The 144179-nt window shown below is 41.8% G+C and overlaps 4 protein-coding genes and 1 long non-coding RNA gene across 9 annotated transcripts in view; 2 read left to right on the forward strand and 3 right to left on the reverse strand.

Annotated features, from left to right (window-relative positions):
• Window positions 1-23343: 23343 nt before the first annotated feature.
• Window positions 23344-42889, reverse strand: mmp16b (matrix metallopeptidase 16b (membrane-inserted)). 2 transcript variants are annotated; one of them, XM_037085328.1, is made up of 11 exons: window positions 42057-42185; window positions 39262-39410; window positions 38979-38993; window positions 38488-38604; window positions 37126-37430; window positions 33420-33581; window positions 32854-33071; window positions 32606-32744; window positions 31454-31604; window positions 28348-28463; window positions 23344-28097 (listed from the first exon to the last, which is right to left on the reverse strand). In XM_037085328.1, the coding sequence occupies exons 1-11, from the start codon at window positions 42183-42185 to the stop codon at window positions 27736-27738; spliced, it is 1863 nt and encodes a 620-aa protein (XP_036941223.1). In that variant the 3' UTR covers window positions 23344-27735. The 2 variants fall into 2 exon arrangements, with proteins under 2 accessions (XP_036941223.1, XP_036941224.1); XM_037085329.1 differs by lacking the exon at window positions 38979-38993 and having other exon boundaries at window positions 27736-28097; window positions 42057-42889.
• Window positions 42890-52077: 9188 nt separating this feature from the next.
• Window positions 52078-56175, reverse strand: LOC119010741. The gene is made up of 3 exons (XR_005072048.1): window positions 56047-56175; window positions 55305-55419; window positions 52078-52262 (listed from the first exon to the last, which is right to left on the reverse strand). It is a non-coding gene; the product is annotated as an uncharacterized LOC119010741 (long non-coding RNA).
• egfra (epidermal growth factor receptor a (erythroblastic leukemia viral (v-erb-b) oncogene homolog, avian)) lies at window positions 52123-98339 on the forward strand. Of its 3 annotated transcripts, none has more exons than XM_037083134.1 (28): window positions 52123-52278; window positions 74305-74456; window positions 75608-75794; window positions 75929-76060; window positions 76164-76232; window positions 76707-76825; window positions 77209-77350; window positions 77915-78031; window positions 78752-78878; window positions 79005-79078; window positions 79168-79255; window positions 79431-79630; window positions 79779-79911; window positions 80340-80430; window positions 81584-81741; window positions 82681-82719; window positions 82864-83008; window positions 83167-83289; window positions 84608-84706; window positions 85894-86079; window positions 87073-87228; window positions 88759-88834; window positions 89976-90122; window positions 90347-90444; window positions 90539-90706; window positions 93488-93535; window positions 93646-93739; window positions 95399-98339. In XM_037083134.1, exons 1-28 carry the CDS (start codon window positions 52158-52160, stop codon window positions 95740-95742), a joined length of 3633 nt encoding a protein of 1210 aa, XP_036939029.1. In that variant the 5' UTR covers window positions 52123-52157; the 3' UTR covers window positions 95743-98339. The 3 variants fall into 3 exon arrangements, with proteins under 3 accessions (XP_036939029.1, XP_036939031.1, XP_036939030.1); XM_037083136.1 differs by lacking the exon at window positions 52123-52278 and adding an exon at window positions 56096-56228; XM_037083135.1 differs by lacking the exon at window positions 52123-52278 and adding an exon at window positions 56238-56356.
• Window positions 98340-100208: 1869 nt separating this feature from the next.
• On the forward strand, window positions 100209-116266 carry npc1 (Niemann-Pick disease, type C1). The gene is made up of 25 exons (XM_037083133.1): window positions 100209-100356; window positions 102743-102871; window positions 103030-103136; window positions 103523-103668; window positions 103867-104034; window positions 104133-104382; window positions 104528-104610; window positions 104717-105087; window positions 105239-105465; window positions 106107-106207; window positions 107165-107267; window positions 107360-107549; window positions 107798-107980; window positions 108117-108231; window positions 108393-108520; window positions 108853-108987; window positions 109158-109247; window positions 109518-109708; window positions 109883-109998; window positions 110729-110858; window positions 110998-111183; window positions 112288-112519; window positions 113483-113596; window positions 113802-113964; window positions 114049-116266. Exons 1-25 carry the CDS (start codon window positions 100279-100281, stop codon window positions 114129-114131), a joined length of 3819 nt encoding a protein of 1272 aa, XP_036939028.1. The 5' UTR covers window positions 100209-100278; the 3' UTR covers window positions 114132-116266.
• Window positions 116267-122062: 5796 nt separating this feature from the next.
• Window positions 122063-144179, reverse strand: part of cables1 (Cdk5 and Abl enzyme substrate 1) — a 24236-nt gene continuing 2119 nt past the window's right edge. Inside the window, exons 2-10 of one of the 2 annotated variants that reach the window (XM_037083705.1) lie at window positions 136545-136616; window positions 136324-136416; window positions 135062-135139; window positions 130963-131068; window positions 129539-129695; window positions 129302-129405; window positions 125838-125944; window positions 125461-125668; window positions 122063-123939 (exon numbers count right to left, since the gene is read on the reverse strand). In XM_037083705.1, coding sequence (XP_036939600.1) covers window positions 123799-123939; window positions 125461-125668; window positions 125838-125944; window positions 129302-129405; window positions 129539-129695; window positions 130963-131068; window positions 135062-135139; window positions 136324-136416; window positions 136545-136616 — 1066 coding nt within the window. In that variant the 3' untranslated portion in view covers window positions 122063-123798. The remainder of the gene's footprint in view (window positions 123940-125460; window positions 125669-125837; window positions 125945-129301; window positions 129406-129538; window positions 129696-130962; window positions 131069-135061; window positions 135140-136323; window positions 136417-136544; window positions 136617-144179) is intronic. The other variant, XM_037083706.1, reaches the window with a different exon arrangement.

Here is a 144179-nt window from a genome sequence, read left to right on the forward strand (position 1 = left end):
ACAAACAAACAGAGGCTGAACAAAAATGAATAAATGAATACAAAACTAAGCGAACATGATCGAAGAAGATGCAACAAACAATTACATAAAGATGCTCATGAGGAAAAGATAATGAGCTCTTCATTAGGTTTACTTTGGCAATGCTGTATTTGTGCACCACAGTATCTGAGGGACTGCTGGACTGCTAAGCTTGGCCTATCAGACATTGTATTAATGAATTTGCTGATCACATTTCCTTGAAAGGTTAGACTTACATACATGTTTGCTGCAAGATTAGTTATATATTAAATAAAATACATTCTTACTCTAACTTTAAGACTAATGCTGAAATATGATATATGATATATGATATATTCCCTCCGTTGCTTCCAAAACGGTTCTTATATGTATCATTGGCCAACACTGACGGAATTTTAAATAACCAAAATTTTACCACATATAAATGGTGGTTATCATCCTAATACATATAACCATGTCTTCTTTCATTCGGGTCAGAAAAAAGGTATGTTTTGCAGCAGTAACAGGTTTAAAAGTTCTGGTTAAAATCAGAAAGGTTAATAAACTTTGGACCAGAAGACAATAAAACATGTAAATAACAAAATATAGGTTGGTGGCAGTATTTGTGTCTGAAAATACAGACATGTATAGGATTCTGTCTCAATTCCCAGAGACTTCTGCTGGGAATCCATCCCTGCCTGTGTGAGAGATTCCAAGTACTTCATGCCAAAGTGTCACGCAAATCACTTCTCCATGGGTCCACATGACAAGCCAGTGGTCTTCAGGGTTTGCCCCTTGTCGTGCAGTGTTCATATAAAACTGCAACAGCCGGACCATCCACACATTCCTGTCTGGACTGAGACGCAAACTTCAACATGGCTGTGAGGACGTTGGTTGCAGCCTGCGCTCTGTTTGTTGGGATGTGCATCGTCACGAGTGGGAAACCCACCAACACAACTCACGCCTTCTGCAGGGTCGTCTGGTAAGACCTCATCTGTTTATCTGTGAACATTTGCTAGATGGGTTCCTTTAGCCAATGTGAGTGTGGAGGAGATGCATGATAAAATAAACCAAAAGCTGAAAAAGGGCCTATAAATACAAATACATGTGTGGCAGACCGAGTCAGTGATATGTTTGATACTTTCTGCTCCCAGGTTGGTTGGAGTGCCGTGTGATCAGGTTAACACGGCCATCTTGACCCAGATTAAAGCCATGGGCTCATACAAGGTGAGAAATTCAGTATCACATGGATTTATATTGGTGCCGTCATGCCGCTGGTCGATTTACTCCCAATCGTTTTGTGGTTGTGTTCCAGCTCATTTCAGCGGCTTCGGGAGTTATTCAGGCCAACCACACCTCGGGTATCGGCCAGATTGAAGCTGTTAACTTCACCATGATCGACACAGCCATGTCTCTGGGCTGCCATATAGAGGTGAGTGTGATCTTCATATCTGATAAATCAAGGAATTTATGTTAAAGGAGGAATTCACCCGGAAATAAAAATCCAGTCATTATCTGTGTACCGTCATGCTTTCGTCGTCTGCAAAACATTTCTGGAGCTTCACAGCCAAACAGAGAGGCAGCGTTCTCTCAAATGACTGATGTAGACAGACTGGTTTCAAATGGGAAAAAAGAACTGAAAACCAGCATAATCCAAGTCTCTGGAAGGCCAAAGATCCCAAATAACATCTTTGCAAATCGATTTGGGATCTCTTGTTTTGCCGCCTGCTAGCCTACTTCAGTTGTCACGGAAAATGCTGCATCACTGTTTTGCTGTGAAGCTCCAGAAATGTTTTACGGACTACAAAACATCAGCTGACTTTCCACTGGTATGAAGGTGAATAGATCATTTTTGGGTGAACTAATCCTTTAGTTTAACAGGAATTTAAAAAAAAAAAAAAAAAAGATTGTTTTCTGAGGACGCTGTAAATGTAATTCACTTGTTTTATCTGCCTGCTGTTCAGGGCTCGTCCATGTCTGCATTCTGGTACAGCCTGTTTGATAACGGCACCAACTACTGTAACCTCCGCAACGTCATACAAGGTGGGTGCTGGGGTGGTTTCATAAAACTTCATTTCAGCAGCACTCCCTCACTGTCTGAGGATTTGTTAATCCCCATCTGTTCTGATTCTGTTTCCTGCCTGTACAGGAAGTGGACTCAACAGCGCTCCGGGCTTCGTGGAGTTCACCAACGAGTGGCTCTGCCTCGGATATGGACTCTCTGCCTGCAAATAATCCAGATGTCTGACCTGTGTTTTGGCACTTTTTTTTTTTTTTTTAAACATTTCTGTGCTGTTCTAAAGATAAAGAGAATTGATTTGCTTAGTGAAAGCTGAAAACATTTTGAGGCACTTACCAGACTGCTCTGGATCATTATTTCTGTTTCTATATATGATGGGATATATAATAACATCAACATGTGGAGCTGACCTATTGTGAATAAATGTTCTTTGGACAATAATCGCATATCTTGATTTATAACACAGCTGTCAACACAATGGATTACAACTAATCAGTAAAGACACTGTAGTTAATATTTGGCTCCTGCATAAAGTGACTCACAAAGCTTTTAAATCAAACTATAGAGCAGGAAACAGGAAAACGTTACTGTTTGACCAAATGCTGAACTTTGAACATTTTATCAACATCTCTGAGTCTGAAGTTTCTGCTGCAGCTTTCATGAACTTTACAGAAAACGGTGGAAGACATGAAAGAAACAAACAACCCAGGTCTGTCAGAAATGCCGCCTGATTGACCCGATTTAAATGAACGGGTCGTTATCAGGCTTCAGCAGAGTGGATCATTTGAATCATGCGTGTCGGGGGACGGGAAGCATCTGAAACATGCAGTGCAGGGTGCCACCAGGGCCGGGGTTGAAACACACTTGGGCGAAAGTTACAATATGCAACTTAAATGTTTTAAAGTTTTAGGTCACGGCACAAAAACAATTATTACATTTATAGAGTTTTGTGCAGATTTCTTGAAGGAACAGAGATACCTCCACAATGATTTCATACAAGTTATAAGACAGCGTACATGTTTTACAAAATGACTAAACCATTGGTCCAAAAAAGTCTTGAGCAACTGGATTTGCATGTAAGGTCAAGGCTGGAATCTCTGGTCTTTACATTATTTTAATATTCAGTGGTTGAGTCTGGTGCGCTCATGTCTCTCTTCAGAAACAGGTCATAGGGGTGACACAGATGAGAATTAACCATCGCCCTGAGAATCACTGTGAAGGGATGATTAACACAGGCGCATAATGCTTTGGTCTGACAGCCCACAAGACTCTGGAACACTAAAACAATTATTCACGCTCCATTTTCTTTGTCTTCCTTCTCAAATGAGTACCTGTCACCTTTAGGCCTCGTTCGTCCTGCTGGCTGCCACGGGGACTGGGGAACGTTGATCAGCTCCAGAGCTGTATTACAAAACGCTCTCTTAAAATGTATACAAGCATTTCATTGTGCACATTTTGAGATATCGATCCAGACTGTCTGCATCAACCATATTATGTTATGTCACTGACAACGGAGATACGATACCGACTGCGTTTTTAACTTTCAGACATTATGTATTACAGTGATGGGACAAGTGAAATTCATATGTTTGGTTGTAACACATAGAAAAGTAAAGATTCCAGGTTAAAGGATCTCACTGTCGGATTACACAAATGGGGACCCAAACATGCAGGCAGGTAATGGAACAAAAAGAGAGCTTTGAGAAAAAAAAATATGGCTGAAAACCAATGTCTGATAAATCCAGAATCTAAAAAACAACACAACACATGGCAGGCAAACGCCAGATCAGAAAACCAGAGAAATCCAAGAGACAAAAGCAAAAAGCACAAACCAGGGATGACTGGAAACACACAAGGTTAAACACATCAAGGAGTAGCAATAACAAAAGTGGAGAAAATAAACAAAGAGAAGAAGTAGGAAGTGAGATATAACTTCAAAATGAAACAGGAAATTAAAAAAACACAAGTTGACAATAACTATATCCAACATTTTGTTGGACAATGAACGATTTTGGATGTCATTTTAGATTTTTTTTGCCACAGTTCTCTTCAGCTGCTCTTACTTTCCTTTTCCAGTACAAGTTTGTGAAATCACACATTGTAGCTCTGGACAATAAAGGGAAGGCTGGTGTGCACTAAATTGTCACGGTAAAGATACACAGTGCAAGTGTGTTGTCATTTTTATTTATTTATTATTTTTTTTATGCAAACCATTCATCTACTGGTTTATTTAATAGGAAACACACACTCCCTGCGTTTCCATTGCTGCTGCTGGTCACATGTTGCTGTTGTTTTGTTTTCGCAATGCAGAAAATCACAAATTAGATCCGATTCCGTCAGCTGTGTGTTTGTGTGATCGCAGCCATAAGATTACATACCGCTCCATTAGCTATGCTCAGTAGCAGTAGTTTCTTTCCCCCTGGGGCCTCTCTCCTTTTTTTTTTTTTTGTTCTTATCACATTAGGCTGGTAAAACATATTTTAGCCATCATGTCCAGCTAGACAGTCTACATGCTTGTCTGTGGTTCTCAGACCCTACTGTGGTCCGAGAGGAATAAAGAAATGATTGAATGTTACACAACAAATGTTCCATAACATCTACAAAGCTACTGATCCGTCGTCTGCCTCCTGATTCTGTGATTTCACGGCATATATAAAAAAGTGGGTGGAACATTTCTTTATTTCATGATGATGGCACAAAACATCACAAATAGTTATGTTATGTTTATACTTTGGTTTAAAGGTGCTTTGAATAAAAAATGTTCTTGAATTCAAATCTTGTATGTGACAAAGACTGGGTGTGAGTTACTGACATTTATCTATACTGGATAAGATCTCTTACATTTTACATGTTTCAGGAACAAAAACATGACCCTAACCAACATGGATTTGAATACATTTTCAAAAGCGTTACAATGATACAATAAAGCAGCAAAAAAAAGCTATATTTGTACAACCGTGTGTTGTTTTGTAGGTCGCTGGCTGTCGACCTATTCGGCCTTACAGGGTGTGAGTTGTGGCCCTGCAGGTAGCGAATCCATAGCCAAGGCAAGCCCATTCACTGGTCACCTCCACGAAGCCTGGCGCTGAGTCGAGGCCGCTCGCTAAAAATCAAAAGTCAGATTCATTGTTTTATTTGCGCACATAATGTGTCCACAGGGAGGAAAGAAAGGGTGTTTGCGAACAGAAAGAGCAATCGTGTTTGTACCAGTCAAGGCTCGCTCACCTGTCAGCAGGTCGTACAGGTTGCAGTAGTTGAGGCCGTCGTCCAAGAGGCTGGTGAACTCGAGAGAGGTGGACTGAGCCTGACGCAAACAAACAAAGCATGAGTTTATATTCTGTGAGTAATTCATGCGAAGATGTGAACGCATGTGTGACTCACAGACACGCGGCAGCTGCTGGTCAGGACGGTGGTGTGGAGGTCAAACTCTAAGCTCTCGACCTGGGTCTTGTCCGCGGAGGTGTGGTGGGCCTGGATCGATTCCTTGGTGGCTGAAACAAGCTGGAAACGGAGGACAACGCAGCTGATCATACACCGACTAATATATGATAGTAAGAGTCACTTTGCACTGGCCTGGAGTATGTGTTGCTCACATTCCACAGTATTAAAGGAAAACAACACAATCGATCTTTCTTGAAGGCCTCCCACAAGATTTTGGGTGAGGCTTCAGGGATTCGCTCCTGTTTGGCAACAAGAAGAGTGAATAAATGATTCCTGGCATGATGTTGAAATGAATCCCTAAGCTGTTTGGTGGGTTCCCTCAGGGACCCCTTTGAGTGAACTGACAACCTCTGACGGGTCATTATTTTATGGATACTGTATTCTGTTACATTCAAAGAATGACAATAATAATACAGAACGACTGACGAACTCCACATCTCTCCACAGATTAATCCGGTGTGTATTGCCTCACGGATGTGTTTTTCATGATATTATGGGGAACATCTTATTCAATTCTCTTTTTAATGTTAACAATCTTTCACGTTTCATCAGATTCCCTTGTGACAAATTGAGTGCTTTCTTTTCAGCCATTGTTCTGTGTGGGCTTATATTTATATAACTGTGTGTTTTTCTAACTCAGGACGAGGCCGTTGTTGCTTGTGTTTGTATCTTTAAATAAAAATGTCAACTTTACAAATACTAACAGTGATGAATGAAATCTGGATATGTAGGCTTACTGTATATTAAAAAGAAACACCCATTAACACATGGAAGGCTTCCTGACCCTCTGTGAAGCTTTGGCGACCCCTAGTGGAGGTCAGGACTGTGTGAACTGGCATGTGGCTTCCCTCTGCATTTAATCTGGAAGCTGCTGAGATTCAAGACATCCTGACCGGTGGAGGCACAAAAGGCATATTCATGATCGGTTTCAAATTATACCACAAATTCAAAGACAATATCAAACATGATGATTATTGTCATATTTCCAAATCCAACACTGCAAATCATGGCAATGAAATCGAGCTTTGCAGTGTGAGACTTCACTCAGTGCTTTTCTGATATTCTTGGATGTTTCATTTAATGATGTTTGAAAACAAACAAAGCCATGTATCTTAAATCACCAGCGTCAATCAAAAAATCAATTTTTTGCCTTCGTGTGTAGGGTACTCAAATGTAATTGTGTGCCAGAGAGGCAATCGAACAGCAGAACTTACCATATAGTGACATTTCTCGCAGGCTTTCACGGGACTGAAGGCTTGAATCTGCTGCACCAGTCTGGTACCGACGTCAGCGCACGGCAGCCCAAACAGCCTGCGGCAATTATCACAGCACGGACACATTATTCTTGAAATGACAGCAGACCGCAGCAATTTGCTTCCAGCGGATGTTTTTTTTCTTCTTATAATGTCTAATATTTGGTATTCCTGGCTGACAGCAATTCCTTTCTAGGGGTTGAATACAACGACACAAAGTGAAGCAGGAGAGTCTTACCAGATCATCCTGCAGAAAGCATGGTAGGGGAAAGGTACAGGAGAGGCGGCTGAAGAGGCCAACAGGCCCACGATGAGGGTGGAGGTCAGCAGCAGCAGAGGCCTCATGGTGTCAGAGGAGCAGGTTTTCCTGAACGTGGAAGAAATTGAGAGTGTGCTGGACCGTGAGCTCCGCACAGTATAAAGTAACTGAGCTTGTGACGGAGCAAGTGGCTGCATTTTCCGGGGAGGCATCACATCATAAAGGCTCGTCACGAGGGCAAGATTAAAATTGCAGCGATTAGACTCCCCTCGTGCCTTAAGTCACAGCTGTTAGAGTTAATGTCAAGTCATGTGTATATGTCTGTTTGTGGGCGTATACATCATAGGTTATTTACTGTGATATAGACAAAAATATGACACCAAAGCTTTGGGACGCATCACTGATAAAAGTCTGATTTCACAGATTTCGATTAGATCGCCTCGAATGTTACGTCCAAATGATGAAAGGTAATGACTTAAACGTGCTACAAGGACGTTTGAACTGGTATTGAAACAGTCTCCGTTTAAGAATGATGCCTCTTTAAGATCACCGTGCAAACAGCTGTGTTCAAAGAAGAAAGAAAGTATCTAAAAGCATGTTTCTTCTTTCTGTCACCTGCTTCCAAACAATCGAGAACAGCTATCTAGACCTTTACAGCACGAGCGGTGGTGCTCATACCACTCTTGTCCACAGGGGCCGCCAGAATCCACACAAATGAAAGTTCCTCGTAGCCGCTTTAATCACCAAAAAGCTAAAGTTGGAAAAACATCCATATTTATACAAGTTGATAAAGTTGTGATGACCAACCCACGAGGCACATAGACGCTTTTCCACTTCTCGCTGCTCTGGATGTTCCTGTGTTGCAGCCACTAGAGGAAGGTCGTCAGCGATGAGCTACACCTGGGCCTGATGTGATAAGCCCTTTTGTTTTTTCATCACCCTTCTTCTGCAGCCTATCTTTCTCTCAGGCAAATCCCCTCTCCCTTCACTCTGAATGCGTCAAGGGCTTTAGAGAAACTTTAGAGAAGCTAGAGAAAATTAAGTGTACGCTAAATGCTTCACCTGCCAGATTTAGTAAAAGTTGGGGGGGCTTTTTTGTTCACATGGTGAGGGTTTGGTGTTTGCTGCTGAGAAACTGCATTAATTGAATGTCTTTAACCATATGTATTGTGTTTTTGTGTGTTCTTATGGTGGGTTTGGAATGTTAAACATTTTTTTCTTTTCCTGTTATGTGAATTTTTATATAGTATTTACAGTTTACAGTTTTTTTCTTAAATAAACCTTCTTTCTCAGCCACCAGCTTGTCTGGTCTCCTGTCTTTTAACGCAGTTTTTCCACCGGCTGTGACATTAACGATCTAAGATAAACAACATTTTCAGATGGAAACCCACACAGTATGAAAAATACCATTAAAAAACCACAAAAAAACAGACAGCGCTTACCAACATAGAAAATATTTTCCATGTTACAGCTCATTCATATGGTTTAGTCTTGCCTCCTAAAATGACAACTGACCCAGTTACAACGCCGTAAACAGCTCATAGAATGACAAATTGTTGCCAGTCGGTCAAACGACTGCTTAATTTCTTCAAATGTTTCAGCTTGTCATCTTCAGCCATCCCTTCAGGAGGTGTCAGAGCCTCATCTGCATCGCCACGCTTTAACTGGATGGCATGCTATTGATGTCATATTGCCACTGACACTTCCTGTCCTCAACAACCACTATCAGTGAGTTTTTACACTGACCTCAAGACAAACCAGGTGCTTAGATCTTAGCGGTGTGTGGCACAGTGCAGCGACATTGTGGTAAAAATGAAAAAAGCACACGTACTGAAATTGCAGCTTTTTATTGGCATTACTCTCAAGCATACATGAATTAGCTTACCAAAGAGAAAAAGGAATACTCCATGTCTAATACAAATGTAACAATTCGAGCCTCATCTTCAAGCTTTTTAGGCTTTACAGGTGGCGAGTCCGTAGCCAAGGCAAGCCCACTCATTGGTCATCTCAATGTAGCCTGATGCTGAAGTGAGACCGCTCGCTAGAATCGAAACAGAAACAAATGGATGGAAATGAGGTCAGTCATGAGAGGCCGTTCATGCTCAGTACACGTTGTCATGCACAAATTCATGTTGTCAGGTGATCCCGGCCCCTTTAGCTCACCTGACAGCAGGTTGAAGAGGTTGCAGTAGTTGAGGCCGCCATCAAGAAGGGTGGTGAACCCGAGAGAGGAGGACAGTCCCTGGTGAGGAAGCAACAAGATCCATTTATATTTTGGCGCGTACGCTGATAAGCGCCAAAATATACGCTGAAAGACTTTACTGGTGGTGTTTATCACGGTAACAGATCAATCACAACATTACTTTAAGATTTCTTTAGTTACTGTATTATAAATCCTCTGTCAGACTATTCCTTTTTTCCTTTCAGTTGCTGGATCCGAAGCTCATCAGTGGAAAAAAATGCAAGTTCCATACTGAGTAAAAAACAAACAAACAAAAAAAAAACACTTGATGGCAAAAAGGCAAAAGGCTGTTGACATTAGGACCATGAGAGAGGAGTAGAGAGCACAGAGGCTGTTGACATCAGGACATCAGGACCATGAGATGCATAGTGGGCTAATATACAAGACAAAAAAAAAAACAAAAAACTAATGTGTATGCCTTCCGGGATTCTATCCCCACTAACCCGTGGGGCAAGTTTATCTTTTCTGACAAATCCGGCAACAATATCAAATGTTTTATGCCTTGAAATATGTGCTGGGACCCTATTTGTAATGTTGCTGAAGTTTGGTGCTGTTCTGAGCATTATTTGTGGCCTTTTGATGGCGATTTATACTTGGATCCATTTACAGCAGTGTATTGTTGTTGTGCGGTCGTTTCTGAGGATGCTAAAACTACGTAAGCTAGTGGTCCACAAACTTTATCTCTGGAAAGGGGGTCATACTCAATGTCAAGGTGTGTTAGAACATGGATTAAACTTACACCGGAAGTGTAAAGTGGATTAAGTGGATTTTCTTCCAAAGAAGAAACTTTTTTTTTATAATGATATCTAATATTTATTATATATATATATATATATATATATATATATATATATATATATATATATATATATATATATATATATATATATATATATATAAAATGCAGACTAACGTTTGCATTTTAAAATCGTTTATCACAGACTTTTTGGAGTCATTACTGAGCAAAAGAGATAACAACTTAAGTATATCTTGTTCTGAAGCTACAATTTTGCTTTCTATACAGTGGAAGTGGCTGTTGAATGATGAGCGTCATTAGTACTTACAGACACACGGCAGCCACCGCTCATTACAGTGGGGTGAAATGTGAAGGTGATGGTCTCCGTCTGAAGTCCATCAGGAGAAGTGTGGTTGGCCAAGATAGACTGAGGGAGGGCTGCCACAAGCTGGAACACAAAACCACACATCGTCTCACTAAATATAATACATTCTAAAATTTAAAACATCATTTATATTGACAGAAGGGTTTCTTACCTTGTACTGACATTCAGCACAGCCAACCAGAGTGTCGAAGACTGTGATCTGCTGAAGTAACGTGGTGCTGATTTCAGCACAAGGTGTTGCAAAGAGCCTAGAAAAAAAGGAAATTGGACACATTCATGTTGGAAACAGAAAGAGCTGCAACAATTCAGAGTAAAACATTTGAAGAAGACTCCTGAGACAGAGATATGAAATAACTCCATCAGAGCCAGATCACCAATACTCACCACAAGGATCTGCAGAAGGCATGGTAAGGACCGGGAGCAGGAGCAGGAGCAGCAGCAGGAGCAGGAGCAGCAGCTAGAGAGCCCAACAGTCCTGCCAAGAGAGCGGAGGCCAGCAGCAGAGTATTCATGGTGGAATAATGAAGCAGGTTTCTTTCTCCTGTAGAGCAGAGCTGGAGAATGAGGCAGTGCTGAGAGGATTGTCTGACTGACTGCTTCTCCAGAGAGGCAATTTATACTAAATATCAGGCTCATCATGAGGCCCAGTAATGATCCCCGTGACTGATTTGGTGAAGGATGTGTGTCTTGTGGCCATTGTCTGACCTGGTTGTCTTGTGCTGATTGTCTTTCATTGTACTATAAAACACCCCGGCAAGTACTCAAGCACATCACATATCTATTATTTTATCTTGCCTCTAAAATGACAATCTGAAATCACTTGATAGGATCAGAATGTCCATGGGATAAAAGAGCAAATGTCAGTATTTAGAAGTCTGTTAATTCATATTAATGAGTCAATTAACCCAAATAACCAAGAAAAAAACAAAAAACAACATATATGAGTGTAGTTTTTTTGTTTTGTTTTGTTTTTTAGCAGAGGATATTCAGATGTCTTAGTTAGTTAAAAGTATGATAAGGAAAATGTACTAAAAGTAAGTAAGTACCCATTGCAGAATGTCCTCTGGATGCTTGGAGGACTCTTTAAATATCCCATCAAACATTCACACATGTTTTCCAACAACAAACGGGTTATCTATCATTTATATAATTTATATGATTATATGATTATATCATATTATATCATTTATATGCTTGCAAGGGATATTCAGTTCCCTTAGTTTAAGATGTAACATGTCAGTGATTGTTGTACGATCATATATTAAATCCATTTTAAGCCCATTTTGAACAGTTTTGTGAAGGACTCCATCCAATGATTATTTTCATCATGGAGTCATCTGCTGATTAGTTTTTCCATTAATAGATAAATTGTTGCATCCAGAGTGAACATTTTAGAGGGTTTTTTTTACAGTCTTTTACAATCAGTTAATTAAATGATAATTTAAAGGAAAAGCAGCAAACCTTCACGTCCGTGTTTACATCCTAATAACATGTTCATCTCTGAGCTCTGAGCCTCTCTACTTTGACAGGTTATCTTTCAGACATTGAATGGGCACAAAGAGTCTCTGTGACAGCAAAGGATCCAGATCTGTTGTGATCTTTGGCAGAGAGCTGATCCAATGAAAACCATTCACAGTTACCAGAGTATTATGTTTGAAGAGAAAAAAATGTTGTTGATATTTTTTAATCTCATTTTGTTGTTTTTATCCTTTGAGCACAACTTTAGCTCAGTTACATTGGGGCGTCCACAGACAAGATGGAGAACAATATCTCTTAACCTTGAGCTGAAAACAATCATCAGCATGGCTTCATATCTACAGCCAAATGCTTTAACATGGCCTAAATACTGTAGCCCAAAAGAGTAAATGTAGACTGGAAATTGTCATGTCTGTAGAGTCTTGTTGTTTGTTATGTTCTGATTATGGATTTATGTCTTTGTATCATGTCTTGTTGTGTCATGTATCACGTCTTTATGTCTTGTGAGTTCTTGGTTTTTGTATCCTTCAGCTTTTGTTAAATAAAAGCTTGCCATTTGTTCCCCATATCCTTGCCTCCAGAGAGTAACTGCATTTGGGTCCACCTCCCTTTTCCATAGTCTTCCCCTTTAAACCCCAAACCTGACAGAATGAACAGACCAGAAATGGACCCAGCATACTACAGCCTACAGCTTTGTAGGCTGGGGGACAGATTGTTGGAGGTTGTGAGTGGTGAGGCTGACACGGAGGAGAAGGAGGAGAAGCTAAGAGCCATAGGGAGGAACTGAACTAATGAGGAACTGTTTATTGGTTGAAGGCAATCCCATGTGTCACACTTTTTATAGCAGAGCTGGCTAAACTCAGAAAGGCTTTGGTTGCCAACCTCTATGGCTTGGATGCTCAGGCGGTGGCTAGCCACCATGCCTCAGCCACAGCCAAGCTACCAGCCCATGCCTCAGCTCTGGCCTCAGCCCATGCCTCAGCTCCAGCCCCAGCTGAAATGTCTCCTTTCTGGGGAACCTGCCTGGCCTACAAAGTTCCCCCACCTAGAAAGCAACGCACTCGGCAGCGTCTAGGCTCCCTGAGGTCTGGTGCCCTTCTCTGCTGTTCCTCGCCACCACCCAGGGCTTTGCCCCCTCTGCTGTCCTGCATCCTGGAGCCATTCTGGTTTAGCGCCTCTGAACCATGCCTGCCTGGATCTTCAGCTGTACTGTCGGTGGCCCAGTTGACACCTGCCAGTGGCCCTCAGTCGGTGGCCCGGTCGACACCTGCCATTGGCCCGCAATCAAAGGCCCGGTTGACACCTGCCGTTGGCCCTCAGTCGGCAGCCTGGTTGACACCTGCCAGTGGTCTTCAGTTGGCGGCCCGGTCGACACCTGCCATTGGCCCGCAATCAAAGGCCCGGTTGACACCTGCCGTTGGCCCTCAGTCGGCAGCCTGGTTGACACCTGCCATTGGCCCTCAGTCGGTGGCCCGATCGACACGTGCCAGTGGTTTTTAGTCGGCACCTATCCCTGCTCCTCGGTCGGAGGCACGGCCGAGTCCGATGCCCGGTCCTCGGTCGGAGGCCCGGCCGAGTCCCATGCCAAGTTCAGGATCTGCTCCTCGGTCAGAGGCCCGGCCGAGGTTGTTTGCTGCCAGTGACCCTTCATCAGCTCCCAGGCCACCAGCTCCCATCGGTGGTCCGGCCAAGACACAGGAGGGTTTCCCAGCCAGCGGTCTGGCCACAAGAGGGTTTCAGCCTTTGCCTTCACCGCCGGCCTCCAGTGGGTCCCAGCCCATGCCGCCTCTGCCGGCCTCCAGTGGGTCCCAGCCCACACCGCCTCAGCCTTCGCCCTCGTCACCAGCCTCCCGAGTGCCTCAACCTTTACCCTTGCCGTCGGCCTCCCGACTACCTCAGCCCTCGCCCCCACCGTCAGCCTCCCGAGTGTCTCAACCTTGGCCTCCCTCCTCCCAGCTTTGTTTGGACTTTGGCCCCCCTCTCGAACCCCTCCACCCCCCATCATCGTTTAAACCCCAAACCTGACAGAAATGTTCACTTGCCCCGAGTCAAACCAGATACTTGTGTATTAGCAATGTCTGTGGTATGAAAACCCAGCGATATCACAGCTGTAGATGTTCATATCGTCCAGATCAGGAGAGGTTACAGGTGATTTCCACATTGTGGTGAAATTGAAAAGTACAAATGCAGAGAGGTTGGATTGAAGTGCAACTTTTTATTAGTTTTTTTTCTCAAGCACACACAAATTAGTTACCAAAGGATAATAAACTACATTTCAAATCGAAATGTTACAAATTCATGAAATTATTTGAAGAAATTCAGCAGCTTTGGCTTTAATAATTCAAGCATCTCGAAGGAATGAATACTACTTCTAATAAATCATGGCTTGAAGTAGTGACGGAATTTCCATCTTCAACCTTTTTAGGCTTTACAGGTGGCGAGTCCGTAGCCCAGGCAAGCCCACTCATTGGTCATCTCCATGTAGCCTGGTGCTGAGGTAAGTCCGCTGGCTAGAATCGAAACAGAAACAAACAGTTCACGCTCAGTACTCCTTGTCATTCATACATTCATGTTGTCAGGTGATCCCAGCTCTTTAACTCACCTGACAGCAGGTTGAAGAGGTTGCAGTAGTTGAGGCCGCCATCAAGAAGGGAGGTGAATCCAAGAGAGGAGGACAGTCCCTGGTGAGGAAGCAACAAGATCCATTTAAACAGTTTATCTTGTTATGAAGCTATAACCTCAATTCTATAAAAGCATCAGACTTCTGTATCATTTTGCTTTCTATACAGCGGAAATGGCTGTTGAATGATGAGAGTCATTAGTACTTACAGACACACGGCAGCCACCGGCCAGTACAGTGGGGCGAAACTTGAAGGTGATGGTCTCCGTCTGAAGTCCATCAGGAGAAGTGTGGTTGGCCAAGATAGACTGAGGGAGGGCTGCCACAAGCTGGAACACAAAACCACACATCGTCTCACTAAATATAATACATTCTAAAATCTAAAACATCATTTATATTGACAGAAGGGTTTCTTACCTTGTACTGACATTCAGCACAGCCAACCAGAGTGTCGAAGACAGTGATCTGCTGAAGTAACGTGGTGCTGATTTCAGCACAAGGTGTTGCAAAGAGCCTAGAAAAAAATTGGACACGTTCATGTTGAAAACAGAAAGAGCCGCAACAATTCAGAGTAAAACATTTCAAGAAGGTTCCTGAGACAGAGACATGAAACAACTCCATCAGAGCCAGATCAGCAATACTCACCACAAGGATCTGCAGAAGGCATGGTAAGGACCGGGAGCAGGAGCAGGAGCAGGAGCAGCAGCTAGAGAGCCCAACAGTCCTACCAAGAGAGCGGAGGCCAGCAGCAGAGTATTCATGGTGGAATAATGAAGCAGGTTTCTTTCTCCTGTAGAGCAGAGCTGGAGAGTGAGGTAGTGCTGAGAGGATTGTCTGACTGACTGCTTCTCCAGAGAGCCAATTTATACTAAATATCAGGCTCATCATGAGGCCCAGCAATGATCCCTGTGACTGATTTGGTGACGGATGTGTGTCTTGTGGCCATTGTCTGACCTGGTTGTCTTGTGCTGATTGTCTTTCATTGCACTATTAAACACTTCGACAAGTACTCAAGCACATCACATATCTATTATTTTATCTTATAAAAGTATGATAAGGACAGTGTACTTAAAGTTAAAGTAAATGCTGCAGAAACATGTTTTCTGTGACTGTTGTACGATCATATATTAAATTATTAGATTGTTGTTACTCATATGTGAATGTTAAAGCAATAAAACACCTCTACAAGTACTTGAGCACATCATATTTATCATTTCATAATGCCTCTATAAGACCACTTGATAATAATAATAATAATAATAGTTAATAATGTCTAGGAGTCAGTTGTTTGATTAGACATTCTTTAATATCAAGGGGATCAGTTAATCCAAATTTAAAAGAAAAATCAATATAACAAAAACAGAAAATTTATTTTCTCGTCAAGCCATATAAAACATTTTTACCTTTAAGAGGGGGCTGCTCATATTCCTCTGTTAAGTTAAAGTACAAATACTACTTCGAGACAGACTTGGCTCTCTCTGGATACTTGGAGGACTCTTAATTCTCCTTTCACACATTCATACAGCTCTGATGACAGGCGTGTTTACTAGAAGACACAAACTCCACCGTACTTTAGAAAATAGTTACACACATTTATTTCAGTTATTTAATCATTTAAAACAATTACATCATTTAAAATGTCAACATAAATGTGATTAATCCTAAGATCCCTTGTGGCAACATTTGGACTCCAGCTGTAATATCATATGGATCTTTTCTTTCTTCAATAGGATTTTGTTTGCAACAAATTCTGATTGTTGTCGCCTGTTTAATCATCACATGTTGGTGTCATGTACTGCTATGATCTTTTGCACAAAGACATGTGAAGAGCTTTCAAAATAGGATGTTTGATTCAACTTTACAGTTTATACAGGGACAGGAAACGATTAGTTAACTCCACAACTGTTAGTATTTGCTGCTTTTCTTATCAATTATTCTAACAATTTGAATGTATTTTCAGCAATTTTGAGGTTTGTACAATCATCAAAATGATCATTGGAGTCCTTTACAAAACAGTTCAAAATGGGTTCCAAACTCTTTTTACATTGACACGAGTGATAATAATCTAATGATTTGATATATGATCGTACAACAGTCACTGACATGTTTCTGCAACAGTACATTTTCCTTATCATACTATTACCTAACTAAGAGATTTGAATATCCTCTGTTAAAAAAAAAACTACAATCATATATGTTGTTTTTTGTTTTTTTTCTTGGTTATTTAGGTTAACTGACTCATCAATATCAAAGACAGCACCCATCTTGAGAATTAACAGACTTCTAAATACTGACATTTGCTCTTTTATCCCACGGACATTCTGATCCTATCAAGTGATCTCAGATTGTCATTTTAGAGGCAAGATAAAATAATAGATATGTGATGTGCTTGAGTACTTATCAAGGTGTTTTAATGAAAGACAATCAGCACAAGACAACCAGATCAGACAATGGCCACAAGACACACATCCTTCACCAAATCAGTCACGGGGATCATTACTGGGCCTTTTGTTGGGCCTGATTTTAGTATAAATTGGCTCTCTGGAAAAGCAGTCAGTCAGACAATCCTCTCAGCACTACCTCACACTCCAGCTCTGCTCTACAGGAGAAAGAAACCTGCTTCATTATTCCACCATGAATACTCTGCTGCTGGCCTCCGCTCTCTTGGCAGGACTGTTGGGCTCTCTAGCTGCTGCTCCTGCTCCTGCTTCTGCTGCTGCTCCTGCTCCTGCTGCTGCTCCTGCTCCTGCTCCCGGTCCTTACCATGCCTTCTGCAGATCCTTGTGGTGAGTATTGCTGATCTGGCTCTGATAGAGTTATTTCATGTCTCTGTCTCAGGAACCTTCTTGAAATGCTTCACTTAGAATTGTTGCGGCTCTTTCTGTTTCCAACATGAATGTGTCCAATTTCCTTTTTTTCTAGGCTCTTTGCAACACCTTGTGCTGAAATCAGCACCACGTTACTTCAGCAGATCACAGCCTTCGACACTCTGGTTGGCTGTGCTGAATGTCAGTACACGGTAAGAAACCCTTCTGTCAATATAAATGATGTTTTAAATTTTAGAATGTATTATATTTAGTGAGACGATGTGTGGTTTTGTGTTCCAGCTTGTGGCAGCCCTCCCTCAGTCTATCTTGGCCAACCACACTTCTCCTGATGGATTTCAGACGGAGACCATCACCTTCACATTTCACCCCACTGTAATGAGCGGTGGCTGCCGTGTGTCTGTAAGTACTAATGACGCTCATCATTCAACAGCCACTTCTGCTGTATAGAAAGCAAAATGATACAGAGGTCTGATGCTTTTATAGAATTGGGGTTATAGCTTCATAACAAGATGAACTGTGTTTAAATGGATCTTGTTGCTTCCTCACCAGGGACTGTCCTCCTCTCTTGGATTCACCTCCCTTCTTGATGGCGGCCTCAACTACTGCAACCTCTTCACCCTGCTGTCAGGTGAGTTGAAGAGCTGGGATCACCTGACAACATGAATGTATGAATGACAAGGAGTACTGAGCGTGAACTGTTTGTTTCTGTTTCGATTCTAGCCAGCGGACTTACCTCAGCACCAGGCTACATGGAGATGACCAATGAGTGGGCTTGCCTGGGCTACGGACTCGCCACCTGTGAAGCCTAAAAAGCTTGAAGATGGAAATTCCGTCACTACTTCAAGCCATGATTTATTAGAAGTAGTATTCATTCCTTCGAGATGCTTGAATTATTAAAGCCAAAGCTGCTGAATTTCTTCAAATAATTTCATGAATTTGTAACATTTCGCTTTGAAATGTAGTTTTTTTTACCCTTTGGTAACTAATTTATGTGTGCTTGGGAAAAAAAAACAAATAAAAAGTTGCAACTCAATCCAACCTCTCTGCATTTGTGCTTTTCATTTTCACCACAATGTGGAAATCACCTGTAACCTCTCCTGATCTGGACGATATGAACATCTACAGCTGTGATTTTCATACCTCACACACTGCTAATACACAAGTATATGGTTTGACTTGGGGCAAGTGAACATTTCTAGTCTACATTTACTCTTTTGGGCTACAGCACTGAGGCCATGTTAAAGCATTTGGCTGTAGATATGAAGCCATGCTGATGATTGTTTTCAGCTCAAGTTTAGAGATATCGTTCTCCATCTTGTCTGTGGACGCCCCAATGTAGTTGTGCTCAAAGGATAAAAACAACAAAATGAGATTTAAAAATGTCAGCAACATTTTTTTCTCTTCAAACACAATACTGTGGTTACTCTGAATGGTTTTCATTGGATCAGCTCTCTACCAAAGATCACAACATATCAGGATCCTTTGCTGTCACAGAGACTCTTTGAGCACATTCAGTGTCTGAAAGATAACCTGTCAAAGTAGAGAGGCTCAGAGCTCAGAGATGAACATGTTAATGGGATGTAAACACGGACGTGAAGGTTTGCTGCTTTTCCTTTAAAACAAAATAAGGCATGAGGTAGTAAAGTAGAATAGAAAATAAAATACAATACAATACTGCAGTAGAACATAAGGTGCAAGAGGATAAGGTGCAGGATTTATAGTAACAATACTCTGAAGCGCATTATTTGAGTGCTATGGTGTTATTTGTGCGTTCTACAATCTGATTGCAGCTTTCCTCTGCTTGAGCCTCTCCAGCTGTCTCCTCACCTGGCTGGCTGTGATGTGAAGTCCAGTCTGAGGAGTGGGGGGGTGGCGGGGTCTGTGGTGGGTGCTGCAGGAGTTGGAGGGGGGCTGTGGGGGTGTCCTGGGGGAGGTGGGGTGGTGATAGCTAGGTGTTTGCTGCGGGGGCTGTGTGGGTGGTGTCCTGGAGTGGTTGCACAGAGGAGCAGCAGGGGGTCTGGCCATTGCACACTGTGATGCTAATATTGCCCATCAGGATTTTGAGATTGCTGTTAGAAGTCAGTTTTGTTTGCATGTGTGTCTACTGAGAGCAGTGCTGGTTAATCCAGAAGACCATTGTTAATAATGTGTTCAAGAGTTGCTCTGTTTAAAACTTTTCACAGGATTACTCAAAGTAACAGGATGCTGTGTCTGAAAAGAAAGAAACATAGTTGTTGGAATCTTTTAATCAATTGGTTAATTAACAAAATTGCATTTATCGAGATTATATCGGGGGTGTCCACAGCAAAATGTATCTGTAAAAAAAAAACAAAGCTTAATGGGTTCAGTGGATGAGTGTCAGATGCTCACAATGCAAAAGATGAACGAAATGATTTCATGCACGCCGTCATCTGCTCTCCATGTGGTCACCATGAATACTGCGCAACGTGAAGCAAACAAAAGGACGATGACCTGTGGGGGACTGTTGTGTTGTTGAAGAGCCATGTGATCTATTCAGGACAGTTTTAATCAGACATGGTCACTGGACTGGAGCAACAAGCACACACACACACACACACAGAGAGAGAGAGAGAGAGAGAGAGAGAGAGAGAGAGAGAGAGAGAGAGAGAGAGAGAGAGAGAGAGAGAGAGAAGTCCACCGACTTCGACCCCCCTTTCCTTCATCCACCCAAAAAAAAACAAAAAAATAAACAACGAATGAGATGATTTCCTGCACATCGTCACTTGTTCTTCATGTGGTACCCACAAATGCTGTACAACGTGAAGCCAACAAAGGGGACAATGATCTGTGAGTGATTACTGTGTAATTGAAGAGTCATGTGATTTGATCAGGACAGTTTTAATCAGACATGGTCACTGGAGCAACAAGCACACATACACACACACACACACACACACACACACAGATCCCCTCAAATGGACAGACACACTATCTTTGAAGGAGTATCTTCTGTAACAGGGGCATCATCATCATCATCATCAGCAGCAGCAGCAGCAGCAGCAGGGACATAAAGCACAGACACAGTTAATCAAATAAAAGAAAACACTTACCCACTTTTGCATTTCACGCATTTCCGAGTAAATGGTTTTTGAAAGGGTTATCAGCTGGTACTGTAGGTGGAACGACCATATATAATGTAGTTCAGCTGTACAGAGGGTGGAGGACATTCATCAGCGTCATGGTGGCTCATCAGTGAGATCATGCCTCCATCATGCCTCTTCACGGCTGTTTCCAATATGATCTGTCGGTCAGGTCAACCCCCACAAAAAAGAAGTAATCGATTTCACGATTTTTCGCTGGGAGATCTCATGAAGACCCCATGAATGTCTCTGTTGCTGTAGGCAATTTCATTGTGCTGCTCATATTCATCTTTTTTTTCTTGTTTCTTATGAGAATTCTTAAAGGCCTCACTGCGATAGACCTGAACACTTCAGAAGACAACCAGGATGAAGGCCGGCACTCTGCTCAACACGGCAGCTTTCCTGCTGCTGCTTCTGCCGGCTTCCACCTCGTCAGCCATGGGCCAGTCAGGATGCAAAGTCCTATGGTAAATAATGCTTTGTCACACAGATGTGATATGTTTTTGATGTTGGTTTTGGTAATATCATCTTTTAATATTTTCTCCTTCCTCGTAGGATTTTTAAGTTGCCCTGCAATGAACCTGCTGGTGCTATTGTCAACCAGGTGAAGGCTTGGAGCCAAAGGAAATGTTTTGGCAGCCAAGAGAAGTGCAAATATGAGGTAACTGCAACATGTTTGCAACTTTTTTCTGTAACCAGCTAAAATGTCCTTCAGTACCATCTACAATGTTTTCTGTCGAGAAAAAGCATCAGAAGATTTGCCTTTCAGATGCTTTTGACTGTACTGAAGGTCTGCGCGTGTTGGCTTTCCTGCTTCTGTCACCACAAACACGGCTGGAAAATCATCGCGTTAAGAATACCAAGTAGATTTGCGCTGTCAGATTTGGAAACATTGTCACCTGACGTGAGGGACAGCCCGGCCTGGGTCCCTTTGCTACATTTTTTGAACATATTTGTGGTTTGCAGGTGACTGGGCTGACTTAAAGGTGCACTGTGTAGGGCATTAATCGTAAAGGAAACATCTTTATTGACTTTTTTATTTTTTTTTGGTTATGCTTAGACAAACTAAACAAATGTGTTCATGACTGAACAGCTTGTTTTGTTTTGTTTTGTTTTGTTTTCTTCTGTTTTCTAGTTGATTCAGGTGTCTCCCACATCCCTTGAAATCAAGCATACGTCCCCCAGAACCCACAAAACCACTGACATCACTTTTAAGATGTACAATCCTTCAGCACCCAAATTCTGCAAAATAAAGGTTTGTCTTTTGTTTTTGATTATCTCATTTCATTTTACTTCATTTCATTGGTTGTTTCGTTGCATCTAACATTCAGATATTCCTCTAAACCTATTTTAACGTTACTGTTGTATAATCTGCGCAGGGCTTTGCCACCTCAAGTTCTAAGAATTCTACCGATCCAAACGACTACTGCCTGATCTACAATCTGTTGGATGGTAAGAGAGTCATTTTTGTCACATGCTCACAGCAGTGTTTCAGGAGACATTCTGACAGATGTGTAATTTGTGTGTGTACGCAAACAGGAAGCGGACTGACTGAAGCGCAAGGCTACAAGGAGATCTGCAGTGACACAATGTGCCCCACAAGGGTCACAGCACCATGCAAACACTGAGGGATGAGTCCCTCATGGTGAATCTGTGTTGTTTATTCAGCTAAAATTAAAAAGACACATCTCTGTATGAACACATGATGCTGAATTTAAATGTCTACTAGATGTTCTTTATTTTGCAATGTTTAACTTTAAAACTTACACCGCTTACCACCCTGAAAAATAGCTCCTGGTGCTCATTTTGACGACCAATATCAACTGCAGGTGACGTCATTTAAATGTTGTTTTTTTTCTCATTTCGTTTTGTTTTATGCGAGAAGTCCAACTATCTTTTCGGCTTCAGGACTTCTGAGCTGCTTGAATGTCATATCTTGCTGCCCAATGTTATGAACTGCATAAAGAAATGCAAATAAAGAGATGTCAAAAACTTAAACAAATGTGTTTTTAAGGGTCTATCTGAAGAGAAGATCGAGCCAAATATGTGTGGGGATCATGTAAATTAACTTGTTTTGTGCTGTTTCCATTTGCATTGTCATTGCATTGTTTCCCTCTGATGTAAAACCCAGAGTCAAAAAAGTGGGACATTGAGTAAAACAGACTGTTTTTTGGACATACACTCTATTGAAAACAGTACAAAGATGATATACTTAAAGGCACAATATGTAAGAATTGGCCACGTGTCAAAATAATATTCCAAAAAACAGGGGGCAGCGTATAACCAGAGCAACTGCTAACTGCTGCTAACTGTAGCTGCCATTAGCTAGTTAGCTCAGTTAGCTTGGCAGCAGTCTTTGCCCAAACTTAGATCTTGAAGCACCAGTGACTGTTAGGTTTTCTTTACTATCGCACTATCATCTCCTCAGGTACAGAGTGGCTGGTAGGCTAGCTGGTTAGCACGCTAACTTCAATAGATATCTCCACAACATATAAATATCTTCAACATGCGATCAAAAATGTTTTTTTTTTTCCTTTTTAAGTAATTTTAGTTTGTTTTTAGCGTTTTAAACTGAAATTCTAACATGTTACACCACATCAGCTTCATTAATTTTAGAAAAATCTGCATATTATGAATTTGATACCAGCCAACCCGTTTCAAACACTTTTGGGACAACGGCAACAAAAGACCTAACACCTGTCTGGAACATTACACACTGCAACAGGTCGATCGGTAACAGGTGAAAGTATGATGATTGCGACAAAAGGGGCATCGTTGCTCAACACCTGATTGTATAAAGGAAATTACTTCATGAGCTGTGAGTAAGCAGGGTTCAAATCAATCCTGCCTTCTTTAATCTCAACAAGCTTGTTCATCTTCACACCATCACTTCACTGGAGTGACAAAAATCTTTTTTTTTGTTTTTTTTTACCCACTGCCTGACTTTAATGTTTGTGTGTGCCAGCACGATACAAGGAGACACTCTTTATGCACATGTTTATTTACAACACACATTTTCTTTACCCACGGAATGGATGGATTAAAAACAAAATCCTCCCAAGCAGACAGTATACACTCTGTCTTTATGTACATAATACGCAATATGTTTTTTTTTTTTTTTTTACTTCTCATACACGAAGCCGTCGAGCGCATACTGCACGTATCTGTGCATAAGATCTCGATTGCAATTATTGCAAATGCTCCTCGTCTCCTCGCCTCCCCTGGCGTTATCGACTGCTGCCTCATCTGCCGCATCTACTTCCCTTTAATGACTAATGCTTAGCAGCGTGTTGCAAGGCAGACAATAAAAGCACTGAGAGAGATAAAACAGGGACGGGTCAGAGCACTGAGACTTCTAAAACGGGTCGCTCGTCAAAGGGGATTCGAGAGTCAAAAAACAGCCAGTGTAATTATGTGACGTTTCCGAGTTTACCTCTCAAGGATGGAGAAACATTCACACCAGATGATTGGTTTGCTGCTGAGGCAGCAACAGAAGGAGGAGGATTACCTCGAAAACAAACATTGCGTTTCAAACCCACTTCATTGACAGCTTCTCGCCCCCACCCCCCAAAAAGTACAATGCAGAGCACGATCTGAGGCGCCGGGCACAGGAGGAACAAACACGGCAACAAACACGGAACCGACTCGCCTCGCTGACCGTCTTTAGTTCACACTCGCTGGGCCCTCACCACCAAACACACAAACTGAGAAGACGGCACACACACGACACCGAGCCAATGTGGGGTTTTTTTGTTGTTTTTTTTGCTCTCCACCTCATGTTACAGCGGATCGACACTGATGTGCAGTTCAGCACAACAGATGTTTCCTTCTTCAAAACATCTTCTTTAGTCATTCTGACACATCGCCGGGAGATTGTTGGAACAAGGAGGATGGACTGGAGGCCAGTCACCTCTCACACGACAGGGTCGACTTGTCAATGTGCACAACTGGACGGTGCAAGAGGACGATCCAGCGGAGTGAGACGTCTCAGCTGAACATGCGCTGCCCTCCTGTTGGTTTTTAAGTCATTAACCCTCGCAAACCCACCTCGCTCCTCTTCAGATCATTTGCAGATTTGAGAAGTACATTTTTGAAATCTCTAATTCCCTCTGCGATATGCAAAAACAAACAAACAAACAAACAAAAATGTATAAATCGATATAAACAGAAAATTATGAGCGATATCCTGTACAAGTTGATGTTGATGAGCATTTTTCAAGTAAGAGTAACAAAATCAAGGAGCACAAATATTCATACATATATATATATATATATATAAAAAAACAAAAACAAAGAAAAAATCAGCATGAATGCTCACAGATGGGTCATCTGGCAAACTCTTGAGAAACGCCACACCACACAGCCACACTGTTACATGTATATGGCAGCAGCCAAAGGCAATCGAGATGTATTTCATTAGGGACCAGGCTGTGTGTGCCGCACCCATAATGCAACACGTGGGGGATAGAAAGAAAGCTCCTGCTCTGTGCAGCTCCATACATCTCACCTCGGAGAGAATCGCCTTTTATATATACTTTACATCTTTTAATTGTTTCTCATAATTAGCTGATTAAACTGATTGAAACACATTATATGCTTTGTATATGATGTCCTATATATGTAACATCATACAGTAGATCACTGGTAACACTTTCTATGAAGCCCATGTTTATAATTCACTTTAATGCACCGTGAACATACTTCTGTCATTATGCACCTGTAGCGCCCCTTAATCATATCTATAAGCACTGACTGTCAGGTGTTTTAGTTTTTAGTTTTCTATCTTATTTTGTTGTTATGACGTCATGCTTCTTGCTCACCTGTGTTCCCAGATCTGTTTCCCTCCTGTGTTCCAGTGCACCTCCCCAGCCTGATACTAGCAAATACGTTTTCTTTTAGAAAAGGTAATGCAACCAACCTTTACAAAGTAGCACAACATAACATCAGATGGGAGGAAGTATTCTCTAGTGATGACTGGGACTGGCTAAATGGATTTGTTTCACAACTGTTTTTTTTTCTTTATATATATATATATATATATATATACTATACCAGTATATATATATATATACTGGTAATCAATAATATGAACTGCTGAAGGGATCTGACTAAAATTAATTGTTCAATTGTAATAAATGTTTTTTTAATTAAATTTTTCCTGTATGACTGTCTTCTTGTAAGGATATATTGTACATCATCATATCATCATGTGTTCATCTGTTCTTGCATGTACCAAATGTATCAAAACATTTATTATTCTGTACTACAACTATGATCTTTTAAATACACTATGATCCCTGTGAAAAATAGTGAGTGACCAGCAGTTCTTATTGTATAATTATAAACTCATTACTGACATGTGACCTTATAAGCAATTAAAAAACATTTTACAATGTGTTCTGGTCACTGTGATGAAGCATTCTTATTTGGTTCACTGTGTTAATTGTTATGATTTTTCAAGAGTGCTTACAAATGTGATTACTCAGTGCTATAGCTGCATTATGACACATTAAAGGTACGTTCCTAATGTCCTATTTGCATTATAGACTTGGGCTTCATAGAAAATGTGACCAAAATAGTAATCACCAGACTCACTTTAGCTGGGTTTTGGTTTTTCCGATATGTCTGTTAATTTGAAAAAATGTTAGAGTAGTTCTATAAACATGTATTAGTAATTTGTTAATATTGTGTAAGTATTTTTAGAATACTGGATAATTACGATTACAGTGCGTAAAACAACCTCGCTCCATTATTAGACACGCAGGTTTAACTTTTTTTCCTATAATCCAGTCTTCAGACTTAATTTATATTATTCATTAGACAAGTTTTTTTTTCTTCTTTGAAACAAAGATGTGACTTTGAATTTACTTGAAAACTATTTGCATGAAGATGGAGCAATCTGGGCAAAAAGCACTGGTAACTGATACGAGGTCGAGGTGAATGTGGTAACTTGAGATAGAGTGATGACTTTAGTTTTTTTCTTTTACAAACACTGCATGTGTTTTCCTCCTCTGTCTTTCCTCCCCTCCTTCTCTGTGCCACGTGAGATAATATGTAAACTTAAAAACCTGGTATAAAAGTGCCCCCCCCCCCCCAAAAAAAAAAAAAAACAAGATATGGAGTAGTAAAGCTGCTTAAAAATGTATGGACTGACACTGTTTGGAATATTAGTGTCCAAACTTGGCAGGAAAACAAAGGGAAGTGGGATGTTAGCTGTTCAATAACTGACACTACAGTACAGTACAGCACGTATATAGTGTGGGTAATTACTGTCTCGTTCATGCATACACAACTTACCTTCCCCTTCTCTCTCACACCCTCCGGTGAGGCAGTAAATGAAAGCTGATGGCCTGCTTGCCATCGGGTATTTAGCACAACTTAGCACATTTTCGAGAGCAGTGAACCCTTTTGTGGATCAAACTGTCCTTAATTACTGGTTTTGAAAATTGCATTATGGGCAGTAATTAATGCTGTCGCGCATTGTTTGTATTCATACTGTGTCGCTCACCACCCAGCGTCCGCACCGGAGAAACAGAGAGAAAAAGAGAAGGCGAGTTTAAGCAATCTGTGATTAAGGCAGTCTCATAAATATTGCAGAGAGGTTTTTGGCCCCCGTTTTGGAGATAGACTGCCACCACAGTCTTGAAGTTTCCCAACTTCTGCTAATGGCTGCTTCCCGTCCCCACCGATAACAGAGCAGACGGGGTGGTTGTGAATACCAATGGCGGAAAAAACAAAGATCGGAGTGCCACAATGCCACAATGTTCGATCCGCGTGAGGAAAAAATATCCCATCAGAAAAAAACAACATCGAGCGGTAATCCTCTTTGGAAGAAAAGGTCATATTTGGTTTGTGTATCAGTCCTCCACACAATGAATAATCTTTTACAGGGACCCTAAATAAAGACAAAAAAGTAAAATAAATAATTAAAAAAGCACAGCTCAGAGCGATTTAATTAAGAAATGAAAGTAAAGTAGAAGCCTATATCTAGTTTGTCCACTGAAGTTGGTGCTAGGGGCTTTTTAAGCGGCGTGCAGAGACGAGGATAGACAAAGGTCCCACTTACAGTAGCTTAACTCTGTCTCACTTAATTGAGTTCATTCCAAGATACAGAAAAAAAGTCGAAGCAGATACATACATATTAGTTGGACATAGGAGATGTGGCTCCCCGCACTGTCTTCAGTCGAGTTTCTGCTGATCATTAACGCTTCCTTGCGGATTGCGCGTTAAGAGAAGCAGTTTTCTTAAAATCTGCCAACATGGCAATCCGTACGTACTGTACCCTTTACAGTGCTCCCAATTACTGTACTCAGGGCTTCAAGTAATAACTAGACCTTTATCAGAGCTTCACACCCCTCTCTATACAGTAACAGTCCCTCAGACCCACTCCTGCATGGAGCGCTTGCAGTACAGTATGTGGCGCTGTGTGCTCTTCCTCCTGAACTGGAAAACGGTGTAGAGGAGGACCATCATGCACAGCGCCAGGACGCAGGGGATGGCGATGGCCACTGCTTTCTCAGTCCCCCCCGCGCTGTCCAGTTTGATGACGACGTCCACGTCGCCATTGTCATAGTGCCGTTCCTCCGCCACCGGGGGGTTCCAGTCCCAGTCGGGGTCTGCGGGTAGGCCGTCGCAGCCCATGAAGTCCCGCAGGATGGACCTCGGGTAGCCTGGCTCCACGCGAAGCAGCTGGTTGTTGAACTTCCAGTACTCCTTACCCTTGTAAAAGTAGGTAAAGCCTGCAGGGAGGGATTGTAGGACACAACAATTCAACTTCTATACATTAACTACACAAAGACTGCCTATTGTGCAGTCCTGCAGCAGAAGATGGCATCAGTATTTACAGTTCCTGTTAATGAAGTTAATGTTCAAAAAACACATAATTTGTCTCATAATCAAGACAAGACATGTAAAGCCAAACCAGGTCTCTCTAAAACATCTAAAGGCATTGCACTTTGTCTTTCATAAATGTCCACAAAGCTGGCATACCGTTGGCTTTATCCACAAAGGCCCCCTGGGGAGAGTCAGGGATGCCCTTCCAGATGTTGATGGGTTTTGGGTAGCCTGGATCCATGGTCCTCATGTCCTCATTGTACCGCCAGTATCTACAACAGGACAGACAGAAACCCTCCAGTAAGGATAGATGTTTACGAACACAATCAGTCAGTGACACATACGCCTGTTTGACACCTGACCCACCTGACGACTAGCGGAGGTGGGTCCATAGAGGCAGAAGAGTCAAATAGTAATTGGTTAAAATAATATCATCTATTTATTTATAAAATCATTTTCTCAGCTACTTTCCACCTGGCCTCCACGATTTTTTTGAGACACCAGCTGCCGATGGTGTAGATTTGGGTCAGCGCCAAGTAGGAGCGAATTACACATTCTTGTGGTAGAAAACAAAGACGAAGCAGAACAAAGTGATAAGGATTTAATGAATCCCCACACCTGGATGGAGTCACCGAATCCATCAATGCTAGAGCGCAAGATTTACTTCTCAGTCCTTCAGTGTAAACAAAGGCTAATGGCTTCCCTGTTCTGTTACGTCAACCATCATCGAAATCCTCATAAAGGACAAAGTCAAATGAGGTCAAGACAAGCAAATCTAAAAGGATTTTGCACTCTTGAATCCAGATAAACAGTCCTATCGCACTGGAAAAACACTGGCAAAAAAGGTGGAGAGGTCTCTTCAGATGCAAGAACAGGACATTTATAACATGTGCAGCGTGTGCCTCAAATAGGCTTTCAGCCACAATCTAAATAAAGTACCACATATTGTCGACCATTACATATACAAGGACGACTTAATGATATTTCAGGGACAGAACTGATGATATTAAACAGCAGTTACACCTCATTTCGAGGGCAGAGGAACAAGGTGGGAGCTTACTTTGCTCTTCCTACTCTGGCAGGAATTCAGACTTATATTACAACTTTTGCGATGAGGAAGCATAAAATATCACACTTGTATCTTGGCACAGGGCTAGACTTCTGCGCTCTGTGTTTACAGTGACAGTCTGCTGTCTTTAGCTTGCACACAGACCTAAAAAAAAAAAATAAAAAAAAACGCCTTCAGATCAGACTATTTTTAACGCTCACCAACTGACTTACTTCACACGACCGGAGAAAACAGTCGATCAGTCATCCGTACCATGTTTGTCGGCCGGGCGAATTTGTTTTTTTGGGGGGGTTGTTGTGATTGATCTGCTTCTCATACACCAGCGCTCACGCACATTAATCACGCTATCCAGTGCCTTTCCTTTAAATTGGAACAAACACCATCTTGTCAAAGAGAGAGTGAGAGAAAGAATCATGTGTGTGATGAAGGACAGAGCGTCCTGTTTGTTATATGATATACAGCAGCAGGTTGAGGGATGACGGTATCATGACAAAGCATTTTGTCAGCTTTTTACCACGAGGTTCACTGACCTCTTGTATCATCAGCTGAACAAACATGTGAGTCACACTGACACGCTCTCAGACTTTAAGATGCTTTACAAAGCGCTCAGATCAACAGCAGATTCACTGATTTGGTTGTTGTGGAAAAACTCCCTTCGGCTCAACTCACATCCACCGATAGGTAAATAACTACAGCCCCTGAATCAATCAAATAATGTATTCATGCAGGTTGACAAACAAAAGACTTAAAGGTGTAATATGTAAGAATTGGCCACTTCCATACAAAATAAGTGGCAGAAGATCAGCAGAGAAAGCGCTCACTGCCGCTAACTGTGCTTTTTGCTAGCTATATATGGCTGAAGCTACTAGCTGTTGTTAGCTCAGACTTTTTGAAGCGTCACAACCCCAGTAAAATACCTGTTTCAGTCCCAAAATTTGAGGCATTGGCTCCCATAACATTTGGAAAGTCTTGACGAGCTGCACCAAATCATTTTTTTCTCCTTCAAGTGAGCGAAGATCTAGAATGATGTAAGTCTCTTACGTGCATCTGGGCTGTTCAGTGCCCAAGCTATGCAGAAGATGTGGGAGATTTTACACGCAGGAAGACGAACTTCTTCAACGTCAAGCACCACCGACAGCTTTCATAGGTGTGAATCAGGCTCCGCCCCTGACGCTGCATCTACATTTTGCATTGTTAGATCCACGTGCTAGCTCGTAAGCGTTACCTCAATTAGCAGCGCAGCTAGTGGCCGTGAGCTGCTTTGAGTCTCTCTAGATGAACTGTTTTGTTTCCTTCAAGTTTGAATGAAGTGTGTATTGCAATGTGTGAACACAATAATAAAAAAAATAATTCAGAGGGTTTCTGTTAAATAAGGAAAATAAGCGCAAGAATATTTCCCTTTTTGACATTTTGTGAGTGCGTGTTGTTTATATATCAGACCAAAAAGCTGAACGTAGCAAACTTGCCAGTCACCTATGTGTCTCACAACTGAAACTACAGTAGGCTGTACTATCAGTCCACTTCCACTTGGTATCACGAGACGGGACGAGCTGGATGGCTAGCATGCTAAATTCAGAAGGCCTCTCTGCAGCACAGTATATAAATGTCTAAATTGACCTCACTTCACATTCTGCTGATGTTTTAGTTATTTTAGTGAATGTGTTCCAGAGATATTAAATGTTGCACCTTCAAATTCTGCAGTTACGTAATCACCATTACAAATCCTCTGACACTGGGTGATAATCAGATGAAAGCCAATGAGCGGCATTTGTCATCTGTTAAATAGGCAATCAGTGTTTTCAAAGAAATGTGACAGCTGACAGAGCTTCGAGGATGCCAGCTAATCCGTGCCAAAAACTGAAGAGGCAATGATCAACAAACCTGCAAAATGATTGAATATCTCAGGGGGGAAAAGTCCCAAAAATCGTTAATGTTCCAAACACGGACAAACTGCATTGATGAGGGGAACTGAATGGAAGGAGCTGACAAATACTGTAGTATCCACTTCTCAGAGAGCATATGTATAAATGTGAGGATTGTTAACACCCTTTGATAACACACAGTCAATTTACTGACATAAACAGAGGACTTTCATAGAGATTTCAGCCATCGATGGTCCTCACAATACTGAGAGGTTCCAGTTCTGTCCGACTGCTTAACTTCAGAACAGTATGAAAACAGTTCCACACAGACCTGTCTCCTTTGAAGAAGTAGGTTTTGGCGACATCTTCCCACCAGACAGCTGTCTCGATGCTCTGAGTGGGCATGCCGCTTCCGAACAGCGAGATGTCCTGAGGGTACGAAGGCTGGAGAGTTGTGTCCTTGAAGACCCAGAAACGGTTTCCTAAAATACACACACAAAGTTAGCAGCCGCTGGGACAAAGACATTATCATAAAGATGACCTCAAAAATCACGCTACACAAAACACTGCTGGCTCTCGGCTCATTCAAGCCTTGCGCGTTTTTTTTTTTGTTTTTTTTTTTCCCAGTGAGTCTATTTATTTCTCTTAACGTGATTTCAAAGGTCAGATGAATAACCTCATTTACAAAATATCTGCACAGCAGAAAATCTATGCAGTGTTATCTGCGATACAATAAACAGCAAGATGATGTTTGAAGGCAGCCCCGCCGAGACTCATTGTTTTCAGTGTTATTGAAGCTATTGTTGCATTTAATTCAGTTTGATCATAAGTGCCTGAGGCGGAGTGAGGAGGGCTGCTGTGGTGGTGTGCTAGCAGTAAGTAGCTAGACGTTCACATACACACACACGCAGTTAAGTCCCCCTGAGAGAATAAATAAAGCATGAGGCACTCTGATCCCACTGGGTGACAGATGTCATTTTAATCTGCCTGATGGAGAGACGGCTGTACTGGACCTGCACCCGTTCTGTTCCCGCACAGAGCGCAAATCAACCTCAAAGTCATCCGATCAGTTGATAACAATGAAAGATCACTGCGTGTTCAGCCAGCTCACACATACACATGAACTGGTGACGGCTGTGCGCAATAAAATATTACTTCAAATGGGTAAATAGAAGATTACCGCATTTTCAAGAGGGCTCACTTTCACATAGATCTTTTTTTTTCTGCCATTTATAAATCTATTGTGGTTTAGCGGAATATCATTTGTGGTTTATAATGTAACTAAGTTAATAGGTTAAAGGTCATGTCATGTCATGTCAGAAACATGTTGTCATTGTTGTAGATGTGGGAAGAATCATTTAATTTAAACAAATCATTTATTAATGATTTGGGACAGACTCATAAAAAATATTGCTCTACCAGCGGTCCAAAACTCCAGTGGTTACCTTTAAGAAATTAGAGAACTGAAAAATAATCTCGTTACCTTTGAAAAAGACAAACTTCCCCTCACTGTTTTCATACACGGCATCAATTTTGGCAGGCAAGCCTTTCCAGAAGTAGTTGATCTGCATGGGGTAGCCGGGAACTACAGAGTTATCCCGTACCCTCCAAAACCACTGGTCCTATAAAAACGAATGGGGTGATAAGGTATCATCATCATCATCATCTTCTTCTTCCCAAACTGCATTAAAAACAGCAACCATGTGCACTCAGGCTGACGATCTACTCTACCTTGAACACAAAAAGCTCCTGTCGGAGGATGGCCAGGGTATTGAAGCCTCCATCACAGATGTTGGGCTTGGAGTTGGGATTGGAGGGCTTGGCCCCCTGTGGAGGGCGATGGGGTCTGGCGTGGCGGTCGTGCTTACGGGGGTCTGAGGGAGGGTGAAAGCGAGGGGGAGGGACCGTCGGTGGGGGCCGGGTCGGCTGCGGTGCTCTGTCTGGTGGACCTGAAAAGACAAAAAAAAATATGACATCCTCCATCCATACTGTTTTCTTTCTGTTGTTTGTTGCTTTTAAAAAATCCTTGCTGTCTGTCCTCCTTGACAACTGACAAACACTGTTTATTGGCATTAAACCTAAAATAACTGAATGCTGCAGCAGCATGTGTTATAGTGCCTAAGTTACTTCAAAGCCTCAGTATTTCTCACATTTTATAATATCAAGCGTTGGAACAATGTAAGACATATGTAACAGTGCTCTGTCTTCCCAACTTACAGGATTTACAGTTTGTCTTTGTTCAACTACTGCATCAACTCTGTTATACAGTCAAGACAGAGTATGAAGTAGAGTGTTACCATAGATTTTCTGGATGCCCTGTAGGTCGTCGTGAGGTAGTTTGAAGTTCTCTGTGTCCATGTACTGGTAGAAAGGAGCCATGATAGCAGTGGGGTCGTTGGAGTGTTCCAGACCGAGGGCGTGGCCCAGCTCGTGCACCGCAACCAGGAACAGGTCGTTACCTGGAGAGGGGATTGGGGCAATAGTACAAAGTACTTATAGTAGAAGAATGAATGTGACTATATATGTGCCACGATGTTACAGAAGAATACAACAAGAACCCATGCAGAGATACACTGATTAACACTGGAGACAGACAGTGATGAGAACAGAAACTACATACATTTTCCCACAAGCAGCTAGTGTCCTGCACAGTAAGTTGCCAGTGAAGCTAAGCTCATGGCGAAAACTTCACGGAGAGATTAAACACTAAGTCACGTGGGATCAGATGTAAGCAACCTTCTTTTAGATGTTGTCTATCAATCTAGGGTTGTACATACAAAAATTTGCATCTTTTCTCTGTTTTATATCATTTCAAATGAACCACCTTCTGGTTATTGAGAACATTTTAAGACCACCAAGCTCGTGTTGTAATATTTTTTTTTGACATTTTATAGACAAACCATTAAACACATAATTGGCAAATAACCATTTAGATACTCAGCAAAGAGAATAATCATCGCTTGCAGCCCTGTTGTCCGGACGCATCTTCCACCGAGCTAATGTGGTTCAATGTAGTGCAAGTGAAGATTACTGGAGGTAAATTGCAAAGCATGAGCACTTTTGCTCCGTAAGAGAAGATAAGCCACATGTGAGCCGCGGCTCACAGAGAGCAGAGACACATGCGCTCACGTTGCTGCCCAGGGCGACAGAGAACAGAGAAAACACACGTTCATGTGATGCACCTGAGCACATACAAATGTTGGTGTAGCGCAAGTACACACTGTGGGCCGAGATCATATCACGTTCAGGCACACAGATAAATGTAAAAATGAAAAATGTCATGGTTAGTGTCTATGGTCAGCACTCAGCTCACAGTGTCAACCTGATTTAGAAAGAAGTACACCATTTATGTACAGCTTGCGACTGAAGCTGTCCCCAGGAGATTGTCGCCCTTTAAAACATGATATCCACTCCTGCCAACAGTTCTGCACAGAACAACCACTGACCCTCAGCCAGCAGCTAAAAGGTTACACCCCCCCCCCCCATCCCCCATTTATCTGACACAACCAGCCTCTTCCACCGGACCAAAAATGTCTCACAAGGACTCCCAGGAGACAGGCCAGAGCTACCATTAGTGCACATGTCAACATGCAACATTTACAATTACACTGCTGTGAAAGCCCATTAAATGTTGCAAAGCTTTCCAGACACACAGGCTAAGACAGGAGCTTCTCAGAATCAGCCCCTGCACTCCATCCAGATAACTATGGGACACAGCGCAAGGGTGAACATGAATTTGACTCGGGAATCTGAGACAATTATGAAGTATGAGAACAAAAGCGAAAGAGGGAGGGGAGCTGATGGGTGGCAAGCAGTTTCCGAGCGCAAACGCGTGTGAGCTGTTGCCCTCCTCTTCCACTAATGGGAGGATAAAAGTGTATGGCAAATAGGCGTATTAGCAAAGTAGCCTGGTAGAGCGCTGACAAGCCTGGCGCCATGCAGGTAGGGTAATTAGATTGTGTGTGGATACATGGCTAAGAAGGGCATTTTATCTCTCTTTCTGGGCTGCTGCACCTTGCCACTATGTCCATCTTGACAGAGTGGCCAACATTACATGTTATTCAGGTCATTGTTATTTGTTTGCACATAAGACATAAAAACATAAAAACATATCTTAACCTCTAATAAACATCATTTGCCATTTCAGCATAAGATGTTGACAAAACACAAAATCACCCAACCTCATGAAACCTAATATACATTCTACCTATAACAGCAAAACATAACCTAAGACACCTATAACATGATAGCACACAACAGAACACAACATGAGTCATACGAGATAAAACATCACATAACACAACTCAAAATAACTTAATCACATCACATCTCATCACCCATAAAAACCTGACCTGACTTAACTTAATAAATGTTATCCATAATGCAACATACCATAATATTAAAATGAAACAGCATCACAGAAAACAAACAACCAAAACCTGATATGTGTCGTTCCTATTAGATCATTACTTAACCTAGTACACCCACAATAACATGACACAACACAGCTCAACATGACATAACATGGCATAATATGCGGTAGCGATATAAGCCATGCTTAACTTAATACAGCCATAACTTAGTAAATAACATAACATAACATAACAATGTAAGCCATACTAGCTAATCGTATATATAACCTATAACTTAACCTATAACTTAACCTATATAAAATATAAAATCCTATAACATAACATAACATAACATAACATAACATAACATAACATAACATAACATAACATAAAACAACACACGATAACATGACATTATAAAACAAAACAAGACAAAACAAAACAACACATAACATGACTGAGCAGAATATATATAACCATTATACATAACCTGTAATACACTACTATACTATAACATAACCTAATATACCCATAAAATCATTACAATATATAACATGACAACACAGTAAAGCGTAACAAGACATGACATGACATAACATAACAAGACATGACATAACATAACACAAAACAACATAACATAACATAATGTAAAATAACAGAGCAGAATATAATATAACCCATAATACAATACTATAACTTAATCTAATACACCCTCAGATGACACAATACAACAAAACATAAGATAACAAAAGACAACTCAACATAACATAACATAACATAACATAACATAACATAATGTAAAATAACAGAGCAGAATATAATATAACCCATAATACAATACTATAACTTAATCTAATATACCCTCAGATGACACAATACAACAAAACATAAGATAACAAAAGACAACTCAACATAACATAACATAACATAACATAACATAACATAACATAACATAACATAACATAACATAACAATAAAACATAAAACTACAGAATGAGCCATCACATATCTTGCTGTCGCTTGTCTGTTTCCTGTTTTACCTCTCTTGAAGCATTCCACTGAGCTACATCAAACTCACTGAAAACAGAATGGCCATAATCATGTGCCAGCAACGAATGTCTCAAAATAGCAGAGTTTTCTATCCTATCATCTGAAGAGCTTATTATGCAGGGGGAAAAAAAAAACAAAAAAAACCATCCCAATCCTGACAGATGGGGTGATGCGTCTTTACAGAGCACAGGCCGATCAAAGAAATCGCTTCATTCTTTGTTTTTGTTTAAGCATTCCTCATAGCCTGCCCTGTGATAACATCTCTGTCATATTGCCCTCCTGCCTAGCCATCTGTATTTCCACTTATTTGCTTTCCATCAGTCCTTATCTGTCTCTCCTGATGACTGCTCTGTTTTCTGTTTCTCATCGCTTTCCTCGCTCGTCCCACACACCTCACTTGTTTACTTACCAACCAGCGTTCTGCATTTAACAACCTTTATTTTGTTTATTCCCAAATCTTCCTATAATAATTTCCATTCCACTCTGCTGCTGTAGCATCCCTCAGCTTTCGCTTCCCTCAACCCTTTGTTGGCACTCTTTGTAATCTCGTCTCACCGCTTATGACCACCAGCACTTTGTACCCACTCTGTCTTTTACTTACCATCGTGGTTGGGGTTCCCAAGGGTCCAGGGCTCGTCCGAGTCGAAGTGAGTGTCCCCTCCTATGCCAGGGCCCGGGAAATAGGCGTGGGCGAGGAATCCTCCCTCCCCGTCAAACGGTGAGCTGTCACCATGAAAACCCGAAGCGAAGATGATGGTGATGTCGACGTCGCGCCTGCCAGTTTCCAGGGCGCTGTATGGAACGGCCTCAAAGCGGAGAGGAGTCACACCCTGCCAGACATCAAACGCCCGCCGGATAGCATCATGAGTCTCCCTGGCGCCCACCTTTGGCGTGACATTTTTAATGCTGTGGAGAGGAGGCGAAAAAGGCAGTCTGATTAAAAAGGCTGCTGATAGATAAAGGCTACAAAAAAAAACAAAAAACGAAAACACTGCGTAGAAGTGTGGAAATTAAAATACATACTGCATCAACCCGGTGCCTCGTTATCCCATTAATTTCGAACATTTCTTACTTTTCAAAATGAGGAGACATTAAAAGGAAAAGTTGCACTTGACACAACTATTTCAAGCCCAGCAGCTTTTGCTGAACTTTTAACACAGCAGTCGTTATCAGTCCCTGGCAGGCAGAGAGGAATGGGAAATCTTCTCCTTCTCTCTCTCTCTCTCTCTCTCTCTCTCTCTCTCTCTCTCTCTCTCTCTCTCCCTCCACTCATTTTCATGAATAAGTGCAGTCGGCAGCAGCACTGGCTCAGCACTGATTGACATTCCATTAGGAGAGGTGGCTCATCAATTCAAATTCGTGGAGGAAGGGAGGATTTGAATAAATTGACAGTGTTATCATCTATTACTGCTGTAACCTGTCAATTTGCAGTTGCGCCAGAGACCCGTTTATCAGTCCTCCTCAGAACCTATTAAAAGCCGGGGCTTAATCAGGCGAGATAAGATGAGAGTTTGAATATTTCGGCTGAGATTACGGACAATTTACACTGAGAGATTTTCCGAACACATCTATATGAGGAAGCGTTCAATCTCCATGCTGTGCAGTTAATATTGTTTGTTTTGTTTTATGAAAAGGGGGGGCAAAAAAAAAATCCAGCCTTTCGTTTCACCAGCGAGCTATTTATACACTGGAAAGTAAACATACTCACAGCACACATGGGCAACTGTATGTGTTGATCTGAGATGTGTGATGTTGACTATATTTTTGAGCATGTGCTCCCACATGCGTGACGTATTTGCGCAGTCTCTATGACAACACAGGAGCATGTGATTTCAGGTGGTTAGGGAGGAGAAGACGAGAGACGGAGGAGAGCTGCGAAAATTAACACTGGCACATCTGAACCCTAAAATAAGTACTGCTGAAGTCAATGGTGGCCATGACAACTGCCTCCACTATCGCTCACCTGTAGGTGATGTGTGGACGCTGCCACTTCTGTCCCGTCAGCGCGTATCTCCGCTTCCGTGACCTCGAAGCACTTTTGATCTTGTCTGGAACACCACAGCGAGGCTTTTGCATCCAACTAAGAGAAGAGAAGAGAAGAGAAGAGAACAGAACAGAAGAGAAGAGAAGAGAAGAGAAGAGGAAAAAGGTGACTCCTGGTTTCAAAACAGAAATTGGGGGGGTAAACAACATCACAAGACAACATGAAGCTCGAAGTGAACTCAGTAGTTCTCTTCCTGACGGGTGCCAAATAATCACAGGAGCAAAAAAAAACAAAGGTGCAAAATACAACTAAACTACTCCAAACTACAGGCATTTATACAAGTGTCAGATCAAAATCTCAGTGAGTGGCTGAGAGGAAATCAAGACTTTCATCATTACTCATTCATACCACATCAGATTGTCACAAGTACAGAACAAACATGATTTGTAAAACGAAACATTAAGTCTCACCTCAGCGTGATATCACTGCACCATCATGCAAAATGAGAAGAAGGAGAAGTGTTAAAACCTTCACCTGAGGGTTGTTTCAGGCGAGGTGAAGCAGGGGGAGGGGGGGTGAAATGAACACGTCTATTTCTGTCCTTCACTAATTCATTGAAATATTGAAAGCAGTTCCCTCTGCATTTTAAATGAATGAGCGGAGCATTTGCATTAATGTCACATCACAGCGATCTCGGTGAAAGTGCATGTGCACCTCGGCGAGAGCACGTCGACTGCATGTGTGCATACTCACTCCTTGGTTCTCTCATCCAGTGTCCCTGTGACATTGAGACCATAGACGTGCTGCATGGCAGCGATGGCTGAGTGCATGGTGCGGGCCGAGCGCAGGACAGACATTCCTGGTTCTGTGCGGGGAAGGTATCCATACCTCTGTAGCCATCCCTGTGAGAGGAAGAGGGAGAAAAGACTCGGGCCTTCATGTTGTGGATATTTTAAGACTCGTTTCACACTCTGTGCTTTTGTTAGAAAACTCAGAGAGGAGATGAAACATGGGGATGGAGTAGGAGATTGAAAGGGTCCAGGATGTTGTGTGTACGCATTTTGCAAGTTTGTTCCTGTTATAAATGAGTGTCACCTACTACAATGTACGTGTATTCACCGAGCAAGAAATATGTCGAAAGAGAATCCATTCTCTTGTGTTTCTAAGTGGCTGCAGAGCTTTGAACTGGAGTAAGAATTGTCTACCTTGAATTAATCCCAACAAATAGGGGCACCATATCATCAGAGGTACTGCTAACTGCTGCTAAATGTATTCTTTCAATCCGTGACTGTGGCAACTGTTGCTGTGTTAGCTCAGTTTGCCGTGCAGATAGCCGGACTACCCGGGCAGTGTGGATGTTTACGCTGCTGGAACAGGAGCTGTGGACCGCTTTGAGAAAGAGACTTGCTGGTTAGCATGCTAATTTCATTAGTACAAGACATCTTTGACATGACAACATTTTTTTTTATGCTTTCAACTGGAAAACAATGAATTTTAGTTGAAAATATCTTCCTTTTTTTGAAAAAAAGAACGTAAATCATTGATAAAATGTGAAGAAAAAACAGTTTTGACATTATGCTGTTTATGTTTTGTGTTGAAACGATATCTCTTGAAGTAAAAGCTAACAGGCTGGCCCCGGTCCGTCCTCGTCCAAAAATCCTTCTAGCTACTTAGCTGGTCCCCAAGCTCTCAGTCCAGACTACCAGCTGCACAGCTAACTGAGCTATATAGCTAATGGCCCCAACTATTAGGGCAGTTACCTGGGTTACTCAGCTGATCCTGTTCCCCTGTTTGTTTTGATGATGAATTTGACAGGCAGCCAGGTCTTTAGATAGTGCACCTTTAATGCTGGGAGGCCGTCTAGTGCAAACACACACATTCCTCCACCGCAGCGGTTGGGGGTAACTTGCTCAAGGGCACCACAGCAGCAGCTGTTTAATGGGAACAAAGTGTTGTTTGTTCAGTTACCTCACCCAGTTCTTCCCAGTAAGTGGCTGATCCCATCATAAAAATCAATACGAGTATGGCTGTGCGTCATTCGTTCTGCATCTTACAAAAGGCTGCAAGGTGACTAACCGTGGCTGCAATGCTTTTTCTATTACTGCGAGAAAAACAAACTGTGCTGAGGGAGAGCTGCTGTGTTAACGTTTAAACCCAGCAGAACAGTGTGAATGAAATGCTCCGAAGCTTTAATGAGGTGGAGTTTGAATGCAAGTAGGTGGTTTAGGCTTAAATTTGCCCGGGTACATTTGCTCGCGGGCTCCCTGGACGTCAGTGCAACTGTTTGCATTTGAATCCCTTCCAGTGACCTTAGTCAGTGTTTGTGTCTTGTGGCTGCCGGTCAGTGTGCATGTGCAGGACTGTGGCCCTGCCTCCTCTTGCCCTACAAAGCGAGAGTGCCGCTTGATACAGAGGGGAGCGAGGTGAGGCCGAGCATCATCCAGGGGTCACTGCCACACTCAAATCCTGTTGCAGAGGTCCACGGGGTCGCCAACGCCATCCCCAGCTGTCCACGTGCCACCCAGCTGCCTCCACATCACCACATACACAGCCTACGAGACATGCTCCAGCTAGCTAATCTGACTAGCTGTCTCCTCTCTCTGTCCATCCCTCCCCCTTCTGCCTCTATCCCTCTTTCTGCTGAGCTAAACGCCTTGTTTATCCCTTTCTCTCTCTCTCTCTCTCTCTCTCTCTCTGTCTCTCCCTCCTCTCTCCTGTGGGTGTGTTTTCCTGTGTGTGTTGTGTTTTGTTGAAAAGGCACAGATCATCGGAGAGATGTCGGGCAGATTTCAGCGAGCCATAAAATTGAATAATGATGTATGAGTGTCTCTCTCTTTCTGTGTGTGTGTGTGTGTGTGTCTAACTGTCAGCCTCAGCATTTTATTTCTTCAGTGAGGTGGGAGGGAAGCCTGAGGTGAGGATGAAAGTGACATCAATTAATTGGGTACAAAAAATATAAAAACCTTTTTTTTTTTTTTTTAAATGCAAACTTGTGTCCCTAAACGTCTCATCTCCTTCGAACACTGTGATGCTTGCCAAAGCATGTCTGCCTGCACGCTGGCCTGTCACAAAAACTATATCCAGCGATGGAAAGAAAACATTAAAAAAAACAGAAAAACGTGATGCTGGAGGGCATTTCTGTTAAAATAGACCCCCTCTATGTGACTGCAATCATATCTGGGCTGCACATTTGGCATCAGTGGGGCTGTGTCGGCTCAGCGCACGGACCGCAGTGTAATAAAATGAGCATCCCTCTGTTTCATTGCACTCCACAAATGAGGAATGCTCGATATTTTTTCCCCCCGGTGAAGTGCGCGAGCTGCCCCTGGATAGGCTTACAATGTATCCATGTTATGCGTTATGGTAATTGTGCCCACGGATAGCGTGAGGAGCCTCTCTCTCTCTCTCTCCCTCTCTCTCTCTTTCTCTCTTTCTATAAATATATATGTTTGTTTTTTTTTTCACGCCGGGGGAAGATGATGTGGAGGAGAGACACACGGTCATTGGTGATAAAGGGGATGGGGAAAAGGGAAGGCCATTCATCTTACCTCAACGTTGAAGTGATGATACTTCTCTCCGGACACGGCGCACGAAACCCAGAGCAAAAGGTGCAAGCAGAATGCTGCCGCGTAAAAGCAATCCGATGGTTTTCTTTTACTGGAGGATACTAAGGTCATAATGACCTGTTTTTCCCGAGTGTTTATTAGAAGAAGCCGCCCGTCTGCTGTGGCTCTCGTGTCAAATGGAAATCATCGGGCGAGCTGTCAAGGCAGGACTCGGGGATGAAGACGAGAGGAGGAAAGGAAAGAAAAAAAAAGGGCCACTCGTGTCGTTGTAAAATCCCCGATGGTGGCGTTAAAAAATAATGATTAAATAAAAAAAATGTTCCGATGTCAAGCAGAGATAACGCGGCACGTTACACCCGCTGGCCTCGCCATTCTTATTTACATCAGGGGGGGCTACATCCATCCAGCAGCATCAATGGCCATGTACAGTACCCAGTCTGCGCAAGATACGCTCCCTCCCGACTCGACGCCTGCGCTTTGATTTCTCACACGGCGCAGCGCCGCTTGGCAGCATCATGAGAGCTGCCCCTACAGAGTGCGCGGCAATGAAACACCATCCCTCTGAACTGCCTTGTGCCTTTGGCTTTCGCGTCGCAAAGGCCACTTAAGTGTGTGATTTGAGGAGCACATGCATGGTTTGATGTTTAATTCCTCGGAGTAAACAGAGGCCTTGGTCCACATTAAGGGCGCAGCCTGCGTCCCCTCCGTCCATGGCCTGCGTAATCCTAACCACAATGATATTAACGTGAACCCTGTTACAAAGAAAATGTAGCCTGCACCTTGCCAATAAAGGGGAAACGGATGAATCACCTGATCTTCATCACCGTCACCATCATCAACCTGCATATGCACATTAAACATCAGGGCAGATGCTGCTCAATTAGCCCACTTCCCTCCCCACACGCGTGTCTTTAAATAACATGTGCGTTCACCGCCCCATGTGATGATCTCGACCTGACATCTTTCCCCAAGACATTTATAGCACCCACAGCCCAGAAAGGCTCCGGCAACAACAAGCGCCTACGCCACAAGATGGCGGCATTTCATCGAGCAACGTGTCCGCCAGCTGTTTTTTTCCCCTCCAAACCCCTCCGAGGACACACCGGAACCTGAATCCACCCCGCATGAACTAATGAGGCGGAAACATTGATCTGACATTGATTTAATATGACAGGCAGTGAAGGGCATATGGAGAGGAGTGAGGCGGAGGAACACTGGATCTTTGACACATTTAAGATTAGTTGTTGGTTAGTTCCTATTTTTATGTTTACATTGAGGAGATTGGGTGATATATTTTGAGAGGGTAATCTGGGGGCACTAATGCCAAAAAACCTGGAATTAATAACATATAAAAAAAGATAATTAACACCTTGACATTTTCCTTCCATCCTTTAATGTTGAAAAACTACTTATATTTTTACAGTGAGGGGCTATCAGACCTTAAAATGATAAAGATATTTCATACTGTATAACTGATCAACCTCATCAAAAGCACTTTATAAATGCTCAGAGTGGGCGACACCATCAAATATAGCAACAGTTTTAACCAAGTACCTCGATCTTCATGTTATGCCAATATTCCAGAATGGCTCTGTAGAGTGCATACTTCCGCCATGACCCTTGAATTCAATCAAGCCTGGTTCAAATTTCAAACAGGACAGCCACTGCCTCACGCTGACTTTTGAACAATTCAAGTTCACCAGATCTAGGATTACCATCAAAATGTACCCGAGATGTCGCAATATCGCGATATTCACAAAAACAATCGTAAAAATGAAATATCAATATCAGGTTCCAAAAAAAAACCCCACATATGATAATAATGTCTGAATAATCCAGCAAAGAACTTCTTTATGCGTTCATCTGTTTGTCTTTCACTTGTAACTGAATAGCTGTTTTTTAGTCTTTTTACAGACTTCCTACAGTTTTGATTTGAAGGTCATTTATTTGTGCAAAAAAAGAGACAAAACACTCATTAGCAAGACTAAAGATAGATATGTTTTAAAAAAAAAGTGTTTCTGAGGGTATCGCGATACTATCGATAATGTGAATTTGCTTGGCCACAATAATCTTGTAGTGAAAATCTGATATGTTGACAGCTCTGTTTCATAGATACCAGTCACCTAAATAGCCCTGATTTTTTTTTTTTTGACAGACATCCATGCATTATGAAGAATTAATGAAAATGTAAGGAAAAAAGTCCTGGATCTGTCCCCAGATCCGCACCAAAAGTTAATCGGGTCTATTCTCCATCCTCCATCCAAGTTTTGTGGAAATCAGTTCAGTAGTTTTCGTGTCATCCTGCTGACAAACCAATCAACCAACAAACAGGCACGAATGAAAAGATAATAGAGAATATAATGACTTAGTGGGTACAGCCAAGTGTAAGAACAACAGTCTGGAAAGTTTAGAAAATGACATCACATTTTCTGTCATGCAGCCTTTAAAGAAAAGGCAACATTTATATCATATCGGGATTTAACAATATCCAAAATGTGAGACGTCATATTGTCTCATATCACAATGACGATATGCTAAAAATATATTGCCAGGCCCTAAAGTGAAGAGGCATCAGGGAAAAATGAGTGTCCTGGTTAATGTTTAGCATTTTTTCTGTCAATGAGCATAAGTATTCATATAAGGGAGCTTCTTCTGGGATCAGTGGTTTCTGACTCCTACCTGCAGAGACATTTCAGCTGATTACATCCATGAGCTCATTCTATCAATCACTCGTACATGAGAGAGCTGGAACGAGTATCATCTGCCAGACTGACACATTTTGTGGCTTGGCAGTTTTTTTTCATGACCCCAGTCCAATGTTTGAAAAAAAAAAAAAAAAAGATCTGCAGCCAGTTTGTTAACGGACAGTCCTCTGATCCCTTTTATTCCCACTTGTGAGTGACTCAGAGGTTCCTGTAGTCGAGGCCACTTTCCCACCGCTGATTTGAATGGATGTGACGGAAGGAACCACACGTTACCAAAGGAGATTCGTGGCACAGTGAATGCCTGGCAATGTAGACCTTCGCCCCAACTGTGCCACCAAACCACTTCAGTGAACTCAAAGGCAGAGATCGGTGATGTCACCCTAATGAGATTAAACTCTCCTGACCCTCACGGTTGATTATTATTCTGATCGGGACACATTTTGAGCCTGTTGCCCACATTTTCTCCAGATGACTCAGGACCAAAGAGCATTCAGCACCTACAGCACTTTGCACCTGAAGCAGAAACCATGAGGGCCCCTTTAAGATCCTCAAAAACATGATGAATGTATCTCTAATAGTTATTCTTATAGGAATAAACAGGTATAATGACCTTCATATCTTTTATCTTAGAATTTTATTTTTCACACTAGCACAGCCTTAATGAACCAAGACCTTGAAGACCTTAAAACTTGTGGACAGCCTGATGTACTCAGACTTGCAGACTCAGTATCTTCTCTGAAAGGAAAAGTTCACCCAAAGGTTCAAATGTAGTTACTATCAATTCACCCACGTGTTGACGGAAAGTCCGGTGATGTTTCATAGTCCACAAAACATTTCTGGAGCTTCTGAAGCGTCATCCTGAACCACTGAAGCAGATGGACTTTGTATTAAAATGTAAAGGGTGCACACTAACACTTTTAGCTTAGCAGCTACAATGAAGATTTTTGCTTGAGAAAATGGCTTAAATAACGTAAGTTTGAGAATCAGTTTGGGATCTCGGGGCTTCCAGAGCCTTGGATTATACTGGACGAGCTGTATGGAGCCAGTTTATGTTTTTGAAGGTCGTTTTTAGCACCAGTCTTCTTCTGCTGTTTTGCCGTGAAGCTCCACACATCTTTTTGTGGACTATGACACTTCACTGGACTCTCCATCTGCATGAGCGTGAGTAGAAAATGACCAAATTTAAATTTTTTGGGTCAGTTTTTCCTTTAGGGCGCTCCTTTACCGAAAGCTTTTCTGTAATTCGTCATTAACAAGCAAACATTAGCGCATCACCATACACGTGTGTATTGGTATTTTATTAATCCTTTTCCCACGTTTCATTCTCACCATGGGATCAATATGTTCACTTGATTTTTCTTATTGTTTTACTGTTTTTTTTTTAAAAAAAGAACTGGAGGATTTTGAGGTGCATTATGGATAACTTGTTATATGTCATTTCGCTTGCCACACACAGCACATTTAAAACCAAAGTGGCCAAATTACCTTTCAAACCAGAACACACGCACACAAACCGCAAGGAAATCAATCGCATCACTCATAACTGCAAACAAGGTGTTCCATGTTATGAAACAGGATGTGACTTGTTCAGAGTGTAGACAGAGGATTCCTATTGGATTAAAACAGGTTCATTCATTTACTTTGGGGTGTTTACTGTGTAATCCAATGGGTTGCCATGGAGACCACATGCTCTGGCAAGCGAACAATGGCTCGGAGCCAAAACACCAGGGGCCTCACCAGGAAACTGTAAAACACAGAGAATAAGACGTGCACGTGTTTTATCGCTTTTCAAACTCTCTCTCTCTCTCTCTCTCTCTCTCTCTCTCTCTCTCTCTCTCTCTCTCTCTCTGTGCGTCCACTCAAACATATAAATATTTGTCTTCACTATTTAAGTTTAGCTGAAGGAAAATTTGCTTTGGGGGGGCAGATGGCGGGATACAAGGTAATCTCACTGGCTTCTCTAATTAAAGCTAATTAATTGGTACTTGACAGTGTGTTCTGAGCGCCTGGGGCTTTTTCAGCCATACCGCTGAAAACAGGATTTAGGAAGCTATTATTCAAGCTTTTATGGATACAGCCACATCTAATCCAATCTTATCTCACATGTCAAAGATACGGCAGCCCAGACGGACGCCCAGAATAGAGCAGAGATTCACGTCAAGGACATCTGAAATTGAACATCTAACTTTTTACATCAATTCTGGAAATCACTCAGTGTAACCCACAATTCAGTAGAAGTGTGCCAAAGGTGTTGTCCTTATTCAGGCACCAACATTCGTCGTATTATTAGTCCATCTGGGCAATAATTAAATTCTTAAATCACAGAAAGATTTAAGCAATATAAATAGTGTTGAGTGTAGTTTAAGAGACATAAAGTACATGTTAACCTTAGAAAAGCAACAAGAAGCTTAATAAAGGTGAGTAAACAGGGAGGCCATTAATTATTTGGACCTGTTTTTATGTAAGGTTGGTACAAATATTGGTAGTTTTCTTTGGGGTTGTTTCTCATGTTGCATTTTTCGCTGTTCCTGTGCCTCCTATCTCTCCTGTCTAATAGGGTAAAATGTCTGGTTTGTCATGTTGCAACATCTGTCTACAACCTCATTCCCTCCACCCCTCCCTCTGTCCTCCATGCACAACTCAAACACGGGTGATATTTCAAATCAGAATAAAAATGCTGGTGGCAAAGTTGGCGAAATAGGGAATAAAATCTAACAAAGACAACAAAGGGTCCGTATTAAAGGACTGGATTTAACTTCGACACGTTCTTTGTTGGCGGTTTGCTTTTGTTATCATGAGCATTGTTCTTTTTGGTCTTGTTTCTCTCACAAGATCTGACGTATACACAAACTGTTTGTAACACTGACTTAATGCATTGATTAGTGTTATAGAGCAGTCTCTAGAGGAGTTTTTAGACATGTCTTTATGTCAATTTATTCATTGTCATTAACAAAAAAAGGCAATGTTAATATGCATTTTAAAAATCCTTACAAGGGCATTATGGTTTCACCTGTGTCTTTTTTCTTGTCAGTTGGTTTGTCAGCAGGATTAAATCAAATCTGCAGAACGGAATCCGACTAAACTTGGATGGAGGTTGAGTCGTGGCTCAGAATAGACCCCATTAACTTTTCAAAAGGGAAAGATCGAGGACATTTTTCTCACTTTATATTTTGAAAGTGACCTTTTTTGTTAATTTCTATCCAGTGCATGGATCTGGATGAAAAAATAAGGTGCATGTGAGTGAAAGGAGACTGTTGGGTATTGGTGGAAGTACGTGCTCTACTGATTACGCTTAAATGCAAAGCGTTACCGCTGACAGTGTCCACTCATTGGACCTGTTGCCTTCTTTGCTTCTTTTCAAACACTTCACCCTCGAGATCTCATTTATCACACTTTTTCAGAAATCACAATATTCTCTTTGCTGAGATTCATTTTCAGATCTGTCTCTCAGCTATAGTGTGATGTTGGTATGGGTGTATGCAGCAGATGTTTTGCGCCTTTGAGTGACAGTGAGTCCTATATTATCCCATATGTTGTGCTCATGCTTTCTTGCGTCTGCTGCACGGTCCCGTCCATATAATGTACAAGACTTTCCAAATGATTATGTTGCTTGTGGGGGCTGGTACTTAAAAAAAAAATGCAATGAGATATTCTTGGTCCATCTGTGCCCTGTCATGCAGATCAAACTTAAGACCTTCGGGATAACGAGTCATCTCCCCTCACGGCACGGTCGCATGACCTTTCTGCCTCACTGGACGGCTTAATAAGACTCCTTGTGTGAACATTACCCTTTAAGAAAGTGTGTTTCACGTTGTTTGGCTTTTACAGTACCCGAAAGAATTTGAGACTCAGATATGAGCTGCAATAACTCACACATGCTGAGAGTATTGCAAGGTAGGACATGTAGTTACTTCACCAGGCAGTATCTGTCATCCCGTGCTCTTTCACACACTTTCCTCTTTCCTCTCCGGCTCTGCTCCTTTTCTTACTCTCTCTTTTGAATCCCTTGTGGTCTGGCCATTATTCTGTGTTTGTTTAGTGTTTCTGCTTGGCTGACAGACAACTCTGGTGTAAGGCTCCGGGAAGGCCTGTGCAAAATGCACAGAGCCTCAGGACAGCGATGGATGGTGATATGTAGTGCCGTAACAACAGGGACTTCTTTCTTTGTTTCTCTAGAACATTTCATAACTGAGACGTTGGCCAGTGTTGTAGAAATCGGCCGCTGGTTAGCAGCCAACGGGATTTCTTTACTTTTTCTTTTCTTTTAGCAAGCTTCCATTGTGGCTTCATATGTGGCAAACCTTGGTTCCAAAACATTTAAAAAAAACAGCCCGGAGTCAGATTCAAATAGATGACCTTGATGTGAAGCTGAAATTTGGTTTTCACTAGAAGTAAAACTAAAATGTTTGACCTCTCCTGATTCTTTTTATGACTCTTGGACCATTCGAAAGTGTATAACCTTGAAAAGGGACAATAACTTTCTTATTCAGCGGTGCTCCTTAACTGCCGGAATAAATGTTGGCATACTGTGCCCAAGAAAAATGGATATGTTTCCATTTTAATTCTGTACCTCTCAATTTTCAGTTGTACGTTGTGGCCATGCTGTGCCTATGGTCTCGTTAGGTTCGAACACAAAAATCCACGTGGTTAGGGTTAGGGAAAAAAAATGTCTTTGGCTTTTGTTGCAACCCAGTTGCCAAGAGAAAATAATGGCAGTTTTCATTTGACTGCGTCATCGCCTATATTTACCATGCTGACATCTCTACAGACTTTTTGACCCACCAACCCAAAGCGTCAGTATTTGATGAGTTGTGAATGAGACTCAAAAATCAACTATCTTACAAACTGGGCCTTTAAAGAGAGTTTTTTTTTAAAACTTGGGCATCTCCAGCTGTCTTTGAGGCACCCAAAAACAGGTATCTTAGGCCTATATGATATTTTCCTAACCCTATTAATGTGTTTTTTGTGCCTATATTTAACCAGATCATTGATTCAGCAGGACCGCCTGCCTTCACTTGCCATTTCCCCTTCAACATACTGAAATGACAAAGACCATGCATGTTTTTTTCTGTTTCCCAATGAACTTTCGAGCAGTCAGACTGTCGGTTGCATCACATCCACAGCGCACTGCCAGAGCAGAGCTGTGCTGTCCCATGTGAAACGTTAGCCTCACATTAGGTAATTTCTCCTCGAGGAAAATGGGCGTAATTTCACCCAACACAATAACCTCTTCCTCCAACAGTACAACCAAAGACGATTTGCCGAGCCATTAGGCTGCGGTAATGAAATAAACACCAGTGTGAAAAATGATTTCTATCACTCCTGTCCTCATAGAGTCTGATCTGTGCACAACAACAAACACATTTAAGCAGCTTGACATCCAATTAGACTCGGCTCCGATCAGACAGGCGCTCTGTCAACAGTCTAGACGTTTTTTGTCCTTTCAACCCCAGTATGACAGCTGTACCGAGGACTGTCTTTCAAACATGCATGTCTAGGAATAAATAAGGTTGCTGGGGTTGGTGTAAGAGGCTGAATTTAATGAAACCTCTGGAAGTTGGTTCTGACATCCCCGGATGAGTCATCATCTACCTTTTCTCTCGCTTTCCATATCTCGATGTTCACCTGAAATAGCTTCATGGACACCAAAACCTCTGACACTTTCTGTCAAATGATAGAAATGTGTAAATACATCTGTAAATCATGGAGAGATGCACCTATACCAACTCTGATACTGTACTTGTTATCTGACAAACAGGACGATATAATTCATATCTTCCAGCTCAGTCTAGCTCTTATACCTATGGTAACTTAAGACTCACTCTAAACTACAACTGAGCATTTAAAAGAAAATGAAACTATGGTAAATACACTTAACATACATATATATATATATATATATATATATATATATATATATATATATATATATATATATATATATATATATATATATATATATATATATATATATATATAAAGTATATCTATTGAGCTCAGTCTTGCTCTTGCACATCCATATAAGTTGTTGGTTTGACACTTATTACCATATATTTATGTGTGTGTGTGTGTGTGTGTATATATATATATATATATATATATATATATATATATATATATATATATATATATATATATATATATATATATATATATATATATATATAAAAATACATGAGGTTGATCAGACTTGTCTTTGTGAGTTTATAATGTTGGAGCATTTGCAAATGGAAGCCATGTGCGAACAAAGCCGTTGTAGAAAAGAGGCACAGAAAAAAGGAAACATGAGTACTTGAGGTGTCACACAGCGAGTGTGGCAGCTTGTTTGGAGGCACACTGGTGGCACCCGTGGTTGCTGAGGTCACACAGGTGTCACCGTCTAACAGATCTAAAAACTGTGGCGGAGTGCTTGCACAGCAGACATTTCAATCAGAACAATGAAAAAAAATATGAATCTCAACATCGAAAACAAAAACACAAACAAGTCTCATCTGCAGGGCTGCAGTTACCTGCAGTGAGGGAATATAAGTACTGTACTAGTACAATTTTAGATACACGTATTTGAGTATTTTTTTTTTTTTACCTGCCACTACACTTCAATGTCATGACATTTAGTTACTAGTAACTTTGCAGACTACAACACTGCACCCGAGCCTGTTTTACCAGTTTTAAATTGATGTGTTTTACCAGCAATATAAATGATTTTAAAAAATTATGATTGTGATGATCTAAGAAATGCTGAAGACTGGATACAACAACAGTGTAGTTTATGCCTTTTACTTCTTTTCACCCCTGTATCAAAACTAACTGATTTTAAGGAAGCAGATTCAAGCCTTAATCTGCAGCTACTTCTGATGCTTTAGTTTGTTTGTTTCCTACATGAGGTTTATGATGCTTTTTTTATGACTCACTGGGGGCAGCTGTAACAATAGTTTTCACCTGTGGGCTTTGTTTTTTTATTTATTTATTTATTTTAAAGTGAATGTTGTAGTTATTTTAACATAAATGACCATTTCCAGAAAAAAAGAAGACGACGGTTAACATCCACACACACACACACACACACACACACTCTTGTGTGTTTTTTCCTCGTCTTTTGTCCTGCCTCTACCTGAGCAGCCCGAGAGGCGCATCTGTCCTCCCTCCTGCTGACGTCAGAGCAGCAGTAGTGCGTCCTCTCGCTCCACGAGCTCGGGACTGCTGGAGATATCTAGCGAGGAGGAGGAGCTGTCAAAGTTTGTTCCCAGAGAAGGACAAACTCTTTCACCTAACGAGAGAAGGAAAACCTACACATTTCCTCTTTTTAGTTTTTTCTTTTCTTTTTTTTTTAGTTTTTCCGTGAAGCTCCCACAAAGCGGAATATCGCCGTTGGAATGGAATGACACCTTCCCTCCTGGAGGCTTCAGAAACAACGATGGCACCCCGATTTGCGAAGTGGATCGGTCTCACCTCTCTGCTCTGCCTCTGCCTGGGCTGCTGTGCTCTGGCGGAAAGGAAAGGTATGTCAGGGAGCTGTTAAAACTACATGTACGTGGCTGACTTGGGGCTGTTTTTTTGTGTTGCCGAGCGGGCTTTTCGCTTTCCGCTTTCCATAAATCTCACAGAAAAAAAAAAAAAAGAAATCACGCACTGCTCTGGGAAGAAAAAAAAGCCGCAGAGAAACTTGATCCAGCGTGGGAGAAAAAAAAACAAGTTTCTCACTGGCTCTGCTCGATGTGACCCCGGTTCAGTCTAACGTCCAGCCGGTCTTCAGTGCCTTGATCGGGAAACACATGGCGCGTTTAAGTTGAGGAAAAGTTGTGTTTGATTGGGCCAGTTAGGGGGAAAAAAAACAAACAAAACAAAACTAGTGCAAATACGCATCTGAGCCACATCCTGTGCGAGACTGACACCGAAGTACGCAAATATGCACTGCATTTTGGGGATGATGCTTCAGGGGATGTGGATTGTGCAATCCTACTACGTACTTTAATTCCAAGCCTCGTTGTGTGTGACTGTTTTGTCTGCGATGATTTCGTCTCAAGTGCCTGACAGCGTTTGACCCAGTTGTAGGTAAATTTAGAAGTGAAAACAGGGCGATGCTGTCACCTTGAAACACATTAAAGCTCATTTGAATGCTAAAAAAAAAGTGCTCACACTAAAAATCTTACATTTATGTCTCACGCTGCCATGTTTGCACTTTTCAGATGCTTTGGCTGCTTTGGTTTTAGGGAACATCCTTAAAACTTCTGCCTCAAAGCGAATCAGATCAAAATGTGTTAACAGTCGCCTTTATCCTACTTAAGAAAGTATGAAGAAGCAGACAGTCTGGTGAAGTGAGGGCCGATGAAAAGTATGAAAAATAGCGCTGAGGTGGCAGGAACAGGTCTCTTGGTTTTCTTTTTTCTTTCTTTTGGCCCTGAAGTAAAGGTCAACAAATGTTTTTTTTGTGTGTGTGTGTGTGTGTTTTGACTGTCACTTCAATGCTTTCCTGCCACCCTCCACACATTTTCTTTCAATAGCTGAGATTTCCATCTTTAAATAAACACCTCGCTGGAAGGCCAAAGTGATATTTGACACAGATATGAAGCACGGGAATGACCTCTGCTTCCCAAGCGGTTAAGGTAGATACAAACTCAGATTCAATATATTCCACATGCTGTGGGAGTGACTCAGAACCACACCAGGGCCAGATGTCAGTGAGGGGGGGGGGGGGGAGAAAGTGACCAGAAGTATCACTTTACTCCCTAATGGCTTCAAACTTCCTATTCTCATGAATCATGATTGTCCACGCTGCTGTTCCTCCTTATAAACTGATAAGCGGGGCGTGCTCAGTGCCAGCGAGCCCACGTGCGAGTTGCATCTTTCCCCGTCCGCTCTTGACGAGCAACAAGCAGTGCCGCTCTTCCAGAGAACCATAACAAATCAAAAGTGTTTGCGAGCCAAGAAATACAAGAGTCCCTAAACATTTCCGGGGCCGCTAAACAAACCTGACAGTGCGCATTTCACGCAGCAGCGAGTCTCCCACAGTAAATAAGGATTTTTAAGATTTTTCATTGAGACCAGAGGAGATTAGAAATGAGCAGCTGTAGTGATAGTCATGGTGTGCAGAAACAATGTGCTTTTAATTGCTGTTCTTCCTTTTTTTTTTTTTTTTTTTTTGGATCTGATTTCCTTGTTCATGGAAGAGGGAGCTTCACCATATGGTCTGACAGTTTCAGTTGTTGTTGTTGTTGTTGTGCTTTTGGCCAGAGGCTAACGCAGATGTTTCAATCTCTGTGGCACATGCTGATCTCCGAGCGCTGTGTCCGGTAATTTGTCCAAGAACTTGATGTGAACAAGATGTCCAACACCAGCTAAGTATCTTCCTGAATCATCACTCCGAAAAAGTCAAGTGACAAGATGCTCGGATGTGTGGTTTGTTTTTACATCTTGACAGACATGTTCATTTTTTTGGTTATTGATTGAAGATAGAGTAGCTGGAGGCTGTCACATGTGATCCTGGGGTTGGGCCATGCAGTTTGCAGTCGGCTTATTCATTAACTCAGAATAAATCTTTAGTAAAAACATACAGACTGCTCAGAAATACTTTGTTTAACCCGCAGAGGTCGAGGGCGAACAGTAACTGCTGTTTGTTAAAGGTTCCTAAGTGACAGAAATGTTGGATAAACAGTGATATTTGATCATGTGAGATACGTTTAGAGCTACTACTCTTATCTTGACATATAAGCAAGCTACACAACGTATTGCTGAGAAGTCATTGTTCCAAGTAGGGCTGCAACTTACGATTGTTTTCATTACCTATAGTCTATAAATGCTCAGTACAGTTTCCCAGAGTCCAAAGTGACGTCTTCACTTTGCTCCTTTGGTCCGACCAATAGTCCAAAGCCCCCCCAAACTCTTCATTTACTGTCATAAATGATGAAGATTTTGGATTGGATTTTGAAAATGTTGCAGAAATTGACATTAGGCAACTTTTTTTTTGTAAACCAGACGTGTCATTATCCTGTCTAACAGAATCATAAAGGAGTACTGATGCTTACTGAATATGACCGTGTCTCAACCTAAATTAAGGGACACTGTAACTTTCTCTTAAAATAAGCATAACTGAAATGCACTGTATACAGTAATATAACATTGCTTTCCATTGAAAACCAAGTATTTACAAGATTTCCCAACAAACACAGAGAAAAGCAGCCTGGATCTAAGCTCTGTGACAATGCATTTCTGAGATAATCCAAAGGGGTTTGAAAGGCTTTTATAAGAATTAAGAAGAAGGATAATTTTCTCAGCCTGTAAAGGAGCATGTAATCCTTCGACTTATTTTTAAAAATCTGCTAAACTGGGAGATACATGTTTGTTTGTTTTTTTTTTTAAGGGAAGGACAACTGATCAATCTACGTGTCTGTCTGACATGAAGCTGTTTGTGTTGCTAGGATGCGGGAACATCTGGTCAGCCGTTGACACCAAAGTGGCAAAAGATGTTGGGAGTTCGAGGAAAACTTGAAACTGACGGCGATTGAAAGAGTGAAAAATCATTGCTCACTGTTCCGTGTTTGGGCTTTTCACTTGGAACATGCTGAGAAATGTTGTTTTTAACCATACATGGATCATCGTGGCGAAGAGAGCGAGCACTTCAGTGTCTCTTTAAACAGTCCTCCCTAAGAACACAGATAACATTGAGAAACTATTAGTGGAGTGAAACACACCAACACACACACTAATATTAATCATTTTTCAACTGACAGTCAGTGCAAGCCCCCTCGTCTGATTAGCAACTGTAACCAGGCAGGCAGATTTCTCCACATGTTGGAACAGCGAGCATCAGGCTGTGGTTAGAGTGATTTAAATAGCTTGAAGTGTCATGTCTTTCTTTTCAGCCTGAAAACAACAAGTGAACTGTATGGAACAGAGTAAACTGTGTGTTTATTAGCTCTGACATAAGGCACATTAGTCCCTAACTATATTAGTTTGTCGGGTCAAAAGAAAAAAAAGCCCAGTTTCATGTTAACACAACCAATGTGTTGTGTTTCTCTGCTGCTCCAGAGAGAGCTTCAGGTCTACCAAAACAACTGCTTAGTCCCTGAAGGGGCTGCGTGTACGAACTGGCTACCTGTAGAATTCATACACTCAACAAATCGTATCACCGGGAACTTTGGGTGAGAAACAAGGAACTGCACATGTCCCTCCCGGCCAAACTAAACTAGCTAAACATATAAGCACACTCAGTAACTTTTTACAATTAGATACCCTTTTAAGCTACATAGCTAACATTAGCAGCTGTTTACCTAACAGTCTGGAGGGAATGTTCTCCCTGTCATACTTAAGAGTATGTCGCCAAGAGCTGGATCCAGCGGTGGCAAGCAGCGCTAATGCTACCTCTCGTTTTGATATTTCTATCGTAGTGTCTTACCGGGAGCGGATGGTGAAATTAATCCCTTGGGGAAGTGACTCACTATTGCCTCTTGAGGTAAGAAGTGGTATCACAAGACAGGAGGGGCCGAGGCTAGCTGGTTAGCATGCTAACATCAGTGTATCTGGCAGATATTTGTTTTAAACTAAATAGCTTATATATAGGTACAAGAAACAGCCTACAAGGTAGGATCTTACTATATATATATTATATTTGGACTGACTTCTCTCTTTCTTTGTTTCTTTGTTTCTTTTGTTTCTCAATGTTAGCTTAACTAGCTATCTACTGCCAATAAAATATGCTAGCAACAGACGCCATTTCAGCTTGAAAAGTTGACGCTCACTGGCTAGAAATGAAAAACCTGCTTAGGTGTTCTTTGGCCTGTAATCAAAGTCTCATTGTTTCAAAATTTACTAGGAATGTTTAGTGGTAGATTGCTTGTCATTTTCACTGTAAACTGTGTGTCAGTCAGAAAAAAAGTAAAGCAGCAGTAATGAACAGTAACTTTATTAATAATACGACTTACTTGCAGTAACCTTTAACAGTTGGCAAAGTATGAAAAAAAACAACTGCACCTAATGATATCAAACTTATGTTTGCCTATCAAAGGTATAGATTAACGATCATACTGGGGAAGTTTCTTTACCAGGTGGACATTTAACCCACCGATAGTTGCGGTCCTGTCAGAAGACATGAAGGCCTTTTGGAAACGAATGTGAGATTTGATAATGCACCTGGCAACGAGCAGCCTCCCCCACAGGAAGCCCACCTGTCAGTCCATCGTTCAGCGCCAGCCTGCCTGGATGTGATGGCTTCTGTGGGAGTCAGACAGGACCTGCTGAATAATAGAAAACGCTCCTCGTCCCGCGCGCTGGCATGCTCAGTTTATTAACTGTCATCATCTGCGAGGAGGTTGTAAATAATGCCCACAGCTGCACCCAGCAGCCAGCCACAAGTAATAACTGTGGTGATTTATTTCCCACGTGAAATGCTAAATGGCCTCAGAATCAATTGGACACCTTCTGTTTGTGACTGGAGATGTACCGTAGAGGTGATGATTGCATTTTTTTATTGGAGGCAGAAATATTCCTAAACTCTTCTGCCAGAGCACAGATATGAGGTGAATGTGCCTGAGATCCCCAATAACCTGGGCTGTGAGTTAACCTGTGAAAGATCAAACTAATCTCAGGGGCATGTCGACGGATAAACCCTTAATCCCTAATGCGAGGCTTGCTTTGGGCAGAGGATAACCGGCTTATATCAATATGCTTTTTCAGAGTTAATGAGTTATTCAAGTTCTTGACAGAATGAGATCGGAAGATAATACATATACACATATATATATATATATCTACACAGCATATAGGTGAGGTCCGGCTTCCTCATTTAAATGTGCTTGCACACCTGCAAAAGTTGAGCTGAATCATGACAAAATTTCACTCCTGCGGTGCGTTTCTGCATCCTGAGTAAGTGCTTTTCCCTCTGCGTTGTGTTGGATATATAACAAGCCAGCTTCCCTCATCAGTCATCTGGTTTTTTTTTTTCCATTACTTTCAGAAAACCATGCCTTTTCTTTTCATTAAAGCCCACTCTCTGGGATTAGATGGATGGCGGTAGTGAAATATAGGTTATGATCCTGTGTAATCCTAGAATCTCCAGTTTTAAGGTCCTGAGTGGCCGTCATGCTACTACTACTGCTGCTGCCACTGCTGTGTCTCTGACGGTCCTCTGACAACCTTCCCAGACTCCCATCTGCTGCAGACATTGTCGGAAATACGGCTTTCTGGTCCGGGGCCGTGGGAGCAGGAGGATAAAGCTTTGATAAACTGTGGCCATGTCTGAGTGGTGGAGATTTTTTGAGAGTTGCTAGCGAGGTGTAGGATTTTGGTTTCAGTCTGGGACAATGGTGCCTCTGTGGAGGGGCAGGTTATCTGGCAGTGCTGATACTTTTGTAGAGCAACCGAGATCTGTGGTGTGCAGCAGACGCACCCGAGGCTAAACGTGTGTGTCATCGAGGGGGGAATACAGAAGTGAAGCTGCTTTTGTTCTTCTTCTTACTTTTAACCATAAAAGACACCTCTGAATACAGTAAATCTATTGTGCTGTGCTAAAAATCAGGCAGTGCTGCGGCTCTGGAGCCATTAGATGCGTTTCTGGCTTTTCAGTCTAAACAAACCACAAGCAGTTACGTTTTACGTATTGCTCTGATGTCTGACTTTGATTCTTAATAAGTTCAGGAATACTACTTGCCACATGTCTGATTTTAATTATTGAAAGCTCTTCTTGTAGCCTCCCGCTCAGAGTAAACTAGTGTTTATTGTGTCGCAGCCTCCAGTTTGTATACATCCAGTGAGAGACCAGAAAGTGAGTGGATGTGGTTACTCATTGAACTGATTTGCTTCCTTTGTTTGTACATGGTAACAAAGTGATCCGCTGCGTTTATGGCCTTTCCATGATTCGCTGGCCTTGAACGGAGTCTCCAGTGGAAAGAGACCCAGGAATTCAGGCCGGGAAAAAAAAAACGGCCTCACGCTATCTCGCCATCTCATCAGGTGCAGTGTTGTGTTAAAAGGGAAGAAAGGCAACAGCTTCAATTGAGTTATTAAGCCCGTCTGTGAAGGTTTATTGAGGGAGTGTTGAGGAGTGGTCATAATTTTGTAGGATTTCATTCGTCTCCCTGTTGGAGTAACGTTTTCAAACCCTGTCTGATGGAGAAAATGACCTTATCCCTTGGAAAATCATGACTCAACAATATACAGAAAAACAATATATTTATAAATCCATAATGTTTTTTCTAGGTGTGTCTCTTAAAGGGGCTCTATGTAACAATTTGTCGCAATTTACATGAATTGATCACTCTTATTAGTGGCTGTATATGAGCAGATTGTAACGTGACATGAAAAATTAGACTTTCACCATCTCTTTTGCTTACCTGTACAAGCCTGTGGATGAGTTGTATGAATTCTTCATCATGGATTTCATGAATTTTGATGGTCAATTATCAAAATAATTGGCAATGTGTTTTACAGTTGTCACCTTTCTATTTAGCATTGTCACTCTATTGAGACAACGTGCCCTTGGGCTTGGTCGTAGGAATTGATTGATTGCTAGTTGAACCTTTCTTTAACACACACCATTGGGAAACAGTTGGCATATCTGAAAAGCTCAATGGGCTTTGTACCTGCATTTATATCTAAAGGTTAGAACAAAAATGCATTGTCATTGGTGTTTGGTGTTATTTGATAATAATAATCTGAATAACTGTAATATTTTCAGTATGCACATCCGTATACGAGTGATTGTTCACAGATCTTCAGAAAGATAGTGCAGAATCTATCTACTTTTAGCTCAATATGGGTTAGAATAAACAAAATAATGTCTTTTGGTTGGCTGGTTTATGTTTGCCAGTGTACTGCACACATCCTTTTTACTTGTGTGCCAGTTGCAGCACCTGGAACATTTCCTATCAGTTAATTTCTGTTGTGAATGAATTAGATGTTTATCATTTACGTTTGACAAAGCAGTTTCTAAATGTGTCCTGTCAGGCTGGAGCTGCTGAAACAGTAAGTCAGCTCTAGCTGTGAAGGTAAAGATGGAAAGTGGGCACCAGCTGAACATGTTTCCATCCTGGAGACTTTCAGCTTGGATGAAAACCATCACTCTAACCCGATCATGAGAATTTTGCAGCTCAGTTGAGCTCAGGAGAATGGTGAACTGGGATAGTCTGAGGCCTTTTTTTCTTTGCACATAAATAAAGTGGGGACATTTGTATTCAGAGCTGAGCCCTACGGATTTCCGTGTCACAATGCAAATGTAAGAGATGTCAGTGAGATGGACGGGGTGGTGCACGGATTAAAGAAAGAAAGAGGGGCGAAAAACAGAAAAGTTGAGGAGACAAACAAACATCAGAAGGACGGGGTGAGATCTTTGACTTTGGTGTTAGTACCCCTTGATTAAGCTCTCATCAAAGAGGCCTCGAGCTGTTCTCTCTGGTTGTTCTGTTGCCTCACTCTGACATCTAAATCGGAGATGAGAGTCTCTCACTACTCTCCCGAAGACCTCCCATAGGTGTGGCGTCTTCCCTAATGACCTATGGGTCATTCCGAGGAGCAACGTTTCAAACAGTGCTTGCCCAAAAAAGGAATCCCCCACAGGGAGGGGAACAATAGCCTCACGAAAACAAATCTCCGTCATAGAATATAGCAGAAGAAAGCATTGGTTTGAAGGGTGGCGGCTCTGAAACTTGCTTCCCTAAAAGTATTTAGCGTCTTCCTGTGTGGTCCATTGGCCTAATAAACTTAATGGTGTATCTGAAGCTGTGACTCACAGTTGGTGGTTTGGACTTTGTGGCACATTTTGGTGAATTTATCCAATCTTTTGTAAATGAATTCCTGCATTTGTGGAAAAAAGAAAAAGTGTGGACGGAGATCCAGGATGTTTAATTTGTAATTCCCTTTGCAGTGTAAATAGGGGGGCTTCCTGGCTCACATCCTGATTAAAAAGGATGTTGGAACTCTTTAACAGCATTACCTGGAGGATTAGGCCATTTTCCAGTAGTTTGCATTGGCTCTTGAGTAGCCTTTCGCTTTAAGCTTTGGCTTTTTCCACACTTACACTGTAAACAACTGAAAACATGTGATGTCTGCATTATTTTGCAGTCTGCTTCCTGCAGTTTGTTCAAATCATAGACTTTTATCTAGTTCAAATTATTTATGGCTCTCAAGGTAATCCTGATCAGGGCTGTCTGATAGTTGTCATTGCTGCACGACTTATGAAAAAGCGTGTTTTCCTTTTTCTTTTCACAGTGTGATTAAGGCATTACACGCTTCACTGCAAGGGTGTGGTAGAGTGTCATTCAGGACCTACAGGATGTTACTTTCCAGTATTTATTGGAAAGGTTGCCAGCAGTGGCGAGTAATGACTAGTCAAATAGAAACAGAGTGGGCTTTGCCTTGTTTGGTCTTTGTGGATTCTGCCATAAACTGTGCATGTTATCAGTTTTGTCTTGCTTTCAGCTGCACTTGGAAACTTTTTTGCAGGAAAGACGTCCTCACTAGGAAAGTAAACATCTACAGACATGCTGAAGAACTTGTTAACTGATACCTGTATTGCCTCCAGGTTCCTCTTGGTCTCGACCCCATGTCACATCTTTGAATGTGCCCGGTATTGACAAGTTGCAGAGTGCACAACCTGAATTCTCAAACTACAGTGTGCTGTTTGTGGTGAGCCTCGTGAGACATGAGTGTCTCCTGCAGAAAATGTTAATAAGGCTGAAAATTAGCCAATATACATACATAGTGGGTGGGTTGCAGGAATCCAAATAAGATAATGAGAGCACACGCATGAGTGAGAAACTCACACAAAGAAAATGGAAAGTGCACAAGATAGATTAATTCTCCTCCAGCCCCTGTGGCTCACTTGTAGACCAAACTTGAATGAATGTCTTTTTGCCTGCAGAAACCCCAAGTCTTTGAACAAAAGGTTCTTTATTCAGGACTTTGTTGTAGTCTTTGACACAAGGCTTATCTGTCTTCCTTGACCTTAACTTGCCGTGTAGACATGACTTTACAGCCCTGTGTCAACAGTGAGGAGAAAGGCATCCCTGTCGGCTCAAAGTTATGAAGACTGTTAGCTAAAAGGCTTCGCTTAGTCTGTTTTGGAGCTTTATTTTGAATTAGGGAATCAAATACTTTATACAAATATCATAAGAGAAAATACAGAAAGCTTATGCCTCAAAATGGTATCAAGGCTTAAGAGTCTGCAGCCATGCTAGAGGCTCTGCGAGGCTATACATAGGCACAGCAGTTCTTCATTCACCATTTTAGTTTAGCATGATAGCATGTTAACATGGTTACTGTAGTAAAGACACTAACATTTGCTTATCAGCACTCTTGGAATCTATCAACTACTTTTTGAGGATGATTTAGCTTTTGGGGATAACAGCCAGTGTTTCAGGGCTTTATGTGTATGCAGCCGATACCTGGCTTATAGATACCAAATGTCAATGTCTTTATTCATTGTTAACATTCCGATTAGTAACTTGATACGCAAGAATGGAGTTTAAGTTGAGAGACAACTCTTAAATTAAAGCTAAACAATGGCCGACAGGTTTCAAGCTTGCATTTTGGCCATTTTGTTTCGCCACCTTTGCTATTCAACTGCTGCATGAACCCAAAGTCCGCCCAAACGTGTTTGGTCAGTGCTACTGCTCAGACTACAAACAGACTATGAATACCTGCAAACCAGAATGCCTACAATGCCAAAACCTTGTCACTTACCTACATAGTCTGCATTCGTATGCTAAACTATTAGCACTAAACAAAAAAATTTTTTGCAATTTTAAGCTCCAATCCAACCAGCAGAGGTTCATTATATGAATGAAAACTTGCTTAGGGATCATCAAAGTCAATAAGATCCATCCTCCGGGCACAACTGATCTGATCTGCAACAAAGTCTGTTGTAATCTTGTTGTTATTGTAGTTTGGCCAAAGTGGTCCACCAACCAGTAATCAGCATACCCACATTACCATTCCAAGAGCCAAGTCACTAGAGTGGCTAAAAAAGTGTTTTATCAACGCTTCATCTGGCGTTTGTCTCTAACCATGAGAACTGAGTGACAAAAGGACACCAATGAGTAATCTTCTTACACATCAGTGAAGTATAATTCTGGCAAGCAAATAACAGACGTCTTCCTCATGACATAGCATTGTCTGAGTTACGACAACAATGATGATAGTGCTCCTGGCAGGGTAGAGCAGAGTGTAGGGTGTGTTAGAGCTGGAAAAGAAGATGTCAGCCGTTCTCTCGCCACGGTTCCAGCTTTTTACAGGCCAACATCACCTCTCTGGGATTTCATCAGCCTCGTAAAACATATTTCAGCCTGGCCTTTTATAGATGAGACGACAGCATTGTTCATAATATTGTAGTGGTGGCAAGGCTCAGCTACAGAGTTGATCTGTGATTTGTTTAACTCCCGGAGCACTAAAACATAATGCGCTCTGAACACAACATGCCTTCTGTAGTACCTTTTTCTAATTGCCTAGTAAGTTTCAACGGCACCAATGCTTCGTTGAGCTCAGAATTAATTTCCTGGTGGGACTTTGAGCGGAACATCTTCATTACCGCATGTTTTTATAATTGAAGCCAGAGGCCTGTAAAAACGAAGGAATTCTGCTTGCTTCACTTGCAATGTTTCCCTCCATAAAAAGGCTGGAATTGACCCTCTCGCAAGATTGCCCAATAAACCGCTGGTGGAGGCCATATATTATAAGTATTCCCGTGCACTGTGTCATATTACGGCCCCATGACACTTAAAGCATGACTGATAAATGATCAATATCTACTACCCTCCTTTCATTTTCATAACAAACCACTTCAGCTTGATAGTGGCTAGGTGGAAATGGGTTCCCTGATAGAAATACCCTGGAGTGCGTTGTTGGACTTGTGCCAGGCAGTAAGGATTAGCCCTGTGGACCTGCAGTCCTGTATATCCACTACATCAACAACCTCTTCCTGAGCTGATTAGACGACAGTCTGAGATTTTTTTTAATATGTATCCACATGTTTAGCCTTTATCCTGGTATTATTTGAATAATCAAGCCCCCGTAAGATTACCAGGAGATCAAAATCTAATTGGGTTTTTGGGTCAAAGGATGTGTAAACAACCCAGTGAACTTTATTCCTTTAAACGGTCAAGCAGAAGGTATTTGAAATACTTCAGAAAGGGGAAATTGTCTTTTCCTTTTGTTCTTATTGTTATTCTGGCTTGGTGAGGCAGCATTTTGGATAGTTTTTATGTGATGATGTCTTTTGCTTCCAGGAAATAAAGTCATCTAAAGTGTCCAAGAGTTACGAATGCTTGGCACCTGCTCTTCATTTTGAAAAACATCCGACATGAGTTCCAAGATTTTGAGCTGGAAACGTCATTACATCTGCTGCGCTGGTCCTAACTGACTAAACAGTCTCAGCGAGAGGTCCATTTAGGAGCTCCTTCTGGAGCTTTTGATTGTTTCATACAATCTTCCTCACAGAATTAATTTGCCAAGTTGTTGAGGAGTGTTAGGAACTCTCATTTCAATCTTTTCGGGCCCTTTGAGGACCTCTCGACAATGTTGGCTTAGAAGTTGAATTTGAATTTGTGACCATGTAGCTGACATAACAGTTTCAACACAAGGGCCCTTTAGTAGCTGTTCTGAAGCTTTTGATCATTTCATACAATCTTCCTCAGAGAATGAATTTGCCAAGTTGTCGAGGAATGGTAGATGTTCCAATTCCATTATCTGGGCACATTGAGCACCTCTTGGCTTGAAATTTAAGTTTATAAATTTAATTTGTGGCCAAGTAGTGAACAAAACAACCTCACCATGAGGTCCATTTCCTAGCTGTTCTGGAGCCCAGTTGCCCCAATCCCCCTTGTTTTGAGCACTGGAAGGACTTCTCATCCATTTGGCTTAGAAATTGAGATTACAAGTTTATTTTTGACTTTGGAAACAGAAGTTGATAAAACACTTGAGAACAGCTCCCAAATATGGACGTATGATGAGATTATTTGCCAACTTCCAAGGCCAAGAGTAAACTCTTCATCGTGGCTGCACATGTGTAATATAAACCAATGTCTCACCCCATTATTAAGGCAATTATTGCATTAAAGTTAGTTATATTTGCTGTCTGCAGTTCAACTGAAAATGAGAGGAAGGAAGACAATTGCTGTGTTTTTGTTTTTGTTTTTCCCCCTGGGTCAGACATAGGAAAACGATTACGTTGGAAAGATGTTGAATCCTGGCTTGTCCACTCTTTGGAGTAGTCATAAGAGTTCGTTGTGTGCATATCTCTGAGCCAGGGCCCTTGTGTTCAGCAGTGTGGCTGATAGCGAGAAAAAGGTCTAGTCTGCCAAGTCTGATGCCTTTGATGACTGATGTAAAGCAGCCAGGCCTTACGTTGTGCAAAAGCCCCTCTGTGTGTCTGCAGTGAGGGGGCGGCCTTGAAACAACCACCCTCCGCAGTCATAATCATCTTAAACAAGCTAGCGCATTGTTTCGGAGCTTTGTTAACCATGTGTGATGTGCCTTTTTTTTCTCTTTTTGTCAGGAACAGGATGACGCCCCGCACGTTAACAATGGGTGAAATCCGAGCCGTGGGCCAGTGGGAGAGGTGTCTGATGACAAACTTGCACCGCTTTCTGTCAGTCGCTGCCGTTTGCGCTATTTCAGTGGCGATAACGCTGTTTTGAAAACACACTGAAGATCATAACCGAGCACTCTGGGGCCCCGAGTACTTGGCAGTGGCACCCCGTTGCATAGCAGACATTTCAGTTTGATGTGTCATGAGGAAGACATTGCTAAGTTCTGCCCAGCTTTTCCTGTGCAAATTAAATTGGTCATGCTTTCAGCGAGTACAACGCAACATGTAACAAGATACCCTTACGCCGCGATGAAAAATTATGAGAGCTTCTCGGCTGTACAAACCAATTTCCCGAGCTCCGTTTGTCCCTGACTCTTGACCTCAGCCAGCGTGGATGAGGAAGAAACTACTCATCAGTGGGTTTAAAGGCCTGCTGATGTGTAAAGCAGAGGTTGAAATAGTGAGTAAGGGCTGAGCAACAGAGTAGAGATTGCTAACTGAAACCCCGGGGCATTTGGAGAATATTCCTTTTATGGGGTCTCTCTCTGCGAAGGCTCGAGCGGCGCAGAGTTGCTGGAGACATGACTAAGGCAGTAACGGAGTTGTTGGCAGGCAACACTGCGAAACAGCGGTCAGACCTACATAGAAATGAGCCTGTCAGCAATCGGGGCTAAAAATAAGAAACCCTTAAGCAGAAAAGGCTGCCTCAAAGAGCGTCTATCTCCTTTGTTTAGATGAAGTGAGGAGTCCAGTGAGTGAGAGTTATCTGTCCTGTCTGCTCGCTCCGACCTGAGCCTGCTGCTCAGCGCTGGGAATGCTTTAAACCAACAGGGGATTCCCGAGTCACAGCTGCTTTCTCTTGCTGGAATGATGTGTGAAATGTGTGGGTTTCTTCGCTTGTGGTTGTTGTTTTTCTTTCACTCTTTCTTTGCCTTTCTTCCTCCGCTCTTCTTTTCCAGGCATGGCTTAGTGATGGTCGGTCGGTCGGTCGGTCGGGGGGGTGGGGGGGCATTGGGCTGTGAGTTAGCGGCAACGTGCTCGCCGCCCACTCCCTCTCCAGTCTTCCTCCCTTGCTTCCTGTGGGATTGAAGAGGAGTATGGTTTTAACAGGGAAGGAGAAAGAGAGAGAAAAAAAAGAAAGAGGGGTGGAGGTGGGGGGGAGGTTGTCTTGGCTAGAATGGGCTTCAATAGGGAGAATGTCTGGACGTTAAAGAGGAAGTGGGTCGAATGTTGGGAGCATTTCTGCAGAATGGTGGGAGCATTATTGGAATTTGAATGGGGCCGGGGCTAATGGAGGTTGTGAGTTTTGGGGTAACAGGAGAGGGATCGTTTGGAGGACTAATGGACTTGCCAACAGGGCTTGCTGGATAATTATCTGAGTAATGTTGCTTGATTATTTGGGCCATCACATTGGACCCCTCGCACACTGGCCACAGCTGGATACTAATAGGAGTGCAGCTGTGTTGAACTAACTCCAATAAATCAACTTGATGCCCAGTAATTTATGCCTCTCCCAATGTATCTTCTATTATTTATGGTTTATTTGTCCCTTTTGTCACAGATATCGCCATCGCGTAATGAATGCCTCATTGAGTATTGAGATAAATGTGAAGTATGTTGATTATCCACAGCAGCAGCTCAAAACGATAAGCAACATGAATGCAATAAAAGATCCTCTAATAATAGTATCACAATAAATAAGTAATTATTTCTTTTAAAATTCTGGTTGGTTTCCTGAAATTAAAAACAAAATATTTTCTCATTAACTCCTGGTGGTGTGCAGCCATGCAAACAGTTTTTTTGTCTTTCTTCGTTCAGATTTAAGAAAAGGTAAACCACATTTTAATCTAGGATTAATGGCCGTGTTAGCATGAATAATCCACAGACTTCGCCGTGGATATTTTTTAAATGGAATCACTGTCTACGAAATAATTTTTTCCTATGAAAACTGGAGCCACCTCCTGCAGTTGTGTTCGGAGAAATTGTTTATTTGAATTAAGAAAAGTACATTTAAAAACATCCTAAACTTGAAATACTACAGAATTTAATTTAAATGGCTTAACTTAAAAGTAAGTTTAGTCTTCCCAGAAGCATTTTTGTTTCAGGCTGCTATGTAACCCATGATTAGCTACAAGCTAAAGTCAAACTGGGATGTCACGATAGTAAGCAGAGATAAAACTTAGTGTTTCAAACGAACAGGAATGTTTGGTCATTGGTGGCCGACGTGAATTACTTGATGAGAAACTTGTTCAGCACCAAAACTTCTGAATGTCAAAGCATATTCTTAAGTTAAAAAAGGTAAAACAAAAACAGAGCCTAATTAGTGGATAAGGGACTATAGTGGACTAATTCAGTCTATATGCCTTAAGGTCTGAGAAATGCTGATCACAGTATGCCACGGTGTGAGTATACATACTGTATTCCTGTGTTTGTGCTGAGCCTAAATCCGCGGTTTCCTCACGCTGAGGTGCAGAGTAAACATTGTGATGGGCCCAGTCACAGGTATCTGGAGTGTCTCACTGACTGGTAGAGAGTGCTCTTCAGAAGCCAAGCGTAAACATTGGCCTTTTTGGTCTTTATTTGGTCACTTTGCTGAGCTTTTAACAGACTAAACTTCACTCACTGCGCGCAAACTCCGGCACAGTCACCGTGGTTGAGCTGTTTAAAGGGCACATGACGTTTTCAGTGGGATGCCTCACTGGCTTGCCTTCTACAGCTGGCCGCTCTGATGTTTTGGCGCCCTTTGTTAGCCTTCATGGAAAGGTCAGGCGTGTTCATACATCCAGTGTGAGGCTTTACACCCAGTTTCCACAGTTTGACCCCACAGCCGCCCGCTCAACGCTTCAGATGGTTAAACCACAAACCACTCGTGCTTCTCCTTTTTTTTTCTTCTGTCTCTCTTCTCAATTTCATTTTTTGTCAGCGCATTTCCTGTCCGTCAGTCCTCTGTCTCGCTCTATCCAGTACGTCCTCCTCCGCTGGAGACGACAATCAGCCACCATCTGCTTCAGCATCACAGGATAGTGTCTGGAACTGACCCGTTCGCAAAGATCAACTTCCTGAGATGTCAAAGGGACTTGTGTTGTTGCATTCACTGGGGATCGGGAGGGAAAGTGGGGGGGTATCCTTTGGTCCGTACTGGCCCCTTTTTTCTTCTCTGAGGCCCCAAGATGTTTTCTCTAAGGGATTGGTGCATCTCCCACGCAAAGGAAGATTGCGTTTCCCCTGTACAGAGAGCAGGATATCAGAATTTCTTTTCTTTTTTTTTTTTTATTTTTGTCAAACTACACAGTATGTTTGTACAAATATATTACACTGCCAAAGAATGCACATATTTCTTCTCGTGCTCCTTGTTTCCCCTTTTTATATGACATTTGATCTCTTTTAGCCAATTCAGAATATGTAAGAGGAGGAAGTTTAAGCTGAATGCACAGAGAGAGACTTGAGGAAGTAGGGTTTCCTCCTCTCTTTATTCACGGATAGTGGGCTTAAAGAGATTTATGCCTTCCCGAAATCTGAAGATCTGGAAATTTGAGTCAGTCCTATCCCATATAAACCCCAACATATATTTTTTTTTTATCATCTGCAGAGACTTACGATGGCGGTTAACCACAATTTACCCCTGAATACGGGAATAAATCTCGGCATCGATTTTGTTATCAGTGGAGAAACACGGAAGATTGAGTTACATAAGATACTTTGCCGTAATGCTTTTGACTTGGGAGAGAGAAATAAACAAAGTTATGTCAGTTAGCATTGCGGCTTCTCATTAATTATGTCTAAGTTTTCAGATAATGTAATTATCAGACTCTGGACACAGCTTAATTGAATTGCAGGTAGTGAATGAGAGGAAGAGAACGCGGCAGGGCCATTTCTGTTGTCTGTAGAAAAGGTAGAAAGCATGATGATTTAGACATATAGTAAATGGCTCACTGTAGAAAAGGAAACCATTAGAGGAGTTGGGATAGTTTTTGCCGTGTCCCTGGAAATAGTGGTTTGCATTCGTAGCCATGCAGTACTTCCTCTCATGGCCAGAAGAAAGTACAAAGTTTCATCCAAACATCTAAAGGAGACCTCAGAATGTGAATTTATGGCAGACTTTAACCCTTTTCCTTTGGTTGGTTTTGCTCCTTAACATTGTACATTTGATCTCGCCATGTTTAGTTAACGTGCCTCAAATGTTTGTAAATGTTGTCTGCCGTGACTCTGGTTTTACACTCTGTTTCACTTGTTCCCCTTTTCTCTGTCAAATAAGGTTTCAGAGTTTAAAGAAAAGGTTTACGTTTTACAGTTCGCTGCCAGCAAGGCTTTTAAATAACAACTCAAACACGTGTATATATACATATGTGCAACCAATATGGGTAATCCAATATGAAAGCCCCTCAATAAATACTACTTTGGGAAGCTTTAAAAGCGAGGGGGGGGGGCAAGAAAGGCCAAAATAGAAATTTAATAGTTGGCCAAATTCCTTTAATTGACTGACTTCCTCTGTAGAGCGTCACTCTTCCTGCCATGCTCACATTTACTCAAATGATGAATAATGGGGGATCCTACATGATTAAAAAGCATTTTTACCACACATACAAATAAAACGGCATTAACAAAATTAGGCCTATTATTTTTTGAAACCTTTTTCTCTTGCACTCATTTTTTTTGTTAAATATGTGGCTGCAGACAGCAGCCAGTTAGTTTAGCACAAAGAGCAGAAAAGGGCTAACCTGGCTCTGTCCAACAGGAACTACAAGCACTTTCAAAGTACTTTATTGAACCTGTTATACATAGTTTGTTTGATCTAACTGATTTAATAAGAAAAACCAGCGTGCAAAAATCCGATTCACTGTTTTACAGGAGGTTGTTTTTACAGAGGCTGGCTACCTGTTTCCACCTGTTTCCTGCCATTATGTAAAACTAAGTGCCTGCTCACAGTAGCTTCATATGAACGGTGCAATAAGTAAGATTTGGCCACCTATTGAATTCACACTCAACACGGGAGCATCTCCAGAGTAACTGCTTAATGCTGCGCAATGTAGATCCCATTAGCTAGTTAGCTCAGTTAGCTGTGCAGTTAGCAGTCTGGGCTGGGAGCTTGAGGACCAGGGCAGTGTTGATCTGTTTAGCATGATAACTTCAGTAAATCTCACAATACATTACTGCACTCTAGTTCTGTTTGGGTTGTTTAGGTTATGGCATGAGAAGGGTGATTTCTTAATGTATGAATATAAGAGTTGGTCAGTCAGTCATCCCAGTAGTTACATGGTATTGGTATCAGTCTTTTCATCTAACTTTCCAGCAGAAAGCAAACAAAAAAATATTTTCCAAAATGTTGAAGTTTCCATTTCAGTAAGATTTTGTTGAGAGAGACTGTCAGACAGATGTCAACACAAACATCAACTTTTTTCATAGGTTTTCATTCTGTGGTGTTTTTGTATTGGATGGGATGATTTTGCACTTTACTTACACGATTACACAAACATTCAAGCATCATATGGTAAGATTTGAGTACATTTTCGTCTATTTACAGCTCATGAGAGGAGAACGGGCAGATGAAACACCGATACGAGCTGCCCTCTCTGTTAGAGGTAGCACGTGAGTTCTCGACTGGAGCCTGCTATTCGAGCGTGTGTTTTTTGTGGATCTGAAGAATGAGTTAATTATCTCACAGTAATAACCGTCGGCAATTTACTTTTCTGTTGTCGCACAGATCCTGTAGCCTCGAGAAACAAATATCAACCACACACCCTTGACTTCCAAACGCAAGTCCCCAAGTAAACATCAAACGAGTGATATGCGGTCGCACACTTCAACGAGCTTAGATGACTAATGATAGGGTTTATCGAGCCCTTTGTCTCGCTCTGGCTGCCTGCTGATCAGAGCAACCCAAGGAATATTTTGTACTCCTGCTCGCTCGCGTTCAGTACATGCCGTCACACACACACCCACACGCATGCAAACAGTGGTGAAGGTAGAGATTTACCAGATCTGCCCCTCCCTGCTCCTGGAGTAACCTCCTGGACGTTTTGTGACGATAATACAGCTGGAGGAAGTGAAGCAATCTGTAATTAGTCTTTGTCAGAGTATGAGTTACATCATCGCGGGCCCCACCTGCGCATTTAACCGGTTTGCGGACAGTAAGTTGCGTTTTAAGTTGTTTGATGAGTCAAAATGGAATCACCTGCTGTGGAAATACAACAAGATTCCCAGTAATTTCCATTCTGCATAATCTTTTCCACACTAGCTGCTGTCCTCCTTTACCAGCAGAAACTCTTTATGACGCATCGAGCTCAGATGTGTGTCAAAAAACATGAAAGACCATGTAGGTGCTGTGAGGCCAAACGTTTGGTTTTAACGTCTACATTGGCTACAGCCTGACCTCGTTTCTTTCTCGTGCTGCAGGCCCGATGAGGAAGTCAGTTTATGGTCGTAGGAATATCAGGTCTTTTACCACCTGCAGCGGAGTTGCGAAATCAACAACTGGACAGAGGAGAGTGTTTACAGTGGCTTTACTCGGGCTTGCTTGAGCAATCAACAGTTTTTTTTTTTTTCTCTCCCCGCCTCTGCTGCAGGAAGTTTGTTGAACCTTTAGTCACCTGGCTCATGCAGCCTTTACTGCTGGTCATAAATATTAAGTGAACAAAAACATTCATACATGAAGTGGGCAGAGGTAGAGGGAGATGCACATGATTTTTTTTTTTTTTTTTTTGGTATATGGTGAAACAAAATATTAGTTAACCACAATCAGCATCCCTAATTGCAAGGTGTCATTCAGGAGGTCCGAAATCAAGTAGATTGATATTCACATCCGCACTGTCCTGACAACCTTTTTGTTTATCGCAGTTCAGTCCCTCAGTCTGAGTAATAATTAGGGGGCTAATTACATCTCGCATGGCTCCTCTAATTAAAACAGTCAGCTCGCTTTTTGCCACAGTCTGCCTCTGTTGCCTGGACGTTAGGCTGCTGGACTGCAGGGTTCATGTCAGCATGATCCCTCGGGGACAAACTAATGAGGAGGAAGAAGAGGCAGGGTGGGAGACAGATGTTTGCGCCTAATTCTCACTGATTGGGTGCCCGACCGCTGTTGGTTTGTGTGAATTCAAAACAACAACATGTGTGAAGAGCACAGAGGAGGAGGAACAGTACAAAATATTTACTTCAGATAGTAGTTTGACAATGAAGTGATCGCTTTTCAACCATTAGAATTAATAGGCAGTTATTTTAGTGATCGTTTAATCAGTTTGAGTAACTTTTAGGAAAAAACAGCCAAACCCACTGATTATACCGACATGAATGTGAACATTTTCTGGTTTGATCGACATTTTTTCACCCTTACCTCTGACATTTTCAACCCGAAACCTTAATCAAATAATCAAGAAAATGTTCAACAGATTCATTGAAAATTAAAAAGAATCACTGGTCGCAAACCCCAAATTATGTCATGATTTTTATACCTCTGCGCCCACGACAGCCATGACTGAAGCATTATGTTTTTTTGCTTATTTGTCCTTCCGTCCATACGTCATTAGAAATTAATGGAAAAATTTGGGATAACAAAAGTCGTTTTTAGATGTTTTAGTGCAGATATGTGACCTAGCATCTTTTACAAGATGAAGCTGTGATCATAACGAAATCCAAATATAAAAGCTGCCAGTTGCTGAAGACTTCATTAAAAATGTAATCAATTTGTCCTGACAGTGTTACTATAATCTAATTGTGCATTTTTTTTACCTTTATTATACTTGATTAAAAAGAATCTGATTGCATAATGTAATCCTTTATGACCAGAGGGCTGGGTTGGCCTCTGTGCAGTTAAATGTTATGTACTGTGTCGTGAGGCGTGTCTCAGAGTTGCGAGCTCATGTTTTGGCGTTCTTTGGAGTCAAGAGCGGACACGTCGTGGAATGTGACCCAAGAGACGTTGCACATCTTGATTTCTAATAATCGGGGAAATAATCTCTTGTTTTTCTGAACCTATTTCCTAAATTAACCCATAAATCACTCAGCACTTAAAAGAGGAAAAACAAGTTATATGCTCATTATGTGTGCATGCAGAAGCCAGTGTTCATGTACGTGCGTGTATGTTGAAGCGGTGTTAAACACAGCTGACTCCCTTTTCGGTGCCAGTCAGAACCTGTCTGACCAGCTCAGGGGACGACTGAACAGAGGAAGTCGACCTGCTGTCTTAAGCGGGGATTCTTTCCTTATAAAATCACATTCTTTAAGGAAAAAAGCCTCTTGTGTCTGCCTGAACTTATCAGTCTGCCGTCCTTATCCAAACACCCGCTTGCATAACGCCAGATAGGCTTCATTATCAGCCCATAATTGTAGTCCTGTGAATCTCTCTATCAATGCCTTTGTTGTTATTGCAACTTTAAACTCGAGAAACTGCACACATCAGCATTTTATTTAAGCCCTACGTTGTTATTAAGTCATGTCAAGAACTTGCCCTAAAATCAAATATGCTCAGACTAGGCTGGGGTTATTGAGACGGTTATTAATTATGAGATTTAGAGGGCTGAAGCTCCCCCAAGAAATGCACTCGCAGATCTCATGGAATCTGTGACACACCAAATCCTTTTCTCTGAAATGACACAAAGGGCCGGGAGATGCTGGTCGCCGTGGTTGTTTTAACTAGCCTGCATAGCAGTGGAAAGATTCAGGCCTCTGCCAGTGTAAATACAGCCAGCTCACTTTGACTCACGAGCCAGAATCTGCTTCGCTGCTGAGATTTGATTCCTATTGTAGATGCAACCCAGATCGTGTATTTTCACATGAAAGCCGGGCCAAGTTATGACTGTCCAGATCAAATTCACAAACACAGACACACACACACACACAGACAGAAAGGCATAAATTGAGCCAGTAGCGTTATATAAGCAGTGAATGTTTCTGACTGATAGCACCGTGGGCCTTGGATGAATGCTTTTGTGACACTGCAGATGATTTACAGCCAGTTTGTCGTCTTGTGTTCAGCATTCAAGTAAATCTCACAGATTTGTTTCTCGGTCTTTCCCTGCAGTATGCCAAGGCATCACCAACCGGCTGAACCTTCTGGGATCCAAAGAGGACCACTACATGAACATGGTGAAGACGTACAGCAACTGCACGGTGGTCCTGGAGAACCTGGAGATCACCTACATGGAGGATCACCGTGACATGTCCTTCCTCAGTGTAAAGACTTTATTCTGTTAGCTAAACATGCACACAGCACATGGGAAAACAAAGCACCTCTCATCTGGTCATTTTCTAGTTGTTACTCGGGTAGTATGAAGCCAGCTTTCCAGACAGTCGCTCCTGAATCATAACTACTCTTATCACATCAATACAGATCATTAAAATCAGCGGAGAGTCCGAGCTGATGGTGACTCAGTGTGTTTATAGCACTCCGGTTGGAGCTTTGCTTGAAACCCCAGCTGTGGCGACAAGGTGGTGAAGACTGGGCAGATGTCAGGAGGGACCACACACACTCATGTGCAAGCTTGCACACATAAACACAGAAAAACATCCAGTCAGCAGAAATAACGCAGTAGTTCCAGGGGTGGTTTCCACTACCGAGGACGGGGTCTGGCTTCCTAACTTTCCAAAATCCAGTTTAACTGCTTCACTTTTTCATTTTTGGTTCAACTCTTAGTATCTCTTTTCGCGCCAGACATTTTGACTTGTCAAGGTAGGAAAAGTACAGGTGTGACCGATGACGTTAATGATGGCTCAATTTTATTAAGTGTCATGTCAAGTGAGTGAGCAGTGAGCAATACCTGAGCAGTGGAACAAGCTCACCTAAATGGAATGCAGCCATTAGTAACATTACAGATTCCGCCTGAGCCTTTCCCACTTCGACAACTCGAAATGTCTGCTGTGGAAAAAGGTCTACAGAGTGAGCTCCATGTGTGAATTGATAAAAATGCTGATAGCACGTCAAGGTAATGACTTGACAATAAGCGCAACAAGTGTGAGGCAGTGCTTTCAGGACATTTTAAACTGCATACCGTCATCCCCGGCACACTGTTTGTCATCTGGGGAAGTAGACACTAGACATGCTTGTTTGGTTATATATTTATATTCTCAGTGAAAATGAAATACAAAAATGATCATTCTCATTTAGATAATGACTAAGTTCACAATTGCAATCTGTCAGAATAAACTCTTCTTTTTTGTTGCTTTATCTGTATTTGATTTAGAGATGGCAACGTGTCATTATAGCGTTCTACTTAAACAATACCAGAAGTGAATCAGTCAAAAGATAAAGTAGTATCATGATCATAATTGATCATAAATCTGACTTTAAGCAAAGCAAAGTTTTCTCACTCTTTTTTCCTCCTCAGTCTATCGAAGAAGTGGGCGGCTACGTACTGATCGCACTCAACACGGCATCCAGGATTTCTCTGGAGAATCTACGCATCATTCGTGGTCACACGCTTTACGAGAGGAATTTCGCCCTCGCTGTTCTTTCCAACATCGACAAACCGACAGGTCAGGCCACCAACGAGCTCCTCCTGCCCAGCCTGACAGGTCGGTCCACCTCGCCATCTATTCTCTCTTTTAAGTGACAGAATTTCTCACAAAACCTCAGCTTTCAATATTAAGCAGTAGAGATATCAGTGCGTCGTTTCTGCTGAACTCATGTGTCATGTTTTCTTCTTCAGAAATTCTTAAAGGGGGAGTGAAGTTTGGAATCCACCGATTGTGCAATGTAGAAACAATACAGTGGTGGGACATTGTCAACGCTGAGAGCAAACCTGTCATGGAGCTCCCAGTGGCAAGCAACAATCCAAGCTGTGAGTAATACATATCACAGCAGATGGCAGAGACTCTTCAATAATTGTAAAGGGAAAGAATTCAACATTTTACTTTTTTTTAATATCTTATCTGGTCTTACAGGTAGAAAATGTGACTCAAGCTGCTTCAATGGTTCATGCTGGGCACCTGGTCCTGGAAACTGTCAGACCTGTGAGTTGTTAATCTGTGATTTAGTCAGAATAATGAAACAAAGCTAATGCAGGTTTAGTTTTAATAGGTATGAAAGCTCAAATCTGTTTTTATTGCACATCTTATTGTAAGTGTCGTTCATGTTTTGAGCCACAACCAGGATTCTGAAAAAAAGTTAGACCACTGTGGATCTTCTCAGTTTGCCTGTTTTATATTCGACAGATCGAAAAAGCATCTGCAAATCGTTGCAGTCTGCTTTTGTTGAAGTTTTAGTGTCCCAACTTTTCGTTTTGAGCCAGGGTTGTTTCCATAGTCTCCCGCTGAGAAACAGTAGGTCTATGCAGTCATACTCCAGTAAGAAAAGATAAGATCAGCCTTTAGTGATCCCAAGGGGGATTCAGAGGGGAAATTCAGGTGTTGCAGCATCTCTATCTGCAACACAGTTCGTTTCATTAAATCATCATTCCACTGACTCTGTCCTGTTCTTACTTCCAGTAACAAAGCTGAACTGTGCTCAGCAGTGCTCTAAGAGGTGCAAAGGGCCTTCACCCAGCGACTGCTGTAATGAGCACTGTGCTGCAGGCTGCACTGGACCGCGGCCCACCGACTGTCTGGTGAGAGAAACACACCTTCGTATACGGGACACAGAGTAATGACATGACGAAGGGAACTGGGCAGGAGACGAGCTCGAACAACAAAACACTGAATGTTTCATACTTCTGCCTTAAATCTGGACAATAAGCCTCCGACAAAACAAAGGCTTCACTCAGCAACATCTGTTTTTATGATCGGGACTACTGTTATTGGTTCCAGTACCAATGAGACATATAAGTGCTGATTAAATCTTTCATTTGGCAGCGGCCTCGAGTATCTGCTCTCCCTCTCCGTGCAGCTCTGAGGATTTAGCCAAGGCTGTGATAGAGGAATGCAGTGTTATCATTAGTGTGAGGCTCTGTTATGGTCCCAGTGTACGAGATGACTGTTGTTTGTCCTGCAGGCCTGCCGGGACTTCCAGGACGACGGGGTGTGTAAGGACTCCTGCCCCGGCCTCATGCGCTACGATCCCAACTTGCACCAGCTCGTACCCAACCCGCACGGGAAGTACAACTTCGGGGCCACCTGTGTCAAGAGCTGCCCGCGTAAGAACGGCTACAAACAAACATGCTGCTTCTTCATTTTTTTTTTTTGTTGTTGTATGTTCAGCCAAGTATGTTAAACTTTTCATCTTGCTAAACACTGATTTATTCACGAGTTAACATAAAGCAATGCACAGTTGTAGCCTGCCGATAAAATAAGACCACCAGGCTTCACTGGACAATGTGAAACTCATCGTGCATGTTTATGAGCTTTTTCACATTGTGCTATGCTGAACACGTGTCCAGGTTGTCCTTCAGGGTTGTTAGACATTCGGTTAGTCTCAGTTTAATTATAAACTGCATGAACACAAAAAGAAAATGATTGAGTTTCAGGTTGTGTTAATGCAACACCGTTCTTTCTCTGTTTAACTTCTACCTATTTGTCCCAGTTCTGCTCAGTCTATGCTGTGCGGCCTATAGCATTATCATGTACAGACTCATGCAAGTTATAAATATTTTAAAGGCACATTTGGTTTTGATGTTTTGTAATATTGGAACTGTAATTGTTGAATATTGCATGGTTACGGTTGAATTAATCATTAAGCGTGTGTTTTCAAATCATTCCAGATAACTATGTGGTGACTGATCACGGAGCGTGTGTGCGGACGTGCAGCGGGAACACATACGAGGTGGACGAGGGAGGAATCAGGAAGTGCGCCAAGTGTGACGGATTGTGCCCGAAAGGTTCGGGCTTAAGCTATCACTGTGCAACTTCTCTGACCTATTTACACAACAAAGTTGGCACCAGTTGGAACAAAAATACGGGAAATGGACTTCCTTGCCGAGATTTAGATGAGAAGATGGACACGGCTCTAACATCTGGCCATTAAATGTTAAATGACACAAGCCAGCAGCCTGTTGGCTGAGCACATAACACCCTGTGAAACCACAACTAGTCAGATTTACAGTTAATTTTAGTATGTATTAAACAAATTACATAGTAATTAGAAGTAGTCTAACTTTTTCTAACTTCTAACTTTTTCTAACAGCAATGTTTTGTGCGAAATTAGAAAAGATTACACACTTTTATAAATAAATCTGCTTAAAGGGTAAGTCCGACCATTTTTACACATTAAAATGTGTTTTACAGGTCTTGGGCAGCTAACTAGCTAGTTTGTTGACTTCCTTCTTCATGCTCTGGTATGTTGTCTGGTGTTTCCTTTTTTTCCTCTGTAGTTAAAGTAACTACAGGATAAAGGGGATATGGGACTATTGACAGGCATCCAAATTGAATAACGGTTCAGACTTCTGAGGGTTGCAACATTGTTGTAAACATTTAAGATAATCTATCCCCTCAATGCACCCGAAATGTCAAAGTGAATGCCTTAAGTACCAATATAGTTGGAACATTTATACGTTTGAAATAGTTTCCTTACTGATGTTTGCTTCCTTATTTGTTTATAGTGTGTAATGGACTTGGCACGGGAGACCTGATGCACACTCTGTCTATCAATGCCACCAACATTGACTCCTTTAAAAACTGCACAACAATCAGTGGTAACATCGCCATCATCCACACGTCGATTCACGGGTAAAATGATGAGATTAACAGCATAACAGCAGCACATGCCTCTTTATATCAAACATATCCACTTCAATAGATCCCTGGGTACCTTTAAAAAATATGAAATAACATGTGTTTTCTTGTTATTTGTAGGGATGCATATACCAAAACACCAAAGATGCAGCCTTCCCAGCTTGAGGTGTTTAAGACAGTTAAAGAAATTACTGGTAAGACTGCGTCAAAACCTGACTAACGCATGACACACTTAATACACACTAAGGAGTTTCACAATTTACCAAATCATTTGTTCATTCAGGATATTTGTGGATTCAAACGTGGCCAGAGAGCATGAGCTCACTCAGTCCCTTCGAGAATCTGGAGATCATTCGAGGACGAACTAAGCGGTATGTTCCTTGTAAAGACCCCCCCCCCTCCCGTGCGCAGGTTTACAACCACTGGATAACAGGAAATAAATTTGTTGTTCAGGAGTTGCGTATTACTCAAGGCTGTCGTAAAATCTTTTCTTTTTTAAAAAAGGTTCTTCTTCTCTTCTCGTCTCCACCTTTTTCCTTTTTGTAGTGGCAGTCGCAGTGTGGCTATGGCTCAGCTTAGTATCACCTCGCTGGGCCTTCGCTCCCTCAAAGAAATCAGTGATGGAGACGTGATCATCGTGAAGAACCAGAACCTGTGCTACACTGACAAAAAGCACTGGATGAGGCTCTTCAAATCAGCGAGCCAGAGTGTCACCTTAGAGGAAAATGCTGATTCTGCCACATGTGGTAAATTGGAGTTTGATCCTTTTGTTGTTTAGTTTTTTAAACTCTGATTCCATAATGCACAAGCCAGATTAAATAAATGAAGCCTATTTCCGAAATTGGGTGGTTATGTGGGAAAGATCTCTTTTTGAGATTGTGTGTTTGTTTTCAGCTTTGAGGAACAACACTTGTGACAGGAAGTGCACCGCAGAGGGCTGCTGGGGCCCCGGCCCGGACATGTGTTTCGCGTGCCGTGACTTCAGCCGTGATGGGAGCTGTGTTGACTCCTGCAACATCCTGGAGGGGTGAGGGAGGAATCGGGGGTTGCAAGTGCCTCTCTAAAGCTGAGAAATGCAGCGTTCCTTATTTTTATACAAACAAACAGCCTGAACATCAGATCTGCGTGTTGTACGGCCAACAAACATTTCCAGACTATCGCTTCAGATGAGTTTGAGGATTTGTTATCGAAGCAAATCTGATACCAAATGCAATCCGAGGCATTTTGAAGTTAAACCCTCAGTAGATACAAGACAAACATCGCAGCTGAAATGGCACATTCACTCACATCTGTTTATCTTCGCAGATCTCTGTCAAACATTGAATCACGACACGCTTACAATTTAACTTGTGCCCTCGAAACAGGGATCAAGAGTCGCACTTCACGTGTAACTGTTTGAAATGTGGCGCAGCAGTGGTGAGAGTTTTTGTCAGCTTTGTTTTTTTGCTTTTGCAGAGAGCCACGGGAGGCCGTCATGAACAAAACCTGCATGGAGTGCCACCCCGAGTGTCAGCGCATGAATGTGACTGCAACCTGTAGTGCGCCCGTACGTGTGCCACAACCACTAAACTGTTATCGCAAACATCCACCCAAAAACTCACTAAGAATCAAAGAGCACCATGAATGGAAGGTTACGCAGCATGAAATATGTTTTGCAAGTTTCAGCAGTACCAATTTCTCCATCAGCAGCAGCTTTAATGGAACGTGATGCAACGGTAGCCACAAGACATGTTGTCTTCTGTATGAGAGGTGTGGCTGTGCAATCCAGCTGCTGAACTGTGTACTTTCTTACACCCATTTCTGAGGTTGTTGAAAGTAAGTCAGGATAATGTGAAGTATCTTTATTAAAAATAGACACAGAAGAGACTTGAGAGAAAATATTAAAGGTGCAGCATGTAAGACTTTTACACTTTCACAATGTAGTGTGACGGAAATCCGCCTTATGAACTGCATGTCCCATTCCAGTGGTGAAATACTTGATCCTTTAGATGGTTAGATGCTAGCTAGTGACACGCTAACGTTAGGTCGCTCTTTCTTACACTTGGTGCCTGGAATAGCTGCCTAAACTGAAAGTGCTTGCCGCACTTCATCTTAAGAAAGCATGCAGTAAAGCTCTGACCTCAATGCTACATAAGGGATTTGTGTATAGTGTGTATATATATATATATGCAGAGCATTTTAGGAAGCCAGCTAAGCTAGCTGACGGGCTAACTAAGTTATAATCACCAAAGTGATTATATAAAGGATCATGAATGTTAAAAACCCTACATATCAAAAAAAACCCAAAAACAAATGGCAAATTCTTAACAATATACATTTCCTTCAGTATTTTATATAGGCTCTTGTGCACGTAAAAGATCCTTAAAGGGTCAATGAACAAAAGCGCCTCTCTCCTGCAGACCTAAAGAGACAGGAGCGTAAAAGCGTGTCAGCCTTCTTTATATACAGCTCCTTTTAAGTTGCAGCACTTGTTTGCACAAAATGTCTCAAAGAACAGATCTGTACCGACCGAAGCAACTAACGTGTCTATTACGATTTTCAGTGTTAAACATTTGCGTCTTTATGAGGGAGAAAGGTGCAGCATGCTTCGAGAAATTATTACTATGAGACACTGCGGTTTACATAATATTTACTACACCTCTCAAGAGAGCTATAAACATAAGTCTGTTCTATTCTTTTTTTTTTTTTTCAACCTCCAGGGTTCTGGAAACTGTACGAAGTGTGCCAACTTCCAGGATGGACTGTTCTGCGTGTCTCGCTGTCCCCAAGGCGTGCCAGGCGAGGACGACGCGCTGGTGTGGAAATACGCAGACGAGATGAAAGTGTGCCAGCTATGCCACAAGAACTGCACTCAAGGGTAAGAGCATTGTTCAGCCAGCCCGAGAGCTGACACTACTTACTCCCTGTGTTGCAAACACTTGTCTGTCGTAATGTTGATGCAGAAACCCGATCCAAGCCCAGAAGGGTCAGCTGTGGTTACGTTGGCGCAGACAGGAGAGAGAGGTCTGCTCGCAGGATGAGGCAATATTTGCAGAGATTAATGAAGAAATTGGACAGTTATGGAGGGATAAGGTGGGCTGAGCAGTCAAAGACAAGTGCCGGTCATTTTGCATTTACTAAATAATTCATATTTTTCACATTAGTTAAGCTTACCATATTTTGTAGATCATAGAAATTAAAGCAGACTTAACGTTGACTTAATGTTGGGGGACTGCAGGTGTCGATTATTTTTATCAGTGATTAATCTGTCATTTATTTTCTACATTAAGTGATTAGTTGTTTTGTCTGCCATGTCTGACAGTTGGTCCAATCTTCCGGTTTATCTCCATAATTATTTCCTTTTTTAAACCTGTATGATGACAGAAATTCAGCAGCATCCAGTGTGTTCCCGGGCTTTAATTGAGGAACTTGACTATTGTGGCTCAAGGCAAAACATTTTAAATGTCAAACCTCCTAAAATGTAAGTTTAGAGTCAACACTGGATTAGATTTTAAGTGTAAAGTTTTGGTGCCATGGAATTAATTTTGATCCAGGTTCAGGGAAAAAACAAAACCAAGGTTTAAAGGAGGAAGTGTAAATTAAATATTTATTAATTTTCAGCCAGGCCTTGAAGTTGAGTCTTTTGTCACAAATCACAGAGAGCTTGGGTGTCAACCATTGATTGATCACACAACATTTCCCTGATTGTTCAGCATGATAAGTAAACAATAGAATATATGACTATATGATGACTCTGTGAATTAGATTTTTGCAATCAGAATGATGCATCACATTCTTTGTATTGATTGTTTTACAGGTGCAATGCGCCCGGTCTTGAAGGCTGCCAGACTATAAGGTGAGTAAATATAATAACACTGATAACTGAAAATAAAACACACCAATTTTGGCTTTCTGATCTCATCTATTCTTGTTTATTGAATTTGTACACGCGCTTTGTGTTCTGTCTGCGTTCTTAAATCGGCCTCCACCTGTCTTTCAGAACCTCTGGTCTTTCCATGATTGCGGCTGGCGTGGTCGGCGGACTGCTGGCCGTTCTTATTGCGGGCCTGTCTGTCTTTGTGCTGCTACGCCGGCGCCACATCAAGAGGAAGAGAACAATGCGCAGACTCCTCCAGGAGAGAGAGGTAAGATGAGGAAACTGAGTCACCGCGTTCACACGAAGACGTCAAGACATCATTATGCGGAGAGTGGGTTATTTCTGAGACGTCTGGGTTAATTTACAGAGACACAAGCTGTGCTGTGTGCGAGACAGTGTGTAAGATATTCAATCTATCTTTTCCAGTTGGTTGAACCTTTGACTCCCAGTGGGGAGGCGCCAAACCAGGCTCTGCTGCGGATCCTGAAAGAACCTGAATTCAAGAAAATCAAAGTGCTTGGATCTGGAGCTTTTGGTACAGTTTATAAGGTAATAACACGTTCCAGGTCTATGTCTCCAAACACCTTGTTGTCAGAATTGCGCTTCAGCACTGTGCTCTATTAAAGCTGGAGCTCCGGAGTGCTGAACGTGCCAAGTTTACATAACTAACACCCGCCAGTGTTTTCGCTCATCTACATCTGTTGTCAATTTTTCAATTAAAAGGCACATTTTTAACTTGCCAGGTCATGCACGAGTGACTCTGCTTGCTTTCAGTGCTGTGTGTGTGTGTGTGTAAATGTGTTTACACAGTGACATTGTGAGGACTTTATCCTCCATATAGGCACGAAAAAACAGGTCTCTAAAAAGTTAACCACCATTTTAGGGTTGATTGTAGGTCAAGGTTAGAGTAAACCCTGAGAGAGCGAATGTAAGTCAGCACAATGTTCTCAGTACACAAAGAGTGTTCGTGCGTGCTCTTCAATTCTGTCTTCGCAAGGACCAATTTTAGTCGAAGACCTTGAGAGTTTTTTGGAAAGTAAGCATGTTTTTTCAAAAGGCTATTTGAGGTTTAAAGGAACCTTTCAACCAAAATCCACTCGTTATCTACTCACCTCCATGCCAAAGTGGAAAGTCAGGTTGAGTTTTGCTGCCCACAAACATTTGTGGAGCTTCACAGCAAAACAGCAGCGTTCTCCTAGATAACTATTTTTGAAATGTAAAAAAAGAACAGAGAGATAACATAAAATGGCTCGATCTGGCTCGTCTGGGGCAGTCCAACTCTCCAGAAGTCCCGAGGCCCGAAATTGATTTAAAAAGTCAATATTTACACCCTCGATTCGTGGTCGAGCTTGTGAACCTTCTTCAGACAGGGTGCACGTTAACACTTTTAGCTCAGCAGCTACAGTGAAGGGTGTAAATAACAGTATTTCAAATCAATTTGGCATCTCGAGGCTTCCAGAAACTTGGTTCACGCACGCCAAGCTGTATGGAGCCAGTTTATGTTTGCATTTTTTTTCAGTTTAAAACAAATCCCCATTTACTACCTTTCTATGAATCTCTAGAAAGCTTTTATGGGCTATGAAACCCCACATGAGTTTCTATTGGCATGGGAGTGAGTAGATATTGACAGAATTTTCATGGCAAGTGTTCCTTTAGGGTTGGAGTTAGGTCTTAAGCATGCTACCAATTCATCGTCTATAGGAAGCAGAACATCGCGTTTGCTCACTCCTCATTTGCATTAAATTGAATTCATGTCGATGTCGGTGACTGTACTCTATATGCTCACATCTGTGTGTCTGCACTTGCGTAAACTTGATGAATCATATGTGGCTGCATAATGTAAAATAACAAACTCGTGTCCCTACAGGGCCTGTGGGTTCCAGAGGGAGAGGATGTGAAGATCCCAGTGGCCATCAAGGTTTTGAGAGAGGCCACATCACCAAAAGCAAATAAAGAGATCTTGGACGTAGGTTTCCTGATTTATGTGGACAATTTCTTAATGTTACTGTAACACTGAGTCATAACTGAGAAGAGATATTTCCCAGACTGCTTCAGTAGAGTGTGTGCTACTGGGGGGGAAATGACAGTGGAAATATAAACGTTAAAAACTCAGTTTGGGTTGAGTAATTACCACAATATTTTGATTAAAACCGCTCAAAAGCGAGTGACCATTATTGCCTCCCAGATGTCAGTTGTGACGTATCCTGTAATTTATAGCACATGCAACTTTATTGGAAACTAATGACCGCTCATTTTCCTCCTAATGGAGAACGTGTCATGTTCCCACACGGCGACCCTGTTTCGGCGGCTGTAGGAAATAGGATTAATTCACAGGAGGGCTGTGCGTGGGCGTCGGTGTGTAATCCAAGGCTGAGGTGTTCTGGAAAGGAATGCAGTCGTGAAGCCGCACTGAGGAAGCAGCCCGCTCAGAACGCTCCGTTGAAACGGCTGAATGTGCATCTCAGATCCTGTGAATTTGCAGCCGTGCTGCTCAGTCACTGTTCATCTGGAAGTTGTGGTGGACATGGACGTGGTCTGAACTTCATGACTTCGGGGCATGCTTTTTAAAAAAAAAAAGTGCTTTGAAGCCTCTTTCTCATCAGACTGTCATAATTACAGAGCTCCTAACAATCAAGTGGTTATTTGCTGAACAATTTTGATTCTGTAATAGGCACGTAGGAAATATTTTGCACACTGGTAATGCACTCGTGACTGGAAACCTACTAAATAAGGCTCAGTTTGAAGTGCTGTTTGCATGTTTCTACTTGTAGGAAGCCTGTTGTTGGTGGCCAGTGCAGATTATCCCCACGTTTTTGTTTTTTTTTCTCTTTAAGTCGCTTTCCTGTTATGACAACGGAGAGTTTCCACTCTCGGCTAAGACACATAAAATAAGCTTGGCTAGGCATGACCGCTGCCAAGAAACGTATCACCCAACACGGATATCTGCACCAAATGTTCTGTTCCTTTGCTATCAGTTTTCAGAATGAATGTTGCCGCTTCGTTCGACATTGATTCACTGATAAAAAAGAATAAGCGTTTTGCAGACAATTTCATTTAATCAGGGGTTTGTTTTGTCACCTCACTGCCCCCAAGCACTATGAAATATTTAATTACAAAAAAAAGCATTACCGTATGTCTCCATGTGCACCACAGGAGGCTTATGTGATGGCCAGCGTGGAACACCCCCATGTGTGCCGTCTGCTTGGCATCTGCCTGACCTCCACAGTGCAGCTCGTCACCCAGCTGATGCCCTACGGCTGCCTGCTGGACTACGTCAAAGAGAACAAGGACAATATCGGCTCCCAGTACCTGCTCAACTGGTGTGTGCAGATAGCCAAGGTAAGAGAGGAGCCACAGGAAGGCATCCTATTACATATTAGGGTCTGTTTAATGGGGCCGATGTTGTTTTACACACCTACAATAGAGTTGGGAATGTGTGTTTTTTTTTTTTTTTGTTTTTCTTTTTTTTCATGTGACAGTAATGGGCTGTTTTCACATTTGTCTGGTTAAAGTGTACATGTTCTCTGTCCCTACAAGCTCCAGTTGTGACATCACAAATAGTTTACAAAGCAGTGATGGAATGTAATCAAGTACATTTACTTCAGTACTTTACCTTTTGAGATTTTTTACTCCACTGTATTTATTTGATAACTTTAGTTACTTGTTACTTTGCAGTATGCACACTGCATCAGAGCTAAAGTAGTTAGGAAGATATTCATTTGGAGGTTTTTCTTCCAAAAAAAAAATCGTGTTCATTTTTATGTATCTTTTATAAAGGTGTGGAGAAAGTCTTAATATTTTGACTGTCTCTCACTTCTGATAACATTATTGTTTAGCCTATATCTATGTGAACTGTTACAGTGATACAAGTCAAATCAAGTCAAGTTTCTTTTAAATAGCACATTTCAGACAACCAGCGTTGACTCAATGTGCACTGTCCATGACGAAATCATAAACTGTACAATGCAATAAATAAAATGCAATGAAAATATCAGATTAAAATGTAACACATTAAAGAGGGATAAGACAAAAGAGAGATTTTTAATAACAACAACAACAACAACACAGTGCATGGGTCAAAAGGAAAGCAGCTGAGCAGTTCTGCAGAGCAAGTCAACCTGTTTTGTTTATGTAATTGCTGGAAGGAACAGTACGTGCTGCCTTTAAATGCTGGGAAAAATATTGAATAATATGACTCATCTGATGATGACAAATCGCTGACCACAGCACTCAGATCTTTCATCGTGTCTCATCAGGCAATTTTACCACATTCTGAAATCTATATCAGAAGTGAGATGATTAGTCATAACATCATCGTTTGTTTGACAAAAGGGTATGAACTACCTGGAAGAGCGCCACCTGGTACACCGTGACTTGGCAGCGAGGAATGTCCTGGTGAAGACTCCTCAACATGTCAAGATCACTGATTTTGGTCTGGCCAAACTCCTCAACGCAGATGAGAAGGAGTACCACGCAGACGGTGGAAAGGTTGGTTGCAGCTGTCTACATCTTTGGCATGGATTTTTCAGAAACATCTTGAGTTATGGGATGTTGTGCACGCAAACAGGCCTAAATGTCAACAACGTCATGTGTACATTTATAGCCTGTCACGAATGGGCTGCTTGCCAGACAGATGACTTCCTGTAGATGAATGAATTTATTCCCTGTCACCAAAGAGTATTTTTATGTTTTTGTAGATTGTATCTCATGTAAGTGATGCATTATAAATAGTTCTGCCAGTGAACTGGGTTCTAAGAAAAATGGCACATCAGAGAAGCTCCTTCTCTTATCAGTGTTTCTTTATGGAGCTGAAAGCGCCATTTGTCTTCGCAGTGTGTTCACTCACGGGGCGACCAATACATCTTTCTGTACGCAATTTTTCCATGACGCAAGAATTCCCAAATGTTTGTCTTCTTTAGATGAACTTGGTCAAAAATCAGTAATATGTTTTAAGGTTCTGATTTCAGTCTTAATCTATAATGATATCTTATAAAGTCATCAGTTCACCTTTGTTTTATTATTTTTCAAAAGAGATGATTCTGATGATAGTTTTAATGGTACAATACAATGTTCAGTTTCTGTCCTCAGCAGGGGTACAGATGTGCAGACTATCCAGTTCTTTGACATGCATCTGGACAAAGCTGGATCACAACCACAGGCACCTGCTACTGTTGGGATTTCCTTCAGTTGTTAGCGCTACTCTGATTCTGAAACATGTTATAAATCAAACTGGACTGGATTTTTCCAGACAGGGGTTAAGCCACTGAAAAACATTGCAACACTCGGTTCTCATAAATCACAAAATGGTTAGTGTTTTCAAACTTACCCAGCTGCAGCCCCATCACAAACGTGAAGGAAGTTCCAAATGTGGCTCGGTGGTTTGTCACAGAAGAGACCAAAGATTTAATTTTAAGTTCATAAATATTTCAGACGAGGTAATAAAACAATAATCTGACGCTCTGTAGTCTGAATCAAACTTTGATTCCCCTCACAACATACAGATGGATCATTTTTGTTATTGTATCTTTCAAAGTAAAAGCTCAGGACTGTACAGACTGCGTAACTGCCCAAATTGTTGTGCTTCAAGCACGTAAACAAGGTTACGGTTAGTTATTTAGCCCGTAGTTTCTCAGGTTGTTACCTTTGATAACATTTTCACATTTATTTTTGATCGGCAGTGAGTCATTGTCTTCAGCCACAGTAGTGCTGTGTACAAGTAGGTGTGTTTTGGAGGAAGGCGGGATTTGACGCAACTGCTTTGCTTCCTCATTATAAGGGCCGCGGTTTGTGCAGTCTGCAGCTTGACCCTTCTCAGCATTTTCAGCTCAACTCTGTAGACTGCAGGAAAATGTATTCTGTGTTACTGGTCCAGTAAAGCTCATTGTCCAGATGTGTTCAAAGGAACATTATGGTGGTGGGTTATTATCATGTTAAGCGCAAATGTGCAGGTAAAAAGGCCCTTTATGGATGTTACTGCAGTATCTGGAGATCATTATATTATTAATTTGTGTCCCACAGGTACCAATAAAATGGATGGCTCTCGAATCTATCCTGAACAGAACATACACACACCAGAGTGATGTATGGAGTTATGGTGAGTATTGTGCTTTTTATGTTGTAAATACATGCGCTATCTCTAACTAGAGCTGTAGCGATTAGTCAGATTATTCAACTGACTAATCCGACTAAAAGAAAGAAAACTGATGGGCAAACCGATCAATGTTTCATGCAAAGCGTCAAACATTTGCTGGTTCCAGTGTCTGAAATGTTTGCTGCATAGCTTAGTTACTTTAGCTCATAAATGAGATCTCTTTGGACATTTGCACTTCTTGTTGGATGAAATAAGGAATTTTAGGACGTCTTTCTCGATATTTGATAGACAAATCAAATAATCAAGAACATACTCTGATGATTAATTAATTGTTATTTGCAGTTCTACCTCTAACCCAGTGAGCTATGATGAACCTTACTTGCTTGGGTCTTTGTGTAACTTCATATATGTAAAACAGCTGAGCTTCTCCTCCGAAGTATTGGTAACAGTCTAACTAAAGGAAGATTTATTCATTGCTGAATAAAGTGTTGTAACAGCAGACTGAGGACATTTTAAAGATTCAGATAGGATGTTGTTTTTGGATCCGATAACGCTTGTCAACATTTTGACAAGCATCTGTGCTTTCAGGACACTGGCCGCACACACACACAGACACACACAGACACACATGCACCAGCAGCAGTCTCAGATGGACAATGTCACATCAGAAGAGACTGTTGGCACAACCTGATATATATATCATATATGCACAGATGCTTTCACACACACACACACACACACACACACACACACACACACACACACACACACACACACACACACATATACACATATATACACATAGCTGTCTTGTGTGGGCCAGCTTCCAGATCTTCTTTCCCCGGGGTTTGATCATGCCTTCCGCTCGATATGGCAAAAGCATCAGCAGACCCTGGCAGAAGTGACGGGCTTCCTCTCCTCCTTTTCCCTCCTTCAGTTCCTCCAACACAGAGATGCATCCTGCTAACTCCCACTCCTGCGAGCAGAGCCAATTTGTCAACATTTCTATTTTGATACTCTGTGTGTTATTTGGAAAGCTCACATCCTGTCACTCTCATTCCTTCGCTTTTTATTGGAAGGAAAACAAAGCGGATGACAGCTCATCATCAGACTGACATATACATCAACTGTCCTCCTTCTGTAGGCGTAACAGTCTGGGAGCTGATGACATTTGGTACCAAACCGTATGATGGGATACCGGCCAGCGAAATAGCCGGAGTCCTGGAGAAGGGAGAGCGTCTGCCTCAGCCACCAATCTGCACCATAGATGTCTACATGATCATGGTGAAATGTAAGCTTGGTGGGATGCTGGTTGAAACCCTGTGATTTTGATGATGAACTTGATTAGTATAGCACCTTTCCTAAGAGTTCTTAACATAAAAACAGAGATTTTAAATTGATGTAAAGCACTTTGTTAACTGACTTTAGAAAGAAACTATATAAATAAAGTTCTACTCACTTGCTTACTTGTCTATCTGCTCATCTTCGAATGAATCTGTTGACGTGTCGGCACAGGCTGGATGATCGATGCGGACAGTCGACCTCGTTTCCGAGAACTCATAGCAGAGTTTACCAAGATGGCTCGGGATCCTCCTCGTTATCTGGTCATTCAGGTGCGATGACACCTCAGATCTTAAATCGTCACTCGAATTGTATCAATATATTGAACGCACAAGTCTGACCAGTTGAATTGTGTTTCCATCGCAGGGTGATGACCGCATGCACCTGCCGAGTCCCTCGGACGCCAAATTGTACCGCAGCCTGATCAGCGGGGAGGACATGGAGGACGCGGTGGATGCAGACGAGTACCTGGTGCCACATCACGGCTTCTTCAGCAGCCCGAGCTCCTCCCAGACCCCGCTGCTGCACTCCACAGTAAGCTGCTGCTTCATACAAAACAAAAAAACACAGTGAAAGGAATTATGTCATTGTCTGTCCATCTTCCTGTCCGTCTCAGGTGACATGTGTGATATCATGGCATTGCGCGTGTGTGTGTGGGTGTATGTGGGCAAAATAAACATGCACTGAACAGCAGTATAATTTATTAATTTGACTGGCTTCTGCCTGTAGAACTACCACAAGGTGTCGTAATTCTACAGGATAGGCATTCCAGAGTACTTGTAAACATCACAGTATGTACGACTGTCCACCCACAGTAGCATTACAAATGACACTGACTGGCCTAATAGTGTGCTGCCATTAATATTCAAAGGCCTCAATTCACATGTGCAATCCACTGCACTTAATTGAATCAACTTTATAACCTGCCTGGTAGTATATAAAGTAAAAACTAAGCCCCATCGTCACCAGCTGAAAAATAAAAGTAGTGTACATATTAATGGATCAATAACTATAATTGAATAATAAAATATAGTACACATTATTCTAATATGGGCTATTCTACATTATGAATAGTTTCCTTTGTACTTATTATGATGATGCCTTTACTTCAGCACTTTTATTTAAGTATTTTTAATGCAGGACTTTTACGTGTAACAGAGTACTTCTACACTGCAGTATTGCTATTTCCACTTTTCCACAAGCAAAATGTTACTCTGAATGCTGGGAACTCAACTAAGGACATTTCCATGAAAAAAACATTAAAAGAAAACTGTAGCTGCAAAATATGTGACTCCACTGTCTGACTCCACTGTCTAGCCCTAGCCATTTAGTCCATCTAATGTCATTTTACAATCATCCACTCAAAGACGGTTGGAAATTTGGAAAGACACAAGTGACTTTGTTCCATGTGTCACAAGTAGGTCAGATCTGCTCAGTTTTCTTTGCTCGACTCCACAAACAGTCCAGCCTCCCAGGTCAGAAACTTCACTGAGGTGAATAGGCTGTGCTCCCTTAAAGTAACAGTACACAGTTCCTGGACAATGAATGAAATCACCTAGTCTAGACATAACCTGTTAAACTTAAAGTCAAATGTTATTAAAAAAACTATTCACTACTAAACTATTCAAAACTATTCAAACTTGATAATAAAATAAAATATACTGAAAGCACTTTGTGTTCACATCTATATGAACAAAAGACCCAATACTACCACAAGATTAGAAATGACTACTCTACAGTTGTTGCTGGAAAATTATAGCAGCTGTTTTAGCCAGAATAAGCCAAACATTATGTTGACATCACATTTTTTGATGTGAACTTTCAGCCTCAATAGAGTCAACTGAGAAAAAAGTGAATCAGTGCACGTAATAAGGCACAGATCCCTTCACTACAGACACGCACACACCAAGCTCGCTCAATTTGACCTCCTCTATCCAAACACTGAGAGAGGAATACCAGCTGTGTCGTAGGCAGAGTGAAGTTTCCCAGAAAAAGCTACATATAATTGATTAAAATCAAGAAATTGCACCTCATGCACCAGTGGTGCTATACTTCACAAGCAGGGAGACGTTTAATTGTGCTTTTTTAACTCCGTTTTGGGAAATGGGATCTCTGCATAAATCATTACCATGTGAGTCAGAATGGAAATCAACGTCCCCTTTTTTTCTTTTTTTACCTCGTCGAAAGCAATTAGCTTCCACTTGAAGCAGCAGAAACAGACTGTTAGGCTGAACCCATGTGATCGCACAGCAAGTACAGTCAAAGTAATTGTTCTCATTCTAAGTGGCCAGTCGTACCTGGTCTGAACCCTGCCGGACTCGGTTGCCCTCGTTCTCTTTTATAGTCACCACTGGGACTATTTCTCCTCTTCCTGACCCCCTACCCACTCATCCTCATCATCATCCCCTCTCCCACGTTTCCTCCCAGGTGCCCTTTGATTGATGAGGGCTGAACGAGCAGAACTGTTCTACCTCAGGTTCAGTGAAGGCCGTGCGTAGGTCTACCTGGGATCACTGCCGACCACTGACAGCCTGGTTAGCTCATATCAGCTTTAAAAGTTTGATTACCTTTGCAGGCAACCAGGCGAACTTTTTAAAATCTCTGTCCAACAAAAAGCTCAGCGTAAGCCTGCTTTTGTAATATCACCGTGGGGGCACTGACCGTGATGGGTCGAGTCTTTTGTAAATTTTTTTTTTTTTTTTTACAGATGGCCGCTCCTTCTGTGTGTTTAATTTCCTTTTCTTGTTGAAAGTAATTGCATTGCCACAGCTGTCACTCTCTCCTCTTCATTCGCCTGGTTTCCATGGTTTTAACAGTGTTTCGCAGTCCTTTGACTGGAGAGTCTGACAGACACAACAAAGCTTGTCACACTGCCTGGATGAATATGAATCTGCTCAGTGGACGTTTATTTTCGATCCTGATCGGCTTGTACTGAGATGACAGCCATGGCTCCCCGGGCTACATAAAAGCACATGACGATCACCACTGAAAGGGAACTTGTTGTCCCGAGAGGCTTTAGAATAAGTCAAACTGACCGAAAGAAACACACACTTAGAAAAAAAAAATGTACATAAAAGAGGGAAGTCGGGATTAAAGACAAAGTGAAAAACAAAAAAAAAAAAGTGAAAGATTTACCAAAAGTGAGCACAGCAGACAATGTGAAACAGCCTGTTACTCTTTTTCATTAAACATTTTCTTTTATGGATAACAGAGGCATATTCAAATGTGTTATGGATCTATAAGACAGTGTCCTTCTCTGCAGTCAGTCGTTTCATCATGTGAAATTAACTGAGGTTTATGTCATCTGTTTTGCAGAGCCTTAACAGCAGCATCGGAACGTGCCACAGCAGAAATGGCTTGCTGGTAAGAAAAATCAATCTCTTAAACTGCACTTAAAGAAAATCACCCTCCTCTCTGCGTTACTTTTCACAGGCTGCCGTGAGTCTTAAAAAAACCTCTGTCCTTTGTTGCAGAATGGATTGGCGAGCAGAGACGGAAGCATCGTTCTCCGGTATATTCCTGACCCCACCGACAAACTTTTTGACGACGCCTTCCAGCCAGCTCCAGGCAAGTATCCTCCGACTTCAAAACCCATCACTTATTAATATCATTTAGTGATAGAGCTCTCCCCTTGCCCCTGCTTGACTCAGTGAGGAGGGGGGCATCTAGTGGACAAGAAGTGTATTGCTCCTTGCTGAAGAATGCAATATGTTGTCTGGTGTAATATTTCTTCCACTGCTTTTACACAGCTATTAATGTGTAAATGATAAGTGACAGTGGCAGGGCTAAAGTCAGGAGCATAATAATAGCTAATATGTGTAATAACCATCTGTGTATTTACCTGCCCCTGTTATTAGATTAGATTTTTTTTTGGTCTTCCTAAAATTCTAGCATGAGTCAACTGCTGAGCAGCAACTTGTTTAGTGAACAACCTTCTAAGTTTTCATTGTTTTTCCCCTTTTCACAACATTAAAGTTCAGCTGTTCATGTGGGGAAAAAAATACCTTATAAACACAGTGCCTTCTGTCATTAAAATAACTTCCTCAAAACTGCATTGGGGGATTTTTTTTTTAACAGAATCACAACTGTGTTTATTGCCAAGTGACAGCAGTTGTGTTGTGTTGTATAACAATAAAAATAATTTAAAAAAAATAAAGAAGTATAAACAGAAAATAAAGAAGTATAAACAGAAAATAAAGAAGTATAAACAGAAAATAAAGAAGTATAAACAGATTGGGGCACAAAAGACGGTCATAGTTATGGTATAGAGGGTAAAGTGTAAAGTGAGGTTAGATGACGTTAGGATTAGGCCTGATGTGGTTCCTGTTAAAATTAGTGTAATGGTTTGTGTGGAGCTGTCCACAATGAATCAAAGTATGAAGTCCATACAAGGTCTTATTTAGTTCTCTCCATTCCACGTTGAGCAATGTGCAAGAAACAGATTTATGTAAATACGGTCAAAATCATTGTAGCAGTTGTTTTGAGGAATGAAGCTCCACAAACTACTTGAGCCCACTTGCTGATGAAGGTTCCCAATCATCCAGGTCATGGTAAAGCTAAGTGCTGTGTCGAAGGCAACTGGATTTGTTTCAGGTTTTTGGAAGCAAATTCACCTACAAATCCAAGAGGCTTCTTCAGTTCTAACTAACTGGAGAGGAGTTGAAGGCTTTCAGACTCTGTGTGGGAGTGTTCTTACAGTCGTTAATGGAACGTGTGAGCTCCGAGTTTAAGAGTCGTTAGGGCCACTTGTGGGTTGTTTATCCAACCGGCCTTCATGTGGGTTGCTAGGGCTAGGTTAGCCCAGGTGTGAATGGTTGTTAAGCTGTCTGGGGAGGGAACTCAGTACAGCATTGTAGTTGGGTGATAAGTAATGTTGCAGGTCACCTCCTCTGTTGAAAGACGACCGTTCCAGTTTGATGTAGATTCTTTTACTTCTCTTTTAAACCGTCTGTCTTCTGTAGCCAAGATGTTCACATTGTTGTCCTCAAAGGAATGATTTTCCTCATTTCTCAACACAGACCTTTTTGTCAAACTTTTGCAGTCTCCAAGCTCCAAGAGACAATAACGACGATGTAATGATCAGTAGTTAATGACCCAAGACATGCAGCACTATCATTATGTTTTTGTTTGGTCTTATAAACGACTTGCTGCTTTCTTTTTCAGCTGTGCGTTCACTTAATGAGAAACCAGCCAGCGTCCTCACTAACGTCACTTGCTTTCTTACAGACTACATGAACCAAAACGGCGTCTCAGATGTGATGAATCCCATCTACCAGCACCCTGGTCCACCCCGCACCATCCTCCCCACCATCTCCTCAGATGACACAGAAACTGAGTACCTGAACTGCTTTAAAAACGGGACCAGCGGACCCGAGTACCTCAACGAGGTCCAGTCTCCCGCGATCCTCCCGCTCACCTCCAACGGCACGGTGCACGGCGGTCAGAAATATCAACCCCAGAACAGCATAGACAACCCTGATTACCAACAGGATTTCATGCCCACCTTCAAGACACACGCTAACGGACACATCCCAGCAGCGGAGAATGCAGAGTACCTGGGACCAGACTGAGGACTTAGTGGATACAGACGAGGAACTAAGAGACGTTTTCTGTTCTGTTAAATGAGGGCATTGATGTCTTGGCTGGGAAAAGCATAGTTAAGTGGTACCATCGATTATCATATATGTTGTATCCTGTCTTAAGGAGTCAGGTGACACCTTGTGCAGCTTCCCGCGTTGCATGCAGCCACGCAAACCCCCCTCCCGTCATTCCAAAGAGTTTTATACTTACCACCAAACTACAAACGGCTCTTTCTTGATGAAAGCTGGACTGAAGCTGACGTGACTCAGTTGACCTGAGAGTTGCTGGACCAGACGTCGGGAAAGAAAGTGAAAGTCTATTCTGAAGAATTTCAGAAGTTGACAAAAATGCCTCTTAAATTTAAAAGGCCTCCATTTTTTTTTTTAGGAGGAAGAAGCTCTACTGCAAAAAAAAAAGAGAGGAACTGGCAGCTCACACCAAAAAAAACAACCTATGGTACATGTGTTGCAAAATCACAAGTCAGATACGCAATCAGTCAGCTGTATTGATGTTGGAACTCAAACACACAGTTGTGCTTTCAACTGACGCCGATGTGACGCTTCAGAACATTTTTTTGCGCCAAAGTCAAGATGATTAAAGGGAGGTTAAAGTAGGGATGCACCGATATGGCAGCCAAACATATTATATTATTATTTATATTTTTGTTTTATTAGCTGATATTTGGCTTGTTGACTGCTGTTTGGAAAATGATACTCACAGATTGCAGGGGTTGATGTGTATGTGCACATTCATGAGTCACTGGCTCACGGCCTGCATGCCACCAGTCTTTACGGCTGTGTAAGCACTGGCAGGTAACAGTGTAAAAAGGTTTTATAGCAGCTACTTCAAAAAGGTAACTCCTTTTCACGTTAAAGAAGGTTCTATAAAAGGTTATTTAAAATAGTTGTATGATCAAATCATGCTCTGCAAAGATAGTAATGAAGGGCTGAAAGTAAAACTGTAAAACTTGTTTTTTTTCCCCTTCATAATGAAGCCATCTTGTTTCCCTGGCACAACATGGGAAATAAATAACCATAAAAGCTTTAAAAAAAAAAACAAATAGTTGGCTGTCAGCTGTATTCACATGGCAACCATTTTCAAATCACACTCAGGGTGGGAAGCTCAAATGCTACATTCCGAGAGATGATTTATTTCAGGAATCTGACAAATTGTCATTTTGTTGCTTCCTGATTGATCAGAAACCAAATACCAAGAGATGGTGACTTATTTGTCAAATTACCTAAATTTATGCCTTGCAACCTGCGAAACAGTAGTATGACATATGAGCTTCCAACCCGGAGTGTGACGTAAGAGGAAAATGTCATGTGAATGTGATCAGTCAGCCAAATTGTTATTTTTAACACTGGTCATCGCCCTTAATTTCACATTCGGTGCATCCCTACTTTCAAGGTTAAAATGTGCTTGACTGTTGAGGCCCTCGGAGGCCTGACGACACTCATCCTGAAGGACGAGTCAATGAGGAAACATAATGTTGCAATGTATAGAATGTATAGTCAACGAAAAAGGGGAATACTGTTGAACTGTAACATTTGAACATGTTACCTTTTATGCTCTAAGACAGTTCTGTATGTATTACAAACTGGTCGCTACGAGACGTAGCGATAAGAGAATTTCCTGTGTCTCCTGATGTGTGGTGTCACACTAACTATGTAGAGAATGTAACAGTAAACATAGCAAAATGTGATTGTGGTCGTGTTCTGAAAACCTGTAGCATGAAGCATATTTGTGTGGACCCACAAAGTTAGCTAAAGTCATAGCCTTCTATCAGTATGGCACATTAGTTTGTGTACCCAGGAAGTGTTTTACTGATGATGGTATCTTTTTTTTTTTTTTTTAAATCAGTGCACTCAGAGCTTGTCAACTTTTTACTGATCAACACTCAGCGAAAGCAAAGCTAAAACGCTCGATAGCAGCAGAGGGATTAAAACCTCCACCTCCAAATGCATTTCAATAAAGTTTTTACTATTTTTTTTGTTTTGTTTTTTTACTCGAGAAATGCTGGTTGAACTGTATGGTCATGTGAGTTAAAATGTGAGTTAAAATTTGCCCTATGAACATGAGTTGTTTTATGACGGCTCACGTCGCAAACTGAGAATGTTTCTGACATTTGTGCTCTGATGTATCTTTATCATTACCTGGAGACTTTCCCCCGTCTGATTTTCTTTTCTTTGTTTTTTTGTTTGTTTGTTTGTTTGTTTTTTTTGATTTAACAAAAGTGTAGACTGTTGTTTCACACAGGGTGTTGACACCATATCTACCAATCTGCTCCTAGCTTTAAAGTCTTGTAGTCTTGCAAGAGCATTAACTTTTTCCAATACTGTTCCTAGTTTTAAAGGAATATACTATTGTAGCAAACCTGTAAGCCTCCTTTTTGCAGATTTTACACAGGTACATGTACATAAAACAGTGATTTAATGCTGCAATATAAACCCCCCGAATAGTCACCTATAATTTATACTCATTACACAGTTTTGTCACATCATACGTGAATATGCACTTAATCTTGATTGTGATTATTTCATTCAAAAGTGAACATGAATAAATCTCTTTTTTCTATTGAAACACATTTTGCTTTTCTTTTCTTTTTTCTGTTTTCTTTTCCTCCCCCACAGCTTTATCTGGTTAATGGTGGGAGCCTGAAAGGATTCACTCATCAGCTCTGTTTTTTTATCTTAATGCCTGCAACACTTCAAGGAACACCTTGATGAAGTGCCTTTAGAAGATAATCAGTCAAACAAGAGCCCGCACTGACCACTGACGAGATGAAGGGAGCGTGATTGAGAATTAAGGGCCAAAATCTCATCGTATACACAGTATAAAACAATGGCTTTTATACTTTAAATAGATCAAAACTGTGCTTTCAAGCTATTCCTATATATCCTCCTTTACATTGATTATTCAATTGCTCAACTACTAAGTGACTAGATTAAGTTCTATCAGGTGGCTTCATTCTTAACTACAGGGAAACTGAGTGATTCAAGATATTGTGCTTTCTTCTGTGTTCAGGACAGATGAGAATAATTAAAAATGAAAATGCTGACCTGAGGGAGGACATATTATACGAAACACTCCAATTATAATTAGCCCCAAGCTCGGAAAACAGCTCACACAGCAGATTTTGAGGTTAATTAGGAGAGTTTAAGTCAAAGATTGTTAAATAAAGAGTCAAATATTTACTTATTTTTGTGGGAAAAAGTTTATATAATATGTTAGGATTAGATCTGGGGGTTGAATGGTTCGATTGGGTTCATGTTCTTGTGTGTTTGTAGGTTTTAGAGATGTTTGAGTTTCAGATCCAACTTGGAAATATGGAATAGTGATATGCAGGTAAAATTTTTATGAGTTTAGATAGAAAGCATCTGAAGATGTCAAATCTTAATATTTATTCATAATACTGAGTATCCGCAGCTAGCTAAGCACCAGTCAAAGTGAAGAGAAGAAACATCCTGTGATTGCATTAAATTACATTAAACACAAAGAATTGTCAGTTAAATGCTCAGCTAATCTGCTTCATCAGCACTGTTTGGGTGTGCTTTGATCAGATTTGATTGAGAATTTCTCCAAAAGTTATTCAGAGAGACAAATCCTTAACAAAGACAGAGTCGAGGAGGATGTGTTCACATGCAAACATAAAAAAAGAGCGCACATTAATCAGATTAAACAACAGGCCTCTTGCCGGAAGCTGGTATTGTGTCAAAGTAGTGTTTAATGTCATTGGTGGGTAATACAAATCTGGGATTTAATCAGCATATTTTCATTTGTAGATGTGTTTCATTTGCAATTATTCAAATACATATTTTTTTTTTGCTTATTTTGTTGTTGTAATAAAACCTGAATTTTAGCAACTAATGATAACGTAATATTTAATAAGACATGTAGGAATTTTTTCACAATAGGATCCGTGGCTAGTTTTCGTTCATTGTCATAACGCCAGAACAGTAAACTTATCTTTGAAGATTCAAGTCTTCATTGGGTAAGGTTAGTAATGTATAATATCGGAAAATAACATTCCCTTTTTAATTAAAGAAGAATCAAATACATATACATTTAAAGTGTGTTCACTAATTAACTAATCTGCAAGGTTCTTTGTTTGTTTGTTTGACTTCTTTGTCTTAAACTATGTAACTGGAGTTGAATGGCATTGTTGAGTGTCTATAGTACTTCTTGCCTTGACTGCAATCTCAAATGTATTTATTTATTTATTTATTTATTTATTCATTTATTACATATTTTTGTTCTTGTGATTCAAAGTTTAAGTTCAAAACACCATCGCTCATATTGAGAGGCTCAGTTATAAAATAGGTTTTCAGAGCAAATTAAATAGTGTTATCTAATGCAGTTATGGTTTGTACGTGTAGTTCGTCCTCGGTTTCGCGTGGTGGCAGCACTGAGAGAACATTTTGTCTCCGCCCCTAACAAATAAACCGACGAAGAAGAAACCAACAACAAGATATGCGAAACTTCAGCGGGGCTGTCACTTCGATTCGATCTCTTTAGTAAGAGGGATGGGAGTCTTACCAGGGACAAGCTTTTTAACTGTACTTTGCCTCATCATACTCCTGTCGGAGGGACATTTTCGATGGGTAAGAGTAACTCAACGTCTGTGTTCGTGACTAAAACATGACTCAGCTCGGGCTGCAGTTGTCAGTGTGGTGTTTATCCGAGTGGGTTAGCGAAACTCAGCTTCAGGTCAGGTGAGCTATTTGAGGTTTCAGCTCTTATTTATCCCAAGCAAAAATAGCGTTGGCCTGTAGCTGTCTTAACAGTGGCGTAAATATGGGAGCTAATGTCATTTCAAGTTGGAAACTGGAGCGGTGTCGTAACGTTAGCGAAAACAGACGTTAGCTGTGACATGCCTCGGAGACTGCCGGTGGTGACACAGGTTGTGTCCTGGATCCAGAGTCGGTGTTTCGAAAGAAGTTTTCGTCTGTCACGTCTGGATATATTTAAAACACTACCCTTTTCAACTAGGTATCATACAAAGCTTAGTCAAACGTGTCACAGTTTGTGTTGTTGCTCACGAAGCTGTAATGAAACACATCGAAATCTACAACGTTAGCAAGTTATAGTGGCTGCAGACGTCAGATGGGTTGGATGCTAGCCTGATAGCTAGCTAACGCTAAATCAATTATTCTGTCGATGTTTGAAAACTGTGGGTAAATTACGTTCTTCTTTTGGAAGTACTGCTTTTATTTGCATTTAACAAGTGGACATGTAAAGTAGAAACTATGGGAAAACAAAGAAGTCTAGATTTAGATAATATTACATGTCCCAATAGTCAAACAGGTAAGTACATATAAATTACAAGAGAGAGACGACAGAATATGTGGAATGATTAAAGAAATTTTTGCAAAATTAATAACGTCAGACAAATGAGCTGCTCAAAATTAGTTAGAGGTATTTGGGATATTTTAGTATTTCACTTGATTGTTTATTCTGTGACATTTGGTCCCTCAAAATAATGAGACACAAGTCATTTATTAAAGAGTCGTCCTGTTACCGTTTAATCAGGACACCATAGATTATGTCAATCCAGTCGCACATTGTTCTTAGTCTGCTGAAGATGTCATTTCAAACAAACCATACCATACCAAGTGCCCCTGCTCCATCCATTTGATGTGATTTAATCAGATGTAGATAACCACTCACTCACTTGTTGTCAGTATCTCCAAGGTAATCAGGTTAATGCACTTCAACATATAGAACTACGTCAAACCCGTGCGTAAAACATCAGATCTGAATTTGATTAATCATGACAGTTTCTACTGAAGATTTCAGCAAATTTGAAAAACAATAGGGATGTGGGATTAGTGGAAATTATGATTATTTGGATAAGCAGAAAGGAGTTTCAGATACTCTTTGTTTCTTCAGCACGGCTGGGGTTCGTACATCAGGTTTCTTTTATGCTTATGATGACCCATTTTGAACTGACCTTGCAGGGTTCTGGTTCCTGCTCAGTACAGACAAGTCTTATGAAGCTAGTTCTGATTCTTGCAAGTGGACTTTGGACAAACCATTAGTATAGTTACATGGAGAACTGACCTAGTCTACAGCTGCATTAAACTCTCAGCTAAAGAAATAATTACATTTGAACGCCAGCCTTGAACTCAGGCTCACAAAGCACAAGTAGGACAGAGTGTTACACTCATAAAAAGGTTTGTAGAGTAAGTGAATTAACTTCCCTAAGTCAACCCTCCCAATGAAGAACACGTGAGAACTCTGATGCTGAATAGACAGATCGTGGAAAACTTTGCCCGTCGAAGCTATAAAAAGTACTGAAATTGCATTAAACATGTCTTAATTGTGTGTTATTGCATTTTCTCAAACACACTAGATTTAAAGTAAATATTTCAAGTGCACGGTCGATCTTGATTGTAGGCACAACAACATTGGCTGAATGCTGTTATGTTGCCATAGCAGTCTGACCACAGTTCTCCTTTTTCTGGCCTTATTTTGACGGGTTAGTCAAGATAACACTGTGTGATATGACTAAACAGACTCTTTGTCTTTGTCGAGGCTTACTCTTCAAATGCTGTTTTCTTAAAAGAAGAAAAGGTTGTTTTTTTTGCGGAAGTGAAATTGATATTTTAGACATTCAAAGCACGAGATTCTAGAAACACAGGATATGAAACATCGCCAGAGGTTAAATCTGGCAAATATTAAACCTCAAGGTGTAAAGGAACTCCTTTGACTTCAGATCAGAAGGCTTAAGTCTTTTTGAGCAGCTAGAAATAAGTCACATGGTCCACAGCAGCCTTTAGAAGCCAGTGTGTTTGGGCTATCTTTGAATTTGTTGATAAGACCTTGTTCCTGTCCACACAAGATTTAAAAAATCAGTCAAAAGTGATATAAGATTCAACAGACTCTGCAGAAAAAACATTAATACTCTTTGTGCAGACCAGAACACGGAAAACAGAAGGGCCAAATGATCAATAAATGATCATTGTTTTTCTGTTGTCTTTGTGTCAGGTTGAGGCCCAGCACTGCGTGTGGTACGGCGAATGTGGGGAGTCTGAGAAGGTGCCTGGAAAAAAGTACAACTGCAACTACACTGGTCCTGCCGTTCCGCTACCCTCTGAGGGTTCTGACCTTCTCACGGTACAAACACTGTCTTGATGCTTTTTGTCTTGTTATCGCAGATATTTGATGCTCAGAACAATGTCTTGTAACACACTTCTGCTTTCCAGCGTGCTGTATTTTTTCACTGCAGAAATTTTCTATCAAACTGACGTCATCCGGTTTGTGTTTGCATGCAGGAACTTTGTCCTGGGTATGACTATGGAAACCGAAGCCTCTGCTGCAATGTGGACCAGTTGCGCACGCTCAAAGGGAGCCTCCAGCTGCCCCTTCAGTTCCTGTCTCGGTATGCACTGCTTTTATAACAAACTAATGAAGCACATGACATGCTTGGTGGGGCATTATCATCCCCCCTCTTAATTTTGGAACACAAAGAGTTTCAGTCTTTTAAGATGTGCCATTAAATGCGCTGCACAAATGACAAATGTTATGTGTTGTTTTGACACACAAGCCTTGGCTTTCCATGTTCCAAATGATGCCTTAGAGACTGACTGGCTCACAGGTTTAATTACTATAATTTGATGAGGTTGCCATGCTTTATTATTTTTGTACTTTATTTCACTGCATATGTTATTGCCTTGTTTTTTTTCCCTTGCAACTATAACACACTCTCAAATTGTATTGTTCTTGTTGCGTTACTGTGCTTCTCACACTTTCAATGTCTGTGCACAGGTGTCCTGCCTGTTTCTTTAACCTGATGAACCTTTTCTGTGAGCTGACATGCAGCCCCCACCAGAGTCAGTTCATGAATGCCACCGCATTCAACGGTTCCAATGTGTTGGAAGTACAGTACTATGTTGGACAGACATTTGCCAACGGTGAGTTCACAGCCAGATGCTTATTGCGATATGAGAAACAGCTTCCGTCTTTGATTTCATGACATGTGAGGGAAAACTTCATCAGTTCCCTATTTAGTAGCATAGTCATGCTCCCAGTTGTGTAATTCTGTGGCTGACTGGCAGTCATAACTGTTAAATTTGTTAACTTGATGGAAATCTTGACCTTTTCCCTTTCAGCCATGTACAATGCCTGTAGGGACGTCCAGGCACCATCCAGCAATGTGCCGGCCCTATCGCTGCTGTGTGGGAAGGACGCAAAGGACTGCAACGCCACTAACTGGATCCAGTACATGTTTGATATTAACAATGGACAGACCCCCTTTCCTATCATCCCGATATTCTCAGGTCAGTCATCTTGTTCTGCTTCCCTTATGCAAATTAAATGGATGCTACACCTGCAGCTCTTTGTATGATTAATTCACTGTGCCGTTTCTTCACATTAGATGTCCCGGTGTCTGGCTACACCCCCATGAACAACAAGACATACGCCTGTACCGAGGGCCTGGAGGATGGTTCAGGTCCCTGCTCCTGTCAGGACTGCACAGCCGCCTGCGGCCCCAAACCTGTGCCTCCCCCTCTCCCCCCTCCCTGGACAATCCTTGGCATGGATGCCATGACTGTCATCATGTGGATCTCTTACATGATCTTCCTGCTTGTCTTTGTTGGAGCTGTTCTGGGAGCTTGGTGTTACAGGTAAGGTACCGTTTGTGATTTATCCTGTTAGAATTCATGCGCTGTACCTGCAAACGCTCACCCGCTGAAAAGTAACACCTTGGTTCTGATACATGCTTTAGAAATTCATATCAAATTTGTTTTGTGTGGTTCCTTGTGCACACAGGAAACGGATCATCATGTCCGAATATGGCCCCATATTGGACAGCAATAACCCCCTGTCTCTCAACAGTGACAACCCTGACCAAGGTATTGTAATGCATGATGAATAGTCAAATTGTGGTGCTTCTGAAGTGAAATAATTATTTTGTTGTATCATTGCTGCAACTAACTCACAGTCTGTCTCCCATCTTAGTGAATGCATCTTGCTGTGAAACACTTGGCGAGCGCTTCGAGAATTATCTGCGGATCCTCTTCAGCTCCTGGGGCTCCTTCTGCGTACGACATCCCTCTGTGGTCATACTGGGCAGCCTGATACTGGTGGTCGCCTCTTCTGGGGGTCTGTATTATATGCAAATCACCACAGACCCCGTCGAGCTGTGGTCGTCACCCACTAGCCAGGCTCGCCAAGAGAAGGACTACTTTGACAGCCACTTCGGACCCTTCTTTAGAACTGCGCAGCTCATTATAACCACCCCACTAAATGACACTTTCCTATACTCTCCGTACTTTGGAGGATCGGACGTCCCATTTGGTACCATCCTGGACAAAGATATCCTGCACCAGGTAGGAAATGATCATTAGCAATAATAATTTGTTGTTAAAACAAAGGTTTGTTTTTGTATCACACCGGCAAAGAGCATCTGTAGCTCTGAAACTGTGGTTTATTAGTTCTCCTTTCCTTTTCTTTTTCTGCCCACATTTTTTTCGACCACAGGTGCTGGATCTGCAGCTTGATATCGAAGGCCTTGTAGCTTCATACGAGGGACAAAACGTCACATTGAAGGACATCTGCTTGGCCCCGCTGGCCCCGTACAATGACAACTGTACCATCTTAAGTGTCCTCAACTACTTCCAGAACAGCCACTCTGTGCTGGACCACACTATTGGAGACGAATTCTTCGTTTATGCTGACTTTCACAGCCACTTCCTCTACTGTGTCAGGTGATTTCTTTTTTTCAGAAGTTGGTTCTAAAGTTCAATAATTAAGTTTGGCCTTAAATGTCTTTTTAGGTTTGAATTGATACTGCTTAAAAATTGCTTTTTAGATGAATGATATGGATCTACAGTTACGCTCAAACGCACTTAAAGTCTTAAATTCAACAGCAGAAACCCTGTTGTAAACATATCTTGTTTGCCAGCAGAAATCTGTGAAGTCCAGGGTTAAAACGGCTAGAAAATACAGCAGTGTTGAAATCGAACACCTGCTGCTCACAAGAATCTATTTTTTTCTAGATGCCTTTTTTTTTCTAAGAACGGTTGTGGGGGTTGACTGTCGTCCTGAAATAGCACAATCACACTTCCTCATGGGTTGTCATGTAGTTGTGACCTGCCAAGGGACTGCAGATGTAAATTAGCTCTAAGCTAACGCTGGTACTTTGCATCAAATGGCAACATTTATGTTTGGTATTGTACACAGTCCCTCGATGAATGATATATATTAAATTAATGTACACTGTTCTTTTTCACTGCTTTACAATGAGGTCATACAAAGTCAGAATCTATACTGATGAATGTATCAGCCTATTGGTTCCTATGATTTTAAAGAGGCTAATCATTAACTCTGTTGGTCTTTTCTTCCACAGTGCACCAGCTTCCCTCAATGACACCACCCTCCTCCATGATCCCTGTTTAGGCACTTTTGGTGGCCCCATCTTTCCCTGGCTTGCCATGGGGGGTTATGACGGTGAGCTTGATTTATGCTTTTAGTGTTTTAGAGAAGAAGTCTAAATCACTGTTAGGTTTTATTCGCAGGTGTGAAGGAAGGAAGTAGCACAGTCCTAGCTATGATGCAAAAAAAGTCTTTAATAAATGACCAAAGTGCGTCATGACAGTTGACTATCTTCCTTCGAACCTGTACTTTCATCGTGTTCAGCACCTCTATGACATCAATGTGCATTCCTCAGTTCTCTCATCTAAGAATTTTCTACCTACAGCAGTTACATGATGTGTTTATAGCCTCTTAAAAATGTCATATTGGACTAAATGGGAAAAACAACTACACTTTTCTGGTCTCTGACCTTGTAGATTCACTTGTGGCAATTATCATTCAAAGGTGAATCAGTAAATTACAATATTATCTATTTTGCGCAGTAGATTTCAAGCACATTGTTTCAAATGGTATGAATGAATGAATGAATGATGAATGAAATTAAGAATAAGGTTCTAAGTTTATTGGAGCACATGGATTTAAGCTACAAATATTATTAATGGAATAAGGTTTTGATACCAGGTGCGTCTGAATCTAACAGAACATATACTCACCTTCTGAAATAACCTCCCCTTAGAATGATCTAATCCACAGTAAAAAGTAAACTTGTAAACAGTAAACTGCACACAAAATTTCTTCCTAAATCAGTGTGCTCTACACTTTGGCCTTGTTTAAAGTCTCTCGATACTAGACTGTAGTCTTAGAGAACTGGACAGGTTGTCAGTTCCTTGTGAGGCTGTTGAAGACTGTTGAAACTCTTCCTTCATTTAAGAAAAATCCCCACATCTTTGTCTGATTATCATGAGAGCTGAAACAACCAAACAAATTCTGGGAAATTTTATCCGTGCTTCTTTAGTCTCTCCACCAAGGGGAATGCCTAGTCCAGTAATCGTTATTAAAGTGGTTGTTTACAGGAATGTTCTTGCTTTACAGAAACCAACTACAACAATGCCACCGCTCTGGTGATCACCTTCCCACTCAACAACTACCTGAACGACACCGCCAGGCTGGGAAAAGCTCTTGCCTGGGAGAAAGAGTAAGATTGTGTTTGTAAAATCCATCTTAGCTCACTGTTATTTATGTCTCTGTCTGTACTTATTGTATTTTTTGTGTGTGTGCGCATTTCAGATTTATCAAGTTCATGAAGAACTACAAAAACCCCAACCTCACCATATCCTTCAGCGCAGAGAGGAGTATCGAAGATGAGATAGACAGAGAGAGCAACAGTGACATCAGCACCATAGTCATCAGCTATGCCATCATGTTCATCTACATCTCCTTGGCACTGGGTCACATCCACAGCTTCAGGAGAGTGATGGTAAGCGCCTTATAACTAAGTCATTACAGTTTTGTTGAATTTTGTCATGCATTTTATAGCTACTAGAGTTTTGCCAGAATCTTTATCTGAAATAGTTTTACACGTTACTCAGTGTTCCAGCCTGTAATGTAAGAGCTTGACGAATAACCCTTTCCGAACAAAACTAGTACAACCTGCTAGACAACTTCCTGCCACTCAAGTATGTGAGGGAAGTCAATGACTGATCGTTATCTTTTTCCCCTGTGCAGGTGGACTCAAAGATTTCTCTGGGTATAGCAGGTATCCTGATTGTGCTCAGCTCGGTGTCCTCCTCCCTGGGCATCTTCAGCTATTTTGGTATCCCCCTCACACTCATCGTGATTGAAGTCATTCCTTTCCTGGTGCTGGCTGTCGGAGTAGACAACATCTTCATTATCGTACAGACGTATCAGGTAAACTCTAAACTCAACTCATGAAGTCTCTATATTAAAATAAGATCTTAAGTTCAATGAGAATACCTCTTTTGTGTTCTGCCAAAAAAACTGTGTACACCTGCTAAAAGTGATTTCCGTTCATATTTCTAAACAGAGGGATGAGCGGATGCCCCAGGAGGAACTTCACCAGCAGATTGGTCGCATCCTTGGAGACGTAGCCCCGAGCATGTTCCTCTCATCCTTCTCTGAAACAGTGGCCTTCTTCCTTGGTAAAATAAATCACTATAATACAGCCCGACAGAAAAATGAAACTATTGTGATTAATAAGAAAAGTTTCTTTGGGGCCAGAATTCGCCCACTTCCTACCACAAGTGTCATAGTTTCCTGGTTAGTCATGTGCTGATAAAACTGTCAACTTTGTCGTCTGTAGGAGCGCTGTCGAACATGCCTGCAGTGAGGACATTCTCCCTCTTTGCTGGCTTGGCTGTTTTTATCGATTTCCTGTTGCAGATCAGCTGCTTTGTCAGCTTGCTCGGCCTGGACGCTAGAAGACAGGAGGTGAGACTGAGGGGAAATGGTTGTGGGGTTACAGATGACTAATTGTGAGGTTTTTGTGGAAAGGATTTCCTGTAATGGCCACAGTTTAATGTCACGCAGAAGTGTGATTGAAGTTTTCTTCCTACCAATCACTGCCAGTATAACTGATTTAATGGCTCATCCTCTCTTGGGTTGATGGCAGATAATTATTATAGGCCAGTGTAGTGATTGTTGGCAGTAAAAACGTATCTCATGACTGAGGCACCATTTTGAATGATCCGGCCTTCAAGTTGTTTTCAGATTTAGCTAGATTTACACTTAATCAAATACTGTCTTGTCATCGTGTTTAAAAGGGGAATCGACTCGACATTGTTTGCTGTGTGAAGCTGCCAGAAGGTCAGGAAGGCAAGACGGACAGCCTCCTCTTCCGTTTTTTCAAGAAAGTCTATGCCCCATTCATTCTCAAAGAGTGGGTGCGACCGATCATTGTAAGTACCTCGGTGACATGCTGCCAGTCGAGCACATCTGTCTCTAGTTCCACTCTGACAACTCCCCCGTCATGTTTTATTTTAATATGTTGATGGATTGAGTCAGACTTGTATATTTCATCAAGATGAATATTATTGACTGTATGATTCGTTTTTGTGTGTGTGTTTAGGTGGCCGTGTTTGTGGGAGTGCTCTCCTTCAGTATTGCTGTGGTGAATAAAGTAGAAATTGGACTGGACCAAAAACTCTCCATGCCTGACGTGAGTCTTAACTGTGTTTATGGGTTGCTAGAGAACACTACTCAAATTTTTCCTTTATCTGTGGTTTTTCTAATTTCTTTGCCTTTTTTATCACTTATACTCTACCTGTTTTCATTTTATCTTGTTTTGTAAAGTACTTTGCAACTGTGTTTTGAAAAGAACTGTACAAATATAGTTAATATTATTTTTACAGGAGTTACACTTTGAATATTTGTGGCAACACTTCTCAGTTTTTTGTCAGAGGATTTTATTTTACTTTCCTCCTTCTAGGACTCATACGTGCTGGACTACTTTAAGAACCTGACCGAGTATCTCCACACCGGAGCTCCAGTGTACTTTGTGGTAGAAGACGGTCTCAACTACAGTAGCCCAGAGGGCCAGAATGTTGTGTGTGGAGGAGTGGGCTGCAACAACAACTCTCTAGTCCAGCAGGTCTACGCTGCGTCACTCATCAGCAATTAGTGAGTCCGAATGGAGCAGAACTTGTTTTTATTTTTCCTTTTAATTACATTAAACATTTGACTTAATATGGTAGCCAGGCACCAGGATTTCATAATAGGCAGAGGTGCTAAAGTCAGTGTAATTCAACCGCTGATTATATGATCTTCTTAAGTGTCTTTTACTTTTACTTCCAGTACAACTGTTGCCTTCACACCATCTTCTTGGATTGATGACTACTTTGACTGGGTGAAACCTCAGTCCACCTGTTGTCGATACTACAACACAACTGGGGCCTTCTGCAACGCCTCGGGTAAATTTTTATCCAATGTCAACATGCTTTGAACCCTTTGAACCCTTGCTTCATGATCGTGCTGTCTGCCAAACTGCATGACACAAGTTCAACAGGGTGAAACAAATGGCGTTAAAAGGCAGAATCCAGCAAAAAGAAACAGCAGAAATATAAAAAAAGAATCATCTTAACAGGATCATAGTGTTTCTTAAGATTAGTTATGCAAAATGTTTAATTATTAATGCTTTACATTGATAAATCCCATTTTTAAATAGATCCTCATAAAAACAACTTTTGTCCAGTTAGAAGTCACCTAAGAATCAGCAAGAACCAGTTTATTTGAGCAAGTTGGAACCAAAAAAAAAGAGAAAGAAGGAAACAAATGATGTGATTTATTGCCCTAATAATAAAACTAGTCAGAAAATTCACTGCATTTGTTCTATAAATACATGCAGTTTCAGGAACATATGCTAATCAACAAAAAGTTTAAATAGCTTTTCAATGAAGACATTTACGATAACAACAAGCATAGTTTTACACCAGTAGTCTTTACATTTTTCAGCTCACGGTGCTCAAAGTTGATATTCTGCTCTGTTATTTTCATATTTAGAAATCTTTTTTGGAGGCAAAACCTCAAATTGCAACTGTTTTCAGAACTATTTTTCAGAGCATATTTGTATGTTTCTATTTTGTGTATTTCCCTAATCCTCTTGTTTAAATGGATAAAAATATTCCCAATATTGTTTTTCAGTGGTAAATTCCTCCTGTGTACACTGTCGGCCCATGACTCCCAGTGGGAAGCAGAGGCCATTGGGAGATGACTTCATGCAGTTTCTGCCCATGTTTCTGTCAGACAATCCCAACGTCAAGTGTGGAAAAGGGTAATCTGAGCTCTGCTCAAATGTTTTTTTCCCTTTTCTTTTTGTGGTTCTATTCTAGAGTTTCACAGTATACCATTTTAGTTGTGGTTGGTAACTTTCCTTCTTTTGTCCCTCTCACATTGCGTTCATGCTCCTCCAGTGGCCACGCAGCCTACGCCACAGCAGTCGACTTGTACCCTGACAACGCGGGGGTCGGAGCCACATACTTTATGACCTACCACACCATCCTGAAAGAATCCCCAGACTACATACATGCTTTAAAAATGGCCCGAAACCTGGCTGATAACATCACTCAGTCCACAAACCACAAAGTCTTTGCCTACAGGTAAGTCCTGTTGTACCTGTGCTTAATAATCAGTATGAATTATATTGTAATCATTGTTGTCTTTTTGACTATCATGTCAGTTTCACTCATTGCTGTAGGGTTTTCTCTGGTAAAATTCTTGTAGCTGAAGTTTTGCTTGTTTTGAACTCAAAGTTCAAGGGTATTAGTGGAGGAACTAGGTCACCGATAAGCACACAGCAGATAAAACATGTTTTGACCTAAAGTCCTGGAATAATCATCCTGTTGCCTGAATCCTAAATAACAGCGTCCCCCAACCTTTTTTGCACCACGGACCAGTTTCATGAAAGACATACTAGATACTTTACAGACCAGCGGCTTGATTACACGGAAATAAAATACAATTATACAACGAACATGTCAACACAAAGTGCATAAAAAAAATACTTCCCACAAATAATGCAGAATCAGTGGGGTCCCTGAGCTTGTTTCTGTGCAACGAGACAGTCCCACCTAAGAAGTGTCTTCCCCATGTCCAGTCTACTCCATAATTTACTAAGGTAACATAATTTAAGGCCACCATCATATGCAGTCTCCAGCAGTTGCCCACTCGCCGTCCCCACAGCTCCAGTTCCGCCACTGCATCAGCCAACTGGAAGACAGTCGTTAATCTCCCCACAAAGTAGCTCTCCGAAGACGTTTGTTTTGCACTCATTTTAGCTAGCATGAGGGCTTATTTTATTGGGCCTAACGTGACTGAAATGGGTACATGTGAAGTGCGCCAAGAGGAACGGATGGATGTTGTTAAAAGACAGTCAGTTTTTCAAAATAAAACAACTTTCAGAGTGTGGTGGTCAATATAGCGAAAATAAAATTTAAAAAACGTATTTATACTGTCTCTGCGGCCCGGTACCAAACGACCCACGGTCCGCGGTCTAGTGGTTGGGGACCACTGCTATATAACACATGAGTCACACCACAACATACGTAGGTCAAATATTCAGAGATGAAAAATGGTTTGCAGATTAAAAAAAATAGATTTGCTGTGTCTGTTTAATGTTGTAATAGGTCGCCATTAAAAATGCATGACAGGATAATACAGAAGATAATTGGATTGAATTTCATTTTAGTCTTCCTCCTTTACAGTGTCTTCTACGTGTTTTACGAGCAGTACCTCACCATTGCGCATGACACAGCTCTCAACCTTGGCGTGTCGCTTGCATCCATATTCGTGGTGACGACGGTGCTGTTGGGCTTCGAGCTGTGGTCAGCTGTTATCGTTAGCATAACCATCGCTATGATACTTGTCAACATGTTCGGCGTCATGTGGCTGTGGAGCATCAGCCTCAACGCAGTGTCCCTGGTGAACCTGGTCATGGTAAGAGGCAACAGAAATCACATCAAACGTATACACCGGAGTAGTATTCCAAGTAAGATAACAAACAACTTGTGACAGGGTTTTTAGGCAAAGCAAGAACAAAAGTAGGAATGTATTTATTTTTGTTTGAAATTGGCAAAATCAGCATGGGAAGAGGACTTGACAGCGAGGATCAGTTTGGGGTTGCAGAGATCTTTTTACAGTATTCTTCCTAGTTTTGTATTCTTAGCCATTATTTTTTATCATGTATGACAACATTTACAACAGTTGCTGATTAAATCACATCAGTCTGGGAAAAGACCAAAAGTCCCTCATAGCAAGTAACATTAGTCAGACACATAATCAGTTGTGATTAGAACTGTCCATTAGATTACACACTGCTACTTTCTGTTTCAGTTTTGACACACTTAAGTTACTGTCGGTGCAATGCATCATTTGGATTTTTAGAAATTCATTTTGATTTAAGGAATGTTCAGTTTAATTTTCACTTCAATTAAAAACCCTGTAAAGGCAAGATAAGTATCATATTTATTAAAGGTATGTTAACACATTTATCCAAAGACTTGTAGCTTTCTTAACTAATCATAACTGAAACTTGTTTGCTCTTACGTTTACAGTCATTACTGATATAAAATACAGCAATCAATCAATCAAGTTTAATCATTGTTTAGTTATGAATCCCAAAACATTTTTTTTAGATACTGATGGTGTTCAGCTACCTCACAGATTGTGCCTTTTTAAACTGTTTACAGTGTGTCTGGTTGTCTGACCTCGCTCTTGTTTACACTAAGCAATTTTGTTTCACAATGTCACTGTAACCCTAGAAGTCAGCACATACTCACTTTTATGAAGAAATAATGAACTTTTCTTTCAAACTGTTGACAAAAAAAAGTTTCAGACAGTTGGCTTTTATTTCAGTATTTCCATGTTTCCTTGCTGAGTTGTTTCTGTCCGCTGTTGCAGAGCTGTGGCATCTCTGTGGAGTTCTGCAGTCATATCGTTCGAGCTTTTTCCATCAGTGTGAAGAAGAACAGAGTGGAGCGTGCTGAGGAGGCCCTGGCTCACATGGGCAGCTCTGTAAGTCTCCCATTACACCTTACAAGTTCACAAAAATAAAGTAAACAAGGAGCTTTTGCATCCTGGTATTGTGGATGATATCAGTGTGAACAAGCATTGCATTTTCATTTCTTGGCATAAAATCAGTTGTAAATTTATTTATATTTCAGTATAACTGTGGTCATCGTTGGTCGAACGTGATCAAATGACTGTTTCCTTTTCACAGGTATTCAGTGGGATCACATTAACGAAGTTCGGAGGCATCCTAATCCTGGCTCTTTCCAAGTCGCAGATCTTCCAGGTCTTCTACTTCAGGATGTACTTGGCCATAGTGTTGCTCGGTGCCACACACGGCCTCGTCTTCCTCCCTGTGCTGCTCAGTTATATTGGTCAGTAATGTCACACATTTAAAAAAAACAAACAACATTAAGCAAAAGATTTACACATAAAACATGATCTGTTCCTTTTCACAGGTCCTTCAGTAAACAAAGCAAAGGTGTTTGCTGCTAACCAGCGCTATGCTGGTACGGAAAGGGAGCGCCTCCTCAACTACTAGCAGGGCCGCTTGGGACAATGAACAATGAACTAACTGTCTGCAAGAGACTGGGTGTGAGCGCAAGCCGTTTGTGTGATTACTGACGCACTCATCATCATTGCCACTACTATGCACGGATTTAACTCAGGAAAAAGCTCGGGAATGGGAGTGCCAGAGGCCTTGTCCAGCTGCAAACTTACAGATAGTCCCCAGAAGACGTTGGAGCCCCCCACCCTTCCTTTCTCTTCACCTCTGCCTCCGCCTCGCACTACAGGACAAGCGTGACTTCCGTAGGTGAAGCATGAGCACGGGACAAAAAAACAGAGTGGAAGTAGGAGAGACACCATCCCCAACATCAGCTGACAGACACTCTCCGTCAGTTCCATATGCTATGAGATGTTTTGATTTGGGAAAACTCAGAAGGGTAAAGCTGGTCAGTTTTTACATGCTTTTTTGTAATATATACTAGAAGCGGCAATGCGGAAAAGGATTTTCTTTTTTTTTATTAATAACGTTTACTTTCATGGGATTTTTGTAGAACTGTTTGATATTATGAATTAATAATTTACTGGTACACCACTCACACTGGCACTGTCGGATAACAGTAATGATATCGCAGGCCCTCGTATTACCTGGCATCAACATTTATCACATCTGGGGCTTTGTCTACATACTGTAATACATAGCAGGCTAGCTAGTTGTAGCATTTTCAGATAGCAATAATTTGTTTACTGTGCAACTTACGCGTTTTGACCCACGCACACAGGATTCAAAATTAAGTTTGAGGGTTAAGTTTTGACTTTCGGCTTAAAGGGTTTTTTTAGACATTTTCACATCCATGTTGAGAGAGGAGTGCGGGTATTTTAGCGCCCTTTTCACTTTTAAATAGGCTGAGTTTAAACTAAAGATTTGATTTACATTTTCACATTAATACAACCATTTTTAACTGTCTAGTGTTTCTTGCGTGAACTAGTGAGGGTAGCAACATTTAATCGACTAGTTGCACACATTCCTACACTTGACATAAAAAAAAAAATGCTGGATTTCTACATTAATCTGGATATGAACTCTCTCAAAATTGAAAGCTCTTAGTAGTTTTATTCAAAGGCTGCTCACTAAACTGGATCATGCCTGGTCTTTTATTTCCAAAACTTTTATTTACATGATCCAGTGCGACATTTCATCTTCGAGCGAGTTAAGTGTTTGCGTGATGCTAGTGAAGATACATGTTGATGCCAGGTGTAAAGGGTTGCTAATAATAATGGTTTTACATTGAAGTGTAAATGGGACGCTGTGCAGTTACTAAACAAAACATTTGTCGCATCAAAACGTGGCAAGAGACAAAGCTTTACATTTAACTGTACATAGCAGACACAGGACTAACTTAGACTTAGACTTAGGCGTTATTTGTAATATGTTGACACAGAATACTGGAGAATTATTGGATAATGGTATTGTCCGGCATTACTCATTCATACACACTTAAGTTATTGATATTTTAATGTAATATTAACATTTTGTTACCATGCATTGCTGTCTTTTAAACCCTTCCAGTGAATCACTTTGTTTTAAAAGAAAGGCAATACCATGGACTGTCTTCAGCTGCCCCTCAACATATACTTTCATTTGAATATGATGTAGGTGCGATGTTAACATTTTCCTCAAGGTGTAAGGATTCTGTTTTGGACCTTTTTAAAGAAATCATTCCTTCTTTGTGGTTTTTCTTGCTCCATTGTTTTTTTGTTTTGTTTGGTTTTTTTCACGATGCAGTAATGTTTTATGGAATGTAAGTAAGAATTGTGTCGATGAAAAGTCAAAACCTGGATTTAAACAGTGCTGTGCATTGACATGGACAAATCATCTCGACACCGAAGAACACTTGATTGTGGTTGAAGAGATTAAACCAAGCATATTTTAACTATTTTAACACGTATATTAAATAGTTCTCAGAAAAGTAAGTGTGCCTGCTTCTTGTTATTTCACAAAGGTGTATGCCTCTGAATTAATTTTGTTGTTTTTGATTTAAAGGAGACCTATCATGTTTATTCAGTTTTTTTTCTGTCCTTCAGTGTGTTATTTAGATTCTTGTGCATGTAAAAGAAAGAAAATTAAACAGCCTAAAGGTCCACATCAATATAATGAGCCTGATAATGAGAGCACCAAGTCTCACAACCCTTGTTAGAATGAAGTGAGGCTGCAGCTGGTGATAAGTTTCATTATCGGCTTATCCGCCCATTATTTTCATGTTTGACTGGTTAATCATTTAGTCCATAAAATGTGAAAAATGTTCATCGTTATATCAGTTGCTTGTCATATTAATCCAACAGTCCAAAATAAATTGAAAGACTCTTTATGTGCTACCACCAGTGACAAAGAAAAGCAGCAAATCTTTATTTTCAACAGCCGAGAATTTTCATTCAACTGGCCTGAAGTATACTTTTTTTGTTTTTTTCTATCAAAATGCACAGTAATCTTATTCCTTTGAGGTTCACATCACTACAGCTGCAGCAGAAGTTCATGGTTGCGACTGTTCCGATCGACCACAGTGTGGCGCCTGGACCCGTTCGTGGAGCTCTGTCTGCATCGTGCTGTCTAATGTAGTAGGAGTGACCTAATTTTCATGTCTTGAAGCAGTCTTGCCATGCTTTTACCGTGAATTAGATTTCTGCAGGGTCCAAGACAAGTAGCTCACAGAGTGTTTTAACTGGAGCCTGTGAATGGAGCTGCTTGTTCAGCGTGTAGATCTGCATCTTTTGGATATTGAGAGCATTACTAACATCCTGCATGGAAGTCAGTGCCAAACCCCTGAGCTGTGTGTTTCCTCCTGGGTGTGTTGTTGTGGCTGTCCATCCAGCCGTGTTGTCACACAAACCACCAGCTCATGACTTATTTATCCGCTGCCCTGTGAGAGCAGGGAATGTTCTTTGAATCAGGCTGAGAGATTAAAATATTAATTTCCTCTGCAGGACTGCTGTGCTGTCTGCAGGGGGAGAGCAGACAGGTTGGGAGAGAACTATTATGTAAGATGTACCAGGCTCGCCTCTCAGTAGACTCTGACCTGTCCCCATCTTTCATCATGACACCGAAGCGCACATGATGCCCAGCAAGGGTCCTCTAGCTCCGTAGTTTTAGGAATGAACAAAGAAACTAAACTGAAATGGAGGTGTGCTTTGCTAAAAACAGGCAGAGTTGAACACATGTCATTTAGTGTTGTCAAAGATTGTCAGTGCATCCTAAAGAAAGTAAAATATATAGGAAAGTGAAAGCAACAAATCCCTGTTGAGAAAGTTAAACTAAACAAAAAGTAAGGTAATCAGGACTCATGACAATCATGACAAAAGTGATATTTCAGTCCTGAAACAAAGCACCACTAGTTTACTTATTATTAAAAGGCTTTTAATAAGTAATGCTACCTTACAGTTTATCGTTTTATCTTAAGCCACAGACTCTACATCTAGTAGATATAATATAATATAACATAATGTCATGAGATGTCATGTTTATTGTAACCTCCTGAGGACAGAATCACACAGGATGTGATGTAATAACTTCTCATATCATGATTTGTTCTTATCGGCTCAATCTCCATCCCACTGAGCGTCTGCTGTCTGAATGACGGTGACACTGGATTATCAATTCCTGGAATACATTTTATCTTTTTAGATATCAGGATCTAATCTGGAATATAATCTGTTAATAATCTAGTAAAGAGAACAGTAATTACAAATGCAGTGAAGGATTAAATACCTCTCGTTTATCTCAAGTCGTCATCTGTTCCATCACTGACATGAAAACAATTTCAGGAAAGCAGCTTTGATTAACTAACAGAGCTGTCTGGGAAAAGAAAAGTGCGATTTCACAGTAAGTGCATTAAAGGAACAGTTCACCTAAAAAAATGAAAACTACTGTTTACTCAAATATTTCTGGTGCTTTCACAGCAAAGAACTGTTTGCAACATTCTCCTAAACAGCTGAAGCAGATGGGGACTGGTTCCTTTAAACAACCAATCATTTCAATTTCAGCAAACTTTTCCAGCACACTGGAATTAGGGACTTTGTCTAGTTTGAAAGCTTCATATCACATTACAGCCAAAACTACTCAGAAAAAAAACAGGCTTCAAAGATTTAAATTTCATCCTTATGATGAAGAAAACAGCGCTGCTTCCTCTTACTAGCACATCATCAGATGTCATCTACAGCATGATAGCTGCCCCTGGAACTCATTTGTGCAGTTGTCCTTGAACTCTCATTGTGTCCCTCCACCACACCTGCTTAAAAAAGTTTGTTTTTTTTCTTTTTTTAAAGAGCCATCAATAAGTAAGTGAAAGAAGCATTTAATGTCCCGCTCTGCGTCACTGGTTTTCTGTTACAGTGGGCTCAGCTGTCTCTGAAACAGACTCTTGGGGTGGAACAAAAGGGATTAGGTGGCCTTGTCAAACACGGAGAGAGGATCAGATTTTCAGGTCCACCTGCAGTGCTTTCCCCCTCCTGACCGTGGAAACACAACATCGAAGTCACTGAATGAAGAGGATTTTAGCAGACGGACGCCTCTGTTCACATTAAAACAAAAACAGAAAAACACCCCTGCATGTTATGTAAAATGTGGGATTTGGGCAAGTGCGCTCAAGCTCGTAATGTTTCTCCAGGGCAGACTCTGACATTAAGGACATCGAGCAGCTCGCCTGCTCAATTATTTGTTTACAATCTACTGTAAAAGTCCTGAGTCACAGTATCATGACAGGAAAAGGGGGCAAAATGCCGCTTCAGCCAAATGTTGTTATTTTAAAGGGAAGGGCAATAGACCGCAGCTTGCCCCAAACGATGGTACACATATTTTCACAATGAGGGTCACTTATGTGTGAGCAGGGCTCAGGAAGGGCTGTCAATAGACCCCTTTATGAGGCACTGAGGGGGGAATTAGGCTGTCAATGGAGGGGACTAAGCCACGTATGCCATGTGTCCACACTCCACCCTGGCCTGTTTGTTTTGATGGCAGCACGAGACTGGCGTGACCGCGGGCCTTGTTTACATTGGATATGTGTCAAGCAGGAGAGTTCCCACTCGATGAGAAACTGACCTCTCCGATTGCATCAGAGCTGCAGGTGCAATCCATTTTTCTTTTCCCCCAGGCGAGGCCTCTGGGGGTCGCACCCATTTATTGCGCCTAGGTTAAGCAGGCCTGACAGTCTGATAATCCCAGTTATGCATTCACAAGATGGAGGGGTGTTTATACACCGTACAAGACGCGTTGTGATAGTCCTTCAGTTTTAAGAGCGGCTGCTTCACGAATTTGAAACGGACTAAAAGACGGCCAGCACAAATCACATTAATTGCTCGTAAAGACGAGGAAATTGTGCCGTCAAAGCTGTAATACCTCAGGTCACTAAGCCTTAAATGCCAAAGAGCAAAGCAATAAAACAAAAAAAAAAAAAATGAGCCAAAACCAAAGGTGTTCACAGAGCAAACATTTTGGCAGCATGTCGTAGACCAGAAGTAAGCTCAGGCTTCCAGGTGAATAATGAGAATTTTCCTTAGAAGTTGCTGAAATTCATTTCTGAAGTATCAAACAGGACCTCAAACTTGCTCTATTTTGCAGCAATAACAAAAAAAAATGGCCATTTAGATAATGTTACCTTGTGTTTTCTTGGTGAAAATACGGTAAAATGGCATCACGTTAGCCGTCCTCCCATTTTATTTGATTTGTTTTCTGTGTCTGTCTCTGTAATCTTATTCCAAGCTAAAGTTTGAGAGGAGGGCCAGAGCCACAGGTCAGAGGTCCACATTAGCTTCATTGTGATTGTAGTGCATCTTAAAAAAACACATGCAATGCTGCAAAGACACTTCAGACCCAGTAAGGAACAACATCACATTTTAAGTATGCAATAAGTGCAGCCCATGTCAGAATGTGATAAATGTGTCACATGTCTGTGAGTTGAACTTGACACGCACCGCAAACTGAATCGTGCTCGCAGGAGGTGGACCTGAACCGGTCTCACCGGGACCGGGACATTCTAGGAGGATAGGTTTCAGTGGTATCTCAGTTCAGTCTTTTCTTGCTTCCAATTCTTCCGGTGTGAGCATCAAAGCCGCCAAAGTTACCAAAACGGATTAAGGGGTTTCCTATTTATGATTTGCCTCACTAGTTTGAAGTGGGCCGGGACCTGCTGGAGAAATGGAACTGTCGTGTAATTGCTTAAACAACTCAGAGTTCAGAGACGTTTGAATCTAAATCTGATGACAGTTGAGGGGGAGGAATGATTGCTTATGTTACCAGTACCCCACACAAAGCACACCCACTCCGTTCTGATGACGTTTTGTGAGTGTTATTCAATTTCCAATAAGTATTCTGAACTCCAGTGGTTTTATTTCTCACTTACTGACAGTCACGTATATTCCTGTCAACCCCCCCATTCTGGAAAAGATAACATTCCCGCTCAGCTGTGTACACGTCTGATGACAATGAGCATTCCACTCATATTCCTGTTCACATGCAACCTTGCAAAAAAACAAACAAAAAAAAAAACGCTGGCTCCCTCTTTCATTCGTTCAACCAGATTCTTGTTAAAAATTGGCGTTGCAACAGTTGTTCATGTCCCGAAAAAAAAAAAAATCTATTTATATTCAGAGGCATTTCATAATATTCAAAGTAGGTGTGTTGCTCCTTCCAACCAGATATGTGGGCTATTCTTTTTGTGCATGCTTCTCTTCCCCGGTCTTGCAAACTGTTGGCTAGGCAACGCACAGAGCTGGCCATCAGCAGGCAGCAGACCGCGCGCTGCTAACTGAGACGCACATTCTGGATGAGGGCGTCATTCGTAATTTTTGAATATCAGTGTGCATGTAAACATGATGACTGTTAGGTGTTGTTACAGGAGTGACATATCTGACCACACCCAGATCAGAGGTAAAACAGGCTTGAACCTTCCCACAACAGAGGACGGTAAAACCCTACTTTTCTCTTCCACCAAGTACTGAATATTTGTGTGTGAAGTTCAAGCGTAAACCCACAGTGATTTCACCCACTTCCATTTTTGGAGTGTGTACATTAGGTCAAAAGGGAGTTTGGGAGGACATTGGGATCGGCTCTGACTGAAAACCTGAGAAAAGTAGTTGTGGCACCACATCAGTCACAGGTCAGCCATGCCCCAAAGCTGACCTACTGCATTCAGATGGCAGCCCCTGGGGCCAAATGCGGCTCTTTAACAACTCAATTGTGGGGAGGTTAATTAGTACATTCATTAGTTCGGTCCAAGGCTAATCATAAAAATATGTTCGATTTCATTAGAAGGTTTTAATCCAAGCTGTTTTAGCAGAGGCCAGTGGACAACATACTTTTTTTACTACTTAATGCAATTAACTATTTTTCTCCACTTTGTTTATTAGATTTCACAATTGAAAAGAATAACATTAACATAATTACCATGATGTAATCATTTTGAATTCCGAGCTTTAGGGATCAGACAAAGGGAAAGTAAAAGTTCTGCCCTTTGAAAAAGCAGCTGAGCATGCCCTAAATCAAACCCTACTTTACTTTAGCCTCAGACTAAAATTTACAAAATGACCATCAGGCTGTATTAAAGAAGACTTAAAACTAGCATTTAAGACCATAAACCCGTTAGGAAACTGTTCACTGAATAAATCATTGAAGTGCTAAGTAGGGTCATTTTCTCATAAGCTTACATACAGCCAGAATCATTTTTGAATCCACAGTCCAACCACATTTAACAACTTAAATAAAATGTCCACAGGCTCGCATGGGAGACTCACTTTTCACGTTGTGTTACAATCTGCTCACATATGGCCAATAAATAGTGATTAATGTATGTAAACTGCTACAAGTGGTTGTGTTGGGCCAAACTTTAAGGGTTTCCCAGGAATTTCAAGAACCAGCGCTTGGCATCTGTTCACTCAATACATGCTAGATTCAGGCGAAGTACAAACCATGTCAGAGTCTTTTTTTTTTGATTGAACAAGCAAAGCAATTTATTTACAAACATACACAGGTGAGAAGTGTCGGCCATGAGTCTTCCTCACAGAGTACTTAGTGTGCATCTCAGCGCGATAATCTTTGGGCTTGCAAACAGAAATAAGCTCAATGATCTTTTCCACCTTAAATCAGCATTAATCCACGTTTTCCTCATTACAATTTGGTCGACTGATTTCCACTCAGATAACATCAATACTCAGCAGTATCTAATACCTTTTTTTTTTTCAAGTGGGGTCAAACTGTACGTTCCTGATTTGATGGCCTCACAATACTTTGCGTCATTGTGCGAGACAATTTCAAGGAAAAAGGAAAAGAAAATCAATTTGAGATACATGCCGAATACATGAAATAATACTTTTTAAATTGATCGCATCGCTAAAGCTTTTTAAATTTTTTCATATATATATTTATTTTAAAACATCTTAATCTAAAATCAATAAATGCTGATTCAAGTCATATGCAGCGTTTTGATCCGTGACTGACACCCGTCGGGATCTCGTTTAGGTTTTCTCCTCCTCAGAGAGGTCAGAGGTCAGGTCAGCTAAACAGGAAGCATCTCTGAATCCTTGCTCGAGGACGCTTGCTGACACAGGGTCTGAGCCCGCGCCGTCCTCCAGGTGACATTAGGGCACCCCGCTGCTTTATCCCAATCACTGCTTAATGGCATTTTTGCACTCGAGAAAGTTAAAAACGACCTTCCTGACCTCCTTATAGCACTTTAAATGTGCCGGCAATACACTCTAACATAGAGCACGGGAAAATCGACACTGACAAAAGTGGGTCTGGTCTCCGTGAGTCCGTAGCAAGCAGTTTGACTGGTAGAAAATGAATGGAACGCTTCAGTGAAAATAGGAAGTCCCATCTTGTCTGCAAGTACCTGTGTACAAACGATCAATACTATAACATGCGGATTAGTTGTGGCTAGAAAACTGGAAGAGAGAAAAACAATTCAAAAAAGGTCTGTTCAAATGACTTGTGTGTGGTGCTTCTGAACACAGCTTATATTTTTCAAGGGGTTGGTTCCCAAGCTCATTAAAAGTATGAAAAAAAAAAAAAAATCCCCCCTTCCCCCCATAATGTCTCACAATATATAAAAAGTGCACTTTCGAGGACGATGACTTGCAAAAAGATGAGTCGCTCCGGGGGAACTGAAGTCCAGCCAAAACCAGTCGCTTAAAAGGCTTTTGTTTAAATTTTTATGCAGGTCAGGAGGCAACTAATCATTCTGAAGTTTACAAGAAAGGGAGATTAATGAAAAGAGATGATAAAAACGTTACAATCATTGGTTTGCTTTAACCGAGAAAAAAGTTCACCATCAGATCCAAAAGCTCTCTTAATCAACAAGAGAGCGCTTAAAATATACAAAGTGAAGATGAAGACGTGTGAAAACATGCAAACTAGAAAAACGACTGGTCTGCAGACGGTTGAACCCTTTCGCTCAGAAGTCCATGTAGTGATGATGATGATGAATGCAGAAGTCAAACGACGAAGGAAAGTTTTAGAAATTTGAGTCCCTTTGGCTGATCCCACGTCTCTGAGGGAAGGAGCTTGTTGTTGGTAGTGATGAGCGGCTGCAGCCGGCCGACAGCCGAGCGGTACCTTAGAGCGTTCAGACGGGGGACGAGGAGAGAGGATGGATATCGCTGGAGGCGGAGGATCAGGAGGGGAGCCTGGCGCTCGTCCCCCTGATGGGTCACTAATGCTAGGAGGTCTGCAGCAGGCGTCTGTAGTGGGGCATGATCTCGTGCTCTGGCAGGTGCAGGTTGAACTCCAGCGCCACCAGGACGGGGAACTCGAAGGCTATGAGCTCTCTGCGGTTCACTCTGAACCTCTCTTCCAGTTTCTACCAGAAAAAAAATATAATTAAAGATGAAAAGGCACATTTTTTTTCACCTTACTCTACATGGCCAAAGATGAAATTGGAGCAGAGATATAAATGTCCTGATTTTACTAGTTTTTTGTTTGCTAGTTTTGCAGAAATATAGCAAGTAAGTTACGCATAATTTTCCTTTAAAAGAATAGAAAAATTGAGTCAGAAATAAACAAACAAACAAACAAGTAAGTAAAACCCCTCCAACTAGAAGTGTGTGACAACGTGTGTGTTTGTTTTGTGTTTCTTAAATTTTTTACATGTAGATTCTGGGCGATTCTGGAGAAAAATATATTTATATGTATTCGATGACTTGGGAATGAAACTCAAAAAGCGACTTTCTTTCCTCAGACTGGCTCACTGCACTATTGAATGATGTATTTACAAACAACAACCACAAATCCTGCATAGTATGCCTTTAATTTGCCACGCTAAAAGCTTTCATCGAAGGGGCACTCTACCGATTTTAACCGTAGGAAGTACTACTCAGCCTGTGAAAAAGATTAAAGATTTCTAAATTCGATATAACCCTCAAAATGCCTGAAAAATGGACATTTACTTGGCTTAGAGAAGGCAGGAAAAGACAATATAAAGCTGCAATGTAGGAAACCTCAGGAAGAGCCACAGCCGAGCGACCCCTCTCCCAGGACGGAGTGACATGCAATAGATGTCGCATGTACAGAACAGAACGTCAAAATCACAGTTCACAAATTTAATTGACAGAGTCTCTGATACGAGGGAAATGAGTGGCCGGGGCATCAATGTGGGAACGAGACCAGACAACAAACTGTCTGTCTCCAGATTCGCTCGACCGCCCCTTTAACACGCCATTGAAAATCTGGCCAAACCCCAGAGCTACGAAGAAACAAATACAAATTCACTAGATTCCCTTTTTAGGGTAAAAATCTGGTTCGCCAATTACGATGGTCGCGCTATCGGGGCTGTTTAGGTTCCAGTCTACTTGAGTATCTGGACAGAAACTTGCTGCCTGCCTTAAAAGGGATCTGGAAAGCACTTACTTGCAACACCAGGTCCTGTTCTCAGCGACATATTAGACACTTATTTCTGATACAGCTTTATTTCTCTCAGACATTAAAATAATAACTCTTTCCTTTCTATTTTCTAACACTTTTTTTTGAACATTCCAGCTTCACCGTGTCTCCTCTGCAAAACTTTACTGCTCTTTACAGAACAAGCAGTCAGTCATTGTCAGCTTATATCTGAACGCTGACATCTGCCATTTAAAAAGGGTCAGTCCATCTAAATCACCACAAACATATTTCTTTCCTCAGTCCTGGTAATTGATACCTTGTCATGCAAACAGTATTATATTTCCATACTATGTTTGATTTTCACTTCGTTTGATTTGTGGACTTCGATTTATCCAAACCAACCCTTTAATCTGGTGCCACACTGAGCGGACACAAGTCACCGTCCAAGTACGATCAGGGCACAACGTTGTGATTTTGCGGAGGTGCGGGCGAGGAAACTTACGTCGATCAGGAGCTTGACCTCGTGTTTTTTTAGATCACCGCCAATCTTGGCCGCCAGAAGGACACAGGCTCCGGTGCAGAGCTTGCGATTCTGCTTGTTTAGTTTGCCTTGAAGAACGAGTTTTTCAAAGTAGACGAACGCCATGGCCACGGTCGGCTCCTCGTAGCCACATTCATCCTGGGCCAACTTCCTTATCTCCCTTTTCAAGCTGCAGGGAGGTGAGAAAGCAGAGAATGAGGAAGGGGAAACAGATAAAAGGGGGCAAATAAAGACAAAGCTGTTGTTCAGGAAATAAATAAAACAGGTGATCGTGAAGTTAATCCACTTGTTTTGTCATCTGCTGTGAAGGAGACTTGCTTCATGCGACACCTCCTTACCTCCTTATCTTGCTGAGCGTCAGCCTTATGTGGGGGAATTTCTCCTTGAAGGTTTCGTTCATGTCCTTCTTGAGGTCGGAGGGTTTGACGTATTCAATGACCGTGGTCTGAAAAGAGAAACCAGAGGTGGTGTCAAAGTGACCACACTTTCAGCGCCGAGCAAGGTGACTGGATCCTCACACACTAGTGTTGGATTCCACGGTCTCACAGTGAGGATTTACAGGAGGGCTGGTGTTACCCAAACCACTTAAAGGATGAATCCAGGGGGATATTCTACATTTTTCAAGAGTCCAGACGCAACAATGGATTTGTCCGACCAACACAATGTGCCGCAGATGGTCGGACTTGTTCCTTCATTACAATGAACCTGGGCTCTGTGGTTTACTGAGTCTATTCCATTAACGCCATCCTGCTCTATCACACCAGATGTGTGACAATCCTCCACTGAAAATAGTCCCCGACAAATCCACCGTTTACTCCTGTTTGAGTAACATTTGCTAAAAACCACGTAAGCCTAATATTTTAGCCATAGCTAGGTTTTTCAAATGCAGGTAAACCCGCTGAAAAAGGCTAGCATCCTTTTGCCAGTAGAGGAGCGTGCCTTTCTGTTGTCTGTCACATTTAACCAAACAAACGTGCAATAAAAAACAAAACAAAACAAAAAATAAAACAGCGAAAAAGAAGGCAGCATGATGTCTAAAGACCACGTGAGAGTAGATACTTTTTCAATTATTTTACTTCAGTCTCTCAGAGCAGAATGTGGATGAATAGTACAGTATTGATGCGTAAACGTCTGGAACTTAAAACATGCGTTTTAGCATCGTGCCGGAAAAGGGGTGAAAATTAGCGTGTCCATCCCACGTGTCCACGCTTGCTGATTGAATCTGGAGCTTATGAATACCATGACTACTGCAGAGCCATTAGACCCCAGAAATGGATGCCGATTATATAATTTTCCAATGATGACAGAAGCCAGATGTTAGTGCTTGTTAGAAGCCACAGTATCTAGTGTGGAAATAGTTTCTTGAGGGCCCCACACAAACACACACACACCCACACAGTCTGATTATTGACAAATATTGAGAGATGGACCATCACATTGTCAGTGTTGGTGTTTCACAGGGTTTGTTCATGATGAGAACACGTTTTCCATGCCTCCGTCAGGCTTCAATTAAACTTGTTGCCTGTTATAACATGTTTTGAGAGCCGGGAGGCTGAATCACTTACAACAGTAATGAGAGGCTGTGAGTTCGGGCTTCGAATAAGATCCCTGAAGAACAAAGTGCTTCTCTCATTCCTAGCGCTATGTTAAAGGCGTTCTCGAGGCAAAATGAGCCTCTGGTGCAAGACTCTGACTTTTGTGGATCTGATCATTTCTTTTACTAATAACATCATTCACAAAGATACCTCCTAAGATGTAGAAACGCTGCAACACTGCTAAGAAGTCAGACAAGACAAGAAAGTGCAAGCGAGCAGTTTCCTGGTTTCCCACTTTCTGCAGCTGTGCTTGCAGGATTATTACACACATTTTGGCTGCACTCATTTTCAGTTTGACCTCCAACACCTGAGCCACAATATCTAAAGTACTTTATTTGGCTTGGTGTATTTGTATTTTCTCTTCTTACTTCGCACACAGAATGCCACATCAAAACAAACACATCACGCGTTTTTCTTTTGTTTTGTTGTCAGCCTAGGTCACACGTGCCCTTAGTCAGTTTTACTGAAATCAGATGCAACTGGTAAATGTCAAACGGGTCAAAAATAACAAATTATGAACAAGATTACATTTGTTTATCATTCAAGTGACAGACTGTTTCTGTAGGTTTTTTTTTTTGTCTCATTCAGACTTTGGTGTAGCGTTGTCGCCGCATTCCCAGATCTGAGCACTGACTCTGGTATAGAGCTTAAATGATCAGTCCATGAATCATGTAGTCAAAGTGAAAGGTTAATGATGTATGATTTCAGTCATTCTTTGTGCAAAGGTGCCAAAAAGCTTGAAAAATGTGAGGATGTGCTGCTTTTTTTGTCACATACAACAGTAAATAAAATGTGCTCGGGCTTTGGACTGTTCACAGAGCTATTTCAAGACAAGGGACTTCCGGAGAATAATGAAAAGGCATTTTTCAATACTTTTCGACATTTCACCGACTAAAAGAAGAATTGACAATAAATCACCAGTCCCTGCTCCACTATGGTGAACACAGTGCTATTCTTGCTAAGTAAAGACACGCTATGCAGCGGCGCTAAAAAAAGGATGACTTTCACCATGCATGTATGGTACTGCAAGCCACGCGTGGAGCGTGAATAATGCCGTCCGCCCTGAACGCCCAGCGACTGATCATAAAGTGTGAAGCAGAACGAATGCTTAGCGATGGTCGTAGCCCCGAGGAATGAACACGACTAAACATGATTCTTTTTATAAAACTGAATTTAAAATGCCAACATGGGAGTTGTACTTGCTTTATATTTTATATTCTAGGACATAGGAGAGTCCTCAGTTGCATGCTGAGTATATATATAAAAAAAAGCTAAATTTATCCCCAACTTGACTTGAAAGTTCAGTCGGAGAGTCGTGTCCTCTAAGCAGCCCCTTGTTCACCCGGTGAAATGCTGAGAATTTACTGGTTCCATTCCTGTAGTAAACACAATAGCCATTGTTGTGAGATGCTGGGTTTTTGTAATTGGAGGAAGACTAAAAAAAAAAAAAAGAAAGAAAGCACATAACCTGGCCTTGACTGAACATTTCAGCTATGTCTGTCCTTGTTGTGTATTCTGCCAGTCTCTGTAACAAAAACAGAGCCTAGGGAGGAATGAGGTGGGAGTCTGGTCAGGTTTGTTTTTCTTTCTCCAACCGCGATATAACATCCGCTCTCTTCCGGAAAAAAAAGTGCAAGTGTGATTAGAGCCGAGACACAAACACTACACCAACTGTTGCTCTCTGCTGGCGAAGTGGCTTTTTAATAGCTGCTCTTTGCTACAAAAGTACATGTATTCTTTCACGTCCCAGAAGGTGGGAGAGAGTCTCGGCCGGTGACCTTGCTGATTAAAACTGTCTGCAACATCCTCCTGGCTCATTTTTCAAAACAAAAAAAAAAAAAACAACAAGTTGATAGAAATCCAGGAAGATCTTCTTTGGGAAGAAATTGTCGGGGCAAATCTTGACAAATCTCTCCAGTGTGTTATTGTTTTTGGCTGTGGTGGGAAAACTGAGCACAAAAGGTCCACGCTGACACAAATAACCTCTGAGAAAAAAAGAAAACAGGGAGATATATTGGAGGATGTCTCAACCAATTATGTCAAAAACAGAGGTGGATCTGTTTCAGCGAATCATGACCTGCACGAAAACAACTTTTTTTCCGTTCTGCTCTCATGAGGACAAGGCTGCAGTCGCAGTGGTGGTTTTGTTGTTGTTGTCAGTGGCGGCGGCGCTGGTGTGCACGACGCAGCCAGGAGTACTTTCTTACCATGTAGGAGGGGAAGATGAGGACTCTCTTGTGTTTTCCACAAGGCCACTGCGGGTCGTCCAGCAGATTTGGGTCGTACTCTCGAAAGTCCCCCAAGTCGTTCCCTGCGGTGGGCACCGGACACAACAACGAGAGGCTGAGTTAGAATTTGCGCAACATATTTTCACATCAACAACGCAGAAAAAAAAACAACGTTCATTCTGAATACGTTCAGTGTTTCTTGGCAGTCGACTTCACCTGTGTCTAAGCTGCTCTGGTTGCTGTTGGCTCGGCCCAAACTGAGGCTTCGATGGCTGGCGTTGCGAGACTGAGAGAAGGACGAGGTGGAGTCGATGGTGTTTCTTCGGCCCCCGAGCACATTAGTGGGATACAGGAACTGGGTGTAGGACACAGTCTGCAGGCACAGGTGTTGTTTAATGTCCGCTTTACAAAAAGGCATTAAAAAAAGGTTTGCTCCTACATAACACCTGTTAGATTAATAGGGCCTTTAGTAGCAGTGTGTCAAGGCAGGTGGTACCAATAAACATTAGCGATGGCTCAGTTTCATTTAGTGTCCCGGTATATCAAACAAATGGGCCAGCATGCACAATAACAGCAATCTGGACCTGACTTGCCTTATTTAAATGCAGTTATTAATAATCTGTTTAACTACATCTCTGTCTAAGTAAGGTTAGCATTTTGTAGCAAGACAAACAAAGAGCCAGTTTCCAAGTTTTAAAATGCTAAAAAAAAAAAACTGAGTTGAGTTGGTGAACATGACACATAAAAACACACAACTCTTCTAAATGTATTCTGTTAATTCACCAAACCCCCTGAGCAAAGGCAAGGCAAATCATTTGGCTAACAGTTTTGCTATATAGTGTCTATAGCAGCTAGCAACTGAGCTAGCAAGCTCGCTAATTTTCCTTCAAAACTCAGGCACTAGTGAGGAGAGACCGGGGAAAAGTCTTCAATGCACACACATTTAACACACTGATGAATGAGAGGATGAAGACGAAACACACTTAGCATTATTTTACAGGAAAGACTGTTTTGGGATGTAGCTACTAGTGACCTTGTAATTTGACAGTTAGCCAAAGTTTTGGAGGGTTTTTGTCTCGCACATTATATTACAAGCTACAGGGGTAAGCATGCTAAAAGCTTAAAAGAAAACTGCTAACTTTATGTCAATTTGGGGAGAAAAACACCATTTAATATATCATCAAAGTTTTTAAATTGTATAAAACAAGCACTGTTGTAATCTTAATGTTGTTTATTGGCATTTTCCTTGTGTGCAAAAATTTAGTTCTGCCAATAACAAAAAAAAAAATCATCTTTTTAATTTAGCAACCAAATACAGATGGATATTTATTTAAATAAATGCTGAAACTTGGATAAAAGCATCAGTTAAATAGATATAATTCATTTAAAGGGCCTCCCAAATTCTGAATATATGTAAATCAAGAGTTTTGTGCCAAGCAACTACTATATATATATACACACACACTCATACTCACATATCATTACAATAACATCTAGATCTACTCCCTAAAAACAATGAGAAAATTACACATCATTCCAATATCTTTTTTTTTTTGTATACCATGATGTATTTTAGTATATTGTTTTATATTCTCCTTGTTACCAATAACGATGAGATGGTGTGTCTGCCGGCTTCTCACCTTCCCATCTGCTCCCAGCTCCACTCCCTCCAGCCCAATCACCATCTCCTTGGCACTGACGCCTCCTGACGGGTGCCGCTGACGCCCTCCTTCCAGCTTTACATCCCTAATGAGCACAAGACCTAAATTTAGTCCTTTCACCGTGAAAACCACCTAACAACTCCTGCCCCCTTTTGCTGTCGCCTTTTTTCTTTTTCTCTCGCCGAGGCCCGTTTCCGGCTCACCTATTCATCTCTGCCTCAGAGATACATCCCCTGTACCGATCTGCGCTCATCAGCTGGCCTTGCTCCTGTAATTGCCAGTGTCTCTGGGTGTGTCTTGGGACAATCGGAAATAAAGGGCACCCCTGGGAGGAGGGACGGAGGAAGGGTACAGTTTCGCTCTCTCTGTGCTTGGCTGCCGCCTCACCAGCGCCTGAAATGTCTGACTGCTGTGGGAGATTTGCGCGAGGTCAAACGCCGAGATAGAAAACAGACGACTGGCGAGTGAAGCGTGTCAGCGGAGCAAACGGGGGAGTGCTCTCGACTGAACACGTTTTGTACTGGCCAAATATTTCTCTATTTAATGTCTCAAGTGATAATACTGGAACTTAAAGTTTGGATGTGAGGATAAAACCATAACAGTGAAAATATACTCATAAGAATAAAGATATTACTGCTACGACTTACCTTCCCTTGATTTTAGGTCACTGCCAGTAAATGCTAATGGGTGTGTGCACTGACACAGAAGATTACATGCCTCCCAGTCCATTTTATTCACACTCTGCCAAACTGAATAACTGATACCAAAGAGCTAATGGCAGGTGGAAAATTCTGATTCTTTCCAGTAATTTAAGATTTTTAAGGTGGCTTAAAAAGAAACTGCAGAAGCTGAGGCTTCACATTTCTGAGCTAAAACCTGAGAAATCATCCCACTGCGGTGAGATTTCGCGCGGATAGCAGACATTAAATCGTAAACGCTGTCTTGTTTTCTGCCCCCTCCCTCGCTCCGCTTTTGCTTTCCATTTAAAATGTTGACCAGATAAATTGAAGACATTACACAGCGGGGCCCCCCTCACGTGGCTCTCCCGGTGTTTTGATGACAAGTTGGGCTAATCTGTTATAATGAAAACAATGTTATCTGGCGAACAGGCACGTAAGGACACAATGTTGACAGATGCATCATAGACATGGAGATCCCTACGGCCGCAGACATCTCAAAGAACAGCGAATAAAAAAAGAAAAGAAAAAAAAAGAACAGGGCAGGAAACAGAAGACACAGGAAAGCTTTCTAGGGAAGAGAGCTTTTTCTATGAAGCCATCCAGAAAGTAAACTGTCGTGCTGCAGTCTGCTGAGGATAATGAGGGAGCAATGGAAGGGAAATCCAAAAGAAAAAGCTGACATTGCTTAGTAACATGCATGAATAGTAATCACTGGCTTCAAACGTCTGTGCATTAGTGGTGTTACAATCTGTGCAAAGTGCTGATCAAGCCCTGCTAAATGTCTCTAATCCCAGAATCAGGTGAAGCAATATTAACTCAGGAAACTACCGAATATGTTATGGCCCATGTAAACATTTCAGATCTGGGTTGGCTGGCTTTGGACCTTTATGTTCCCCCACGATCACTAAATTAAACTTTGTTGGAATTTGTCCTCTGCATTTGACCCCTCTAACTTTTTTTCGCCCTGCAAGCCAACTTCAGCCACGCTCTAATGCCAGTAGCAGTACCTAACATGCATGTGTTTCAGGGTCAGAAAAACTGAAGTATATAGAGGAACCCATGCCAACACAGGCAGAACATGCAAGGCTCACACGGAGGAGCTACGGTCGACCGTAGAGGGGTTTGAACCTGCAACCATCCAGCTGTCACGAGACAGTGATGCCCCATAAACACGTCCAATTTAATTTAGGTTTTTTTTTAGTCCGCATAGTTTGTGTTTGGAATGGTTTCACATTTCGGAAAACATGGCTGGATGAGACAATTCGTGACATTGTCATTTCTGAATGCTAAATATGAAGTTTGCCCCTCTTGAGACTGACGTTCCAGATGTTGAAACAAACCCACATCTGGCATGTCAGACTACCAAAAGAATTCACTTCATCTGTTGAAGAAATAGTTCCTCTTATATGCCATCCCCGAAAATCATTTTTGCTCTGAGCTTTAGCTGGCAGGCACATTTGCTTGTTTTTCACCCTGGACATGCCAGGCTGTCTTTAGTCCAAGATAAGCTATTGGCTGTAGTTTCACATTTAACAGATGCACAAGAGCGGTATCAACATTTTCATTTAATTCTGGCAAAATTTAAAAAGAAATGTAAAACCATTCCTTTAAATTCAAGCATTTGCTGCATCAACCGTAGGGGGAACTGTCTGAATATGATGTCGCCATTTGAGACCAAACCATCCTGTGTCAAATTTGGCACGTTTCTTCATGGGGCAGTAGTTACAGTAAAGACAGAAGAGAGAAGCGGGAAGAATGAGGGAAAATATTACATGCAATCACCCATTGGGACCCAGCCGTCTATTGCAGTTACAACACCTTGAGCCGAGCCGGCAGACGTCTAACTGTGAGCTGTCAATTAGCAGCAATGAGCAGCCAAAGGTGCATATTGAATCACCCGGGGGGGTTTATTAACCTTTGACCCTGCTCTGATCGGCTGGCTTAGGAAATTCCATGAACTGATCGGGCCTTTTGTGCTCTTCACCAAGCCCGGGCGTGAAGCTTTTCTTTCTGTGCATTGTGTTCTCTGGTGTTTGTCTGGTCCCTTTTTCTTTCATTTCCTCCAAAACACACCGTTTCATGTGACTGGGTGGGTGGGTGGGGGTGTCACAACCGAGGCCGGACCAGAACTATCAGGTGGGTTTTCATTACATAGAACTTTGCATGGAGAATAAACAAAAAATGGTTAATTACAAAATGTAGACAGAAACTCAAGTCTGCCAGCATTGTGGAGAATTAGACCAAAGTCGACACATGAAATTAATATTTTTTATTAGGCTGTTCACATTTGGCTTGACTATCCGCCCCGAGTGATCCGATCACAGTTGGACAGCTTTAAGCCTTTCAATCACTCAAAAAGCATGTAGAGACGCATTTTAATGCCCGGTGTGACCACCTGTGATCAGGTCTCACTTTCCAAATACAAACCTACCTCACTGGAACAAACAGACACAACATTTTGGACACATTAAGAATTATCTTAATGTGAAATAATTGCCGAAATTAACAAGAAGGTTAATTGAAACAACTGAATGTTTTGCATTCAGTGCCGAACTTACTCAAAGGCTGGAATCATAAATTTGCTGTAAACGCTTCGCAAAGTTTGTCAAGTTTCTCCTCACACGACAACTTTTAAAATAGTGTGATTTGTTAAGGGAGTCTGGGAGTTTTGCGGTTACTGGTTCAATGGTTAGCTGAAACAGACAGTGTGTCCACAGACATCTGCTGCTAAAATTGGCATGTTGAGAGCACAAACATGTGATTTACAGTCAACTACATGGAAATCAGATGGCGTGTAATCCATTCTGCCTGTGTTTGTGGCCTGTTCTTGTTGATTCACAGAGGACGTCAGCTGAGTGGGCGGTCCTTTAATGTTGCCTGGGACACACGTCTGTACACATCGCTGCAAGAATGTGGTTGCATACAGCCCGGACCACCTCTGAATGCGGTTGGAGCCGTCCACTTGTGATCGGACCACTCAGGACGCATGGTTGATACCAAATGTGAACAGGGCCTAAGAAGAGCGGGACCCCCAGGGAGAGGTGGATCTTAAACGCTAAACAGCAAAAGCCAGCGACAGCTGCAACAAACAAAAATCAGTTGACTTGAACAAAGTAGGTTGAGAGCCCAAAAGCCACCAGAGCCGTTACGGGGAAAGCAATACAGACATCAAGCATTGGGCTACAGTTTAGTCTAGATATATACAACATTAAGACTTTGAAGCCCGTTTCAGCCAAACTTAATGGTAAAAATGCATCCACCAAAACCAACCCTTAGCAATGTATGCACCAGTCAAAGGGAGAATGCATCCACAGAAAAAGAGGGATGAGAAAACAAAGGGAAAGAGGGAGCACAGGCTGGAGGAAGTTACGAGGTTCAGCATGCTGTAGGATACATACCCTGCTTGGCTACAATCTCGATAGGGCAGGACAGAAAATACACTATAGAAGGATCTTCTGCCACTGATAAGGACTATCCTATAAAAACAAAAAATGGTAAAAAAAAAACAAGCTAATCAATGTCTATCTGATAAGATCCACAGGTCAAAGTTGGAGGGTAAAAATAAGAATGAGAGAGAATGAGCTGAAATGTCAGTGTCAGTGTCAGTGTGTGTTGTTTTGAATAAAGTCAGTGGTTTGGGGGGGAAAACAATGATGCATTTTTGTTTTTTGCATTGAGTCAAGTAAACATACTCTATTTTTAACCTAAACTGCCGAGCAATCATGTAAACATGCGTACAGTATCTAATCAGAGATGCTTCCCAGTGACCGGACGTCATCGGCTCACAGAAAGCAGAACATCTCTGAGTGAAGTCACACTACAACAACCTCATATTTACCGCTTTTAATAGCTGCAGCTCTCAGACACGTGGTGGATCTCACTACTCGGCCAAAATGGCCATTAGGGTATAAACAAAAAATGCGAGTCATGGGTGTTTTTATGAGGGAAAAAAAAACAACTTTACCTCAACTTTATATCAGGTGACTTAATTTAACTAAAAGGCGTAAACAAAGAGAATCTGCACGACTAACACAAGATGTAACAGCCTGAGGATCAGCAAATACATCTTGGCTTTAAAAAAACAAACAAAAAACAATTAAACTGAGAGTGTGTTTTCTCAGAAAGCACCGGAAGACGACACTCTGCATAACAAGAAGGGAAACTAAATTAGATTTCACATCCAAAGAATGTGACTTTGATAATAATGAAACTCCCGGCAGCAGTGTGACTCAAATGCTTCATAGGTCTGCTGGCCTTGGATAAACAACCATCTTTCCTTTTGTTTACACTCTGCACAGCCAATATCGCATCTACATTAACACCGCTGTGCCGAAACCGGTTTCTGGGGAATTTGTGTGCTGAATGCATGCTTGTGTAAACCGTGACACGATGTTATTTATCCCTACAGTAGTGATTTCGGGGTGTGATTCCTCAAAAAGTAACAGTGATCAAACTCTTGGTAAACCGACAGGATTCTCAATCAGTTGCGCTTCATTGAGAGGTGACAGTGTCGTGCAGTGTGCGGGCCGGGCCTGCTCGCCTGCAATGTGGCCTGTAATGTGAGAGACATCCAAACTGCAGTTCATCGACTGGGGCAGCCTGCCATAATCCACTGAGGACTTGTATTGACTAAAAGGGACGGCGCTGTTTGCCTTCATACCTTCCATTGCGCATATCGTGTTGCCTCATGTTCTTTATGAAGTGGATCTTCTTGAAGCTCTTTGGTCGGGGTGAACCCGATAGGGTTCGGCATCTGAAACGTAAAAAAAACAAAAACAAACACAAAACATCAGTACAGTGTCTGAAACTGTGTCACTGGGATTCATTACATAAAATACAGTAGCAGACAGTGTGAGGGGGAACGTCCGGGCAGTTTACTACCTGCGTAGAGGAGCATTCTCCTCAATGTCCTCTAGTGTTTCAAGCGAAGAGCGCTGAGAGATGAGTCTTCGTCTGGGAGGGCAGACAGAAGGGAAGTTAAAAGTCAGGGGGATATGAAGCAACATCATCACAACCGACACAGGAGCAACTGTCCTTCTGCAAAAACTGCTTTTAAGGAGAACTAACTACTGTATCTACTATAATAATAATCCTTTTCATGATCACTTTTCTTTTTGGCCAGAGAACATGCCCTGCAAAGAAATTTGATTTAAAAAAAGGCCCAACAATAAATCAAAGTCAGCTCCACAGCAGTACCTAAAAAAGCAAGAGTGAAACACTGAACATCCATTTTCCTCACAAATTGAAGTCAGTCCGGCTTTTGGAATGAAATCAGAATTCACAAACAGTGCATTTACTGCATTTCAACAAAATGTGTCCACCTGCCCCTGTGCAACAGTGTTTCTCCATTTAGACAAGGATCTGATCAAAGGAAGTGAACAAGACTGAGACCAAGCGTTCAGCATCTACTTCTGACACGTGACATATTTCAAAACTTTTAGTTAACGTTTTCCTGCATGCCTTGAGACAGCCCATCACCAGCACTATTAGATCATGTCACTACAAGCACGCTGCGTGCTAACTGGCTCACTGTAGTGAAAGAGATGAATCCCTTAGATACTGAAATGTATTCAATATATATTCAAATTCAATTTATTCCTAAACTTGGAAATGTAACAGTTAAAATTAAGCATTTTCCAAACTTTCAAGACTTTTTTTATGGACGCTGCTTGAACCCATGAACTTCTGGCAGTGAAAAAGCATCGAGGCTGAGCCCTTAAACACAGCGTGTGTGGTCGCTGAAGGCCTCGGAACAAAGTGTAAAATTATCACCGTTTCATTTTTTTTTTTTTTTTGTACGCTCTGTGGTTAATTTACAAAAACAAGTCCCGGACGGTCCAGTTAAGACCATCCAACAACAACACTGCGTGTCAGCGTGGTCAACGATCACTCCTCCCATCTTTCTTAGATCTCAGAGAATTTTCCAGGATCAGAGCTCGCTAAGAGGATAACAAGCTGGCTCGGTGAGGCACTTTGTGCAACGCATTTTGTCACAGATGGCCTTTATTTCACACACTTTAATAGCCGCGCGACTCAACCGGCTAATTCTGCCGGACCCGCTTTTATATGGTCGGCTGCCAGATTAAGAAACAAACCCACATGCGATGGCTAAGTATGCCAGAGCTGTTCCAAAATTAGCTTGGGAATTGCATGTTTAGCACCACAACAATGACATAATCCAGCACGTTAGGCAGCCCTGCAAAGTGGCCCACATTCATAGTAGTGGAAATTAACACATTAGCGGTCACGTAACAACGACATGACACCTTCTCCCCGAGGGTCTGTCTGTCATCCAGCATTAAATAAATCTGCAGCTCAGTCCGCCGCCGCCAAGTACGGCCAAAAAATAAAAGACTGCTTGCACACGCAAACATGAACATCATCTTCTAGAAAATCTTTAGACCATTCAGACTGTGTCCTCGCAACATTGAGACAAACTGAGGACACTTGGAGTGACTCCACCCCCCTGTCAGCCAAAGGTAGAGACAGAGGAGCGTGAAGCGGAGTGGCTGGTTAATGAACGACAGAGCATGAGGACAGATTAACAAAAGATGACTCTGTCCTTGAGGATCTCCCAGAGTTCAAACCAACGCAAACTGGGTGAACACTGTATACGGGCTGAGATGAGTGTTTACATGAGGAGTCAGCCTGTTGAAGCGGACGAGCGTCCGAGGGCCATTACACTGGCTAACCTACTGCGTAAAATGACCCTAACGATCATTAAGTGGAGGCACAGGAACATGGAGCCCTGATGAAGTGCGCAAGCAGTTCATGATTTAGTCCATATGATTAGAGAAGCTGACATCATCGCCGTTTCTGCCCGGGAGGTCGCGATGAAGGGCTGTGACCTCTGCCTGAAGGTCAGGCGAATGAGATCATGTGATTTATGCTCTTGCATCATCCTTCTTCTCCAGGGACAACCCTGAAAAGTAGATTAGCTGGATAAGGACCTGAGACAACGGGCTTCTTGTTTTTCCATTCGTATCAATATTTGATGTCAAATTACGCTTTTTCAAGAGTTTAGGCCATTAAGACACTTTCAAGGCGTCACACGTCTGTGTTTTGATGTATTTGGGGGTGAAAAGTGACATTAGCATGGAGCATAAGACTATTCAGCTGATGCGAAAGAAAAAAAATGACCTAATTTGAGTCTTAAATCCAAAGACAGGCGAGAGGTTTTCAGTATGCTGTCAATATTTGTTTTTTTGTAAAAAATACCGTGTGTCACGTGGAAGGTGTTGCTCAAAGTGAGGGACCCGCAGAGAGTCAATATCTGACACTGTAGCTCTCCCCCACTTAGGAGTTTGTTTCGGTTTTACAGGCCACGTTATTTTTTTACTCTCCCGGTTCACTCTGACTGGATGCACCAGGCAGCTGTTTCGAAAAAGGGAAAAATCCCAGATGAGTCACTCCGCACTACCAGCCAGGCAGGAACCAACAGAGGCAAAATTAGCGCCTAGTCGGAGCATTTAGCACCTAGAGAGCAAGACGCTTGTTCTCAGGAGTCGCGGAGAACAAACCGGAGCTTAAAGGAGACTGAACATTAGGCTTGTATTCAACCAGCGGCTGGAGAGAAAAGGGGACTGTTTGCTTTTGTCTTAACAACTTCATAGAAAGGTGATAATGTGCCAGTGCTGTGTTAATTAATGCAGGTTTTTCAAGTCTATCTTGTCATATTGCTCACATTCCAACGTTCACAAAGAGTTATTGTATGCTGCAATCACTCGTCATGCCCTTACCAGCCTTGAAGTGTCAGGAACATGCCAGAAAACAGCATGGAGGTCACTAAAGGCGTCATGGTAGCCATTTGTGTTTATGTCTGTCAGTTCAGTCACTGTTTCAAAAGCAGCAGAGACTGAATGATATTTGAGCGAATGGATTTGGAGCTGCTCTTCACTACGGCAGAGTCATTTGATCCTGGAAATGAATGCTGATTGGACCCTTTCCCACTAAAGACAAAAATCAGATGTTAGTGGGTGTTTGTGGGTTATTGGCCCAGTGTGAAAGGGGTGTTAGATAAATCAAGTGGGTATCTTCCAAATTTGCTCTGAAATGTGTTTCCAAGCAGAGCTGTGGTGGAGGGTCAGTAGACAAAAGTGGAGTTTTGCACTAAACAGCTTGTAACTTTAGATTTTGGAAACACTTGACTGCATTAAGTTCGACTGCTGAAGCCTCATAAAAAAGTTTTGGCTGGAATTTTGCAGCAAAAGTAGTAAATGTAGATCTTTGCCCTGCTCACGCAGTCTAACCAATCACATTAATAAGGGAGGGAAAAGTGATTACAGCCAAAGATAGCGTTCGACATTCGTATCGGCATGAGTATTGTGTTAAAACAGACTTAGAATTAGTCCAAACTTGTTCTTTAACTTTTCAAAGAGTGCCTCACCGTCTCTCCAATCGGTGCCAAAAACAGAAACAACCTCCTATTAGAGACATCTGTCTGCATTCTATGTGACAGTCTGTCATCTTTCCAGCTCCAAATCTCGACTGTCTGAGTTGTTACTGTTCTTTTTTTTTTTTTTATTCTTCAAAAAATCATTTACCACTTGGCCAGAGGGCATGTTTCCAGTTGATGTGGACATCAATGAAATGTGAGGACTTTGATCCAGGCACTGTAGATGAACAGCAGCAGCAGGACGTGCTTTTAATGCAAAAGATGTTTTCCAGGCCGCTGCGGATCCTGGAAACAACAACACAGGCCAGGCCACTCATTCACCTCAGACACGGCTCTCACAACCCGGGGTTAGAACGGTCAGTTTCTGCCCGGTTGGACATTAGCGAAGGCTCGGTGAGAAGCTTCAGAGAAGTCACGCGCATATATATCAGTGCACAACATGCGTCTCCGACACAATGTCTGCGACTGTTGCCTTCGGTGATTTTGTTACAGCGTGTTTCATAAATGCAAACCCATGCAGCATTAAGATAAAACCTACTACAAACACAATACCATCCTCTTTCAAAGAAAAACATTCCAAAAAAGCAATTGATAACCCTGCCCAGTGGTGCCATGCAACCAGACCATAAAACTCAAGTGGACCGTTTAGATGCGGAGATTACACGGTTTCACACGTACGCCCTGTTGGCAGCCCGCCACAGGACATAGTCTCCTGTTTTGTGGGAGTGTTGCTGTGTGGAAATAAATGTAATGTTCCGGGCTACTTCACTCACACACACACACACACACACACACACACACCAGGCAAACGGGAAATGTGATTAATCAGAAAAAAAAAGAAAGGAAAAAAAAAATCCACTTGGAGCAGTTCAGCTTGTCTGATCCTCAATCACAAATGGGATGCATCAGCAGATTTGAAAAATACATTTGCAAAAAAAACAAGGGAAGCTGAACACACAGAGACATTATCGCACTGCATGCTGACAAGTGGATTTTTAACTCCAGGGGTGCAACTTGTATCTGCGTGCAACAAAAGCACAAGCTGACCGCTTGTTACTCTGCCTTACACTCGACAAATCTTCTGGGCTTCTCCGAGTGTTTGTTGACAGCTCAGACACCGAGACTCTGAAGGAAAGACGAAGCGTTCTTATATAATCCTGCGATTATGCCAACCATGACCTCAGCGGACAACAATCAACCTCATAACCACAAGTATGTGACCCACTCGCACAGAACTCTGCGGGACCATTATAATGGCTTGTGCTGCTTGTTTTCCAGCCACAGCCTCTGCTGCCTGATGCTAAAAAAAAAATCCTGTTAAATTGCTGCAAAGTACATGACTCTGCACCGCCTAATGGTGGTGTGGGAACACAAAATACAAAGAGGACGTGAGAAGACTTAACCTGCCTGTGTTTTAGTGGGGAAGGGATGAAATGAAAATAGCTCTACACCTAAGGCAGACAGGGCCAGATGGTAATAGGTATGCTATATTTAAAGCACAGCTCTCGGTGTGCTGATTCATGACGGATGAAGGATGAAGAGCGGAAGGCGAGCTGAATATGAAATCATTCACCATTTCAGTGCATCAGAATCTGACGAGGATGTGGTGTAAAGCAGCTCTGGCCTCAGAAAGTCTATTTTGGCGGCACATCAGAGGCTCCGCGACTTCCTGAATGGGAGCAAGACTGAAGGCCAAAAAGTCTGAGGGGAGAGTGTGTCTCTGATGCCCCTGGGAGAGGAAGTGGAGGACAGAAAATACAGAGCTGAGGGCCAGGCTGCTTCTCAGAAAGCCTGGGCATCCTGCCTCTCCCAGCCAGGGACCTCTGGACACGTTTCCACCAGCTGCCCTCAGAAAACAAACCAGGCACTGTGCGGGGAGCTCGTCTGTCCGCGCGCCGGTGGAATATGGCCGCGCTCCATCAACAGGTTGCTTACTTGTCCGCATTAGCATTCATTTTGCGTGGATGATCTCCAAGCAAAAATTCCAGAAGCAGGGTACAGTCGGGGTTTAACAACTCCATAATGTATGACGGAGGAACAGAACGGCTGTAAACATTCAACAGTGGGGCTGTGAACCTCAATGGTTTTTCGGTACAAACGGAAAAGTGCCAATCGCAAAAGATATTGAAAGCTATGAGATCCTTAAAAGCTGGCAGACAATATTTTGACCACACAGAATGATTCTAATCATAGTTTTGTCAATTTTGGCTTGAACATCTGATTAGGATGTCTCCCGGGCGCCTCCCATTGGGAGTTTTATGATCATGACCAACTGGGAGGGTACCCAGGGCTAAACCAAGAACTTTGTTGAGGGATAACATAGTGCTTCTCCAAACACCTTGGGATCCCCCAGGAGGAGCTGCAAAGTGTGGCTGGGGAGTGGGAATTTTCAAATACCCCCCTTAGCATGCTGCCATTGCTATGGGCAAGGAAATGGATGGATGGAGTTGTCATAACAAGCTTACCACTGGGGCTGGGTGATCCGACGAGTCTAGATCGTGATCGATCTCGACTCTTTCCACCAAACCAATTTTTAGGCTGATTGCTTAAAAATGTCTTACTTCTGAACATCACATAACTCTATCGAACAGCTGATCAGCATTAAGTGAACAAACCGAGAGAGTGATGGTTCCAAGTAGCTGGCTATGCTGATCGGACAAAATACTTCACAAGGCTCTTCCTTGGGTGACAAAAACTTTATTGCAATCTTGTGTTTTAAGTCTAGCTATCTTGACATTGAGGTAAAAAAGCAATTTAGATTTTGAATTTGTATTGCGAATAATTACATATTTTGGGCCAGATCACCCACCTCTATTTCCCACAAGGTCAATTAAGTATCCAAGCTCGGGCTTTCAATCATAAACACAATATTCCTCAGCGGGTGGATTTTTCCGATGTCTTTAATCTTACCTTTGCTGATCACCTCAAGGACCCCTCGTCCACGTTGGCCCAGAAGTTGAAGCCACACAACAGCTCACTAGGGTAAGACTGCTCTGTCGGCTGTAGCGCCCAAGGTCAAGAATTAACTTCCAGTCTTGACTTCGAGGCCAACATGAACAGGAGGTCTGTAAGGGGCTTGATAAACAGGAAATCAAACATCTACTATTCCGAGACAACTGGGCAACCACCATGTGTTGAAGGAGATTGTGTGATATGATCTCAAACTCCAGAAGAGCAACCAAATGGACTCTGTGGTGTCAACACAGTATCAACGTCATTTTGAGGGAATGCTTCTGTTGTTTTGCACTTTTTGAGTGTCTCTCTGATAAAATACAGAGCACATTTCACAATTATTAATGGTGCCTTGAGAGTTATATAACTTCTCGAATGCAGCTCTTTCACTTTCCAAAAAAGCACAGATTAAGACATTCGGAAGCTGTTAGTTAGTTTGGCAGAGCAATTTCCACGAGGTCAGGAAGGGGAACTAAATGCCTATTGAGTGTTTCACCATGGAGCAGCGCTTCCTGAGATGTCTGGCAGAGGCACCAGGGGGAGGACAGGATTTGGGTAAAGAGAGGGGCTCTCAACGGAAAGCAGAGCCAAGAGGATTTGACAGCAGGCTGTGACAGCGAGAGGACCGTGAGACGAGTGTTACTGACAGCCGTCCTGCTGGCGAGGCGAGGCCCTCCAAACCGCCCGCCCGGTGCGTCCAGCATGAAGTTGGACAAAGAGGGCGAATAAGAAGATGTCCACGTGGAGCGGCAACAAACCCCCGTTGTGTACGTGTAGCTGAACAGGGGTGTAGAGTTACAGGATGTTTACAGAGGAGAAGGGAGACAGCAGGTGTGCGCCGGGCTTTCGGAGTGACATTCTCTAAAAATAATTGGGAGTACGTTTGACAAAGAGCATATGTGCGCGTAGACAGAATGAAAACAGAGAGGAGCTGATGAGGTGTTTGCTCTCTCTCTGTGGAAACTGGGTTACAGCTCCACAGCTGCTGGACCTGCGATCACACTGCACCTATCTGGCCCCCACCACCTCCGTCTGTGCAGACCAGTGAGTCACAAGACTACAACCACCTGCGTGGAGCGAATATACAAACAGCTGAACTTTATCCTCCTGCTGCTGCTGTTTACGTCCCGGCTGCTGAGAACCCAAAGTACCATCGCAGAACAGCTGAC

Source organism: Acanthopagrus latus, chromosome 21 (genome assembly GCF_904848185.1).
Source record: "Acanthopagrus latus isolate v.2019 chromosome 21, fAcaLat1.1, whole genome shotgun sequence".
Classification (NCBI taxonomy): domain Eukaryota; kingdom Metazoa; phylum Chordata; class Actinopteri; order Spariformes; family Sparidae; genus Acanthopagrus; species Acanthopagrus latus.

What these genes read in the sequence shown, in the direction of transcription:
- npc1 (XM_037083133.1), top strand. Translation starts at nt 100,279, where the DNA reads ATGGGAGTCTTACCAGGGACAAGCTTTTTAACTGTACTTTGCCTCATC. An exon ending in CACTTCCTCTACTGTGTCAG is followed by an intron (nt 105,466 to 106,106) that starts GTGATTTCTTTT and finishes TTTCTTCCACAG; the next exon opens with TGCACCAGCTTCCCTCAATG. An exon ending in TGGCTCACATGGGCAGCTCT is followed by an intron (nt 113,597 to 113,801) that starts GTAAGTCTCCCA and finishes TCCTTTTCACAG; the next exon opens with GTATTCAGTGGGATCACATT.
- egfra (XM_037083134.1), top strand. Translation starts at nt 52,158, where the DNA reads ATGACACCTTCCCTCCTGGAGGCTTCAGAAACAACGATGGCACCCCGA. An exon ending in CCTCCTGCCCAGCCTGACAG is followed by an intron (nt 75,795 to 75,928) that starts GTCGGTCCACCT and finishes TTTCTTCTTCAG; the next exon opens with AAATTCTTAAAGGGGGAGTG. An exon ending in TCCTGGAAACTGTCAGACCT is followed by an intron (nt 76,233 to 76,706) that starts GTGAGTTGTTAA and finishes TCTTACTTCCAG; the next exon opens with TAACAAAGCTGAACTGTGCT.
- mmp16b (XM_037085328.1), bottom strand. Translation starts at nt 42,185, where the DNA reads ATGACCTTAGTATCCTCCAGTAAAAGAAAACCATCGGATTGCTTTTAC. An exon ending in ATCATCACTTCAACGTTGAG is followed by an intron (nt 39,411 to 42,056) that starts GTAAGATGAATG and finishes TTCCTCTCACAG; the next exon opens with GGATGGCTACAGAGGTATGG. An exon ending in CTTTGTGGATAAAGCCAACG is followed by an intron (nt 28,098 to 28,347) that starts GTATGCCAGCTT and finishes CCCTCCCTGCAG; the next exon opens with GCTTTACCTACTTTTACAAG.